We start from the raw sequence: 143,818 nt of genomic DNA on the forward strand, positions 1-143,818 counted from the left end.
CGACATGTAGGTTTATCAGGCAGATCCTTGGCCCGATATCATTTTCACAGGCAATTAAAGTCTGCAGCAGGTGCTGGATCTCAGCTAATAAGGACTTACATACTGTCTGTCTTTAAGGTTGAGTGACAGAAAAATAGAGAGAACACCGAAGTATTAGTTCATCACAAGAGAACGTCTGTGTGTTTCTGCAGCAGTGTGATGGGTTGTGTATATTCTTGCATGCGTGCATACGATCTTGGAGACACGTGTAGGTGTGTGACAAGGCCATGGACATTAATATTCTTCCTGCATAAGCAGGTTTGCCACTGGCACTATTATCTTTGTGGAAAAACAAAATGAACAGCACAATCCGTTTCCAAAATGGCCTCGGCACGGTGCAGAGGATAATCATATAATTTGCAGATTTAATTGGAAATATAAATCCCAATGCACACACCATTACAGGCAGCTTTGATATACACTTTACCGATTGATGCATGATGACACCTCGCAAATGTGGAGGGTCACCCGTGTCACTTTTAAATATCACAGCACCCTGGGAAACCTGATTGGAGCACCAACAACACATTTAAATAGCTGTCCTCGCATATTGCTGAGCGAAATTACCTTTTCAACTGTCTCTGCCTGCTGCAGATTAGATTGGCTATATTTTTTTTTTTTCTGTGGTCATTTTCTCCATTTGACAGAGCATGGCACAACTCATGTTGTTGCTGTTGGGGTTTTTTGCATTAAATTTCACTAATACTGTTGGTGTGTTGTATTCCGACATTTCAGTTCTGTATTATATGGAGTATGTGATAGAGCTATTATAGCATTATGATATTTCATCTGGCAGTGAGGGCGGTTGTATGGCGGTCCACCTGAAAAGGCTGCAGGCTCCTTATACATCGCCGTACAGTACTGCAGCAGAGTGTAATGCTTTATCAATAAACCACTGGACCGTTTGCTGTTTTCGTAATGGAGTCGTGAAAGCCGGCGCTGGCTCCTAATTACCAAGGCAAACAGGGCTTGGCAGCAATTCAGTGGAAAAAAGTGGAGAAGAAAGGAGTGGGAATAAGAGAAGGGAAAGGACACAGAAGGAAGGACCTAAAAAAGAATACAATTTCATTCACAACTCAAAGCTAATTATATCTGTTGAAGCAGGAGGAAGGCCTTGTTATGCCCAGTGGACCAACCTCAGAGTTGGTATCAAGATCCCTATCACTGCCTTATGTCTGCTGCTCTGATAAGACAAGTCCAGTTCAAATGTGCCCTCTAAACTTTCCCTTCTACACTGTAGTAAATTTATCAGATACTGAGGTAATGCTGGTGGCAAAGAATGTACTCACTAATAAATACAAGGCTACTGTACATGGTACCATTGGCAAGATCTTGGAATGATGGGAAAAACAGACCAGGAAAATAAGCCAGTTTTAATCTACAAAAAAAATAATAATAAAAAATAAACAAAAGTGGCTTTTAGTGAGGTTGTGGGCTGATGTTTATAGCTCTGCTAATTGGTCACAAGAATTGTTCTTTTGTGCTTCTGTTCACATAAAAAAGGGGTTTTGAACAAAGAGAAAATAAAGTGATCTTTATTCATTTGAAATTAAAATGAATCCTTCTACTATCCAGTCATTGTCACTTAAAAAACAGTTATGGTAGAGGCTGGGTCAGGCCACCACTTAGGTTCAAATTGACCAGCACTACCATTCCCTGAGCTATGCCAGTAAAATGTTTCTTTATCTGTTTGTTTGTCTACTTCTTTGTTCCTTTGAGAGAATGTGGGGTAAGTCTTAACCCAAAACCAGAGGGCATCTCTAATGACTATTTACAGCCTGAGCCTCTTTCTCTTTCAACCTAATTCACTCTTGGAAAGAGGGATGAAAACTAAGCTTTTTTACAACATCCAAACCGTGCATCCTGATTGAAACCTATACCTATGGTATGATTCTGTAATGATGTTGAGCCTTTTCCCTTTAGGATTTAGAAGTCACGCAGTTAGCCACAAATGTCTTTTTGGCTGTGACTACACCTCTCAAATCCCGCGACCCCCCCCCCCCCCCCCCCCCTCACCCCCACACCCCCCCGGCTCTCAGGTGAATATAGAGATTTTGTTAAGAGCATTTTGATCCAAAAAGCACTAAAAACAGCACTTTACCATATGAAAACAAGAAAAACTTCTGTACACTTGTAATCTGAGCTGTTATGCAAAAGGACTGCACAATAATCTTTGATGAAAGCCCAAAGTCATTTGATTCATTAATAGCAGCACCTGAAGTAAATTATTCTGCTTGAGTGGTTGTCAAATCAAAAAGTTAGGTTTCTGAAGTTTACACATTTACATCGGGAAAGATCAAATATAAATGGTTGCCATGGGTCTTTAGATGTGCTAGTAGATTTCCAATAAACTCAAGTGGTGAGCTTGGCTTGGCAAACATTGGTAAACAAATGGCCCGCCTACAGAACAAGCTGCCAAGAGAACATCTGCCAGTTTTTGATAATGCTATTGTATATGCACCAGCTAAGTCACCTAACAAGGCAGTGATTGTACTAAATGCATTTCTGGATGGAAAATCATCTTGTACTGAAGGAAAAAAAAAGTTTCTGTGTGATTCTCCATTAGAAAACGGACCTCACTTGAAGATTATATAATATATTATCCGTCCATTCTCTGCTTATCCTTTTCAGGGTCGCAGGGGGCTGAAGTCTATCCTACCTGTAATAGGGTGAGAGGCAGGTCGCCAGCCTGTTGCAGGGCTAACACAGAGAGACAAGCAACCATTCACATCTATGGACAATTTAGAATCACCAATTAGCCTAAGCCCACTATGTGCATGTCTATGGACTGTGGGAGGAAACGCGAGTGCCCGGAGTAAACCCATGCAGACACGGGGAGAACATGCAAACTCCGCGTAGAAAGGCCTCAGCCAAGGTGGATTCAAACCTAGGACCTTCTTGCTATGAGGCAGCAGTGCTAACCACCACGCCACCGTGCTTCCCACCATGCCACCGTGTTTCCCTATAATATATTATAATATATTTATTATTGCGTCTGTTTTGACACAAATTCCTTTGTGTTTGGATGTATCTTGTATTCTTTCACTGGCCCAGAAAATCCTCCTTAGCACTGTGGAACATTTTTCCTGTTATAGAAACTTTGGGATGGAAGGAGTGCATGAAGAGAGAGAAGGGGGGGGGGGGGTTACACAACAGAGATGCTGATAATTAGGCAGAGAGTGGAGAGTGACAGACAGAATGGGAGACAGGCACACTGGCTGATTCACATGCTCACAGAAAGCAGCAGCCAGCAGCCATCTCACGACAAACATCTGAGGAACTCTTTTCCAGACAGATGAGATCAGAGTTTGGTCTCCTTCATAGCAAAGGGAAGCGGAAGCTTTACGACAGGCATAATTAAAGTCGCCTAAGACTGAGCACTTTCAAATTTCCTCAGTCTCTGATGAGCCCAATTCTCTGAAGTCTGTCCCTTTAGGCCAAACACTCTGAACACAGGCATGTTAAAGTAACCTCCTTTTATCCTAATGATCATAACCCATAGCTAATAGAGCACCAAAAGCCAGCTAAAATGATTCAAAAAGTGGCCTGAATATATTCAATTATAATGATAGAGTTCGCAATGGCATATTGGAGGCAGTGGTGACTTTCCAAGTCCTAAATATGCTGCGGTCATCAAGATCATTATTTTTTCATGTGTCCCAACTGATGGGGGAAAAAAAGGAAAATCTCACGATCAAAAGCACATAGGGAGCATGCCTAGTTTCTTAATCAATTCAGATCCTTAAGGATGCTTTATAAGGCACATGGTAAACTTAATGTGCTACAGTGGCACTCTGAGTTCATAAGCTCCTTAACACAAAGATTTTATCTGAACCCAGTAGTGTATTTTAAAACTGTGTATCTCATTTATGTGCCTGGCATTCCACCATAAAATCCACCCCACCCCACCCAAAAAAAAAAAAAAAACACCCAAAAGCAAAAGGGAACTGTGACAAAATTTAAATTAGCTTCCATTTTTAAATCTTAGTTGAAATGATAGCGATATGGATTTGGGAAGAGGGTGTGAATGCAGGAAATGAAAAGCTTCTTCATGCCAAGGGGAAAAAAAAAAAAAACTTTGCATTGAGAAAGTGGCACAGAAAGGAAATAAACGCTCGTTGAATTTGTTATCACTGCGTACAACACCAGGCTGATGAAACTGTAACAGGCATGATTATTACAATTATTCATGAGTCTAATAGTCTTGTAGGTCATGTAGCAATTCCCCATAATGCTGCAATATGATCTTTTCGGACTGCAGGGTTTGTTTGTTTTTTATGCGGAGATGCAAAAGTGGTGTTAAGAAATAAACAGTGAGAGAAGAATGTGGTAGCCATTTTAGTTTTTGTCAGTGAGTTTATATTTACTTTAATAGCGGTTTGATAAAGATGTTTGCTCCTATCCTCCCATTCACGTGAACATGTTACTGCATGCGTATGTGCGTCGGCTGTTTTTGTTTATTTTAGTTATTTTATTATTATTATTTCAAGGCCCAACACTTTGGTAAAGTGATGAAGGATGACAGTTTCCCATTTTTAATTGCCATGGCTCCTGTTGCCTAGTTGCCTAGGGGGGTGGGAGAGGATGGGGTGGTGGGGGGACAGGAAGGGTGCAGAAACAAATATTCTCTAATGAGTATTAATCTAATCACTGTCTGATATAAACAAGGCTTCTGTAATGATGTCAGACCCCTACCGCCATGACTACCTAACTCTGGCATTTAGGCTGAGGGCATTTGCATTTCTTTAAAAAAAAAAAAAGTCTTGACAAATTGAAGGACATTCTTGTGGCAGGAGGGGGGGGTGTAATGATGGCTAGAAAAATTACCTCGCCTATTTCTTTTCAAGAAAGTATTTGACTCTCAAAGGGGCAACTTTTCACTTATTAATTATGGGACAGTGTTTCCCTGGGAACTGAATGTGTCTAGTGCCAGCAGCTTCACCATGTTCAGAAACTTGTTTTACCTACAAAGTAACAGCGATAGAAAGCTGATCAGAAGTACATCAGAATAAAAGTAACTGCACATATAGTTCAAGGAAAATATGTGTGTGTGTGTTTCAAAAGCTCTTGGCATTGAGGAGATTACTTATCTATTGTTGTCATACATACTAGCAACAACACTCCAACACCAGGGGGAAATATAGTGACTTGTGTACTCACCTCAACAAAGAAAACAGAGAAAACTGCACCCTTGTCTGCCTTGTTTACCTCGCTAGATTGAGAGGGTTACCTCCAAGGGCAAGGGGACATGAATAATGCCTACCACCTGCACCTGTTTCCTCTGGATGCTGCGGCTTTAATTACCTCAATTAGCATTTGGGAGATTGTTTGTAAGGATCTGTATCTACAGTGATGGAGCATACGCTCAAAGGGGATGCTAACTCATTGGAAAACACAGACAAATTGTCTTCCACTGTAACCTTCTGCAGTAGTTGTGACTCCGAGCGTACTTAGAATGAGTTCTGTGCTCAGACAGAGAGATAACTATAATGTGTTGACACATGATCAAATAACATGCCATGCTGCTAAAACTTAGTGCAATGAAAAAGTAAGAGGGAGATGTAATTTGTGATCTGCTGGAAAACAAAATGGCATAATTTCAAGATGCAAGATGACAGAAATGTGAACTAATAGAATTCCTGTCCTCACTATGACAGTTTATTAGAAGTCTGCAGGGAGAAGTGTGCAGGTTTCAGCCCTCTTTTGTTGAGTCTACCAGTCCAAAGTATACAGCACCATGATTTTGTTCCTGCTTTACCCAGTGATCTGTAACATGTGATTTGTCCCCTTTCATTTCCATAATGGCTTCTTGAGCTCCCTCATGGAAACATACGGAGAACCCTTCTCACTGTATAGGATTTGTCCTGCACTAATGGAGCTGAGATTGGATTCTGGCACTTATGTGTGCCTAGATGATTCCTCCTTTTTAGCACCGTTCTCCTTTGCCTCATACATAATACATAGGTTTAAAGCAGTATTGCTTTGCAGGAGATCTCATTTATTAACATGGGACTCTCACGGGGATCAGAAAGCTCAGCATCAGAGTTTGCTTCAGCACCGCTCTCATCATGACTAGGAAACTCTTGGGATTCCCATCAACAGGTGGGATTAATATCATTATTATCAGTCAATGTGTTTTCAAATAAACTGTCTGTATTTAACAAGAAAACTGCATTTGTCAAATGTTCACTGTAAAGTTACATTTTTTCTTGGTAGGTTCACTACCAGGAAAAAAAAAACAGAGGTGGATGTAGGTCAGGAGGTAGAGCAGGTCATCTACTAACCAGAAGGTTGGTGGCTTGATCCGTAGATCTCAGTCTGCATGCCTAAAGTATCCTTGGGCAAGACACTGAAACCCAAGTTGATCTCTGATGCCTCCATTGGAGTGTAAATGTGTGTGAATGTTAGATGGAAAGGGCTTGGGTGTAGAAAGAAGTGCTTGTATGAATGAATGAGAGGTATGTTGTACAAAGTGCTTTGAGTACTCAAAGTAGAGTAGAAAAGTGCTATATAAGAACCAGTCCATTTACTAGTAAATTGTCGGATGGGTGCGAATGCCGAGGAAGTGGTTCACCCTAGTTTAGCAGGACCATCCATATTTAAAGTAGGGATGGGGAACAGCTAAAAGGTCTTGCTGAGATGATGAGAGAGGTCAACTGTAAGGTGTTGGCAATTCAACTATAGAAGCAGGGGCAATGCAAAGTCTTGTATAAAAATTAAAACATTTTAAAGTGAATTCTGAATTTAACTGGAATCAAATGAACAAAGGTTACATAGGTGATGTGGGATAACTGAGTAGTTTGTGTTAGCAAGCTAGCTGCTATACTGGGACCGGTTAGAGGGAGAGCTGAGTAATGTAAATGAACTGGGAGTCACAATAATGTAAATGACAAAGGGCAGTGCAAAGTTTTCTTTCATGTTATTAACATATATTTGACCAACATACCCACCAACTGCCTACCCGTTGTGTAACTAAGCCTCATCGAACTATAAAGCAGGTAGGCAAAAAATAAAATTTCCCTTTTAAGCCACACCACTATGACACAAATTCAATATTTAACAGAAGAAGAAAAGCATTTCTGAAATAATGGCTTCCATCTTGTTATTTCTGCAAATCTGTGTCCACCGGTAGGAAGTCTTGGAAAAGAACTCTTGCCCCAAGTCTGACCTGAACTTAAAATAGTATTAGCTCCAGAACAATTACCTCTCTCTTTTCATCCCTCACTTTCTCCAAGAGGGAGGCACATCTCCATAAGTTATTTCATTATCTCGCAGCTATGCTTTCTCCCTCTCTGCTTTGTTTTTCTATCTCCCTGCGTGTATTGCTTCCTTTGGGAGGTCACACAGAAGGGTATGGGATTATCTACTAAACAGAGGACATTCCAGAAATGATTTTGCAGTCAAAGTGTTGGATATAATAATCTGAGCTGTCACACGTCTATGCCATTTATTGGCTATTTGGTAGATGACTGTATTTAAGTCGTCGCCCTTTAATTTTTTATTTGGAAAAATTGCACCCTTGATTTTCTTTTTTGTTTCTTTTATGTACGCTTGGATTTGGACTATTAACAGTCAGAACATTAAATTTGTTGGTATGAACTTAATTCAAGGTTGTACCGGTTAATGGCTGCTCAAAGAATGACTAAACAGCAGCTGTGAAATAGTCAACGGTGAGATATTTAAAGGTGTTGAAACGGTCAATGAAACAACTGGAGCTTTATACGAGAACAGAAAATCATTTGATCCTCCGGATATTTGGCTTCTTTGTTATTTCACAGCAAAATTATCCACAGTGCTCTTTGGTGGGAGATGGTTTTAATGACTGCTGAGTGTCATTAGGCAAACAGTAGAAATTATAGGAACTGTTCAGTGTGAGAAGATACACAAAATCATCTTTTGATTGTCTTATAATGTTGCAGAGGCAGTTGCATTGTAATTAGCAGTACTTAGTAATCTGAGGTAGACAAAACAATTTTTTTTCTAAACTTCTTTTGATGCAGCCTCATCTTGAGCATTAGTGTGGTAAACAACAGTTTCAGAGGTGTTACCAGGAGATTATTTATGCAGTTGAAGCTTAACTCTGTGTTAGTGTTCAAAAAGAAGTTCAACAGAAAGTAAGCTTTTAATTTATGAACTGATTTTTATTCACTGGCTGTGATTTTTCTGTGTATTTGCCTGTGTTACATGGATGTTCGTGTGACTTTGATCAAACCAGTTCAATTAAAGAGTGTGATGAGGCACAAAGTCCCTTGTGGACGTGTGTTTGAGGGTGTGCGTGCATACAGTATGAATATAAGTGTTTGAAGGTGTGGGTTCCCACATGTCTCTGTCCTCTCCTGGTCTGACTCTGTAGTGCTTTGATTTGAGCACAGTGATCCAGCTAAAACTCGGAGCAAATACACGGATTAGGCCGCAGCAGTGCCGATAACACTCTGATCAAAGTGGCCCCGCTGCTCCGACAGGCACAGAGAGGAAAATATGTTAAAGGAAGAGGCACTGCACACACATAGCCAAAGTCACACACTTTTTATCTCCACTAACAGACAGACAGACAGGAAGAGATTTTCCTGTTTTATTTTCCTATTTTCCAAAGGCTCTGCTGTCAATAGCTCGGCAGAGAATTTATTCCAATCAGTCCAGGCAGAGTCCATCCCCGGGGTTGCTGAGACCAATAACAAATTTCTGTTCTTCCCTAATGGGGTACATTCACTCACGCGCCTGCTTTTCCTTTAGATTGTCTCCATTTTACAGTCGTATCATTAACTTCTAACAAACACACACAGTGAAAGGATCTCCAGGCATCAGGGATCAGTTAATAGTCAAAAGGTGTCTCGCATTAGACTGAATCATTAGAAAAAAAAAAAAAAACACTGTGTGTCATTGTTGCACCACCGCCTGCGTGGTCTATCCACACAGCTACTTTCACCTTTGCTATCTGATTGAATCTGATCCTAAGATTGAAGGGGGAACACGGCTGATTGTTATCTCCCTCTCTATTGTTTTTTCTTTCTTTTACCAAAGACGTTTCATCTGTCACTGTATGAAAAGCACAGGTTGAACTAGTAAAGGTTAACAAATGCTCTGTGGTATTCCAGTGTCCTAGTATGCTTTTACACTGAGCCTCCATTCATTTGATTGTTTCCCACTCAGTATTCACACATGTTGTAAGCTGTCAGAATGACGTCTGTGGAAAAAGCCTGTCATACACTTTAGTTTTGCAGTGTGGTGAAGTCATAGTGAACCATTACAGTTTTCCACCCATCTTCCATATAATTAGCAGTCGAAACCATCCAAAGTCAGTAAATGATAAACCTATACTGTCGAATCCCCTCCAAACCCATGTAACACATTTCCAACATATGCAGCGCTTATTGATTGTTATCCACAGAGGTAAATCTATGGGTGTAAAATGTTGAACAAACTCTTGACTGATAGTCATACTTATTTCACTGTAATTTAAGTGTCAGCACTGAGCAAAACAGATGAATATGTAAGGTGTAAGACAACAAAGTGTTCAGCTGTCAGTCTAAACTCTGCCATAAGACACAGAGTAGTTATTTACTTAGTTACTTACTTACTTATTTACATTTTAGCAAGGTTACAAAAACATCTTTTTGAATCAGGAACAACACCAAACTCAGACCAGTGCACTGTGCTTAATACTAACACATTATGTTACTTAAAAGGAATATTACAACTAATTACGGCAAACTCAGAATGCTGCTGCCTGGATCTGGAAACCAAAATGGGCACTTTATGCTCACAAAATTGCATTTGCTGTGTATGTTTCATACTTGATTTCAGCGTAATTTCTGCTGGTTTCTAAAGCTTTAAGGTTAAATCTGTAATCATATAGATCCTCTTTATACATGTCTCTATCAATGCATCCTCCCAATGAAACTGCCTCATTTTTTTCCTCTGTACACTAAATGACAGTGTTATACATCCTCTCCACCTTCCACCTTTAAGCAACAGAAGGCGCACATTTACCAGAGAGAACTGTTCCATACTATTGAAGGCCTAAACAATTTAGAGGACAATCTCTCTTATTAGTGAAAATTTTCTTCTGCCTTTATTGTATTCTGTGTATACAATATACAAATGATAATAAGTATTATATATGCATTACATTAACAGTTTAAATTAGAAAGATCATTAATGTAATCACACAAGCCCCTGGTAAAAGGTATTTCAGTTCATTACATTTATACTCATTTTGCTACCATATACAGTAGATATCAGAGTAGAACCCCCTGAAGGAGTCTTGCTGCAGTCCAGCAGCAGAGCTGGAGAGTTTAAGGGTTGAAGTGCTTTCCCTTCTGCCAGCACCAGCTCATTACTTATCCATGAAGGACTGTTAACCACACTGAAATAGAATCAGATCTATTCACAACAATGGTTTTAATTAGATCTGTGTGTGTGTGTGTGTGCGACTGTGTGTGTGCACTACAGTGCACGTGTGTGTGTCTGTGTGTATATGCAGTGCACGGTTGTCAGTGAACAGCGGCAGCAACCTTGAAACCTGGGAATCCCAGGTGAAACGTGACGATGCACTTCGTGTGTTTATCACCTAAGACTAATTGATTAATGTGTTTCACCGCTGATGTCGTCCAGAAAACAAATGGCCCTCACCACACACACACACACACACACACACACACACACACACAGAAAAACACACACACATACACATTGTTGAACTTTATGTAATTAACGCCTGAATGGACCATGTTTTTCAGATGCGCCAGAGCTGATGTGGAAAATAGGAGGGGATTAATGCAGCCCTCTCTTAATTCCACAGCCTGCTTCAACACAAGAGGCTGACCCGATATAGACAGTGAATCCTATGTAGTTAATAGGGTAATTAATACTTAAGTCGTCTTAACACAGTACCATTTTCTATGGTACTGTGACACAACACCTTGTGTCCACGAAGGGCGTCAAGGGATTTTGGAACAAATCTCCTCTCAACCATCCAATTAAAAAGCTCATCAACACGCATATATTTTCTACTTGTGTTCTTGGTGTGGCAACATTACATTACTGATGCTAAAATTATTATTCAAGATCACCTCAACACTGCAATCATATGCTTTATTCAGCAATAAGAGCATCTGGAAACACTATTATGAGATTAATTGAAGCTTGAAAATATTTCACATTAATCCTGTCATATATCATATTTCACAGTCTGATGTCCAGTCGGTCTGATCTTTGAGTAAGGTTAAGTGTGACATGTCAAGGACTTGCATGGGGGGGGGGGGGGGGGATAGGAGCTAAAAGCCTCCCTGATCAGAGGGATGAGTGACAAAGGAAATGGGGAGTGGAGAAGACAGAAGAAGATTGTGAGGAAGAGAAGGTGAAAGGGAGAGAGAGAGAGAGAGAGAGAGAGAAAGCAGGGTGTGATTTCCTGTGCGACAGAGCCCCATAGCAGACACAGAAGGAACAGCAGGTAAGCGGCGCTGTGGAGAGCAGATCAAATGCTGATACATTTTTCTGTCTTGTCACATCACTTCAACCATTGTGGCCGCTGGAAAAAAAAAAAAAAAAAAAAAAACATTTTTTTGTGAAGGTAGTTAATTAATGAAGGTAAGTAATCCAAAGAAAGGTTACACTCTTCTGCTTTCTACTGTCTTGGTCTACATGGAATTTACTGATCAGACAGAACAATGACTTTGCCTGCTGGGGTTCATCAAGCTTTTCAAGGACCAGACGCTGACTAGGCCAAGACACTGACAGAAAATGTTAAAGTATAAATTAGTTCTAAACACTAACAAACTTCATTTCTGAGAGAATAAATCCACTGAGAAGGGGAAAACATGACTTCACTATTGTCTCCTAAAAGAAACACTGAGTGCTGCTGGGTAATAAACTAAGGCTTTAGTAATACTTTAAATCCCGTTAGATTTAAACAAAGCTCTGTTGGCAGCCTTGCCCTTTTTGGGTTTACACTCTTTCCCGTGCAAGCTGAAAGTTCTTGTTCGCAGAGTGTAATACATAAACGCACTTTTTAAATTTCCTATTTGAAAGCGTTTGAAAGCACTATACTTGAATATTGTCTCGTGTGTGGCGTTGTTCTTTAGTTTCTAATCCCCACAGGTCAGTGGTTAAATAATAGAGTGGCATCAAATCAACACTTCTAAAACATTTTATTCATTCTATTTAAGTCAGGCTCTTCACAGTACAATATGACATAATTCATTTAACAGTAAGCTTAGCTGTGGTTCTAAGAAATTAGCTTTTTGGGTTCCAATCAATCAAACAATCAGTAATTGTGAAAAAATCATCAGGATGTGGTGAATAAACTGACGGTCATGAGAGCATCTGCTTTGCAGTACAACTGCTGGCTCAGATCAGTCGATATACCGCCATCTCTCAAACAGTCAGCTCTTTATTAATGTTTTGCTGCTTTGATTAGACTGCATGCAAACACTTCTGTTGGTGTCTGCAGGATGAAGACCATTACTGGCAGTTAACAGAGTTGTAGGTGAGGACAAAGTGTTCAATACTGTAGCTTTTGATAGTTGTCCACTTGTACTGTAGGTTAGGACAAATGGTCAGCAAAAGTCTTAAATAAGAAAATAAGAAAATCTAAATACTTGAAACAAGGTGCAAATTATTAATGCATTATAACCATTATGAATATTCCTGCAGATATAAATTCCTATTACAGTTTTATTTTTCAACAGATTCACTGGGTGTGTTGGGCTGAGAAAATACTCAAGAGAAAAATGAAGGAGCACTCTATTTAAACCCAAACCACGATATTTTTCTAAGCCCAGTCAAGAAGTTTTGGTGCCTGTGCTCAGCTAAGTGTAAAAGTAAAACAAAAGAAAGTGAGTTATATATTCCCATATTGAATTTGAGCTGCAGTCCCATGGATTATTGTTTTCCCTCACAGTAATACTCTTATGACAGCATTTTAAAAGTATAAAATATACCACCCTAAAGCACACCTTGCTTTCATTACACAGTTAAATAGGATGTGTGTGGGAACCCTACTGTATTGAAAACATGTGAATCTAGCAAAGTCACCTTACAGCTGTTTACTGAGGACATAGAAAGAGTGCAGGCTTCGGGAACTTCCAAATTGGCTTCATTTTTCAGCTCACATCCATCTATTATATACAGTCTATGGACTCCAGCAGCAGCTACACCTTACAGGGCTTTGCTTTAACTTTTCACCTTTAACTTTGTGTTACTACAAACATTCATCACATTTCACAGGGATGATATTGATAATTAAGAAACAGTTTTTTTAAGTTAACAGCCAAACTGTCAGACTACATCTCAGAATTAAAGTCAGATGAGATAGCTGCAGACTTCAATGACATCATGAGTCAGATATTTAATCCCACACTATAAAGGAGATGAAATGTCAGTGTGGTCAACAAAATGGCCTCAATACTCAAAGACTGTACTACATACTGTTTTCAAGCCTTAAATATGACACATCCAGGGAAAAGCCAATGAGACAACTGTGACCACTCTCAATTGTGTGCCTCCTCTAAATGTGATGACTACACACAACGATGCACCACAACAGTAAGTGGCATAGCAGGGTCCAAATAATCAGCTGAATGAATGCATTTTTCAGACACCATTATTCGGATGTGGCGATGCGCACACAACAAACGTACCCCACAACAAACGGAGGCATCTGGAGGAGAGAAAAAAAGTTCCTTTCACTGAGCTGGCATGATAAGAGCGTCTGTATTTCCACTCCCTTTATCACTTCCCGTCCCAGACAATGGATTGAATTTCAAAAGCCAATAAACAAGGGAGATGTCCATTCTGCATGGCAGTTATCACAAGCTAGCGTCCCACTCTCATTTGCTCACCCTCCCTCCCTCCTTCTCTTCCTTCCCCTTTTTCTGAAATGAGTAGGAAAAAAGAGATGAAAATTAAAAGTGGGGAGGGAGAGCTGAGAGAGAAGAAAAGAAGCAGAGGAGATGAGACACCTTCATGCTCTGGCTCTTCTTTCATTGGACTGATAAAGGAAAGCATCAAGGCCAGGGGTGGATGTGGGGTTTTTTTTCTGTTAACTGAATGAGGCTTTTGAGGGTGATAGTGAGGAGCCGCTCCCCTGAGAGATGTTTGGAGGAACGGGGAGTGGTGAGCCAACATAATAAATATTCTTATCTGTTATTGTCATTGTAATGGGACAGGGCAGAGGGAGGGAGGATGCAACAGCGGATAGCTCTGTTGGTGCCAAGGGACCTGGCTGTGTTGACATGCAGAGGAGAGAAAATCAAAGGAGAGATGGAAAGTGAGAAGGGAAGGAGCGAACAAAAAAGATTTTAAGCCAGGGGGAGTTTGTGTGTAATTATTGATGGGTTGTCCTGGTAGGGAAAGAGGATATGGGACAAGAAAAGGTGACAGCGAAGCTTTTCTCCCACAGCCTATTGCTTTACTGTATCACTCACTGGCAGGTGTTCTCAACAGGTGAGAGGGAGCGTAGTTAAGTTCAAAGACATATCATAAATGAGCTATTATGTCCGCTTTCTTATAGCATCGCTTTGAAGAGACATCAGTTGTACAACTCAGTTGAATTCCTAATAGACAAGCATACTTGTTATTACAAGTATTAAATTTTGCACCAAAACCAGTTCATTCAGTTCATCAACTTCTGATCACTTATAGTTAAAGTTTGGTGAGTTTCTTGATGAGTGAAATAGTTTTGTATTGCATTAAAGCATTTTTAAGCAAGAACCACTTTGTTAATATCAGGAAATGAGGTCATAATGTAAAGGAACAAACACAGGCGGTCAGCAGGAAGCAAGAAATGAAGAGAAGACCTTCCTATTTTGTCTACTTCAACTTCCTACCTCTGTGAGCTTTAGGTTACTCCCTACTTTGAACCCAGATAAAAGTCATCAGAGGCTGTTGCTGCTTGGACTGAACAAAGAGTCTTTGTTAAAACAAATGATGCTGAGACACAACTTCCCATTTCTGGGACATGAACATCAGACATTAAGTTGTAAGAGGCAGGATTCTCCAAGATGGGAATCATTTTGGGGGCTGCTGGGATGTGCCGAGAGCACTGCCGTTTTGTAGTTTCCGGTGAACATTTTATTTTCTGTGGTGCTAGAAGTTGTTAGCAGTAATAATCAACTACAGTTCCCAAAAACACCTGAGGCAGTTAACCCTGAGGAGTAATAAAGAGGCAGTATTGAGTCGGGGGGGTTATATAGAGAGCACCGATCCATTTTAACAAATTCTGCCCAATTTCTCCTTCTAATGGGGGAAGACTTCACTGCGAGCCCTGTGTAATGAAAGTCTTCTTCATTACTCACATGACTAACTCATCACGTAGATTTGCACTTTGTTAAATTATGAACATAAAAGAGGAAAGAACTAACCACAGATCGACTGTATCATGTCTATTGTGTGATAGCTGCATCTCAGGTTAAGCTGATGAAGACCTGCCATCAGTACCACACAATTGTGCCCACAGAAAACATTTCTAATTGTGCAATTCCTGTTGAATTCATTAAGTGAAAGATTAGTGTTAAGATAAGTTTGTGAGTCCTGATCTTTTTTCTTTTTTTTAACCTGTTTTTGTGTCCTTTTTAAAAATTTGAGCATTGTGAACCATTTGTGACCCAACATGGCGATGCAGAAAGAAGGAATATGGAAGGTCCTCCTATGCGGAGGCTATGAAGACACAGTCGTCCTCCAAAAAACAGCTGCAATGAGTGTTCGTGGGGGTTGAATGCTGATTGGTTGATAAATTGGCAAAAACAGGAGCCGTAACAAAGGGAGCAGAGTTTACCGTGAAGAGCAAGAAACACAAAAAATAACAAAGAGCAAAGAAACATGTCAACAGCAATGACTCCAGGGGACAGTTTTATCATTTCTTCACTCCCTTTCACTACAAAGACCTTCTTGACCAGTTATGACTTTTGCAGTCCGTTGGCAGTTCATGGGCAGCTACGGACTGCCCGTGAACTGCAGTACAACCGGTCTGTGGACTACTCTTGCTTGTGCTGTTGTTGGTCTGTCAGCCAGCCACGGAGAAGAACGAAGATATAAAATTCAAAGAGCTGAAGTGAAACCAAGTGTTAAAAACAATGAGTTTTTGCAGTGTCCACTGCAGCCACTGTCTGTAATTTTCATACTTTGTTCTTTTCTTTTTATCTTTAATGTTCTCTTTCGTGTGAACTCCACTGTGCTAACGTGCTAATGCAAATTAAATTTATGTAGTCTGTTGTCATTCAATAGATTTTGTGGTGCTGCAGTGTTTAATGGTAAGGCTCGGAGGTTTGTCTGTGGCAGTCCGCACTGTAAAGTGTGGCCAGTTAAGTGGCTGTAAAGTGGCTGCTGCTAGCAACTTCATGCAACCAGTGGCCAATAGTGTTTTTGTTTGTTTGCCATGTTCATGTTGCATGTTCACTGTGAGTAAATAAACACCTGGTGGTTCTGTGCCTCACCTCTGGCTCCTGCTTTAATCCAGCCGCTGCTGGACATTCTAACAGCACCTAATGGAGTGTCATTTCACACGCGTTTCCTGAACTTCATATATCATCATTGGCTGTATTGATTCATCATCTGTACACACCACACTGCAAGACTGCACACCCTGTTAAATGGTCAGCTCTGGACATTTACTGTGAGTTTGTCGTGTATTTTTATCTTGATGACATCAGTATTTTATATCAATATTTTTATATCATGTATTGTTATATATATATTAATCACACACTCTAATTAATGGTCACATTATGTATTATTTGTCACCTATATTGTCACTCACACACTGGAGCACTGCATAGGTAGGTGGAAAAGGCCTGCTCTGCAGGCAACCTGGGATTTTTCCATTAAGTAATGCTAGCCCCCACCTTTGTGAGGAGCTTCACCTTTTACCCAGTGCACTTTTGACCCAGCTTCTCCCGAGGGGAGGGGCGAGTAGCCGGAGTGAATCCCGAGGGGAGGGGAGGAGGCACACCTGGACTTCGGAACGTGGGAAAGATGGGTTTTTTCTAGCCCCCCTGAGATCAATTCATAGAACTGTTGCTTAAAGGAGCATCTTAATATGTCCCCTCCCCTGATAACAGCTGCAGGAGGTGTGAGATTGGGCTATATAAGGGCATGGCAAACTTGGGAGGGAGCGCTCTTCTTTGCTCTTCCTCTCACCCGTGTTTGCAGCGGCTGCAGGCTCTCACTCCCGAGAGGGCTTCTGTTTTTATATTCTGTTAAACTCTGGACGTTTATTTCTTTGCTTTTCTACCACCTTATAACAGCACCAAGGCGCTCACTCTCGGGAGGCTTTTTGCTTTCTTGCATTTTGTTTAACTTTTGCTATCTTGTATTTTGTTTAACTTTTTGCTATCTCGAACTTTGTTTAACTTTGTGCTTCAATAAATCCTGGAAACGAAACCTGCTCATCTCCAGTGAGTTTCTGTGAAGTGTGGAGCTTTTCTCAAGGTGCATTTGCTCCCATTAGTCTCCCCTCCGCCTGGTAAGAGCAACAGGGGGAGAGAGCCGCAAAAAAACCCGACATCTTGGCGACCGCGGCAGGACTCCGAGATAAGAACAGCTGGAGAGGTACCTAGGGTTTGGACGGAGCCTCACGTTGCTACGGAGAACACCAAAAGCGCGCAAAAGTAAGTAAAGCAGTTTTCTGCACATTGGTGTTGTCCGGGTGACTGAGACTTCCGCCCAAGTTCCTGGTTACACTTTCAAAATAAAACAGCTGTCTTGCTCTGGATAAAGAATTTGTAAAATTTAAGGGTTTTGTGGTCGGCTATTTTGAGCTAAAATGGTCTAATCTGGATAAAAGGAGACTCCTGGATTGAGCAGGTGTTGTGTTTGGGGTTTTTCTTGCTTTGCTGAACTCTGGAGTGGAATGAATGCGTGTTGTGTGTGAGATCGCAGCTGTGAATGGTGTTTGTCTTGTCTGTTCGTCTTGTCGTATCTGTTCTGTGGTATTTATTGAGAAGCGCTGAAGAGAATAAAGTGATAGGTCCTCGCGGAGATTTACCGCTGAGAATTATCCGGTCCAAACCTTTATCTTGGGCCGGACGAGCTCAGGCTGCTATCTGCCGCGGGCGATATTGCCCAGGTCGTGTATCGGAAGTAAGCTATTGGGGGTCCCATGATTAGTATTTTGAGACCTTTGCGGTAACAATGCACTGAAGATTCGGCCTGGAGGATTCACTGTATGAAAAAAAGGAAGCTAGCAGAAAGTCGCACGGCGGTTACCGCACGTTTCATCAGAATCCGCTAAAGGTTCGGGCTCTGACGAGCGGGGGTCCACGGTCGGGGTCGACAACCAGGGGCGGATCGAGATAAGCTCTTAGGGGTAGCTCTCTGAAGGGGGAAACCTTTGATAATAAGGCATCGAGGTCCGACTGGGAGATTATGACGTCAGGCACTGGATGAGTGGTGCCATTTGGTTAAGTTGTGTTTAAGTAATGTTTTGTACATATTGCCTGGGCTTGTAGTTATTCCCTGCTGTATATTCTGCTTTTGAAAAGTATAATTCATTTATCCTTGTTATTGCTGTAAATTGTGCTTCAAGAATATAACCTGCTGTGGGAGAAGGAGGAGAGAGGCTGCTGCAAGCTGCAAAGGCCTTGGCTGCAGACCTGTGTGTGTGTGTCTACCCGCCTGGATGTGTGTGTGTGTGTGTGGGAGAGCCTGGGATGTGTGTGTGTGCGAGCAGGCAGGGAGTTTGGGAGAGAGAGAGAGAGAGAGAGAGCTGTCGCTGGGCAGTTCTCTCTCTGCTCTAAGAGAAAAGAAGTTGTGTATATGTGAATAAGGAATTTATGAATTGGGATTAATAGTAACTTTGTAACCAGTAATAGGTTAAGGATAATCGGGAGGAGCTCAAATAAAAATAGCCCTGTGAACAAAACAAAGCTCCTGCCGGAGCCAGAAGTCATTCAAACAATGTTAAATTTGATATTGGTCAAAAGAAAAGTTGAAAAGAAGTAGATTAGAATTAGAAGTTTAAAATAGGTCAGTGAGAACAAGTGACACAATTGGGAGAAATTGGTAAAAATAAGGGAGGAAATACTTGGGGAAAACTAGAAGATAGTGAAGAAATAAATAAAATCTCTAACAGCTGTAGTAGAATAACAGATAACATTATGTAATGGTAACAATAAAATAACTGGGAAATAATCGGAGTGTAGATCAAATAAATTAATAGATGTGTTCATGAACTGGTGGTCAGTGTAGTGAGGAGTGATCTGTGAAGATGGACCTGCTGCGGGCTGCAAGGCCTCAGCCTGCAGCAGCATACATCTGTTGGTGTGTATATTAAAAGCAGAGCTTGTCTGCTTTTCTATACAATTGGTGAATTAAAGTTTGCATAAAATTGTGGGAAATAAGTGCAAACTAGGAAAATTATTCATTGAGGTTTAGAGTTAATATTGAAGAGTGTAAAAAGTTTAAAAGTAGATAATCTGGAGGGGCTAGAAGTGTTAAATTAGAGACCAAAAGGGGAAAACAGGAACAGTTTAAATACATTTGAATAAAAGAATAACCCATTTAAAAGTGAAAAACCTCTGATAGAATAATTGGATTGATTAAAACTAATAATATAAGTAACATTAACTAGAAAAAGAGTCGAACAAAATTAAAAAGCCTAAGAGAATGGGTAAGGATGAATCCTAAACTTGGAAGAATAAGGGGAAATAAACGTTAAAATATTTGGGAGAAAAGGAAAGAAGAGAGAATTAAGAGAGAATTAAATAAAATAGCTATAATAGCAACAATAGTATGAATAATAAATAATAACAAAATAGTAATGATAATAATATAGCTTGGACACAAACTGAGCCTAAAATAAATAGATTTAAGTGAAAATATAAATGTAGTAGGTGTGAGTGAGGTAAAGGAGTGGTGAGAATAGATTAGAGAGGATGAAATAACAGCTGAGCCTCTGAGGAGATAAAGGAATTTCAGAAACAGATAATCTGATTATTAGAAACACAGCTGTGTAACAGGTCTGAGAGACTGCAGGACACCCAGCTGATCAACCTGAAGCTTTGACACCTCACAAGAACCTTAATTTAAAACATAATTCAAGATGAAGTCAAAAGGAGTTCCTAGAAAAAGAAAAATCTGTAAGTTGGTCCTTGGGAAATATTGTTTGGATATTTGTGTGTGTGTTCTCAGTGCAGATGATGTCTTCACCTCAGCACATTCTTTGAATACCGGAGGGTTTAGATGAAGGGGGTAAATTGAGTTGTAATGACCTCTCTGCTGTATATCTGCCTGGTTCCAAACATAGTCATAGAAGTAAATCTGTAAGTTTACCAAATTATTAAATAAACACATTTAAAATAAATAACAAATGAATTAAATAAATTTGATGGTGCTGAGAGATTACTCTGAGTAAAAATTATAGCCAGAAGAGACAGTTATTGTTTCACAGTGGACACTGTGTTATTCTCAGAGAGCGAGTGTGGAGCAGGAACACATGGAGATCCTCTAAAACAGGGGGTGATCCACAGCCCCATGCACACGGTAATAAAACGGTAATATCCACCTCCAACCAGGAGTGTGGTGTATGCACAATGACAATGATGGACTTCCATCTCTGACTTTCACCTGGTATCTTTTAACATGGCATGTTGCTGAGTGACATATAGATGAGAATGTGTTTACTGATAGAAAGTGGTTTTGGGGTTATGATAGAGGGGAAATAGATTAAAGCAAAATTTATGGTAAACAAAAATGATGTAATGAAGTGGAGGTGAAACGAAAAAAAAAAAAAAAAAAAGGAAAATTCCTGAAGTGTCTTCCTCTGCCCCATTGAGGCAGAAAATGCCTCCACTTTATTTTTTAAGTGCTTGAAGATAATTTTTGAGAAGCATGTCCTCTGAGCAAACTGCAGTGAGTGACGTCACACAAGAAGTGGACCTTTAAACAAAAAACCATGAAGATAAAGAGCAGAGTACATGAGCAGAATGCAATCTGTTCTCTTCTACTAACATTGTGTCCAGAGATGATTTACAGATGACGCTGCAGGTCTCCACAGCAACCTTCCTAAACAACAACAATAACAACAGCTGGACAAGGAAGAGGATGGCCTTCCTGCAAAGGAGGCAGGAGCAGAGGCTGGAAGATAATACACCAGACGGACAGCCAGCAAAGTGACGTCCAGACACACAAGAACTCTTACTTCCTGAATGGGAGGAAGGGGGAGCGCAATGTGTCTATGTGCTCCACCGTGAAGGGGGTGAGGTGTGTCTACCCATGAGCCATGGATGCTTATGGACATGGTGAGACTGGCTGATGGACTGTTCTCAACATCACACAAAAAACCAAGTAAGTCATCATTTCCTTTGGAGAAAATGCTGCAGGAGCTGCTCTGCACTTTGAGACATTTAAGCTCTTTGGGAGACATCCCAGTGAGCTGAGCAGAGTATTCCAGACTAACCTGCCTGATGATGTGAAACTGGAGATGCAACACACTGTATAGTGGAGTTTTTCAGGCTGCAGTATCCTGATAGCAGAGCTCTTCTAAGATAGGAGAAATCCTGACGGAGGAGGAGAGTCCAACAAAAGGGCTGCGTACATTCCAACGGAGGAGAGACTGAGAGCTGACCAATCAGAGGAAGAAGAAGGCTAAACACCTCTGATAACTGCACACTGAGGCTCAGGCTGCAGTGCTGACTGCTAACACTGCTCAGAGTCTTGCAGCTTCTTCTTGCTCACCCAGCCAGCTCCTCCTGCTGTCAGCACTACACAGGTAACGAGTGGATTCCCTGCACCAACTGTTCTTAACACTCTAACTGAATCTGCTGTGCCTGTTGTACACATGCATGTTAATCAAGGTGACAATCTGGACTTGTACACCTGAGAGGGAGAAACTAGAAGCAGATGAGAAGCAGAGTGACCTGGCGTGGAGGAAGGAGAAAACTGTCACAGCCAGGACCGCTGCTTGGACTCACTCAGCCTACTCAACAGAGAAACACCTGCTTAGAGGTAACTTCACAGGTCACCTCCAGAGGGACTGCCACATGACCTCTTGGGCTAGACCAACAGCCTGTTGGCCATAAGGAGGTCCAGAAAGGCCAGAAGAGGAAAAGGAGCAACCTGACGTATCCTTTAATTTGTTAAGTAAGCTGACATTTCAATAAGTCTTATGAGAAAAGACATTCTGTGTTCTTTAGAAGCAAAATCATGTGCAACAGTGATGAACTGTATGCAAACTGTCAACTGAGGAAGCACACAGAGTGATGATGTGCCAACAGACACAGAGACTGTGTCTGGGTTCAACCTGAGGTGGTTTGGTTGCAGCCAGTGACTGAAGACTCCATGTTAAATGAACGATGGATGAAATGTGGGAGCTCTGGGTACGAATGCAAAGGAGGAGACTGAGGAGCTGAGGAGCCCGGATTGCTCTACATTTATTGTTTGATGAGAAATTGGAGTCCAAAGACTATGGACTGTGATTTGATGAGCTGATCAATAGGGGAACGTAAAAAGAAAAATGTTCTTTTGTTGATCAGTTCATTTTTACTGGTGACTACATCTACTTTGCTCCACAGGGTGTGGCTGCTGCACCTGATGGACTGAAAAACTGGTAACAAGTGTCAAATGCTGGGCCACATCTCATTGCTGATTGCTCGTGGACATACTCTCATGTACTGCACTGATGTTTAACAAGACAAAGCTTATTTTAGAGGGAATCTAACTACACAATAAATGCATGCACATTTCTAAGGACAAAACACTTACCACCACTAAGTATGATTGAAGTGTGAATGGATAGTTTATTAGATAAACATGTGTAGATCAAATTCAATTATCATTGAACATAAGTAGTTGTTGAAACAGGTTCCATCTCAACTGAGTGAAACAACGCAGTATACTTGGCTGACTACGAGAGAGCCCTGCACAAAAAATTCCAATGTGTCTGGACCTCGGTCCATGCACAGATGGCAAATGAAAATCCTTGAATCCTTGAAATGAGGGAAGGCTCAAATTTGTCCAGCCTGATACAGTTGAGCTGAAACCTGGGGTCAAATTACCTTAATAAATTAGGCAAAGTTCATTTAAGTCACATGCCATTGAAGCTATCAGGCTTAATATTGATGAGCTATTGAAGGCTGGAGTGCTTTTAAAGCTCATACACTAAAACCAAAATTCAGACAGTTACATACTGATGCAATTGCAGATTCTGATACACCTGTGGTTCCTGATCCATATCTTTGCTTTCTAACAGTGCACCAGATATTAAGTGGTATTTATGTTTAGTACTTAGTACATTCTATGACAGCTGTGATAACTGTGATTAACAGCCCTAACATCTTAAACCAAATTTTAGTGTAAGATTTGCAGTATTTGAATATTCTCAGTACTGTCTCACAGCATGCAGCCGATTTGTCGTCCTCTAAAAGAACAAAATGAGAAGAATTCTTGCAATTCTGCTAACAAACCACTGAATATCTAGGAAGACAGTTTGGTGGACAGAGGACGCTAATTGTTCTCTCTCAATTAGAAACTGTGATTAAAACCGACAACCGCAAACGGTTGGTGAATGTTGACATGTTTGGGAATGACAGGATTCAGCAGACGGTGGATTTGTGACTATGTGTTTAAAACTGCATCTCTGCTGCTTCAATAAGACAGCAGGACAAACTAACTCTGATCCCTAGCTGCAGTGGTCGGTGGGAGCTGAAGCAACATCTGATGCACTGAAGCAGGACACGCAATCTGACCTGGCATTGGGTAATCAGATTACTTGAAACCTTTCCATTTATATGTGGCTAATAGCAGGGCCTAGGTAATAGCTGCCCTTACGCAGGATCCCAGTAGGTAAGCGGTTCCTGCCTTATTACAATATAAAATTGGATAACATGAAAGCTGGCTTCTCACCTTGCTATCAAGGTTTGATGGCAGCAGACTTTGTTTTTCAGAAACTAGGATTTTAACTCCAGGTCATCCTGTAACTCTTTGTATGCCACATCAATTGTGTGTTTTGTTTTTTTGCCCGAGGTTTGTCATCACTCAAATAAAACTACGGGGCAGGAGGTAAGATTATCTGCCCCTGAACTATTAAAGATGTAATAATGTTAACCCTGTTTCCAAAATGAACTCCTCATGATTGTGCCACAGACTGACAAATTCAGGAGCTGAGAAAATTAATGTGCATAATAAATTTATTACAGATGATTTAACACTGCTTTTGGATGGTTCTTGCTTTAGGGATGAGTGTGGCTGTAATGTGGGCTGCACAGTTGTTTAACTTAATTCTGCAGGTGTAAGTTTTTCTGCTCTGGAAGCTCAGAAGGTTGATCTGCTGAGTTCATCGCTGATCTCAGATCAAAAAGCTTTAACAGCAGCTTGTACACTGGCTACAGGTAAGACTTAATTTGTACATTGCTTCAGCCTAGGTTAATGAGGTTTGTCATGCTAATGCTAATATTTAGAAATAGAGAGGATTTCACAGAGCTGAAGGCAATCCTCTAGTATATGGAGAGGCTGTGTTGCAGTTAATTGATGCTTTACAGCTTCCCAGTACAGTGGCCATTATTTTAAAATCAAATGGCCAGGAGATGTCAAAGGTGTGATCGAGGGCATAGCCTGGTCAGAGCTAACTTTGTCTTTCCAGGAGGAGGAGAACTAAAGGGTGACACTTTACTGGACATAAGTAATCTGAATACAGAGGGGGTCAACATGAGGCTGGAGAACAGACAGTGGAGCCGAGGTAGGAAGTTATGGTCAAGCACTCATCAGCCTCAAGGGGGAATAATTGTTGGAGGACATTAGAAAGTGAGGCTGATGATTTGCTATGTCATTAGCAATAATAATAGTATTAATACCGCTCCGCATAGGTAACATAGTGCAGAAAGTGAGGTCTTTCTTGTCTAAATATGATAATATCTTGGGTGCATCAAGTTAGTTTAAAATTTATGTTATAGCATATTAAAACAATCTCAAGTGAACTAAGTGCAGTATAGTTTATATAAAACATGCTTTGTTGATCAGTCACTAAACCAACAATAAATAAATGTATACTAAGAATCAATCAGAAAAAAAGAAAAAGCTGTGTTAGCACAGTAAAACCAAGGGTACTAAACTCAAATAAATCTGTATGTAAGCAAATATAACATTTTTAAATTTTTTAAATGATTGAGAATTTGGGCTGCTCTCATGGGAAAGGGTAAATCACTCCAGAGATCAGATGTCACCACTGTAAAGGCTCTGTTGCCTCTGCTTTTCAGCCTTGATTTAGGCAAACTGAGGAGCACTTGGTTTGTGGACCGCAGGGCTTTGAAAGGAATATAGGGTTTCAAAAGTTCAGTTAAATAACTAAGTAACACCTGATCACATCCAACGTATAAAGAATTATAACTAGGTTGAAACAAGAAGTAACAAAAGTATAAATTACTCTCAACAAGGCATGGTGTGGGAAAAAGGTCTTCATTTTTAACTAATTGGAAAAGCTCATCTTAACAACAAAACTAATGTGTTTATTGAGTTTTAGAACACCATCAAAAATCACCAAGGTTCCACATAACAGAGTGATAATAGGAGGCTAAACGATCAATAGCGCTCTCATACCCAACCAAGGTGGGGTGGTCCAAATAATATAATTTCTGTTTTGTTTTTATTCGACTTAAGAGGGTTTGTCTCCAGGCCATGAGTACATATCCCTAAGACAGTTTACTAGTGTCTGCATAGAAGCAGAAGCAGTCAGATTATAAAGATAAGTATATTTGTAGTTCATCTGCCAAACAATGAGAGGCAATGATGTGCCTTTCAAAAGTGGAACCCAAAGGAAGCAAATATAAAGAAAAGAGAGTGTGACCCCAATAGAGAACCCTGGGGAACCCCATAATTGTTTGGGGATACAGATGACAGATACTGTCCTAAATGAACAGAAGAAACTCCTATCAGACAAATATAATGGATGCGTATCTGCTTTAGAAGTCCATCTGTAAAGCAAACAAAGCTTGCTTTGGGTCAAAGTATTATTCTAACCTATGTTAAATTTGAAAGATAAAAGATTATATGACAACCAAAATGATTAACTACAAAGGGTAACTGCATGAAATATTGTACATGATAATGCAAAATAGACTGAGTATATTCTGCCTTATGAAATACACTACTGTGTGATGGCAAGGACTCCCCAGGTAAGATAACAACTGTAGATGCCATCCTTTCTGTTACCCATTATAAAAGCATAAAAATGAAGAGAAGTGTAAATATAAAAACAACTTAATAAGAAGAAAGGGAGAAAAGGGAGTGCTTTACTTCAAGAAGATCTAACATTGCATGTTATGGATATTATTAATCTTATGTTTTATGCTATAAGCAGTAACAACAAAACCTGAATGGAAGATAAGGTTCTGACAGTCCCATTCAGCCTCCCCAGCCAAGAGGCTGCCGAGCCTGGCCTCGTATTGGAGAAAATCTTGCTGAGATCCGTGACCAGCGAGGGCTCGCCCTGTCGTGGAGCGGCTAAAGGAGAGAGGAGACTCAGCAGAGCAGGTATCCAGCACGGACCCAGATCTTCTTAGATCTTCTGGAAGCAGAAGGAACCATCTCGACAAGAACGCGTTGTGGGCTGAGGACGCCACCTGGACTGGAATCGAGTCGTTTGAGGGGCTTTCACGACATGATGACATCACCTACGTGACTCCTGGGAGCTGCTTCCCCAGCCAGTGGGAGTTCTGATGACAGCAGATAGCCAGTGCCTCCTAACACCCGTGGCACGAGGTACACCGGGAACAACGCTAACTAGGGGGAATCTGAGAGATCCCCCAGTTCAGAAGTGCTAAACGCATCTTCAAGCAACCAAGTCTGTGAAACAAGTCAGCTAACGGATGAAGCAGCAGAGCTCGACAGTGACACTGATTTTGTCACCAGTAAGTGGGCTACGGCCAGGGTCGTCGATGGAGAGCAAACCAGTGAGATTCAGAAGCTCACTGGTGAGAATTGAAATTGAAGCTCATCAACGATTTGCTTAGAGCAACGAAGGGGGAACAGGTGGAATGGAGGAAGTGGTCCTCACAGAAGCCTGAAGAAGATGCTACAACATCATGAGGACTGAATGATCGTCTAAAAGATGCTGACAATGTTATGAAGTCTGTCTAACACTGAAATTGTCTTTGCTATTGCCGCTATTGTTGTGTTTTCACATAGATACTATATCTCGAGTGCCTTATCTTTTGTGCCCATAAGTATAGGTGCCTCTGACCTGTGTGGTGTGCACTGTAAGTGAGGATGCTGTGTTGGTGAGATCAGTTTGTTTGTTCTGGATTGAGATTTATTCTAGCATCCAGAGTTGACGAGCACACCATGTGAGTGAGAAGATTTAGTTTGAAGCTTGCAAATGTTTATATCAATAAAAACAGCTCACGCAGTGTTTTTGCAATGTTCACCTTGTTTAAACAAATATTTACTCTTGAATTGATAAAAATACGTTGTGTTGATACCAGTAGGCATCAAAGGGGGAAATGTCGTGTATTTTTATCTTGATGACATCAGTATTTTATATCAATATTTTTATATCATGTATTGTTATATATATATTAATCACACACTCTAATTAATGGTCACATTATGTATTATTTGTCACCTATATTGTCACTCACACACTGGAGCACTGCATAGGTAGGTGGAAAAGGCCTGCTCTGCAGGCAACCTGGGATTTTTCCATTAAGTAATGCTAGCCCCCACCTTTGTGAGGAGCTTCACCTTTTACCCAGTGCACTTTTGACCCAGCTTCTCCCGAGGGGAGGGGCGAGTAGCCGGAGTGAATCCCGAGGGGAGGGGAGGAGGCACACCTGGACTTCGGAACGTGGGAAAGATGGGTTTTTTCTAGCCCCCCTGAGATCAATTCATAGAACTGTTGCTTAAAGGAGCATCTTAATATGTCCCCTCCCCTGATAACAGCTGCAGGAGGTGTGAGATTGGGCTATATAAGGGCATGGCAAACTTGGGAGGGAGCGCTCTTCTTTGCTCTTCCTCTCACCCGTGTTTGCAGCGGCTGCAGGCTCTCACTCCCGAGAGGGCTTCTGTTTTTATATTCTGTTAAACTCTGGACGTTTATTTCTTTGCTTTTCTACCACCTTATAACAGCACCAAGGCGCTCACTCTCGGGAGGCTTTTTGCTTTCTTGCATTTTGTTTAACTTTTGCTATCTTGTATTTTGTTTAACTTTTTGCTATCTCGAACTTTGTTTAACTTTGTGCTTCAATAAATCCTGGAAACGAAACCTGCTCATCTCCAGTGAGTTTCTGTGAAGTGTGGAGCTTTTCTCAAGGTGCATTTGCTCCCATTAGTCTCCCCTCCGCCTGGTAAGAGCAACAGGGGGAGAGAGCCGCAAAAAAACCCGACAAGTTATCATGGTAGGGTTCTACCTATAGACTCAACAGACTGGTCTCCAATGCCCAGTGGACAATTACAGTGTCCAGCATGCAACAATGTATTTTCAGCTAAATGGACTTGCTGTAACATATCGCTTTAGCCCTGGGACTTATATATACATTCTCTTAACAAGTTCTTGATGTATGTGATGTATATTCCATTTAAAGCACACTCTAACTCTCCTCTTTATAGACAAGACGTCACACAGAGCTTTTAAAACATGAAATAGCCTGTGTTCTGCAGGCCTCACAGCCTAATAGACTGACACGTCAAAGCCCCTCTTAGGGACTGGTTTGCTTTTTACTCGTTTTCTGTAAAGATCACTGTAAAGAGAAGTGTGCGCTGATACGTGCTGTAAGGCACGCGGGGGGGGGGGGGGGGGGGGGGGGGTCTTTTACTTTAAACGTTAGACGTCTTTTAATCTGTACATGTTGCTAAAAATCTGTATTACCAAAAACCACCTGTTATTTATTTTGTGGTAAAGGCACACAAAGAAAAAACATGAACACAAGTAAAAGCACACAAGCAAACATGGACATAGTGTTCTCTGTCTTATTGTGATTTCCTTGTAGTTTAGGCAAGCTGGCTGCCAGGCTCCATGCTCAGTCTGATCAATTATTTAAGCTACCTTGAGCTCTCTGGGTTTTCCCGGGATTTATTAGGTCCAGCTGCTGGAAGTCTGGCACAATGAAAAACATGATGCATGGAGCGAGAGACAAAACCACAGAGACTCATCAGCCATGTGCCACTTAATGCCAAGCAGGGAACATGAGTAGTGGAAGAGCTGCTTTTCAAAGCAGTGTACGGGATGATGCCTTTGCTTCCCAACGGACTGCATGCTGTGGGAAAGTTTGGCAAGTTGAGTGCCCATTCTGCTGCGGATGATGGTGCAAGTGACATGATAGCAGACTGCGCCTGAGATATGATGCTTTAAAGTGAAAAGAATGAGATATGGGGGGAAAAAAGAAAAGAATGGCGTGCGTGTTGTTTGCCTGAGCAAGAGTTTATTTGTGCAGATGCTGCTTAGCATTTGTGTGTGCGCGTCTGTGCGCATGTTTTCTCCCACACAGTAGCAGCCTGCAGCAGTAATGAACAGGGCCTAGGGATAGCTGAGAGGATGGGAGGTGGCAGATCATAAATAATCATTTATCCCACCGTTTCCCCTGCTTCGGCGCCTGACAGACCACTGGCTACAGGCAGGGAGCAGCCAGCAACGCGAGCTGAGACGCAGCTGCATCAGCCAGGACGCATATGCGGCCTCGGTGCTTTGGGGCAGATTCTCTTCGCAGCAGGTCCATCTCGTTGATACTCCTGCGAAATAAGCAAGAGGAGAAAATATAAAATAGTGAAAATGATTTGCAACCTGCGAGAAACACAGAGAACATTTGCAAGGGAGAGCCATGCAGAGGAACCAGCTAACAAGAAAGGCTGCTATAAACTTTGAGAGAGCATCAAGTAATGAAAAGGTAAATGAAAATCAGAAGCTGGTCTGTATTGTTTTCGTGTTATTTATCTTAAAATCAATAGCCACCTCACCCATTAACTTTTAATGTGTACTTCCAATCGGAGCCTGAAATTAAACAGTGCTGGAGGAAATCAGCAGCACATAATGGCAGAGCCCTGGGGGGAAATTCACTCATAAACACAGGTTTGCCATTCCTGCGGAGGAGGAGTATTGGCTTGTGAGTGGCAAAAATTCATTTTGAACACTGGGGTGATAAAGTGAAGATCTATGCTGCACTTAAAACCATCGTCAAAAAGCTTAGTGCTATTAGTCAGGCAACAAGAAGCATTCACAATCATTCACAATAGTGGAGCCTATTGAAGTGCAATGGCTTGTGCATCACAGCAGCAGGATACTGATAAAAGGAGATGCAGAGAAAGAGATATTGTACTCTCCCGGTATCCATAAGTCCCAGTGCTCCAAACTTTGTATTGCATTCCAGTTGATGAGAATTTTCTTTGCAAGCAGAGAGATGGGAATAAAACAGAATTTTCTAGAAAAGCACATTGTTCAGACTGTGCAGGAATAGTTTCACACTGAGAGTTTTGGAAGTACAGTTTTTTACACAGAAAATAGAGACTTTTCAGCTTTTTTCTCCTCCCGTCTTAGCCTCTTTCTAACTACACAGAGGGACATGTGTGAGCTCTAACTAATACAAACTACAGTGACTGCACTCAACACTCAGAAAGCAACATTAATCAGTGCTCCAGCACCTCGGTCTTCTCCAGCCAAGCAGAGTAAATCAGGAAGAAGTTGGACAGAGAGAAAAGAGGAAATGGCTCTGATTTAATTTATGGTTTCCGCTTTCATGTCGCCACATGCCTGACTAAGTGTCAAAGTGGCATTTATGATGTATGAAATTAAATTACAGAGGAACACCACCACACACAAAGCACAACACACCTGCAATGTGTTCTTATCTCAGCAGCTTTTCTGAAAAGGGGCCTCATTTCTCTCTTTTTGCCCGTTTTTTCACTGTCTATGTAACACGGGAAGAAATCAAATTAAATCTTTATTAGGCTTGTGATAAAACGGGAAGCCTTCCAGTTTTTTCAATGGATTAACATTTTGCATATTTTCTCTGGTATCAACGTAAATCTGATCCAACCTGTGGAGAAAAGCAAAGTTATGTTTTAAAAAGATGAACGCTTTGATGAGAAAGTGCTCTTAGGTTTCAGCAGCTATCAGGGAAGAACTGTGAGTTCTATCCATAGACAATTCTGCTTTGAATGTCTACAACTGAACAGGATGTGACAAGAGACAGTAGTGTCATGTACTGATTAATGAAAGAGAAATGATGGATACAGATATACCAGTGGCCACTGTAGCAATGGTCAGAAGGGTATGTGCAGTGAAGACCAGAACTTATACACAACATAATGATGTGGCATTTTATGAATCCCTACAGAGAAATTGTCTTAATGTTCTCCCCTTCCAGGTGGTTGAGAGCAGAGGGTCAGATACAGTTCAGAGCTGCTGCAGCTGGTAAACACTCAGTGAGTTGTAAGTCTATCAAATGCCCACTTTGCAAGGCGAAAATATTAAAGGTGAGCTGTGGCGCATCTGAAAGCTAAACTGTAATTTTGAGCATTATTTTCAGTTTGCTTTCAAGTAATGGAGATATTACATTGTAACTACACAGATTTTTTAAAACAGGTTCTTTCGCTAATGTAGATGCGACTCTCTGGAGTAACAGAGCTTTACAGATGAATACTTCTAGAAACAAGCCTTGTCACTTGGTACCCATCTTGGTTACACCTTTTGGCAGTTATTTGGTCCATTTTTTTCACGCCCTTATCTATATGAATATTGAGAGACCCGTAAGTTGTCAGTGGTCACCAGTAAAAGAAAAATGTATAAAATCAGCATTAAAATAAAGATTTTTTAAAAATTATTTTCCCCCTGCTACTCTTTGTTCTATTCTGCATGTGCAAAGTTACATGACATTACAGCTCCAGTCACATCCCTCTGAGAACACTTGAACAAAAAAAAGTAAGCGGTAAGAAAGTCCACTTACCAGCATCTGTGGTAACAAGTTTTTACGCCTGTCACCACACAGTTAAAACTGCGGTGAAGCTCATCTGTGTGAATGCATCAGTGCAACAATATGGCTGGCTTATACAGTTCCCTATATGGAGCTGAGAAAATCTTTGGCATTACGAAATTCTCCAACAGACTTCAGTTCATGAGTGCCCTCTCTCCTCTTATAATGTCTCAGAGCTGAGCTACATTTCTGCTGCACGATGGGTTGTCAACAACAGCCATGCTCGTAGCATTGTGCAAGTGTTGGAATCCTAAATTGATCGCAAATACCAGTAAAACTGATCACAGTCCCAGCAGCCTCAGATGTATTTGCTTTTTTGTGTTTAGAACTAAAGCGTGAATGCAAACAAAAAGTCAAAATATGATGAACCTGGGAAAAATTAAACATCATAAGTCGTACCTCTGCTGCACCTCGACATGTAGAAAGTGTTCAGGCCCAGTATGACTTTAAGACAACATCTCAAACTGAGTCCAGTTCCCACGAGGAACATGGCATAGAAAAATTCTTGCCTACTCTGTTATCTATAGCCAAAGAACAAAATATCTTGTGTTGCTCTTCTCCTCTCTCCACAACATCTGCATCCATCTTTCTTTATCATTTTTGCTTTAGGCCACCATTAAACAGTGCGATTCACAGCCAGTCATAATTCCTAATACAAAGTCGCCAGTTTCGTGGATCCCATGAAGGCACAAGTTGTCTTTCATTTTCTCAGCTGACAGTGACAGACTGCGTTTGCTGTAAATTAATTGTGAAAGAGTCACACTATAAAATTCGCATTATTCTGCCTTCTGTTGGAAACAACAATTAGAAGTTGTGCATGGAAGGAATTGGAAGACTCTGTGGACTTTGTATGAATAATGCACTGTAGGTGCTTTCATCCCAAGAAAACTGTTTTGATATTGCCCAGAACCAGTCAACAACTGGAGTAGCTAAAACTAAGCAAAACCAAGAAAAAGTGTCTTCACGTGGAAGAAGAGCAAGTCACTATTAACAGCTGTGTTGAAGTGAATCTGTTAAGATGGCTGCAAAATATGTTTCAATGGGAAATTTTCTTGAATTTGGCATTCCTCATTATGTTTAGCCAGGAAGCTTAATGAAAGAACATAAAATAGACCAGAGCTTTTGTTGCCTGTAACCATATATGCTGCACCTGACTGCTGCAAAGCATTCACACACCAAACACAATTTTCTGTTGCAATTAACTGACACATTAGTGTCACATTTTATAGTCTTCAAACCCTCATTTTTATCCAGTTTTGTCATTTCTTACCTTCTAATCTATCTTGCCTATCATCTAGCATACGGGGTAAGGCTTGCTTTTCATTGTGGCTGAAATACCACAAAGCTGAAAAAGCCTTTCTAGTCTTAATTTTTTTTTTTTTACCAGGTAATATGTTTGAGAACCAGTTCTCATTTACTGTATAATGTTGTCTACCTCAAGTATTATATCAACTAAAGAAGTACAGTACATCTTTGCTTTATACAACTTTGAGACATGATTCATGCATATTTATCACTTTGTATTATTGAAAAGCTTTTAGGGTTCCGACAGGTAACAGCAATCTAATTAAGTCAGTTTGACCTAGCTTTTTAGATTTCATGCAGCTACTTAGCTGTGAGAGGCATTTATCTGTGGCTAAAATTCATTCTGGCCCTTCCAATCTGAATAATGAGGCTTTGTCTAATCCCCGACCTGGTAATGCTTCTCCTCTTTTCCTCTGTGCTTCGACTCTTCCCACTTCAGCTTACCTTCCTTAATCTTGTGTCTGCTTCTTCTCACAGGCAGTGGCCTCCTTTTTTTACATGGGTGAAAATCTGCTGAGTAACTCCTACCGCCACCTCCTAACTCCTTCCTTCTCACCCGAACCCCTCATGCACTCACACACACACACACACACACACACACACACACACACACACACACACACACACACACACACACACACACACACACACACTGTGCACCTACAGAAAGTGATGGGAGGAAGAGGGGAGGAGAAGGTGAGGGGGGGTTGCTGCTGCTGCTGACGTTATGCGGCTCACAGGACTTGCCCGTAAATGAACTCATTTTTCATCCTGCCTCTCTCCCTCCTCCCCCTCCTGTTAATGACTGGCACTTTCCTCATACGGAGCGCCGGCCCTCTGAAGAGCCTGGCGAGTGACAGAGCACCATTCATCTCCTCACGACGGAGGACAGGGGGTAGGGTGAGAGCGGGAGGTAGGGCTGGCAGACGGACATGCGGACAGATGCGGGGGAAGAAAGAGACGAAGACAGGTTGCAAGCAAGGCTAGATTAAGGAACACTTCTAACAGTGGGAGCAGGTAAGAGATAAAAGAATATAGGGAAGAGGAACTGGCTACCACAGATGGGATGGGCACATGTTCTTCTTTGCTTTGCCAAACAGATTAAATGCCAGATGAGCCATCAAGTAAATCAATAATCAGCATATTTTGATATAGATTTTTTTTTCTCTGCTCTACTTTCTCTCTTTGATCAATACAGTGGACAAAGAGACTTTACCCAGGTAATAAAAACTTTCATATTTGCTGTTTCAAGAGATTAGCGGCTTTATTATTTGACCAGTGTTTTTCAGCTTGCACTCCAAACACCTGGTAGAGTACATCTCATTCTAACTGTTGGGTTGCATATCAAGCCAGATGATATGTCTACAAGTGAATTTAACAGTCAGCTGAATATGATGATTGTGTCTGATGGACCACTGAGAGAGAGCCCATTAAAACAACAGCCTACTGCTGCAGATTTAGCCACAAATCTTGGATGCTCAGCACTACCTAACAATAGAATATGTTCTTTAAATATCAAAGTCTTCCCCCCTGTCAGCTTGAAAGAAGGCTAGTAAAAGCCAGAAACTTTGTTCTTCAGAGCACAGCAGCAGCGATCAGCTGGATATGGAAAGACAAAATGTATAAAGATGAATGGAAAAATTATTTTTGCTCATCAGGAAAGTGTCAACTGATTGTTGGGTCAAAAGGAAGATGTGACATCACAAGCCACAAGTCTACACCTCTTTTATAAAAGTAGAAATGTTATGTTTTTAATATGTACTGTATATAATAGTAAATTAAACACAGTGCTTTTCTAAGACAAAGCACTTTGCAGTATTCATTTTCATCCATCAATCCCCCCATTTTCTGCACCTTATTCCCATCCGGGTCTATAGGGTATCAGTCTGATACCCAGAGCTAGCCACATAAATACTTCTCCCTTGACACCTCTTCCAGCTCTTCTGGACAGACATCTTGACATTCCCAAGCCAGCCAAGAAACATAATCTCTCCAGTCTCTTGGGTCTTCCCCAGGGCCTCCTCTAACTGGGATATGCACAAAACACCTCAGCTAGGAGGCATCCGAGTCAGATGCCTGAACCACCTCAACTGGCTCCTTTTGATGTGAAGCAGAATCAGTGCTAATCTTAATCCCCAACAAATGGCTGAGCTCAACCTCTTATTTTTAAGGGATTTGTTAAGTGTTTTACTCTAAGGCAAACTGACACAAGGTTCCAGGGATTCAACTACCAACCCTTCAGTAACAGGTGATCTGTTCTTTACCTGAGACCCACAGCACCTACACTCGCAGACAGCTGTATTTTCTTTCTGTGCTGTTCTATTTGTTAAAAAGCCGCTGCTAAAGTTTCACCTCAACACGTCAACATGACTTCTTTGAAAGTCATGCTGATTTTCCAATGAGACTAAATGCACAAAAAAACATCACCACCATTCTGGGTGTTCCAGTCTTTGTTTCTATGTGCAGTTATGCTACTGAGTTGTGCTAAACCAGCATGCATTTACCTCTATTGACCCAGGAGATTTCCAACTCTGAAGAGAAGATTTCACATAAAAACAAACACATTTGCAGGTGGCAGCATGTACTTATGTTGTCCTTTGGAGATTTCTTGTAAACACACACACTTGTTCTTGCACAGATGTCTTCCTCTCTTCTTTCTAAAACCTTAACAAAACTGACTTTTTGAATATTTGAAACTTCAGCTGTTAATATCCATGTTTCCTGGCTTTCTTCTTCCCTGATGCTCGGTGCGTTGGAACGACACAGAATATTGTAAAAAGGAAAGCAAAGATGTGACGTGAGAGAGTATTGCATTTTAAAATTAAAATACAAATAGTAACATAATTCATCAAATAAGCTGTAAATAAAGAATATGAGCAGTTAGTCCCACAAAGACCACCGAGTTCCTCGAGATATCAAATATCAAATTATGATGAGTGCTTGGGAGATGTGAAATCATCCTGAGCTCTTGATTAAGAGCACTGAGCAGATCAAATACACCCTCTCATTACATATAATTAGATGAAGTATAAATATGCATGAGCCATGGATGAGCATCTCCATCTCTTGATCACTTTTAGGGGTCAGCCTTTTGCTCTTTAACAGACTGTGGAGCGCTGTGTCATCTCAGGTGTGCTCCAAAACAAGTCTGATTAAAAATTCAAGCAAGCAGTGGAGAAAAACACGCCCCGCTGTTCAACACAGATCTAATTGCATCGCCTGTTTCCTCTACTATCACATTACCTGTTGGCGAGATGACGGATCGCTGAGCCTAAACAATGCTATTAGAATTTGACGCCACTGACTCAGATCGCAGGTTCAGTTTTGCAAGCGAACATTGTTGTGATACTGGAGAGTGTGATTAATTATGATAATACAATTATGTTTATGACAGAGGCGATGCTAGACTAATGTCTCGGAAAACTTGAGTCATTTCTAATCCTTAATCATAAATAATTTGATAAGAAATGTCGCCTTTTTTTAATGAATTCTGTTTGACTTAGAATTTAATGAGATTAGGGCTCGATTGTACACTTTCTTACACTAATAATACATAATCCATTTTGTTCTGTGTTGCTGACCAAGCAGTAAAGCCTTTAGGCCCTCATAGTGTTTTCACCTTTTCTAACTTCTATGAAATTAAAAAAAAAAAAAAAAAAGTTCTCAGGGTCACTTTTTTTTTTTTTCAATCTTTACCAAGATTGCCACAGATGAGGTAGAGACCAAGTCTTTCAATAGTTATTTTTAGAAGTGTCACAGCCAATTGAAATCAGCAGTGATTTGACATCACAGAATGCTTTGACCTTGGATTGATCCAACAAATTCAATGGGGCTTGATTTTCGCAGACATGCACCTCCACAGAGGTTTGTGCAACAGTCTAATCAGTGTGAAAGACAACAAGACAAGTTTTTGTCATATGGTTGCAGGGGTTGCCATGGGCACTCAAGGCAAAAGAAGAAAGGATACGAAAAAGATGATGACGGCAATGATGATGATGATGTATCAGAAAAAAAGCAGATCATAAAATCAGCCTACACCTGTGTTTGAACAAAATGATTTCGAGTGAACTGCGGTGAATCTAGACTGACTGTAGTTACCTGTCTACATATGGATAAATACTTATACGTGACGATAAGAAAATGAAACCAAACCTTAGAATGCATATGATCAGCCATGAGTCAATGCTTCTGTGTATTTGTGCATGTGCACATGCTGTGAAAAGCTGTTTGTTTTTAGATTTTTTTTTTCCTCCTGCTGAGTGTGGCAGATGGAGTCAGGCTCAAAGTGACACAGCTATAAAGCAACACCTGGTGGAGATGGGCTGGTCACTGCTACATCTGTGGCCATCGGGATTGAGTGCGTGTATGAGTGTGTAGATACGTGTGTGTCTTACAGCCAGCAGAAGTGTTGGCACACCGTGACCAGTGTGGGTGATGGTGCCAGCCTGAATTATCTGTGAGATGTGCCAGAAAACCAGGAAAACACATCAGCTAGAAAATGCAAAAGGAAAAAAAAAACCTGTAGATAGGTGTGGAAATATGGAATACCTGATTTTGCTCTATTTTAAGGTTTTTGTTTGACTTTTTTTTTTTTTGTATACCCCTTCAAAATTTAAGGCCTTTGTTAATGTGTGGCAGTATTTGATAAAACAGAAAGCATTTTAAGCTGTTACATGACCAAATGTGTGGCTCGCAGTAAAACAGATATGAGTTTCACTGAGATTAGAGTTTATTTCTTATGACATTAAAGTGAAGCTAGGGTGTGAGTTTTTGCAAAGATATGCCTTGTTTGCCTTAATTTAGTTTGTATGAACTATTCCCTAAAATGGGGAAGAACAGAGCTCATATAGAAAGTGTATTTACAGCTATTTTTACACATGAATTTCAGACAATGTCAGTGAGAATCAAGTTGGGACATTGTCTGAATTTGCCCTTTCTCACAAGCAGCACACAGCAGGAGATGAACCTCTTTAGATCCATTCTCACCAGAGGAACAGCCAGGCCCAATAACATCAAGTGGTGGCCAGAAGTGGCCACAGCCACCCCAGGCAACCTATCATGAAGCACATCCTCATACAGTGGAACTGAAGAAACATCCAGTAAGATCTATTTTTCCAGGAGAGCTTTTTTTTTTTTTTTGGAGAGCCATTTCCCTTCAACAGTTGATCGCACTCAGACACACCAATAGCATAGCCACTAATTTAAAATGTGAGCTTTATTAAGAATTTAAAAAGAACAAATGCAGCAAGTGTTGAATTTGTTGAATCAATTGGGAGTTAAAGAAGAAAGAAAGGCTTCTATATGGCAAGCGATCATATGCAAATGATAAGAATGAGTCATTAAAACAGTAACAATTATTGACCCACTGACATTTGCCACTGAAGAAACAAAGGTAACTGTCTCAGTCTGGTCACCCTCATATCATCACAGATAGTTGCAACACTTATCGCATTTCTCTCAGTAACACAGAAACTGTTTAAATTCAACCATTTAAATATGATTGCATATAATATATCATATTTGAAAGGAAGGAAAAATATATTGCAACTGTTGCCACCCCCCTATGGAGACAGTTGAAAAAAAAGGAGGAAAGACATTTGCAGCATGCTCAAAAAATAATTACACTTCACTGATTACTCTTTGTATTTTTAAGCATAGTATTCTGAAAATGGCCTAACAATGTATCATAGTATTTATTTCTTTGTCATTATTTTTGTTTATATGTAGAACACGGGTCTGTGTGGAGTCAATGTGAAGATTCATTCTTTTCTTATAGGGAAGTGAATGCAATGTTGTTCCATAATACAAAAAAAATGGCAAGTTTTACTATACAAGAATACACATACAAGTTATTTTGGGTATTATAATAGTCTCTCTTGGTCTTGTAATACTGTTCTGTTCATAAACAATAGATTAGAATTGGACCTACTTTGATATGAATGTATGCCTTAAAGATGGTAGCAATAAGTCAATGAAGCCATCCCCACCTCACCAGCCATGACAAAGCATGTCACATGCGCACAATGTCACCCAAAATAAAATCTAAATATGTTTGTATTCATAATCATAATACCTGAATTATAGGGCAAGAGCAGTAGGACAAAACTACAACTTTTGGAAAAAATACTTCCATAGATCAAATTCAGCCTATTCTAAATGAGCATTTACACTAGTGTTATCGCTCCATGTCTCTAATTGTAAGAATAAAATTTGTTGCTAATGTCCACTGTCTCCCCTACTATTTAACTCCATTAACTTTTAGATATCTGTGTTTTGGCTTATTGTTTAGTCACCTTTTATTCACTACTTATCTGTTTTAATCATTTATGAATTCCTGTTGGCTATTTGTACTTTCAGCTGATTAGAGCTTCCACATAGCCCATGGCTAGCACAGAAGGACCCCCTGGGGTACTCGTGCCCCTGGTTGGGAGTCAACAACATGCAGAAAAATTCAGGGCAGCACTGCATGTGTGGAAATATTTTCTGTTAGAATGTGGCTATACAACTGTAGGACTATAGACCATGATTATATATCTCAGTATCTGACAGTCTATCCAAAATAAGGTTTTAATCCTTTTATGAATTCACTTTGTTTAATCTTGTAAAACACACAACAGTTGCTACATAACCTTTACTTCCTTTCCTTCATACTCTATCATAGCTGCTCATACACTAATATCTAAACTCAGTACATTTGAAATGCTGAGCAAAGTTTCTGAAGTTCACATGTCAGGTGACTCTGGTTTATTCTGCTTTGCCTCTACCTGCCACTGCCCACCTTACTCCACAGTTAGCCATTCGGAGCCCTTTCCTGTCCCAGCAGCCCGCAGCCCAGCCAGTCAGAAGTCATTACACCCGCTATTAACTCCTGCTCAGCTTCATTAGGCATGCAAATTGAGGAGGGACAAAGACTTGAAAAACTTTACTCTGTCCCACACCCCCCTCCTCCTCCTCCCTCTCTTTCTTTCCTCCTCGTCCTCCCTGCTGCCAAACTCCCACCTGTGTTCAATTAAGCCTGGATCTGTATTGAATAGTCTGATGTAAGAATTTGTGTCGAGTCTCCATAGTATGGAGAATCTAATTGGCAAAATATCTGACAACTGCAGGTTCAGAAGCGTGACCTTAAAGGCTTAGAAAAAAAAAAAAGTCTGGGATTTCTGACTGTATTGCTGTCACAAGGAGCTATATTATCACTTTACAGCATACATAAATGCACTCACACAGTACACAGCTTTACTGTCATCGTGCAGCCGGTTTATTATGTGTAATCAAGCACAGCTGCAGACAAACACGGAGATCTACAATTTACTAATGTACTAGCTGGTCATAATTTTAAGTGGGGGAGGTTTCACTTTTCACTCCGTGACCTCCATTCCTCTTTAGTAACCCTCTTTTTGTCTCTGCTGTCTAAAGCCACCAACATCAGAGGCAAGGCCAACATGGGTCAGGGCCAATCCCTTGCTCTGACGGAGCATAAATGTATTACCAGGGGGCTGAATTACCAAGGGATAACACGGTGTGTCGTGCCTTGCCACTGTGCATCACACAACAGGTTCAAACAGGTGGAAAATGTATTCAGAAGAGAGGAATAAAATCAGCCTCAGTCAGAGGCACACCTTTAATGCAATCTGTATTCAACTGTATCTTATACCGTGGGATGAGCTTTGAGCAGCAGATTGGATGTTAGAGTTATACATTTTAAACAATGACACTTATTTATCAGTGAGAGAAGATAACATCGAAACAATGACAAATTCTACAGAATCTTCTAATGTCCGTATCAGTACGCATTAATATGGTGATACTGTGATCTTACCAAAAGCCAATCAGTCCATTCGCATTTGTCGTCTTTGCAGAAGAGTTAAGAATTATGAGCATTCAGCAGTCAGCTACGCTTTGGAGCTTGAGAGCAGGTCAGGTATTCTGTAGTAAACAGTGCCTTCCACTGATTCATATGAGAACTACACTGCCATGACAGAAATCTGCAAAAGAAATAACTCCAGATAACAGGTGCTGAGATTATCTAAGTGACCCAGAGTCCTTTTTTGTTTGTTTGTTTGTTCATTTTTGGATTTTGTTATCTGTTGTTTGCTTGTTTTTTTTGTTTTGTTTTGTTTGTTGGGTTAAACCTTACCTTTCATTTTCTGCACAGGAAATAAAATATACATCCATCCCATCCCATCCATTCGCAATAAAATATACAAATAAATAGAATTTGTGGTGAAAATTATACACCACACATACACACACGTGCTTGTGCATCATTTTTCAGACCTTCTTACCATCAGATCCACAGTGACGAAGCGTGTCTCAGTGAAAATCTTGCCAGTGCTAAATAGTGTCGTGACGCGGACGGCCCAGAGACCAAGGGCCAGCCGGAGGACAGGTGGCAAGCTAATCATGTGGAAAATGAGAGCCTGGAAGGCAAGTGTAAGGGTGGGGATAGGAGCTGATGAGGGGTGTCCACCTTGTGCTCACAGGTCCTGGCCCTACTGGGAACACGACCAGCTCCACGATCCTACGTTCTGTATGCCAAGTTAGCCCCCTTTGCACCCAATATTCCCACAACTGTATTATCCATCCAGTGTTTCTCACATCACCCCCTGAAAGGAGCAACACGTTGCTCCATCAGCGCTTTCTTCTCCTCATTAAACAAATTCACAAGAAAATACCTCATTAGGCTATTATACTGCTATGAGGAGGATGCATGATATTTTAACCAACCTGTGTGGTCAGTGTACAAGTATTCACTGCATGTTCATTATACAACAACAAAGCTATAAGTAATAGGCATATGTGGCGTCACTGGCCTCAAACTTCAGCTAATGGCTAAGGCTTTGTAAGCGACTTATAGAGACCTCTTATATTAGCAGTGATATTAAAGGGAGATGGTGTAAATGCAGCTGGACAGCAGTCCTTACAACCACAAATACCATTTATGAGGATAGTGCAGATTTACTGACTACAGGCCACTGTAGTCATATTAGTGATGATTGCAGGTTAATGATAAATAGTAACCGTGTAACAGTATCATCAGAAGAGAAGCGTCTAAAACCAACATATGTAGATAAAAAGAAATATCAGTCCAAAGCTTGTGCATATTAGATAGCATTATCTAGAACAAAGAGAGACGCTATTAGCAGATCTGTTGATGAAAATCTTATGATGATTGCATTTTTTAAATACTTTTGTAAATCCAAAGGGGTTTCTACTGTCCCTGATATGATTGCATCTTACATATTTGACATACTAATCATAATTTTGTTAGAAAACTACCGTCAGTTTGCAGAAATGTAGACTGGAACTAGATTTTATTAATGTTTAGTAGACGACAATATGTTTGGTGTTTGGCCATACCCCCCACCCCCACCCCCCACCTCCCATAATGGCTTCTACAGAATCTAAATCAGAGGCGTCAGACTCGCACCAGTAAAACTACTGCCTGATAACCCATTAAAAACCACCTCCAGATTGTTCCCCTTACTCTCAGTGTAAAGAAATTTAAGTGCACATTCAGTCAGTGAGATGTCTTAAGAAAAAGAAGGTCAATTTCAACAATATGTCTCAGTATATAATATGTTTCCCACATTATAAAGAAATGCTGCTGTAGTAAATCAAAGAAAACCCCGAGTGCTGCTCATTGGGATTACACTGTAAGAAATAAAGAACAAAAGGACTTCATCCCGTAATGAAAACCAGAACTTATCCATGAATTTGCAGATAATATCCTATTTATATTTCTATTCTAAATACTGAAAAGGGGAAGTTTTCTAATAAATTGTATACTAACAATAAAAAACAATAAATTTTCTTTCAATTAAAGGTCTATCTACTACTTTGGTGTATGACAGGCTATGGATTATGTCTACGTCTGTAATAAGACTGTAAAACTAATAAAGTTAAAGGTTCAAAATTTATGCCATCCTCCTTTGTTCACTTTTTTTATTGTGCTCTATAAACCCCTGCTCTGAAAAGTCAATTTTGTTTCATTTTGTAATCCCAGATTGTCGTGCAGCTTTGTCAGTTTTACTTCCTTTCTTTTTTAGGATTTCTGTTTTTGAAACATGTGTTCATGTTTGTCTGTATAAATAGCACAACTTTTGCATCGTTCTTCCCATTTGCCAGATCACCACCCTCACCAGTACTGATCAATTCAATGAATTTCATCATAAGGATTAGTCTTTTAATCATTTAGCTAAAATATGTGTCTGTTCACTTAATCTTGAGTGCAAAACTATTTTACAACCTTTATATTAGAAGTATTAATCTGTCAATGTAAAGGTTGCTTAATGCAACTTTAATGCAATACTTCTTTTTGGCCTCATTGGGGCAGTGTAGAGAGCTGTAAACACAGATTAGAACAGATTCGGGGAAAAAGAAAAAGTATTATTTTTGAGTCAGATTTGAGTCCACATATTTGGCTCTACCAACATGTGTCCACTCTGAAAGGAAATTTCAGTGTTTTCACCTAAATGCTCTGCACTGTTGTTTACTGGTACAGTCAGGTTCTTTGTTTTTTGTTTTGTTTTCTGGTGTTTTTTGGCTGGAATCAAACGTCTGCTGGAAATTTCGGTTCATGAGAGTGGTGAGATTTGAAGTAGCCGGATGCAACTGCAGATGTGATAGTAACCTATGGACCACCCAAAGACCAACCTACAGAGCGACAAATTTAAGCCAACGCAAAAGTCGCAAAAACTGCAGTTCCTCTAGGTGCCACTTGAGGCTGGCCCAAAAAGTCAGTCCCCACAGTCTATATTATATTAAATGGGCAGCTTTACATCATTAAAATGTATATTTACAGCCTAGTAAAAAAACAAACAGTTTTGGCCTCTATGGATAGTTTCCCCCCTCAATAACAACTCTAAGTGGGAGGATTTTTTTTAACTAGTACATATCCATACTATAATATTGTCTGTGATTTTGGGTTGTTGTTAGTAGTTGCTAGGCAACGTGATGACGTCATAATATACGTCATTTCAGCCTGCTGGTTGGTGTTTGCTAAGCTACATGTTACTGTGTGCTAATTTTGGTTGCTCAGCTCCTGATGTGTTTAGAGGAGTTTGCAAACACACACACACACACACAGATTTCACGTATTATTAGTCAGATAACTCATGCACCTGGATACTAGAGTTAGGGGCATGGTTGATTGACAGGTGTCCTGACACAGGCAGCTGTAGGCCATTGGTGTCTGCTAGGCCTCAGAAGCACTACTCAGTCATTAAACTGGACCTCTCTACTGTGTGTGTTTTTGGTGCTTTTTTAAATGGATTAATATTATGGACTAATATTATAGACTAATATTATGGCGTGCTGTGTGGCAAGCCCACATAGAGTATCTGTCTGTGTGTTGCACCCATACAGCTTCTGAATGCAGACTGCAAACCAAGCTTGCTAGTGGCTAATAACATAGCACCATATAACATAACTAAAAATATGGCATGGCAGCATCCAAAACACCAATGTTTAACTTTTAAAATGTGCCCATGAGTCCAAAACCAGTGGGTAACATCATGTTGGCTGCATCCATCTTTTATATTTCATATATGTACATACATGAAAATATGTATGGGTGCAGCTTTACCAAAGATAAAATAATATGCACAAAAAATACAGAGGCTGAATGTAGTAACCCTAACACTATTTCTAGTATTATGGACACATAGAAGGTTATCAAATAGCTTTAGGCAAGCCTGCATGGGTTTCATTTTAAATTCTTCCAATGAATTATTTGTATCAACGGGATGTAATGCAGAAAATGTCCTTTGTTTGTTTCTAAATAGATGCAGCTAGAAAAACTTGCTTAGATAATAGTTTTCTCTCAAAACTATCTCAAATGTCAAGCATACTGAATGTATTACAGAGCAGACTTTGAAGAAAGTGTGACAGAGAGCCATGGTTTTAGAGCTATGAAAGCCAGAGCAGAGGACCACAACAATGTCTGTCTCCAGGGCTAGCCCTTCTTTGAGAAAATAAAAAGGGCTGCAGGGAAGGAAAAACAGGTCAATATCACTGTGTTTTTCAGTGGGGAATATTGCTGTATGTGTTTGAATAACATCCTGAGGGGAAATATTGATCAACACTACAGCATGAAAGAGAAAGCTCCCTAAATGCCTTCAAATTGTTCCTAAATTGCTGTCAAATTAATGCCACTCACATTATGTTATCGGCGTGGGAGGAAGGGAGATTCTTGGGTGAAACTGAGTGTGTTATATTTGCAAGTATTTTTTAAATATTTATTTTAATGTACACCGGAGCACTACAATTCAGACTGTTACAATGCTAACTCAAATGCTGCGTAAATCACCAAGTATAATCCCTCTAAATCCAATCTGATCATACTTTTTCTCCATTTTTCACCCTTTTTTTTCCATAGTGAGAAAATTAGCTATGTTATTCTCATTTCTTTTTTTTTCTTTTTTTTTTTTTGAAATGTTATTCTCATTTCTAATCCATATGACTAGTAATGTTATCACTTCTGTGATCAGTGACAACAGCAGCTCTGTCTCATCTGCCTCACAGGGAAAAATAAATAAATAAATAATAATAAAACTCTGGTGTGATGACACCAATTGCAATTTAGATGTAGCGTCACACCCCTCCAACCCCACGCCCACCCCTCGACTTGGGAAGGCAGAGGAAAATTAAATCACGTAACTCAGGGGTTTCTTTTTTAGTGCAGAACCCCAAATTAGAAATTTAGTCTCTCATCCTACGATACAGCCTCATTAATATTTATTGGTACTTTTACTTTGTGGGAACACACTAAAAGTAGAGCTGTGACCCACTTTGGGCCTGATCCACAGTTCAAGAATACAGATTATGCTCCATTTTAGATGCATCCAAATGCTAGTAATAGAGTGAGAGGACATTCACTGTAAAACAAATTACATTAAATCCCTTTAGTGGATATGACAAGTATATTATAAATGCTAGGAAGCTAAGATATGCAGGGAGAAAGAGATTTAAATTTAAAAAAAAGAAAGAAATGTCTTATCAAACATGCCAGAATGGGAATCAACTCTTCTGTCCCTATCCATATGATACTAAGGTGATGTTCCATGACATCCATCCTGACTCAGACACCTGCCAGCTGAAGTGTTGTAACACTCTTCCCCTGCACATCCATCTGGATCACTACTACCAGTGGCAGCTGGAAAACAGGACAGTAAGATGAGTTAACCGTAAAGGTTGCCAAATATAAAGATAGCAGTCTGCACCAGCTAGGTATGTTTTTTTCCACCTTTGAGAGTTCAACACCATTCATATTGCTATAATATCAGGAGCTGCGTGGTTATAATGAAGCATGTAAAGTGTTCTTTCCGAAATAAGGTTTGATGGCATATATGCGTCATCCCAACTTGAATGGAGTGTTTGGCTGTACTCTAAGCAGCTCTCTGTCTGTTAAAGATAGATCAGCAGGCAAGAAGAGGAGAGAAAATAGCAGAGGAAACAGGGGAAGAGAGAAAAGCCTTTTTGTCCCCATCACCCTATTAATTTGAGGAGAACGAGGAAATGCCAGCAGGATTAAATGCATTACTCCAATGGCTTTTTCCCCACTTCTTACTCTTTCCTTTTTTTTTTTTTTTCTTTTTCCTTTTTTTTCTTTTTTTTTTTTTACAAGTCCAAATTAAAGGATGGGGTGGAAGGAGGGTTGGGGTGGGCATGGAGGAGGGTGGAATAAGAGAAGAAAGGTGTTAATTGCTTGCCAATCGATAATTCTATAATTACTTTGTGACAAATGGCTGGCTGGCGGTGCTAGGGTAGGTTCAAAGGAGGGTGGAGAGAAGGGTGGTCAGTGGGTGTGGATGTTAAAAGGGATCGGCCATGATCAGGAATGGAAATATTTGCTTTTGTGCCTGCAAGCCTGGCTGCCCCAGAGATTTGTGACAGAGACTTTATGCCAGGTTTAAGCGTGAAGCTGAATCCACCTGGGGTGGACTCCTTAGTGGGGGGGAGGGTATACACACATCCATGTAATGATACTTATACTGCACAAAGCAGTTTTCGCCTCAGCACAGTTTACCTGATATTTCTTCTCAAGCTGAGTGAGTCTACGCGAGACAATAGCCAAGGAGAGTATGAAAGCATATTAAAGACAGGATGGCAGATTATCATTTTTGCACCATTAAACTGTCACGCCGATTCAAGAGGAGACAGGGCTGTAAAAGGAAACCTGGAGAGAGAGGTTCGAATTTGGCTAGAAGACTTTGAGTCTACTAATGCCTGTCACAGTTCACTATTTTCCAATCACAGTTTCATTATGCCAGCCAGGCTTGAAGTGATGGGAGTCTCTTCAAGCCGTAGGGGGAGCTTTAGGCAGACAGCAGGTGGGCTATCTGGAGACCTGTACGGGTCAGGGCACCATGACACCTGGCGCCCCCTAGCTGCTATGGCTGGGCAGGGGAGGGTCAGTGGGGCCAACAGGAGATTGATGGCCCACCTTCACTCATGTCAAATCACCTGTCAGCACGCCCCTGGCACTGAATCTATTTTGTTCCAAGCCACCATTAACCTTGGACCACTTGGATTCATTCCTCGTCTCCGTGGACCAGGCCCCAGCAACCTTTGTCTACTTCAGCTGCCAAACTAGTTACTGGCTTTAACTTTAATCATGTACACTGATCTCCCATCAACATGGCTGACTTTTAAATGGTAAACAATGGAATGGTTGAAATTGAGGTGTGCTTGCACAGAAAAAGCAAGACTTGATTCATTCTCAGAATTTGGGAAGCCTTCAAAAGCCCACCGATGCAGTAATTGTTGAGATCAGTCTCAAAGCCATTTACCCCCACCCCCCACCCCCCAACACTGTACGTGCTTTTGGATAAATCTACTGTACTGTCATTGTTGTTACATTCTGTTGTAGGATTTGATATTGTATGTATGATCCATCCATATATGAAGCATGGTTATGAGCAGATGTTTGATCATTTCACAGGCCTATAAAAGGGCGATTGGGCTGCCAGTGGCCGCTGTAATATTGATTGATGGTGGGCAGGTGGGGGCCACAGTGCTGCCCTCAGACAGACTCTGTTTATTTATACAGTCTGCCGTCTGCCCACCTTATCCACCACAGGGCTGCATTCACTGAATTTACAGTCATGGGGGTGTGGGGGGGGGGGTATGCTAATGATACTGCGCAGCCCTGAGAAGAAACAAAAACATTTTCAATTCAAACTTTCCACACTGTAGTATCAGATGTATCACATTCAGTGTTGTGTGTGTTCGACACCACCGAGGTGCATACAGTAACCTACTGTAGCTCTCCACAGTACCACAGCAATATTTGCAACTCTGTTCCCTGGGGCATACATAAATTGGATCCAATAATGAGAGGCAGTAATGATTGTCTTTGCATATTTGGTGTTGATTTTCAATTATATATTGCTGATATTATTGTTCTGGGCGCTGTGCAGCGTGGCGTTAAACTGAACTATTGTGCAGAGATAGATTCAGGCGTCGTATGCAAAGGAACTATTGTTTTTAGACAAATTCTTACTGTAGCCAACCTCTTGTCAAGCTTATTCAAATCAGTAATCCGCGTGACCACTATGCATACATTTGCACAGTCTGCAAGGTGCCACTAAAACTTCTACTGTTTAAACAGAAGCTAAAAATGTACTGGTAGAAATCCTGAAAATAAAAAGGCACACGTAGCAATAATATAGCACACTGTATATATCCTATTTCAGTGACAGAGAAAGATAAAATGAGAGCGAGGGAGATAGTCCTCTCCACACCATTAGGGATGCTGAATAGCGAAGTCCTTCTTCAATTCTAATTTTCTAAGCTTTGAAGGAGCCGGTGGTTGGATGTGGGCTGCCTCTCAGAGCATGTCTTCTGTTCCACTGAGCACACAGTAGCTTAGGGATCAGCCTGTGTCTCTGACAGGAATGTGTGCCACTGAGTGTTGGCCTGTCCACTGAACAGAGCTGCGAGCCTCAGATCAGTGGCATTGGCTGGCCTACGGGTTGTTCTTTATGGCTGTGTCGCTGAGTGGCTGGCTCTCTGCTGAGCACACGGCAGCCCTCCAGATGGATGCTGGGACAGCGGAGGCCACAGGGCTAAAAATCCCATCAAGCAGCAGTTCCAGCCCCTTGCACTGAGAAGATGAAGCGCACCGGCACACCAGGGGACACAGGCCAAACCCTTCTGCACCTCCATCACCACCACCCCTCCCCCTGCCCCACCACCACCACCCACACACACACACACACACACCACCCCCCACCCCAATCCCTTCATGCCCCTCTTTCCTTCCTCCCTTCATCCCTCTGTTCCCCTTTTTTTCTTCCTTTTACAGGGGAAGACTGCATGCCCAACCAGCCAGAATATGGAGTGTGGCCCTTGGGGTCTGTGGCCCTTGCTCGTTAAATAAAGGAGCTGACTGGCTGATTGATAGACCCTCAGCAATGCCAGCGCCTCTCATGTTTCCCAGTTCACTGCCTCATATATGAATCCTTTGTTGGTCAGGCCTGCGTTAGCATTTGTTAAATGCAGGGTTTGATGGATGGCACCAATTTTCCTCCAAAACCTAGATGAGCCACCTAAGCACCTTTCCCACTCCCCCGGTTTCTCCCCCAGGTAAACCCCATGAGCATGAGGGGACATGAGTGTGCTAAAACAGTATCAATCAAACAAACTTGTGCAAGGCTGCAGCGGTAACTCAGTGTTTCAATAAAGCATATGTTCTCCCGTTCTAGACAATTCATTCAACCTCTTATCCCCACTGAGGCACAGAGGAAGTGCCCTGCCTGTTGTCCTCACCTGAGTCCTTAATTTTGCCTTAAAGAGTGCCTACTTTTCCCTCACGATTTTATTGCATATATTATAAAATATTTCATTGTAGTATACTAAAATATATGAATATTTCATTATTCGCTTAATGAATATTTTTTCAGAAAACTGCTAAAAATCTTGTTAACAATTTTCTGAATCTAAGAGTGTTGTTTGCTATGACCAGCGGTCTAAAACACTTAAAGATATTTGCCAATTACTGGTCTGTCAACTGACTATTGATTCAGTGCATAACACAAATCCCAAAGAAAGTAGGGGAAAAAAGGGAAGTGCGATGAAGGTTATTAACTTATTAAAGTTATTTAATATATAATTGGTCTCACACACTGTGCTATACTATCACATCAACCCTCAAGTTGACATATCTCGCTACCAGCACTGACTATGTCCCTGTAATGCCAGAGGCATGCTCTGAAATCCACAAAGGCTGCGGAGGAGTGTCAGCCTGATGCAGTGCACTGAACAGACAGGTGAAAAAGATAAACAGATGCGAGACCAGTCTCTGGGGTGTTGGGTTCATTTGTTACCTAGCGAGGACAGACATATTCCTGTCAGACAAGCCGTGGCAACACCAGATGCGAGGTCATTCTAGTTACGGAGAGAAAATCTTGGGTTAAGGACAAAGATTTTCACTTCACACAAGAGATGGCCATGAGGTTTTATTTCCCCTGTGGTCATCTACGATAAATGCTCATTCCACATTTAGCTCCAAGGAGCCAGAATGCTTTTTTAATAAAAGTGAGGCTTATTTGTCACTGTCACCTCTGCAGTTCGGTTACTATGGGTGATCTGACAATAATTCTGACAAAGTATGCTCATCTAAAATCATTTTTGTGAACAAGTGACCTTATTTAGAAATGTGTAATATATATGATTCATTCATGATTTTTTTTTTTTTTTTTGCAGTTGTAAAGTGAGTTCAGCTGTATAAATTTCAACAAACTAAGCAAACACTTCAGGGGAAAAAGCCAATTTTCTAACTATACTTCATGTAATGTCATTATTGCCAGATTTTCCCAACAACTGGATATAATAACTCAAAGGATGCTTTAACAATTTAATTTTTCTGTGAGAGGGCCATGTACACAGAACACTTCAGTCAGTAATAGACAGTATGTGCTTTACTGCGTAGGACAGACAGCAGACACATTCACTGAAGTCTTATAGAGGATATGGGAAGGTACTTGAGACACACTGGCTCCTAACCAGAACAACTGGCGTCTCTCCTCTGCAGATGGACACACAGGTGGGCTCACAGGTGGAGAAGGAAGAGGGGAAGTGCTCCGCCAGTTTTGTGTCCCTCTTGTTGTTTGTGTGTGTGTGTATGTGTGTGTGTGTGTGTGTGTGTGTGTGTGTGTGTGTGTGTGTGTGTGTGTGTGTGTGTGTGTGTGTGTGTGTGTGTAAGCAAGTGAAATTACATGTGTGTATTCCCAGTTATGTGTATGTGTGTAACATCTGGACCATGGTCCACTGACATGTCAGCGAAAAGTATCATCAATGAAGCTACAGTGCACCCTTCTGGGCAGCTGCAGCACCACATGGCCTAAACAGATTTCATGTCTAGTTTAGTTTTTACCATCGGAAGAAACTTAAGTAAAAGCAATTAAGAGAGCTTCTCTTAATTAAAGTTTTTCCTTTTTGGTTTTGAGCACACTGAAACACAGTGAACAGCAACATTTAGATAGCTTCTGTTAAAAGGTGTGCCTCCGTACGTAGAACTAGGTGCTACGACAGGCCAGTATTTCTTCTACATATAAACACCTCCACTTCTAATCCATTTCTCTTTTTCCAACTCTTCTCTCAGAAACCTCTCAGATGGTCCTAAAGCTCCTAAAGATCTTACATAAATTATTGTTCAGTCTATGAAAAGATAGGCACAGCCAAACAATATGATTGCAGAAAGAACACTGACAAATAATATTGATCCAGGGAGCACACAGACAGCTAATCAATGAATGTATGTCCTCCCTGCACAGGCTGCAAGTCCAGATCAATTTTGAAGACAGATGAGACATTGGCAAATAAAGTGAAGTAGTTCTGAAGCATATCCCGCTGTTGTGAAATGGAATAAATTCCCCAAACATATGAAAGATTGACTATAGCTATGAGGAATGGAGATGCCAGGCTGTTTGAACTCAGGAAGAGCAACCGTGTTTTCTGCCATAATTGTAATAAATATTGTGGCTTCTATCTCACAGTGTAGTAAGTTTATCTTTCTTATTCTTGGTTGTCTAGTCATACACTTTTATATCACTTGCTCTCTGGCCTCACATCATGAACCACCTGATGATTTATTGATCTGAACACAGCCTCCAAATAACCTGCAGAATGGTTTCATCACCTTGTCATTACTGCCCCATGATGAGCAGGTTTGAAAAAGTTGGAAAAGTCCCTCAAGGGTGTCTCTTTCAATACTGAACTGATCAGCACATTAGTTTTCATGTATTGCAGACTCAGAAGAGGTTATAGGTTGTTACTGGCTCACTGATTGCATGGTCAGCTTACTGACCTAAATTTCACATTCATTTTTCTTTGATTCTTGTAGCTTTGAGATTTTATTTGTGTGTAAAAAAAAAAAAAAAGAAAAAAAAAAGTCACAGGTGCACTCTTGGAGGATTACAATGAGTATTATTGTGGGTTTTTTTTGTTTTGTTTTGGGTTTTTTTTATGCAAACGGTTTGCAAGGATCAAAATATCACAAGAGAAGCTTGGATTCTTTAAAGCAATATTGTGCAAAAGTCTCGAGCCACCCCTTATTTCTTTATATTTTGGGAAACAGGTGCAGCAGTTTCCTGAAACATGCAAACATGAATTGAAACACAGTATACAAGGCAAAAACAGAGTTTGCACTAGGGTTTAATATTTTTCCCGAAAATGACATGAATCAAATCCCGGGAAATGACGAGCCATTTCCCGGGAATCCCGGGAAAAAGTTTATTTATTTATTTATTTTAATTAGGCCTTCTGTAGCCTGTGTCGGCCTTAACCTATTGTGATATTGTAGAGGTAGCTTTCCAGCTATGTCCTGTTATGCCCAGTAGGGGGCAACGTTGGCTTGATTAACGCAATAAAACCTACATCTCGGCATTTGAGTGCTCGAGCTATGCGGTGTTGTATCGTTCCTCAACACTCCCTTAACAAATATAATTCAAATATTCCTCCATTGTACATGGAATTATACCAAGATATTTTACAACTGCTGGTGCAAAACAATACGGTTCATCTCCACAGCATTGATAAAGGCTCAGCCACGCTGTCGTGGCGACATCTGTTACACTGTATCTCCACCAGTGGAACGCTGTAATAGTCATTGAAAAGTTAACTACCGTACTACACTATAATATGGCATAACACAGGGACTTGAGTAATGCACTACGACTTGGTCATTGCCATTCTGGCAACAGCAAATTTATAACACCGTGTCTGAGGGTTAAAGTAGGTTCGCTGTGAATCGTCTTTTGAAAAACTGGCCAATCCTTATAGCCTAAAAAATATACATTTTACTCAACTCCATTTTAAAAGCGAAATATGTTAAAGCAATCTATTTCATGATAATTTCTTCACCCATTAGGCCCGTATCCTAATTCATGGTTGTTAGTAAGCGGCTGCAAACGAGGAAAAGAAACACTCGAAGTTAAACAGATATTTCTTTATTGTTCAGGGCAGGCATATTTTATAGGCTATATAATGCAATATAACAATATATAATAATATAAAATTATATAATACAAAATACCTTAGGGTAAACACATTGCCTACGATTTTAACAAATTAAAGAGGAAAAAAGTACAACTGTGTAATACCTCTATTAAAACGCTTGCGATGAAGGCTGAAGCCTTAAACGGAGGCTGAACGTGCCTGAAATGAAGAGTAATGCTTTTCGCATTAAACGAACCCTTCTCTCAATATTTCCTTAAATTTAACATTCTGAAGCTTTCTTTTCTTTCTGAAAGTCAAATCGACGCGCGCGACTTTTTTCCCGGTTTCCCGTCTAACGTTTCCCGGGAAACGGGAAATGGTTCTGATCGCATTTCCCGGGAATCCCGGATCCCGGGATTAAACCCTAGTTTGCACCATCTTTATTGTTCAATGCCGCCTGAGCTTTCTCAGCCAAGCTTTTTTTTTTTTTTTTTTTTGCATTTTTGACCACAGTGGCTTTTATCAGCAGTGGAGAGAGACAGGAAATGGGGAGAAGATACAGGGGAGGACACGCAGGCAAATTGGTGACAGGCCAGGAGTCGAGCCTGTGCCACCCACACCACAACGCGGCATATGAATGTGGTCACTGGCTTCACCACTAAGCCACCCGAGTGCCCCTTCTCAGCCAAGCTTTAATGTAATTTATTTACGCAGTCTTCAGGAACAGTTCTCCAGGTTTCTTGAAGGACATTCAAAGTTCTTTGGATGTTGAACACCTTTTGTTCTGTTTTCTGTCAAGATGATCCCACATGCTTCCAAGATGGTACTGCATTGTGGATCAAAATCTGAAGGTGCATTTCTGTATTCATAATGCCATTGGTGTTGACAATATCCCCAACACCACTGGTTGAAATGCAGCCTCAAACCATGACAGAGCCTCCACCGCATTTTGCAGATGGCATACCTCAGCCTTTCCTCTCAGTTTCCCTTCCTTAAGAATGGCTTCTTGACAGCCACTGAGACCATTTCTGATGAGGCTTCAGTGACCAGTAGAATAACTCTTTGGAATCAACTTCTTGGTGCTAAAATACTATTTTGTGTCTATGAAACTGTGTTATCTTTGATATTTTAGAGATTCAGTTAAACTTTTTGCAAAGCTGTCTGTTAACTGTAGTCAACACTGGTTGAGTTTAGTGCCTTTTAATGATTGAATGATTATAGGTCAGTGTTAAGTGGATTAAAGAAAAACAGATTCCTCTGGAAATGGCCACATACAAGTACCGGACTAAAAATTAGTGAAAAAGCAGCCAAAGAAAAACTTTGAACGGCCTTCAGAAAGCCTGGAAAATTATTGCTCAAGACTGTTTTGGAACAAATACAAGAAAGTCTGACTCCTGGGAAGCAAAATATAAAGAAGTGAAGGGTGACTCAAGACTTTTGCACAGTACATTCATACAAACTGACACTGGATATGCAGCCTCTTAGTCATGTGCTAATGTTTTCTTACCCCACCTCACCTCACCCCACACACATACACACACACACACAGTCCAAGATTCGGCCTCTCAGTCTTGTTATATGGTAAGACAGCCTTAGACAGAAACAGCCTTGGAGACTGACTTGGCCCAGATGCTAAATGAGAACTGCTATAAATAGGTAGAACAGTTGTGATGAAACTATGTCAAAAGGCAGAAACAAAATTCACTGGATGTCAACACAGAAGCCACATTTCAAAAGGCAAAAGTTGAGCCTGAGGTTGTATGGGTCAGAAACAGAAAGCATATTTAAATTAAGGAGAAGCACAGGAAAGCAAACATAGACATCATTAAACATTATTTATGCATTTATTCATCTTTCAAGGATTTAAAATAATTACATTTTATGTCAAAAACAAATTTTTTACACAAATGACAATAAAATGGATAAAACTCATGAGCTTGGCTTCTTGGATAAGCTTTGATATGCCAGTCAGTGAACTATGTTAACTGGCTTACCCCAGTGTGATGAGAAGATCAATATCTGTTGCGCCTCTTGATAATACCATACATGATATTACATGATGTACTTTGATTTATAACTGCGGGGAAAAAAATATCAGCATTTGTAGCTACACAGTGAAATATTCACAGAAATGTCTGAGGAGCAAAGATGTCATGTTGTGCAGCATTAGTGTTAACCTCACTGGATATCATTTATGGATCAAAAATATTAGATCACAATCAATACCGACACCACCCCATTTCTAAATAAAAGTTTGGATGATGATACATATAATTTTAACCAAATATTTAACAGAAAATGCTAAAAAGATAAAATACTAAAAGTGAGCAGTGTGGTATCATTTGGTCTGGGGTGTAGGCAGACCAGTTTAGCACCCAGACTCTCTACGGCCTTGCTGAAATAATCCAGGCCTTCCTTTAAAAAAAAAAAAAGAGGTGCCTGGATGATAACATATGTTGCCAGAAAGACTGCATGTAGTGCTCGGTATTAATGAGATTTCTTACCGACTCTATAGCGTCACAGATGCCGCCTTTTGAACTGTCTGTTGATAATAAGCCAGATGGTTTTAGCTCCTCTTTAGCTGGGAGGATGCAGCATCCACCATTTCCACAAAAACTTAAAATTTTGACTGGCAACATCACAGGACAGTTTTCCACTTTGCCTTCATCCATCTTAGATGACATGGGCCTCGGGAAAGGACTGATGTTTCTGGATCTTGTTTACATATGTTTTTGTTTTTTTTCTTTGCATAGCAGAGAAAACTTGCATTAATTGGTGCAGTAACAAACTGTGCTCCCTGACAAGGGTTTATAGAAGTGTCTTTCTACTACTTCCAATTAAATACGGGCCTAAAATAATTAGCAAATAAGGACATTCTCTTCTTTTATTCTCTTTCCTGACTCAGTATCATGTCTTTGAAAACAGGGCTGTAATAAATGCATTAAAAAATCATTCCGTTTGGCAGCAGTTATTCACAAATGAGAGACACATCACTGCAGTTAAATTATCCACACAACCCGAGACTGCAAATAAAATCCCTGTAACAATACATGCGATTATTAAATGATGCTGAATTAACAATACACATTATTTCTAAATTTAAAAATGATATTAAAAATGCCACGGAATAGCTCGTTATTTTGGATGCGGCAAACACTGCATAAGACATGAAAGAATTACTAACTGTTTAGCTGCATACGCGCTCAGCAAAGTACATTTTAAAAAGTTACCAGATATTTCAAGCACAGCCTGAGAAAACCACTCCCTGAGTAGGAGAGGAAAACATTCAAAGCCTAATAAAAGGCATTTCTTTCTTGGCTAAGAGTAGTTCCATGGCTCTGCGTTACATTAGTGAGAGCTCATGTACTTTTGTAATGATTAAACCTCAAGCACTGATCCTGACGAATGAAGCATAAAACATGACTTCCTGAAAAGTATCCAATAATGACACCCCTTTAATCGTCCTCCCACCACAGTCTGTTTGGCTTAAGCTGAAATTCAAAGTGCTGTGAGGCTCAAATATAGAACAAGTTTATAGCATTCACTGGCAATTGAGCCTGATTTCTTTCACAGTTAGTATACTCCCTTTTGTAACAAATGTCTCAACCACATAGCTTAAAGCAACACAAATAAAATGACTCTGAAATTCTTACTTATGCAAACAAAAATGTCTTTAATTGATGCGTTTTAAAACGTGTCTTCATTACTGTAACACACTAAGGGGTTTGGCACTAGCTTATGGTTGCCATTGTTGGCCAATATTGGAAACATACAAGCATACCTGATGATTAGTATCAATTATATTTTACCATTTATCAGGATTAACTCAGAACTGCCAGACAGCAGCATTACTTAAAAGACACTAAGCTGTGTTTCATCAATCTGCAAAATAATAAAGACAGTGTTGCATTTATGAGTTTAAATCAAACAGGAAAAGAAAATCATGAAAAGTTAAGAGGGTTTGAGAGTTTTCGAGAGACACGGTTTACATTTGTAATGCTCTGAAATGTGCGGTTAAAATTTTGATTCCCATAAAAAACCCTTTTTCACCCCATAAACCTTTCCATTTAACAACTCTCCTATCAGCCATAAAAGATGAATTGTGGCGCTTTTCTCACAACCCAGTTGGCACATAGGCTAATCAAGGCTGTCATTTCCTTGCTGCTACACCCAAACAAAGTAAGCAATTTCATCCAGGTCTACAGGATAGTCTGTGAGGTGCAATGGTTCCTTGATATCAAATCTCTCCCCCTTGTAGCTTCTCCAATGGCCAGCGGGGAGGTAGATGTCACGCTCTTGCTTTCCACGCTCCAAAACTGGGGCTACCATGAGGTCATCCCCAATCAGAAACTGGGAGTCAATTTTGTAAGCTGTCTCATCACCTGTGGCGATCCACCACAATGGACGTATGATTGGGTCCCCGGTGCTCAGCACTTCGCTGGCCAGCTCCAGGACACGTGGCGCCACGAGACTTTCATGGAGGGCTGTGTATTTCCGAGCAATTTCAACTACCTCGTTGTCGTATTCCCATGGTGGAATAGAAAACTGCATAGAGGGCATGAAGGCTGACAGCTCCAACCAGCGAATATAAAGTTCTCGGTCAGGTAATCCACGCTTTCCATCTGTGCGGTTCAGATATGCATTCCCTCCGATCATGTCTGGTAAAATGAACTGATAGCCCAGAATGCTAATGGTGAGCACTGTGGGAATAAGAGATTTGAGACCCAACTCATAGCCCCACACAGAGTCTCTGTCAATTGGTCTGAAGAAGCAGGATATGTTCTGGGACTGGTAACCACTGCGCAGCTCAGCTCTATCATTGTAGGGGATAGCCATTTCTGTGTAACGTCTTGTGAAAAAACTTGGGTCCCGAATGGGATTCATAGTACTAAATTTCTCTGGCAGGTAGTTAGCCTCCCCTGCTTCAAATTTAAAAGAGGACACCCCATACCTGGAACGTAGCAAACGTAACTGGGAGGAAAACCAGTCACGGACTTCTGGGTTTGTGAAGTCCAAAATGCCACCAATGCCATTCCACCAACGCACTAAGGCTGGCAGCTGGCCTGTAGGCTCCCGGGCAAACAACCCCTTCTCTATACAGGTATGGAAGTTTTTTGAATCATAATTAACAAAAGGGTGAATCCAGAGAGACACCAGAAAATCATCAGATTTCAGCTTTTGGAACATGGCAGAGGCATTGGGGAACTTTACTGGGTCAAACTCAAAGTCCCCATAGCATCTGCTATAGCCATCATCTAGTTCTAGTTGACTACAATTGAAGTTATGCTTACGAATGTTGGCAGCATACTTCAAAACTTTCTCTTGGTCAATGTCAGTTTTATGTAAGGCCCATGTCGACCAACTGGGATGACGAAACATGACTTCGGCAGGCACTTTGTTTGGCTTGTTGAAGTATCTGCGGACCATGTACTTGTGTATGGATGTCACATCCGATCCCACACAAACTCTGTAACTTAGTTCAGCACATGGCACCTCCCCTGGGTTTGGTTTAAAGGAACTATCCTTATACCGTGCCTGGAAGTACATGGTCTTCTCTGTGTCATTCCAGCCCAAGTGGAAGGGCACAGAGTTATTGATCTTGATGGCAGTGGCATTAGATGAAAGCCAGTAACTCTCCAAAATTCCACCAAATTCATCACGATTCGAGTAGATGTCACTAGTAACAAATGGTTTTGGAGCCTGTTGGCCAGAAATAGAAATAGGCCAGTGCTGAACTGCTGATACTGCACCTCCATACCAGTGTGCAAACTTATATGTCATGGCATGCTCTACAGGAATGTCAGGAACCAGTTCCTCCCAGCGCACACGGTAGCATTGGACAGTGTCCTTGGGTCGGACTGTCTCGATGAAGAAAATTAGTTTTCTGTCAGTAGTGCTGTCACAGCTCAGAATCTCACCTTCTTTAGAGCAAGAATCCAAATCAAGGGTTCCTGACCTGTCAAGAATCAAAAATAATTACATGTATTCTCTCTTTGCAGAAATCTCACATTTCTGTTAAATGACAAATGACCAAAAAAAGTTGGGTTTAATAAGAAAATATCAAATTAAAAATACCAACCTGAATTGCATTCGGAAAACAATAGATCCTCCCTGGTTTCGGATAATGTAGCCATCTTTATTCAGATCCAGCAGCTCAGTCTTAAGCAGCTCCGCTTTGCGTAAAGAGGCTATGTAGTAACACCACGCAGTTACAGCTGCAATCACCAGCACCAGCCCGATTACTCCAGCTCCAACTAAGGGTCGAGTATCCTTGCTGAGTTTCGACTTGGGGATAACATCTGTAATTGTGCCCCCCGCTCCGCCTGGCACCACTTGGTACATGGCTTGTGCTGTTCAGAGGGCAAATCTGAAAGTTGCTTTTCCACAGATCATCAAACTGTTTTACAGGAAGCCTCTTCTGTTTGACACTGTCAAGGTGGTGACATCTGTTTTTTTTTTTTTTTTCTGCCTGCCATGAGAATAACACGAGAGTCTTTGAAAAGTCGGTGTAATATTTGCAGACTTCACACTGTATTTTTAGGAAATTAAATTGCAATTACTATTTTGATTCTTTTTTTTTTTTTCAATGAAAAAGTGCAAGAGCCTCGGCGCATTCATGTTCCTTTCAGTAACAAATATACAACGTATCAAAGGACCTCCAGGAAAACAACCCGAGCTCCATCAGTGCTCTCAGTCCTTTTTGTTTCTCCGTCAGTTCAAAGCCTCCACCTCATTCCCTGCATTGTCTTACATGCTCTGCATTGCTGAACAAAGTGGATTCACAGCATTTAAAGGCTGTCGGGATGTAAACTTTAAAGATGTGTTTGAGATTTAACCAAACAAATCTACTGCCAATTACCCATTAAAAAAATAAGCAGATGTTCCCAACAGTAATTGTAGCCTATGAATTTAATTGAATAAATACTCATTTGTATGTAAGGAAGCAGAGAAGCAGAAAACGGGGATTTTGGCCTTAAACCTCTGCCAATGTCAGGGAGGAAAGGAAAGAATACTAAACATTGTGTTCTATCAAGCCCAACAAACCAAAACTCCAAGTAAGCTAGATCATTCTGTACAAGTTTGACAGCAATGTAAACAAATCTAACAAAAAAAAAAAAAAAGGCCAGAGCTCCATTTCTACTGCACCTCCCAACAAGGAGAAGGAAGAATCTCTTATGGGTAGGCTAATTAATGGCTGATGTTAGTTATTGTGGCTTTAACTAATCAGAAGAGATCTGATAAGAATGCACAGCAGAGCAAAGGGAGTTCAGTCCTCTCCAACTCAGCTGCGTGTTGACTAGTCCTAACTGCACTTGACGCTCATGCTCTGCCCTGGCAGGAGGGGTCGATAATAAACAAATGCTGGCTATTAATTAGCAATCTAATTGACTGATTCTGTGTTCAACCACCCTTAGTATAGATTTCCCCCAACAGCAGTAGTGATAACATAAGCCTATCATTAATTAACAGAGAACTAACTGTTGGTACCTCTGAGATTAACTCAAGTTGCTGGACTCAGGAAATTTGCCAGGAAAGTCAGATGATGATTTACAGTAACTACTTATTCCAGTTGTTTCTTTTAATGGAAAACTGTAAGGGCAGATGTAAGAAACTAACTTATGACCATATCAGGCTGCAACTAACACTTTTTAAACAATTCATAGTTTTGTTTTGTTTTTCCCAAGAATTAACTAATAGCTTCACTAAACAGAATCCTGGAAAACTGTGCAAGATATCCACCAGAGGTCACAATGACGTCTTTACATTTCTTACAAAGTCCACCAGCAGCCTAACATAATGACTTGCTTTTATTAGATATGGACCAAAAAGATAATCCGCTATCCAAATTTAGTTTTAGCTTTTATTGCACAACCCTTTCTGCTCCAACCTTCGCATGAATAAAATCAAAGTTTAAAAAATAAATAAAAAATACAACACAATGACCCCCCCCCCCCCCCCCAAACTCCCACTAAAAGTCTCAGACTGCATTTCTTTGTTTATGGTGATATCACGGGGAGTTCATATGTACCATTTCAGCTGACTCACTATCTACCATGACATGGAGGAAAAACAAACACCGAAGTGCTGATTCAATCAGAACAGCTATCTGAGAAAGAAACCCTCCATCTGTGCGCGTGTACGCGCGTTTGCAAACTTCACCGTTGTCTGCTTTAAGAGTTTTTGGTTAAGTATCTTTCTCTTATTAATTGCATACAACGCACACTAATAACAAACGTGCAGTTCTAAGTTTTTTAAAAACTCGTGCTTATCCACAGCCTCTGCATACAGGGCTGCGATGTACAGAAAGTCCTCCTCGTTTTGCGCCTTGGTTGGTGCTGCGAGAAGGACGAAAATAAAACGTAATCCATATGCACTATAATTTTTTTTTTTTTTTTTTTGCTTACACGGGTTGCATTTCTCTTCAGTTAGTTAGATTCTAAGATGTACATACATATACATAAATATATTATACAGTTTTTGCCTACCGATCAGCAGCAGTCCCCCTTGGCGGCTCAACTACAACTTGTTTGCCTGAGTTCACACAAACAACCCGAGAAAGGAGTCAAAACGTGTTGCTGCGTCTCCGCTTTGCACACGACCACAACCGCATGGGAAATGTAGTTTCACTCTGCCGCACATGTGACAGCGTTGCATGTACAGACATGAACAAATCACACAACACTTCACATCAAACACGGTTTAAGTAAAAGTCACCAAGAGCCAAAAAAAAAAAAGAAGAAAAAAAAGCTTTTTTTTTTTTTTTTTTTTTTTAGAGCTTGGGGGGGGGGTCCTTTATTTCTTTAAGGAAAATCCATCTCTTATATATAATACACTGCTTTACTACATTTGCTCTTGTAGTAGAAAATGATACCACTGATTCGGATTTAAACATACACACACACACACACACACACACACACACACACACACACACGTGGAAAATTATCTTTCTCACAGTAGATTTAAATTTTAATGTCACACACAGCACATTAGGGCCACAGTGCCTCATTTGAGCATCAAAATCCTCTCGTGAGAAGATCTTTGGTACCGATTTAGTATTTAACTGCAAAAGTTTCCTTGCTGTACTCAAAGAGATAACAGCTGTGAGTGTACACCCTACATGATTCAGTCTTACGCCTCGTCTCACTGGGTTAATTAACAGAGAATTAAACAGAAGTTAACAATCTGAAGGGTTTTTTTTTTTTTTTTTTGCTCTCTCTTCGGGTCCCAAATTCCCACTTTGGAAGCCAGGGCTCTAATAATCCTAATAAAGGCTTTCAGACACAAACTCTGGGTGTATGACGTAGTGTCCAGCTTGGTAGGGCTTCACCACATGGAAGCAGCTATAGCAGCCACTGCTGAGAAACCAAAGGAGAAAAGGAAATTAGTCCTCTGGAGCTATTATTGAAGGCACAGAAAGATAAAAGAGTGGCGTATTCTTCTCCATCCAACATCACATTCAAGTCAATATGCACCTGTTGTCCCGGGCGCTGTTAGAACAGCACCTAAGGTATTTTGTCCGTGCAGAGCTGCGAGGAGCTGCAGGAGTTTGAGCACCTGCATTTTGCCTGTTTAAAAAAAAAAAAAAAAAACGTGAACGTGAAAAGAACTCGTATAATCAGTAAGTTATCAGTCAATAATGTTCATCAGCTCACCCAGTATATTTAAGGTTCTGAGGCCATAAGAGGAGGCCAAAGGTGATTTGCCTACCTGAGTTGCTGTGCTGAGAGTGGATGGACATGCTTTTGATAACCCAGTCTGAGAATCAGAGAATCAGTCCAAATCAGTCAGTATATATTTTTGGTCTATAGATTAAAGTGATTTATAACTACCTCTGTGGGCTCTTCAAAGAGGTGCTGAGCTGAATGTCAGTGTTTGGGGAAGGCTCCGTCAGTTGTAGTTTCTGCGGTCTATCAGCAGAGGGCGGGACTTGTACTGTGGATTGGTCGACAGGGGGCATGTGTTGCGGTTTGGCCGAGTTGGCTGTGTTTAGATAGCTGTCAGAACAAGTTGTAACAGGACTTTGAAATGACAAATGTCTGACAGGGGGGAAAAGAGGACGGCCGAAGTCCACAGGGGGCAAGGGATGTGGAAACGCATGGGTTGACCTGTTGATGGACTGAAGACTCCTGGGAAACAGAAAGTCCTTGAGAGAGAAAAAAACAAAGGAGGCACACACACGTAAATTTTCTTAACTCTGGTTATTCCTGGATGAATAAATAAGCATGGGGGAAAAATCCAATATTAGATGGGATACATTTGTTATTATTCACTGGAAAATATAAACAACCAGCCAATTATTATTGGACACTCTTTTAGTATAGCTACATACAGAGTGCTATGTAATTGCCTACCTGAAATGAATTATATTTTTCATATTTCCTAAATCACATGTAGTGAAGCACTACAACTACTAATTCTGGAGATCAGTTTTACAAAAGAAAAAAATAATAATAATGGAACAATTTAATGTATTATATAACTCTGGCCTTTCAGTCACACAGTTTATGCAAGCAGTATTGTACATCTTACCGGCCGGGGCTGAGGATTGTTCCTACGGTGGGCAGAGGTTGGTCGAAGCTCCGCTCTTTTCACTGTGCCTGAAGATCTGAACTGCTCTTTATACACTGTGATGTACAGTTGGGGCACCATCTTCACTGCTTACTGGCTTCCTTACTTTTCCACTGCTTACATCCAGTCTGGCTGAATGCAGCATGCAGCATCCCTCACCTCCACTGTCACCTGTTAACTCCACCCCTTCCCTGACAACTGTGTACCTCTTCTTTGTATTTCCCTTGGGGGGGTTGGACACATTGTCTAATATGTGCATGGGTTTATTGTTCCTGGAAAGTGAATGCCACCTATCCCACTCCCATATTTCTCTATATATTAATTATTCTGTGTTTAGTGTATAAAAACATGGTATTTCTCTTGCATCCATAGCAATAAATCCTACATGAAACTCTGACAGCTTCCAAATTGATAAAACTTTTTGTTTAACTTGGAGCTATTCTGATTAATCCACTCTGTTGGAAGTAAAGCAGATTAAAAGCATCTTTGCTGAAGCAGAAAAACTCTTTGTGCTACCTGAGCACTCGGCCACTAATCCTCCTTACCTCCAAGCCCCCTGCAGAGACACACATACCTGGGGTCACAGTCCATGACCTATTTCCCTCCCAGGGGCCTTCACAAATAAGCCAACACTGATATACAGCACTGTTAAGCGGTCTCGTAGTTAAAACAAACTCAGTGCTATCAAATCTGCAGTAAAGGAGCAAAACAGCAGAGAAATGGGGCTTCTAAGAATCTCCCACCACCACCACCACCCAGTGTCACCTCTATTCACTGTCAGCTTGCCACATAAGCATTAATAATTTACCAAGCACTGTAGGGTGCCTTTGTGTCTCCCGCGCTCTCACTGAGTTGTCTGTGACAGGAACTGGCTGTTCATCCACTGAAGGGGTTGGGGCCTCATTTGACAGCCATGTTAAGCCCAGTCAAATCCATGCAAACAGATGTACAGCAGAGGATATGGGGAATCATAGTAATGATGTGTCAGAAGTGTCCTTTACAGGAGTTCAAATCAGATCCAGGGTCTGCCTTCCCAGCTTTGATGCAGGTTTCACAAAGCTTGAAATAACCTCTTCTTTATTTCATTTCATTTTCCTTCAAACAGCACATTCTGAGTCTGTTGATGTAAGGAATTTTCACATTTATGTGACTTCAAGTGTAATAAAAGGTACAAACATCTTTAAAAAAAAAAAGAAATACATTTCAAAGTAAATTCCCACTTAATATGATATGCATATGATCATACAGAGAGGCTTCCTGCTGCACAGCCAGGAAAAGTCCAGCATGTGCAGAGCTGACCTCAAAGCGCTTGTCGTGGAGCCAGTGTTTGTAGTCGTACAGTGTTCAGTGGTGTTTAGTTTTAACTGCTGCTTTCAGTTTTGTGTAGAGATGACCAAAATTCTGTTAAAAGAGAAAGAACGGAAAAAAGACTGATTGCTTTTAGACTGTACAGTAGAACACACAAACAGCTGCAGCGTTTGCAAGGAAATGAGGAATGGTTATGACAATATAAACGAGATATCAAGGAGTACATTAACAAACCTGGATTGCGTAGTAAACGATTCCCAAATAAGCAGCAATGCAGCCACCCAGGAAGAGATCGAAGGCTGCAGGCTTCACTCTGGAAGAAGATGGTCATCAGTGTTTTAATATCTTATTAAATTTCCCACATGCGCTAAAGCTTAAGAACAGACTTAAGAACACCAGTATTTACCTGTACATCACTACTGGTTGGGTCATTTGATCAAAAAAGGTAATATCAGGATCCCTGCATGAAGAAATATTATTACTGTTATGCAGTACAGCTGAACGGATTCAAAAGCTTTCTACTTGCATTAGCGCTGTATTTTTCACCTCTTGTCCTGTCGGAAGGTGTGTCTGTGGACTTGCTGCAGGTAGCGCTTGAATTCGTGCTCCAGTGAGTTGACCAGCAGAATGTGACCGGGTTCCTTATCCAGCAGCTGGGTCGCCCGAGGGACTGACGTCAAGAAGGACATCAAACTGGAGACGCGACTGTCCTGAAAGTCCTGCATTGCAGATATGGATGTGAGGTTTGCGGAGGGAAGAAGGTGGGAAATTTCACGTAAAACTAAACTTCTACTCTATATACAGTTGATCAGTTCTTGTAGGCAAAAAAGTTCTCTGTTAAACTTTTTCAGGTACAGGTAGATATTAATCTTTTATGAAATAACAGCAAAACATATTTAAATAAATAGCTCCAGTGCCCCAAATCTTCACATAAATCAGAGCATTAAGCTACTGAAAGGTTATTATGCGGCGCCAGGCCACCGAAGACTCAAACACTGTGTCATGTCTATGAACTAACACCAGAGGTCAGCACTTGTCTGTGCAGATCAATCAAAACAACAAGGAACCTACCAGCTGGCCTTTGAAAACCTGCATGTCCTTTGGTGAACCCTAGCAAAGAAAAAAAATAATACACAGTAAACACACACTAACATGGCTACAAATTAAAAACATGCTAATGTCATGAATATACACTTTATGCCTTTATGTATATACAGTGTGCTGTGTTTCCATGCATTCAGTCACCTTGTCAGAGAGATTGTACATATAGCGGGCCAGTGCTTCTGCTATGATGATGCCATTACGCTTGAGTTTCCGGACATCCACTTTTGACCTGTGAGGTGATGCTCACATAAGTAAAGTATCTTTTCATATCTCGTGAAAATACAGGTAGCACCATAATCTGTTGGACAATAACACAGTTGGCAAAAATGTGAAAATTGTCTTTGTCCAACAAATTATGGCCCTCACTGTAAATGTGCCCTTCAAGTCAAATACTAATAATAAAAGCCATAAACAGAACTTGCATTGTGTCTAGTATAGAGCCACGAAGCTCAGATTTTGGATCTTCCACATGAGACAGAGTGAAGCCCAGGATCCTGCGCAGACTGTAACGCTCATGCTCCCAAGCTACTGTAGACTCCACGAGATTGATCTTTTTATGAACCAAGCCCACCTTCACCCAGGGAAATCTGGAGGAAACCACCTGGAGGAGCAATAAATAACATAAATGCATAAGGCTGACAAGATTTGCTTACTTTTCTTGCATGTGTAGAAAGAGTACAGCTGGTTACCTCCTCCAGTTGTTGAATGAAAGAATGCACTGGAGTGTCAGGCTTAGGGGGACGGGAGACGTGCATGTACAGCTCATCGCCGTTGGCCAGTGTGTCCAAGCACAGAACAAATGCCACATTGTCATGGAGAAGGCTGGACTCTGGAGGGAAAACGTCTGGCTTTAAAAACTTGACATTTCATGTTTTAATTCACATTAGCACATACAGTACACAGCCCACATGTTCAGTGGGTGGCAAAGCTGAGAACTCACCAGCATGGTCTAAATTCTCTTCAATCCATCTCTTTGTTCCAAGGAAATTGTATTTTCCTCCTCCAGTCAAGGAGAACATTAAATTAAATCTAAAACACCAAAAAGACAATTATAGAACATCTAAACATTTGGGCTCACAATCCATTACTGACTAGCCTGCGTTTCAAGAAGTTTTACCAAGACAATCATATAAAATTGGACATTAACATTCACTCTTAAAGGCAGAATTGCTGCTTGTGTGACCTCATCACAAAATGCTCTCAAGATGCATTTACACCTGCTCTGTGGAGACACTGATCAAATCTTTCCTTTGTTATTTTGCACTGAACTGGAACTTACTGCGGTCTGGTTTTGGGACTACTGTAGAGTTTCTGGAAGAGACGGGCCAGCTCCATTAGGATCACGACACCACCGGCATTAGAGTCTGCTCCGTATGACAACCACTGTGAAAGACACATGCACACACACATATCCATATACTGTACGAGCACAGTCTGATACTGTAAGTACTGACAGTTTAAAAGGAAGGTGGATCACACTTAATTTTAGGGGTTAGAGCTTAGGACACCAATATTTCTAAATTAAGTGTTTTAGTATTTGACTCACTGGGGCAAGCCCGTAAGAGTCATAGTGGGCTGTGATGACGATAGTGGGTGCATCCTCTCCGGCTCCAGGAAGAACTCCCTGAAATAAATAAACATCCCCAAGCATATAAAACTGAACTGAAGAGCAATTACAAGCAAAGTGAAAAACTGTCTGAAATGTGAAGATCTTGTCAATTTTATTCATCTATGGGGAATTATTGAGTTCCAGACTCACCTCCAGTGTGATTAGAGCGTTGTCAATGACGGCCTTAACAGGAGCGTTGTTGCTCACTAAGATCTGAAACGCTGTAGCCGTGACCATGCTGCGCAGGACTGCCAGCAATAAAAGTAATACACTAGAGCAGTGAGTAAGACTAGAGCAGTAGTCACTTTCTTTTTAGCTTTCTCTGTGTGTTACAATCTCTTTATATTTATGCTGTAACTTTTTTGTCTCTATTCAAGTTTTTGATTACACCTTTTATCTATAACCGTTCTGACTACATACATGTCGTTTTCACTATAATATTTTAAATATTCCAACGGTCCAACATTATGTACTTTCATATATCTTGTTGTATCGCTTACCTCGGACAAAAATGGATGAGGTGCGTGTGGCTGCAGCCTGTTTCAGCTCCTCATACATGTAGAGCAGCTGTTCGTCCTCAAGTGCCACATACACTGGCGTGAGAGTCTCCTTCTGCAAAGTCTCGCTCTCACTCAACATGAAGGACTGAGAGAAAAAAGCGCTTTTTTTTAACAATAAGGGTCAAGAAACAAGTGTATTCCTGATTAAGAGCTGCTTAATATCTTCCTTCTGAAAACAGTACAATATTTTTTTAAATATTGCACTTTATTACCTGTACTGCATCATGAGGGATACTGGAGATATTTTGGGGCAGCAGGATCAGTATGGCAGCTGCATTTTGTCTCAGGGCCTCAGAGTATTTTTCTGCAGTGAAGTCTTGCACCTTCATTATGACACAGCGGCGGGTTAGTGACAGCTCCTCTGCTGAGCGTGCCTCCGCAACGACAATGGCTCCACGACAACCTCAGCAAGAGAAACAAGAGAAGGCAAATGACACACAAACATCGACTTGAGCAACACAGAAACTCTACCTTGAACACAGCTTCCTCTTCCTTTGTTTTTTTACACAGAAAAGCTTTTGGCAAACTGATCTGTTTTGTGGCAGAGAACACAAATGGTCAAGAGAGAATAATTCCCCTCAGTCAACTGTTATTTTTAGGATACACAAACAAACAAATAAAATCCAGTATTTTTATAACCCCATAGCAATTACTGCTCCATTAAATAATATGACCACAATGCACAGTTGTTTATGCTGGCAGACATTTAAAAAAAAAAAAAACTGAAAATGTTTTGAAACATATTTTGTGCTCAGTATGGATTCTAATGCAGCTTTTCCTGTACGTTATATATATAGTTTGTGTGCTTTATTAAAACAAATCTAAAATTGGCTTCCAAATTTGTTGTGGTGTCATAAGGAATCAGCTTAAACTTTGATTAGAGGTTAGCACAGACAAAGCTTGAGTATCCATCATACTGCATATTCAATGTCAAACACTCTTTGGAGAAGATGTTCATGCAGTCATTTCTCTTTTTTATGATATCCAGGTGTGTCTGAACTTACCATGTTTACGCTGTCCCAGGTTGTACTGCTGCATCCTATAGGCAGTGAACTCATAGGACGATACGGCAGAGAGAGCAGAGCCGTGCAGATACTGCACACAGAGCAGCAGTGCAATGGCAGCAATGCTCAGCAACATGATGTCACATCCAGTTGTGATCTCAGGCTATGGAGGATGGTTAACGTTAGGCTTCACACAAGACCAGACTACCTTCAGTGCTGTGCAGAAGTCTTGAGTCACCCCTCATTTCTGTATATTTTGCTTCCAGGGAGCCTGGCTTTCTTGTAATTTCTTATTTTTTTTTTTAAAAATTGGTCTTGAGCAATATTTCTCTTTCAAAGTTTTTCTTTGGACATTGGCTGCTTTTTCACTCATTTGCAATCCACTCCTTATACCCGACCATTCTCATAGCCAAGCCATTTAACAATGACCTATGAATTGGACAAGTGGAGAACAAAAGCAGCAGATGAACAGTATCTGAAATGTCCAATTAAGAAATAGGAAAAAATAAATCCGGCAAAGACCTGACACAGCTGATCCATCTGCTGTTTACTGAAGCCTCATCAGAAATGGTCTCAGTGGCAGTCACGAAGCCATTCTCAAGGAAGGGAAACAGAGGAAAGGCTGAGGTATACCAAATTACACAAGAACTGGACTGAAAATAAGTGACAACAGGTCTGATGGAGCAATGAATCCAGATTTGAACTTTTTGGTTCAAATCGTTATCAGTATGTACAGAGGACTTCAGGAGAGAGGTACAACAGTGAGTGTCTACAATTTTCTGTAAAATACAGTGGAGATCTGTCATGGTTTGGGAGCTGCACTTCAGCCAGTGGTGTTGGGGATCTTGTCACTATTGATGGAATTATGAATGCAGAAAAGTACCATCAGATTTTGATCCATCATGTAACACCATCTGGAAAGTGTCTGATTGGTAAAGGGTTCATTTTTTCAGCATGGCAATGATCCCAAACAGATTGCCAATGAAATGCAATTGCAAAAAGCATACCTGGATAGAAAAAACACACAAACTCTGTTTCCATGTTTCAATAAATCAGTGCACCCATTTCCCATTTTCCTTGTAAAATACAAAGAAATGAAGGGTGGCTCAAGACTTTTGCACAGCATATCAGCATTTTGTGTTTAAATAAAATCTGTCATTAGGTCACGAGTGTCAGACGGGACAGATAAGGTGAAAGCAATATTCACCATACAGTACCTCAAGTACCCATTACAAGTATGTCAGAAATAGATCATCATCATCATCATGTACCAGCAAGTACATGAATTTCAACCATAAACCATGTTCACAATGATATTTTTAAGCCCAAAGTCAAGCACTAACAGAAAAAGTTCCTTACCTGTCCTCCTGCAGTCTTTTCTCACAAGGCTCTCTTTCTTCTTTCCTCAACTTCGGTGTTGCTCCTTCCACATGGACACACAGTACTGTTAACTCCTGGGATTCAAGGCGCCTAGGTAAGCCACCATTCACCATCTGCTCCCGAGGGATCAACTCAAAGCTAATTGCAAATGCCCAACCCCCCACACTCACTACTCCTCCATCTATCTATTCCTCACTCCCCATCCTGCCTGTCTTGGATGTAATGTCATATACTTCAGTAGGCAATCACCCATTATCAGCAGAGTCTCTGAGGGGAAGGCAAGCAAACTGTTCCATCCAGTCGCTGTTTGTTTCGTCTCCTGCAGGGACAATTGCCTGAGTCTATAGGAGTTAAAGAACCTAATTGGATATTACAGAGGCACAGGGCACCATCAAACTTGAGATATCTAATATTTATTTTTTTGATATGTTGTACTAAACACAGAACTTTAACACTATTAAAATCTAAATGGAACCTGTTCATAATCATCATAACAAGCATCGGACAAATAAAAAGCTTCAGTCTGCGTATTAATTATTTCCCCACGCATGAAAACAAATGACAAACACACAACTGCAAATAAATAGCTTCAGTTACAACAAATTACTCTAAACTCAAGAAGTCAGTGAAGAAGTCAGCTACACCTTAATCTGTACATTAGCCACAAGTATTGCACTCAATAGAAGACGACTGTGATGACTTGTGTGAAAATCCATTAGGATGATGTTAATGGTAAAAAATTAAAAATGCAGCTCCACAGTCAATCACACAGTCACTCCCTCATCATATATGTTAACGCTGCATTTATCACCTCACCTACTAGCTACACTGGTGACACTTCAAATGACCTACTGTGCTGTTTATGGAGTTTTCTACTTTTTGCAAGTTGTCTAAATACATGGCACTTTTTTTTTTTTTTTGCAAAATGTAAATTCTTTTTAGACTTGTGTGCACCTGTCTGAACCAAATGCTGCAGCAACACTGAGGCTCTATCGGGGTTAATGGGGATAAGCAATATTTTCTTATTGGCTCAGATTTTTATTTGGATTGTTAACTCTGATAAACAGTTCAGTTTAATTTTCTCTATCCAATGAAGGTTTAGTTGTTTTATGCTATAAATACAGTACTACTCCTGTATATTGTGCAATGCAAAGGTTCTTATCTTGACCTCCCATACTGTACATTTAGTTTTGTAGATCTGGCACCACTGCAAACTTTAAAAAAAAGTTTTTAAAAAATAAATAAAAAAATAAAATAGAGTCCTTTAGGAGGTAAACATTATACACCGATTCCCCAATCACATCAATATTTTAGAGTTGTTTCTGCTGCTTTTTGCAGACGTTCATTATCAACACATAAAACCATAAAAGAAATTGTCAGCCTTGACAGAAACACAGTCGCATATCTAAAAGATATTCAAAATGAGGCTCTTCACTGTGGCTGCACACAGTATTTGTAATTCCTTGAACAATAGACATTATTTTTTGTTACTATACACCGCAATGCAATGTAAAGTGCACACATACTTAGAAGTGAAGTGACTTCTTTCAGAGTCGATTATCATTCAAGCGACTGTTACCATCAACCACAAAAAAAAAAAAAAAAAAGATGATATCTGTAGAGTTCCGTAAATCTTCAGAGTAATGAAAACATTTTTTTTAAATAAAGAAAAACAATGCTCTTTCAGTACATTTAAACAACAAAGATCAAATCCTACTGAACTCGAAAATATTGAATGGCATAAAGCACTGAAAACACGCTGCTGCGTCTGACGCTACATGTACAGATTCTGTCCCCACATCAGATAAATTAGTTACATTGTTACTCAGGGAATATTAACACATTTCTTACTTTACAAAAAAAAAAAAAAATTTTAAAATAAAGACACAAAATAAAAAGCAAAAAAAAAAAAATAGAGGGAAAAGATAATAAGCAATATGGAGTCACTTCAACATCCTTCAGAAGCCAGTATGTGTGACCAAAACTACAACCCACCAGTGTATCACACACAGTTCTAAGCCCTTCTCTTTCTATTACTTTCCTAAGTGTATGTGAACTGTCACTGAGGGAGGCTAATGCAGACAAACACACATTAAGTACACGCTAACTCATGAGCTGACATTATCAGAATGGTTTCACTAGATTTACTGATATTACAGTACGTGAACCTAAATAAGATTAACTATGCTTTTTAACGCGTTACATCTCCTCGGCACAAGGATGTGCAAAGGGGTCAATAAAAACTCATAAATTATTTGCGCAGGCTGGTCAGCTGGGCACAGTGTTAACAGGCAACATGCATTTTTCAGCTTCTTTTAACTAAATATAAAACAATGGCCCAGTACAATCTTTGTGTTACAGATAAACATGTGAAATTAAAAAAGAAAAAAAATCTGGATCACTACCTTGGCGTAAGCGTTAGTGTTCTATCGGCAGCTTGATGGTTTAGCACTATGTTCCTAGGCTTAATCGGACACATCATTTTCACGTTTGACACATATATACACAGGAAGACAAAGCAGACTGGCTGAAAGAAAAAAAAGAAAAAAACAATGGCCACCACAGAGCTTCCAATCTCTTCTTGTCCTTTGTATACGACCACCGGTTATACACCAGGAGAAGAAGTCATCTCCTTAGATGGGCCACTGAGAAGGTATTCACAACCTGTCACCATTACACGTATTTGGCTGAGCTCCTATCATCTCATTTAACTGTTTTTCTTCTTCACCACTGTTGTACCACCACAGTCCTTTTAAGCCAGAACATCCACAAGCGAAGAGATGGAAGTCAAATGAAGGAGAAGCAAAAGTCACATGTTTCTCTTGGAGGTAATGTTTCTGCCATCAGTCGAGTCCCTTTTGAACCAACGCAGAAGTAAGATGCACAGATCCTACCATAGGAGGAACATGCACAGATATCGTACATATTCAATTTTAGCATTTATAAACCCTTGTTTTTCCCTTTGTGCCTTTGTCAGCCAGTAATTTTCTTCCTTGTTGCCACTCTGGTCAGTAGTTGGCCTCAATACATGTGCCAGGGAGGAGATTGTGAATCTGGGGTTAGTGCTACTGGATTTGACAGGCTGTGGAGGGAGCAGCCTGACAGCACATGCAGGTGGGATTGACCGCTTTTGGAGGGATCAGATCCAGGTCCTCATCGTCTGGAATCTCATCGAGCCGGTACCCGTCCTTCAGGAGCTGGATGTTCAGGTCCTGGTTGATCTGCTGTAAAAGCCAAAGAAATAACGCATCAGCAGTACTTCAGGACAATGCTGTCAAATCCCAAGAACAGGAAAAATCCTCTTAGTGCAATTGCTTACTAGAAATCTATAGTATAGATGAATATAGAAAAAAAAGAATTTTTGTAGTCCAAATAAATAAAAATACACAGAAAGCAGAAATAAAGTGGCGTACCATGAGGTCATTGATGTAATGGGTTGAGTCAAGAAGCAAAAACAAAAGAACATATTCTACACTAAGAGGAAGGAACGAAGAGGATCAAATAAATTTGGATGACAATTATAGAGAAGTCATTACAGGTGAGTGTGAGTATGAATGATCGGAGAAGCCAGTATACGTTTTTTTAAATGGACGCACATATACACAGACATCTGGTGTGACAAAGGAAGTATGTGATCACATGGCGGTTTTTGTGATGTCACCACAGGATGCTGTGAAACAATATAATATGCGTATAGATACCTGGTCCCTCAGACATCTCACCTCGGCTGAGGAATATCCTGATGAGGAGTATCTGGACATGTCGAAGTCATCATCACTGTAACACAGTAGATGTCAGCAGTTAGACACCAAAAATGGGGTCCTATGTATTAGTAAGTTGGAGTGATGGTCCAGATTAAAGCAGTAGGGGTTGCAGTTTTCTATGATGGCTCAAGAGTCTTAAGTAATGTATCCAACATTTCCCTTAATGCAACTCAGTCTATTGTTACTCCAGAACCTCAGAAGATATTATCCAACATAATGCATGTAGTTTTCACGATCCGAGCAGTACTTCTCTTCTGCTGAAAACTGTGATTAGTTAAAGCTGTTAGATTCAGCTGAAATCTAACACTTGAAGAGACACGCACATTGATTATAAAGTGCTGAAATTTCCAAGCTATTGGAACTTACATAAACATTTTTTTTCTATTTTTATCTTAAATTCTCTTGATTAGTCGAAGCTGTCTTAAATCGCTTATTACCGCCTGATGAGTATCACTCATCCATGATGAGGTATGTGTTCACAAGATTTGATCATCAGCATAATCAGCGCCTCTATAACTGCGCTACACTCAGCAGAGTCAGCGGTGGTTTTAGAGGACCAGAAACAATTAAAACATTCAAAGTACAACTGCTGATTACGTGTTTGATCAGCACTGCAGTGAGAAAAAGGAACAGAAATGATCTAAAAACATTCATTAGAATGCAAAACGGCATCTCTGGTAAATGGTCTGTGAGATGTGTCAAATGACGGTAATACGAGACAATCTGTATTAGGTTGTGTTACACTGCTGAGTGACACTGGACAGACAACAGCAGAGACATGGAGACGCATTTGATTGAGAGACTTTTAGTAACAATTACTGGACCATGTACGTGACAATGCAAAAATATGTCATTAAAAATGATTAGAAATAATATTTTTTGCAATTTTTGTTCAGTTATATATGAAGTTTAAGTATTTTGGATGGATGGATGGATGGATGGATGGATGGATGGATAGATAGATAGATAGATAAAGAGCATGTACATGAATCTAAAATGTGGACAATAAACAAATGGGTATCCTGTGAGACTGTGAGTCAGAGCAAGCTCACCAGAGAGAGTATATGATGCAATGCATAATGTAAGCTTTGTTGGCTGTCAGAGAGCTCACTTGACAAGAGAGTGTTTGCCACATGTAGCAACATAAAGGGGTGCAAAGGGTGGGGCTCATCTGTGTCAAATGCTGTCCTGCTGCCACAGGGTGGATGTGAGCGCTCTCTCTGAGCTGTTTTTGCCTGTCCAAATCCTCACCCCGCTATCCTCTAATCCAGAGCCCTGGGAGAGGCTTTGCCCCTTTTTAGGATACCGTCTGTTAGGGACTCTCTCAAGTTACTCTTTGGATTAATGTGCTGGCATGACAGAGAGAGGCCAACAAAAATACAAGTTCTACAAGCCAGTTTCTCTTTTTAGCTAATCGCCACTCTTCCTAAAATATACACAGATCTGTCTGTGAAAATATTTTTTGTGTTATACAGGTTGATGTGATCACATGTACAGTACTGACCTGTCTGTGTCCAGTGCTACCAGAGGCTTCTCATCTGGGCTCTGGTCTAAGGAGGAGTAGCCTTTGTTTGGCACCACCAGTCTATAAAAGAGAACAGAGAACAGCACACTTCTATATTAGAAGTAAACCAATGATGCATTATTACTGAAGCACCCATTACCTGCAATAGCTGCAAATGTAGAAGTCATAGAATAATAAAACAACAGCATATCATATTTGTCATATGTATGCCACCCATTCCCCCAAAATTGAGGCTAATCTGCAGCATTCAGACTGCAGGCAGTGCCAGATTATCTTTCTGCCTCAGAGAATCTGGGTTCAGACCAGTGGGTAGCCTTTCTTATTTTCACTAATCCAGCAGGGAGTGGGATTAAACAGATGAGACAGTTGTCAATACTGTGGATTGCACTTTGTTTACTCTCAGCAACTTGTATCAGCATTCCCACTCACAAAACATCAAATTTCCCTTCTCTAAGAAGCCTTATTGCATTCTGTTGTAGCATTAGGGAGTCTGATGGCATCCCAAACAGCCCTGCAGCAAATAAAACCATTTCAGAGGACACACGGTCCTCATGTTTTGCATTTCAGTTGCTTTGGGTTTCAGGCCTGAATGGAGAACTGAAGATGCAAAAACATATTGCTTGTGATGCTAATGAGTGCAAAGTGTAACATTTGTGGCTGAGCTGGTCAACATAACAGAGAAACAAACAGGCAGTGGAAGCTGCTACCTTGTCCTGGCATTCTTCTTGGGTTGTTGATTGACAGGACTTCCCACGGTGCCATTCTTCACCGATCCCTTCCTGGCGAGGTCCCTCTGTTTCTCTGGGCAACCACAGGATGTGAGGTCATCAGTAAATGCACCAATTAAGCTAAAAAAAAAAACTGGCAGTGTTTCTTGAATATTTACAAAAAAAAAGAAAAAATCAAGTTTCCTGCTTTCTTGTCAAAATCTTGTTATCCAAACGCAGTCTATATAGTACCGTATGCCACACTGTAGTGAGCCCAGGCAACTGTGTGGTGCAAAGTCATTTTAATATGCCATCTATTAGGACTGTCCCATAACAGCTGATTAAAGGGTCTTAGTCAGCCAAGTTTTGATTGGTTCTTTAGCCACAAAAAAAAGAAAAAAACTTCAAGGTCAACAAGAAGTGGCAACACAAACATCTTTCAGACAGCTGGTCCCTGTAGTTATTAAATAGTAAGCTGAGGTTAAGCTAAGCCAGACTACAATACTAAGGAACATAATTTCACTAACATACAATACACTTAAGAAATATCACATGTTGCCGGATGTTTATGCACTCATTTTGACCTTGTATGATATAGTAAATCAAACCCGCACACTGCAGTATCCCATGGCAAAGGTCATTGATTGCTAAATGATAAACGTGAAGACATGCCATGTATTGATTTGCCGTGTGTTGATTACGATACCTATCTGGACTTGCAGTGGTGAAGGCTTGTAGTTCAGGGCTACGCTCTCTCCCTTAGTGTCAGGTTCTGCCTCTGAGGTGGAAGATGCTGCTGGGTCCTAGGGAAAAAAAAAAACACACACACACACACACACACACACACACACACACACACACACACACACACACACACACACACACACACAAGACAAAGCTTATTAACTCTTTTAATCTCATATATATATTTATTAGCATTATGCTTCTTCTTATATGACAGGAATTTAACTCTTTACTGTTGAGGTATGTCAGACTGGACAAAATCCACTCAACTCATTCAGATAAGAGTGATCATCTGATTTATTGCTAACTAACAAAGCTGGCAAATCAGCCTGCTTTAGAACCTACTCGTGTAAAGCACCCTGGAAAGACTCCTGCAGGCTTCTATCGCTGCCTGGATTGCAGCATCAATAGGCTTGAGTGTTCAGCCTATGTTAGCGGCTCTCTCTTTCATGTGTGAGCAAGTGGTGATTGCATGGGGAGTTGGCTGTGGGAGAACAGAGGGGGCTGCTGTTGGAGCCAGATTGAGAGAGGGGAGCTAGGCCGCACTTGGCCTGCTCTTCTCACAGAGCTGCACTTTATTTTGATCCCACAGGCCTCTCCTTGTTGCACTGTGTGGGACTCAGTGGGCCACATGAACGAAGGCTACCAGGCATTTGGCTTTCCAAAACTTTGAACTCTCTCCAGAGAAATGGGTGTTATATTTAAAGGATGCTCCAAGCAATTAAATATCTCGAGCTGAAATTCGACACAAAGTTAAAAATTCATAACAGGGCTGAATCGAGTGTGCTCACTGCTTGAATATGCTTTAACAATTTAAAGTAAATCTGTAATGTTTGACTGATACTATGACACTTTAGGTCAGTTCTAAAAGATGAGTAGAGATGAACTATTCTCAGTGGGTCTTGTGGGAAAGCCATGAGCATTTAGCAGAGACAGTAAAAAGATTATTGTGCAAACCAGCTGCCTGTCGGAGACAACATGGTCGCCTGATGCTGCATTTTGCAATTGTTAAGAATGTAAAGCAGAACCGCACCAATATTTAATGGGTTTTTCCCTTTGCCAAAACTCCACCTCCCAATCAACTTTCATCATAGTCGGCCTGGAAATTTTTTGTATGGTCTTGCTGACAAAAAAACAGACAAACAGCATGTTGATCTCATGCCTTATAAAAATGTATGCATTTATACAAATGAAGGTTTTGCTCATGCAAAAATATATAAAGGTGCCAAATTTTAATTCAAATGCTTTGAAGTTAAATATCTGTTTGTAGGTGAAAAAAAAAAAATCAGTGTGGAATGACAAGTTTAGAGCTACAAGTTGGCTACAGCTGGTGCCAGACTGGATCAACTGTCAAGTCAAGTTTATTTATATGGCACATTTAAAACAATAGCTGCTGGCCAAAGTGCTGTACATCTAACAGAAAAGAAGCCTTTCACCTCAGGCTCAGGGACGAGACAGTCAGCTGTCCAGCATCCCCACGAGCCATTCAGGAGAGTCAAAGTGGGGCAAAACTACCTGTACTTATCACTTTGAATTGCTCTTATTGGATGGACATGTGGCTGTAATTAAATTTATTTATTAACATATTTATTTTTAAATATATTTTATATACACATTCAGATGTCATGATACGCAGTTACAATAATGGCCCCATTTTGTTTAAAAAGAAAAAAAAAAAAAAAAACACCAACAATATTCCCGGGTAAAACGTCATAAGCAAATCACTACGTGTTGGATAAAAAGCTGCTTTCAGCTACTCCCTTATTCACAAGGAGTCATCACAGCGGGTAGCTCCACATATTTGATTTAGCAGAGTTTTCATGCTGGATGCCCTTCCTGACGCAACCCCAAAGGGATCTGTGTCTCTTTTTGAGATCAAACTAGGGATCTTTTACTTGTTGGGCGAATGTGAAAACCAGTAGACGATGGAGCCGCCCACACTACATGTTAGAGTTATTTGGAATTTGTATCTAAGACCGAGCAGAAGGCAAATTTCTTTTACATGCATTTTCTGCAGCCAACCTTTAAAGCTGATCTTTTTCTCCACTTGTCAAAAAGAGCTCGGGATAAATTACCAGTGTGCCTTAATCCACCTTAATAGCCTCATCTTCATCTGGTGATGAAGCATTCTTCCCCCAACTGGAATAATTAATGAGAGCTGCAACATTGGATACAATACGCACACTGAAAAAAGGTTGTGAAATCACAGCACACAGATGAGGTATTCCCACCATAACAAGCACAAACATATTCTGTTCTGTGACAGGCCCTTCCCTCAGATCCTCAGGCTCACCCACCGGCTTTTCCTTCCGCTACAGAGAGATACCGTGATGATGTACGGTCACACCGCCTGTCAAATAAATCCTTTTGAAATTTTTCAGCGGAGCCACCAGTGAATAATCAGAGGGATTCGGTATTACGTTGTTTGTGACAGAATTTACTGCCACTTTTTTAAAATAGGACAGCACAATTACAGACGGCAAGTAGCAGGTACCCACAATAAACAAGTTGAAACGAGCCCTGGAATATGACAACACAGAACACAGTATATCAGGTAAATGGTTGGCCCAAATAATTTAATGTTTCTAAACCCAAATTAGAATTGAGCCATTTTGGGGTGCACTATGTGGCACTAAGCAATGAGATGAGATTAAGGCCAACTAGACCATTTAAAGCATGCAATAAGAGTATACAGATTCATTACCGTGTGCTGACTGCTGACAGCCAACACCAAAAAATTAAGGGCTGACCTATGACACTTAGGGCAACATATTAATATATATGTATTAGAATAAAACACGGCCCATCACCTTGACCTTCAGCATGCATTCACATACAAATTCACTCGCTCATGGTCACATACACACGAGATGTGTATATATCAGTTTTATCAATCTGTCCTCCTGCTGGCAACCTCTTTTCTGCCTGTGATGATGAAGAGCCACAAGGTTGCTGACACGGCATAAACACCAAGCGATTGGTAGGATTATGCATCGTGGCCATCCACTAGCCAATAGCAGCTAAGAATGATACATCAGGTGGCCTTTAAAAAGAACTGAATGCTTTCCTTATGCAAGACAGTGATGACTAGATTGCTGTCTCAGTGTGTTGCAGGGAAATCTGCCATAAATAGATGTAGCCCTACAGTAATCGCTGTCAGATGTTCTTGTGCTGAATAACATAAAAAGGGAAGCTCTCAGGATTTCTTTTTTACACTGAAGGAAAAAATATCATATAGAAAATGATTCAAACAGCACAAAGTTCTGTATAAATCCAATTTACTTGTGTGAAATTGAGTCCTGACAAAGAGGCAGGTGCCATGTGCATTCAAGCATCCCACTCACAATGAAGTTATTAGCATTAAAATGCACGGCCATATGTGCCACAGAGGCTGAGACAGCGAGCTGAACTGTAAAATATGGTACCCGCCCATAGTATTTTAAACTAACATCACCTTTTACAGTTAAAAGATGAAAATAAACACACTATGTGATTTCAGGCCACGTGCTGACCACTGAAACTGTATTGCACAGTCCAAGGAGACCTATCTCTGATTCGACCTCACGAAGAAATATAACTGGATGAAACATGAGAGCAGACTGATCTGATCAGATTTGATCTGATCTGAATACAGCAAGGCGAGTGCTGCTGCACAAAGCAAACTAGACTTTCTGTACCAAGGGAAGTATGTTCTTGTGTGATTTTTGAGTTTTAGCCTCAGGGTTAGTAAAGCCTGGGACAGCATGGATATAATATGAACATTAAGACTTGGAGCTCTGCTTTTGCCTAAACCCCTAAGGCAAACGCTTTAAAAAATAAATAAATAAATAAATAAGGGAGCAGCTGGTTGAGGTTGCTTTGTTTCACATTTGAAGAATAAGGCTGCTGTGTTAGGAGGATCACTGGGCAGTGATATACTGCTGAAATAAAAGCTCTTAAAAATTCAAGTAAAATTCACTGCAGGGAATGAGGTCAGTGGTTCAATTTATCAATAGAGCCTTTGACCTATTTCAAATCTAGAGAAAAAAGAACATTATAAGCAGAAAGAAACATTAATGTCACGAGTTGCTGGTGTTGAAATATATCTATTTAAAATTTTCTGCTAAGTCTGAAACTTGTCTGAGGGTGACAGATGCAAGAAAGGGGCCTACTCGGGCCAACTATAACCACCTCAGTCCGCAGTACGGGTATGGACACAGAGCTTCAATTCACGCGATCATTTGGACTCACCCATCCCGACTCAAACAAGACGTCACCAAATGACGAAATGTAAAAAGAGCGAGCTGTGTCAGCTATTGATGTAAACAAGCGCAAACTGACGTGGATTTGAGAGAATCACGATTCTACTATAATACTATGATAGAAAAAAAAAAGTAACGGGCTTGTTCAACTATCACAATGTAAAGCTAATATAATTACATTACAGATAAAGCAATAAACGCTTTCCTTTCCAGCTATAGATGGTGGATTTACACCCATCCCACAGAGCCAGCCAGCCTGTCCCAAAGCTCCAAATTGTTATCGGCTAGCCCAGGGGCAGATTACGTGACGGCTCTCAGTATAAAAGCACACAGGCGACAGTAAAACGTTGCCTTTTGCCTACATTAAAAACTGATTTGCATGCGTTTTTTTTTTCTCGTCTCTTACCAGAGGCTGTGTCTCTCCGTTAACTGGAGGCACTTGGAACCTGTCGATTTCTTCCATCATTTTGCCGAAGCGTTGCAGAAAACGATGCGGCGATTTAAGCTAAACGTCGAATTTACACGAACTATCCCAGGTTTGTGACGGTCTGTTGTCGGCATCCTTCGTTAATCAGCATGACAGCAGCTCGTTTTCTTCCATCCTGACAGAGGTGACTCGACAGCAAAACAGCAGTACCGCCCCACTTCCGGGTCTATAAATTATTCATGGCAAAAAAAAAAAAAATCCGTCCAATCGCAGAGAAGATCCGCACTGGGAGCGACGCCGCGAACCAAATTCGCTTATTTCAATTAGAATATCGAAAAGAGATGTTCATACAAGCCCGTACTTTTTTATTAATTTATTTTTTTCAGCGAACGTATAAATGCACTTGTTTGCGCCCACCTTTGCCTTTCCATAATAAGCTGTCCTTACTTAAAGGAGCAGCATTGTAAAAAGAGGTTAATGTAGTTGAAACGCTTTACGGCCATAAATAAACATACAAAATTAGTATAACATAGCTAAAATAATTCACAAATGAAAAGATCTGTTTTCTGATGGACCCTGAACACATCTCGGAGTCCTAGACCAAAACCGGTTGTCTTGGCAACCAGTATACAGCAGCAGGCAGCTGACGGACAGCCCTCTTTAGCGTTTAACGTTTAAAGTTTGGTTTTTTCTTTATGTTATTTCAAAGTCATATTTTCCTCTCTAAATCGAATTACGAAGCTTTTTTAAAAAAAATCAAACTCTTGTGAAAATGCCCGTACCTAACAACAACGCAGCTTTTACAAGGAAGGTAAACGTCAGCTTAGCGTTAATTAGCTAACTAGAATATTCATGGTACACATCCTTTACTTATCTTAATAGATAAGTAAAGCTACTTTAAGTAAAGGGCCTACTTTACACATCCAACCATTCAGCTGATTGTTGATTGTTTTCGCACAGGGGTCAAACGTTCAGAAGCTACCTGGTACGAAGTCAACCAAACGTGCAAGTAAGAAAAAGGTGGGTGTGCTTACTGGATGACGAGAAAAATGAAAAACATACTAATTACAACACGATGGGCCTTTTGTTCATAAATTTCTTCTCACTGCGATGTTTCAGGATGAGGAAGATGCTACGGAGACGGGTAATGGATGGGAGGAGTGGACTCAGGGGAAAGCACTTGTGAGACCTGCAGATCAGCTGGAGCTCACTGAGGCTGTAAGAGAAGGGTAGAGATGTTCATTTCTCAGGTTAAAGACAACCATCTGGGCTGAGCTGAAGGCTCAGACTTTGATGTTGTACTGTATCATTCAGTGCCTATATTCAATTGTTGGTTATAATTAAAGTAGCTGTCCTTGTAGTTAATGTCCCTCTCTGTGTTGGCATGAATAGGAGCTGAAAGAAGATATCACAAGGATTCTGACTGCAGACAACCCACATGCCCCTCAAAACATTGTCCGCTACAGCTTCAAGGTATAGAAGCTACATCCAGATGTAAAAATTAGTATCACTCATTATAAATGCAAGCACCAGCACAATATTGATTAAAGTATACGAAATACAGTAAAGTACTGTAGGTTTATAATCGCTTCACTGTGAGCTTCTTATTTTGAACATAAGAATAACCTTATTGCAGCAAGAGTCGTTTTTTTTATTACAAATGCTTGTTTGATACAATAGGTAGCCACCATGCATTGTCTTTTCACTTAATTATAACCAAACTAAGCAAACATATTTATGCTTGCTTTTCTTGATATTTTTCCTTCTTGTTTCTCTCAGAAGCGTTCCTACAAACCCATCAGTGCTGTGGATCAGATGGCGGTTCACTTTGTGTTGGAGGGCAGCCTTGTCCATCAAGACTCTGAAGAGGCTCGTAAACTTAGGGTCAAGGAAGGCCTAGCTCACGGTATTTACTGAAGCATTCTAAAATAGAGGATGATATACATATAGTTTGATGTATTTTTATAGCTATACAGTGTTGTGCAAAAATCTTGAACCACCCCTCATTTTCTTTATATTTTGCAAGAAAGGCCAATCCATGACTGACAGTGTTCCATTGTTTGTTTTTCTATCCAGGTGTGCTTTTACTGCACTCTCAGTGTGTTTGGGATTATTGTCATGTTATTTAAAAAATGAAGTTGTTGCCAATCAGATGCTTTCCAAATGCTATTGCATGGTGGATCAAAAAATGACTGTAGTTTTTTTGTGTTCATAATTCCATCAATTTTGCCAAGATCTCCAACACCATTAACTGAAATGCAGCCCCAAACCATAACAGAGCCTCCATCGTGTTTTACAGATGGCTGTAGACACTCAATGTTGTACTGCACCTCTCTCATGACCTCCTCCATATATACTGACAACATTTTGAACCAGAAATTTAAAATTTGGACTCATTACTCCATAGGACCTGTTGCCACTGATTTTCAATGCAGTTCTTGTACAATTTTCATCCCTGTTCCCATAATTGTCCTTAAGATTGCCTTTTTTTCTCTCATTTTTTTAGGACACACTGCCCAGCATGCTGAGATATGCCACGTTTTCGCTTAGTATCTCTTTTGGGAAATTAAAAAAATTATAAGAAAATCCGGCTCATGTGAAGAAATGAGGGGTGGCTTAAGACTTTTGCACAGTGTTTAATAAAACTAATAAATTGTTCTAATCTAACTAATAATTTGTTTTTGTTGCCAGTAGTGTTATATTTTCCTCTCTTGTGTAGTGTATACTTCATGCCTCAAGATGATTTTGACTTGTGTCATAAAATTTGAGAAATGCCCAGTGATATGTAAAAAGTCAGGTGTTCATTTTCTACACAGCCAAATCATAATTTTCCGTGTGTGCAGAGACTGCAACAGTCGATACCAAAGCAGAGTCTGAAGAGGAGAAAACAGAAACCTTGGTACAAAAAAAAAATCTTTTCTCAAACTGAACTCACAGCATTGGTTGGTGTTGAGCAATTTTTTTTTTTTTGAAAGGTTAATTAGTCAGCACCTGACCTGAGCTACAAACACCTGATTGTTGATTTTCCACAGGTTCAGCCTCTAGCAGATAGAGGGGAGGTGGAGGAAATTGGCGATGAGGACAGACCAGACAGCGCTGCCTCCAGAATCAACAAGAAAGAGCCAAAAGTTACTAATCAGTTCAACTTTAGTGATAGAGCCTCCCAGACTCTCAATAATCCAATGAGGGTAGGGAGGAGAGATGTTTGAACTGTTTGATGGAATGTTTTAATATTAAAGTGCATAAAAACACAATTTCAGTGAGCAAATAGAGAAATAAGCATAAAATCAAAAGTTTCGGTGAAGTCATTTATAATTTCTTGCAGGAAAGAATCTCCCAGACTGAACCTCCTCCACAAAGCACCTTCTCTGCCAGTGCTAATCAGGTACTGGATTCCCTGATGTCCTCAAAAGATATGTATAGACCCGACTTGACTTCTCTCTGTTGAGCATCAGTGAATATTTGTCCCCCCATTAGTTGACTGTAATAACTGTTATTGGCAGTGGGAGATCTATGATGCATACCTGCAGGAGCTGCAGAAACAAGAAAAAAACAAAGAGAAGCAGAAAGCCACGACCTCAAATAAAGATAATGGCAAAAGCAAGAAGGTGATGCCGATGGAGACTCAGGTAGGTTGACTACTGACAAACCTCACAGCCTAAACTCAACATATATCTAATATTTGAATTTTGGCACATTGACATCTGACGTGGTTTACACATTTGCCTAACAATCAAAAGATCCCCAGTTTGAGACTGGGAGGAGACACAAATCCCTTGGTGGTTGAGTCAGGAAGGGCATCCGGCTTAAAAATCTACCTAATCATATTCAATATGCAGAACTACTCACTGTAGCAACGCCTTGTGAATAAGAGAGCAGCCAAAAGTAGCGTTATGTTGCTGCCTAATGCATCACCATATCAGTGCGTTAATAAGGACTGTCATGAAGCTAATCGTAAAACAGGGACTAAATGACACCATCATTCTTATGTTCTAATATGTCTATGCATGTTTATTGTTTATTGCATGTTTTTTGCAGTGTGTTCATCCAGTGTAATGTCACATGTCTGTTACAGAGTGATGACATCATCAGATGGACCAAGGCGTCAAAGATCCTTGAACGGACGATCAGTCAGAATACATTTGATGACATAGCGCAAGGTTTGTTTTGTTATCATAATGGGTGGCACAATAATGAACTGCAGCCTGATTTCATAATCAAGCAAAACCATTTTATTTTCTCCTCCTCTAATTTCCCTCCTTTTATACTCTTTCAGATTTTAAATACTTTGAGGATGCCTCTGATGAGTTCAGGGAACAGGAGGGAACCCTTCTCCCCTTGTGGACGTTTTGGTACGACAAAGCCAAAAGACTGTCTGTCACTGCCCTCTGCTGGTAGGTTTGCCCATTGACTCTACAACATTCCCTCAGAATGGTGATTGGATTTAAGGGATTGTATATTTCCTCTGTGGTCATGAGATTGAATCACCTGTCCTTAACAGGAATAATACACATCAGGACCTGTTTGCTGTGGGATTTGGATCATGTAAGTGCAAAGTGCAGTGAGCTGTTTATAAACATCTCATCTTTCACCGTGCTAGACAAATTTATCTAATATGTGTAATATCTATGTATTTTTGCAATCCACTCACTTGTGTTCCTTTCTTGGCCAGACGACTTCAGTAAACAGGGATGCGGCATGCTTGTCTTCTACTCACTGAAGAACTGTACCTTCCCAGAGTGCATCTACCCCACCAGTTCTGGTGTCATGTGCCTCGACATTCATGTACAGCATTCTCACCTGGTGGCAGTGGGCTTCTATGATGGCTGTGTGGCTGTCTACAACTTGAAGGAGAAGGGCCAAGAACCTGTTTACAAGAGTACAGCTAAGACTGGCGAGCACACGGATCCCGTATGGCAGGTGCGAGTGGATGGCACGACAGAGGTGGAGAGGGTGATGGGAATTCAGGATGTGTGCGCTGTTCAGTGTCATTTCTGCCACATCTTTGATTACTTTGTGTCTACTTGTGTCTTGATAGTTGAAATTGTATTAAAAAACAATCTAGTTTCATTCATGCCATTAATAATACTGTAGACAATACAGAATTTCAGATACTTAAGAATAAAGGAATTTTTTTTTCAGGTGCGCTGGCAGAATGACGATATGGACAACAACCACAATTTCTATTCGGTATCATCTGATAGTCGAGTTGTGTCCTGGACACTTGTCAAGGTTAGCCAAGGAGATATACATTTCTTGTCTGTATTTATGTCTGTAACCTGCATTCGAGATGCATTTTTTTGCGTGCACTGCATAAAGTCATGTTGCTTTGGCTTTTGCATTTGTATATATCTACAACTGAATCACTGTGTTTGCGCAATTGCAGAATGAGCTGGTTTTCACAGACATTATCAGACTGACACTGAATGGTGCTGTTTCTGAGGGACCAGAAGGTGCACAGCCATACAACATTGGTAAAGCTTCACTCACATACAGTTGTTATGATATGGATATATAAAAGAATGCAGCATTTTTCTCAATCCAGTGTATCAGACTGGTGTCTGTAATGAAGTCTCTAAATGAGGCCCTTCATGTCCTTTGTTCACAGCATCTGGAACATGCTTTGATTTCCATAAACAGATTGACTATCTGTTCCTAGTTGGAACAGAGGAGGGAAAAATACACAAGGTATGTATCAAGGATTTTATGCAGGCTTTGGTTGTGGGTCACTTGTGATATGAGTGTCTACATCAGACAAATGTCCAGGAAGGACTGAAGTCACATCAGAACTTGTAAAACAGAAACTTCAAGATATTGCACACTGGTCAAAGTGGTGATCATGTGACATAGATACAACTATGAAAAAATATATATATGTATAGGACGATCATCAGCAAATGTAGCATAGCTGCAGACACAAGCACAGTTTTCAGGTTAATATCATTTGATTGGCTTTACCAGCATTTCTTTTACCTAATACAGAGCATTTAGCTAAATCGCCACCTATTGCTACCTTGTGTATTAAAGCATCAATCATATAATACACAGATCAATCAGAAGAAAACAGACAAATTTAGTTCACTGGCCTGCATAAAACATTGTTTAGATAGCTGTGTGCATGCTAAGCTTGTCAGTGCGCCAAGATAATGATTGTTGAATGGAAATGACACTTCCCAGCAGAATCTCACCAGAGTCACACCAGCAGAGGACTTTGGTCACACTAACTGCAGAGGTGTTGATGGGCACACAAGCTAGTAAACAAGGATCTGGAAAAAGGTTTAGATGAGAAGTAGAAAAGGGCAGTTCTCCATTTTGCAACCCACATAACACATTTCACTAAAACTGCTTCAAGGTAATAAGAGGTTTTCACTGTCTAACTGCCATATTAATACTCATCAGTGTATTACGTTTTGTAGCAGATAAGATACATATATTCTTGTTAACATCCCAAATTTCCCCTCTGTGGGACAATAAAGGCTGTTTCTTCTTCTTCTTCTTCTTCTTCTTCATTTCTCTTTTAGGTCAAATCCTGAGTTTTAATGTTATAATGATTACAAGACATTACCTTTTTTTTTTTTTGCATCGTTATTGTTTAGAAACAGCATACCTTAAAAACTAACATTGACCATGAAAGTGACACCTATTACTATAAAATCACTCAGTTCTTAACAGACTGTAAATGTTGCTGTCTTTTTTACTGCAAACATACAGTATTCGTGTAAATATATATATATATATATATATATATATAAACCTAAAAATGGCGAAGCAGCTTTAGAAGGCTTAATTATTAAACGGAACTAGATATTCATGACTTTAAAGGGCCATAGCAGTGGTTTTCATTAAGTATGAATCATTAGAAGTATACATTATTACACTGATTTAAGCAGTTGCAATGGGTAATAATGGGCTGGGTGATTATCCGTGTTTTCATATTGTCCTTTTGAACTTATATGAAATTACTGAGATAATCCAATGTCCTATTTTAATACCATGTTCAACTTATGCATACAGTGTATTAGTGTGGATGGCAGATGGCATACATTATAAATCATAATGTATCCTGATAGTTATCTGCTTATAAATACTAAAACTAAATTTCCTTACATAGACAAACAAGCGCTTTCTAAGGTATTGTAATACATACCGCACCATGCTACCAAGTTGATCAGAGGCTGTGATAGTTTCGTTTATTTTGCTATTATTTTTGCTCTTCTCTGTCTGTAAGAGTCATTAGGATTATCGTGGCGTTACATCATCTGCTCATATCTGTTCTGAAGAATGGTAGCTCCTTTTAATGTTGGTACACTTACATATGCTACAGTTGCACCCTAAAGAGGAAACAAGCTAGAAATTTGAATGTGCAGTTTTTTTGTTTGGAGCTTCATAGACTTAATATTAAGCATTTAATGTGTCTCCTTTAGAAGAGGCATTCTATCCTCTGCAGACAGTTTAGGTAGTTTTGGGTTGACTTTCTCTATGCTTTTCTTCTTCATGGTGTTGTTACTATAGGGCAGTGGTTCTCAGACTGTGAGGTGGGCTCCACTGGCAGGGGAAGACCAGGTGAAAAATATAGTGTTAAACTAAGTTAAATGAATGATTTCCTGTGGGGAAAATGAACAAAGAAGAGTTTGCTGATGCACTCTCTCAATTTAATTTCAATTAATTCAACTTTGAGAAGTCTTTCTGGCTGTGGCACAAACGAGTTCTGAATCGCTTCCTGTTGCCACTCTGAGAACACCCTCTAGTTCTGTGTCATGCTGCTGTGGAACCAGCAATGAAAATTTCATGCACATCAGGTTATGTTTATTACCTGCTATTCATTACCTGTTGCCATTAGGTGGCACTATGGTTGTTGGCACGTAGATGTCTTCAGCGTCAGAATTATTAGCATAAAGCAGGTGAAGTTTGGGACAGACTTGATCATGTATATTTGAGTTATCAGAGCTTTTTTTGGTTGGCCAATGATTGAAATTCAGCATCTTGCCGCAGATATTACCTTCAATGAAAACTGGAAATTTAGCACTTAATGCAAAAAGGTCCTTTTGGGTTTGGGTCAAAGGTCCCAGGGACTTTATCGTCTTATGTGTGGGTACCAAATTTCATACACATGGGTTAATCATAATAATAATATATGCAGAGCAGCTACAGCAGGACCATCACAGCATCAGTGCTCGTGCCCTAATTGTGTGAAAGAGCTACACTTGCAGTGGGTGATATATTTTAACAAATTATAATAGAAACAACAGAACTTTACATAATTTTATACAGTATAATTTGATGACATTTATCAGTAAAGAAAGAACTTAAAGCTTTGCAGACTTGCTAAAAGGCATGTGTGATAAAAAAATATGTTCAAGCCTCAAAGGCACAGAACCTCAGAAGAGGACAGATTACAAATCTTTCACTTAGCTGCAGGTCAGCAATCTACCAGCACTTGGAAATTCAACAGCTTTGCCAACAGCCTATAAAGCTGGTCTTATCCTAGATTGTCTAATCTGTCCTATCTATAAATCTGCTGCTGTTTGTAAACCCTGTTCTGTCAGTGCCAAACAAACATTGTAAACTTAAAAGGTCATTCAAAGTTGCACTAAAGTGAATTGCTTTTGTTACTTTAGATTAAAACAACAAAAGTTGTTTCTGAAAGACTTTAATATTAGCTGTCAGTGGAAAACTGTGCCCATGTATATAAAACGTTCTCAAGGAAATGTTTAATTTTAGGTTTTCAGCAAGTTCATTTTAAAAACTTAGCTCAATTCATGGACGTGTTTCAATATCTCGCCAAACCTGACAAACGTATCTCAGCATGGAGGTACAGACTTTTCACATAACGCATGTTTTACAACAATACACCAGTATAAAGTGACACTAAATTAACAATTACTGATAAAAACCAGCATCCCTTGAGCCGACAAATTTGCCGGTGGTCGTAGAGAAGCTAAATATGTGGTCCAAATCAAGACTTTGCCTTTTTTCTCACAGTGCTCCAAGACTTACTCAAGCCAGTTTCTGGAGACCTACGATGCCCACAGCATGGCAGTGGATGCTGTAAAGTGGAACCAATTCCATCCAAAGGTTTTCATCTCCTGCAGTTCAGACTGGACTGTCAAAATCTGGAACCATACCATCAAGTAAGACTCAAATAAAGTGATAGAGTGAAAGATGGAATATGTGCATCAGCTGTAAATATGACCTAATTTTGACTGGAGACACTGTACACTCAGTGGCCACTTTGTTAGATATACCTGTTCAGCTGCTCGTTATAGCAATTATCTAATCAGTCGATCGCATGGCAGCAGCTCAGGGCATGTAGACATGGTCAAGATGACCTGCTGAAGTTCAAACTGAGCATCGGAATTGGGAAGAAATGTGATTTAAGGGACTTTGATTGTGGGATGATTGTTGGTGCCAGACAGGCTGGTCTGAGTAATCCAGAAACTGTTGATCTACAGGGATCATCTCTAGAGCTTATAGAGACTCAAAAAAAAGAAAAATATCCAGCAGTTCTCTGGGAGAAAATGCCTTGTTGGTGCCAGAGGAAGGAACTCAAATAACTGCTCGTTAACAGAAGAGCACCTCTGAATGTGCAGCCCATCGAACCTTGACACAGATAGGCTATAGCCGCAAAAGAACACACCTGGTGACACTCCTGTCAGCTAAAAACAGGAAACTGAGGCTACACTTTGCACAGGCTCAACAGAATCGGACAATAGAAGGCTAGAAAAATGTTGCCTTGTCTGATGAGTATCAATTTCTGCTGCAACATTCTTGTAAGGTCAGAATTTGATGTAAACAATATGAAAGCATGAATTCATCCTGCCTCTTTTTTTTTTTTTTTTGCATTTTTGGCCACAGCGGCTTTTATTGGCAGTGGAGAGAGACAGGAAATGGGGGAAAGAGACAGGGGAAGACACACAGGCAAATTGGAGACGGGCCGGGACTCGAACCGGCGCCGCCCACACTGCAATGCAGCATATGTATGTGGTCGCCGGCTTCACCACTAAGCGCCCCTCAAACTGGTTTCTTGAACCTGCCAATACATTCACTGTACAAATATGGTCTCCACAGTCACCAGGTGGTGAAACAGAAGATTTGCAGCATGGACGTGTGTCCAATAAATCTTCTCTCACTGTGATTCTGTCATGTCAATATGAACCAAAATCTCTGAGGAATGTTTCCAGCATCTTGCTGAAGACATGAGGTGAAGAATTAAGGGAGCTCTGAAGGCAAAACGGGGCCCAAAACAGTACTAGTAAGATGTACCTAATAAATTGCTCAGTGAGTGTGTATATTTTGTCTCTGGTTTAAGTAAAAATTGTTGATATTTAGTTTTTGTTTTGTTTTTTTAGTTCTACATGATTATAATTTTATGTGTTGAGAAATACAAACATTTAGCCTCATCCTTCTTCTAGCTGAAAGAAAATATGCCAGACCTTCTTAACTTCTAACAGGAAACATGTTACATGTTAGTTACAGAGTAGCAATTGCAATTAAAAGCTTCATTTATGTCATCATCGTTAGCAACTCTACTAATTCTCTTTGTACAAATATCTATGTGCATTCGGTGTAGAAGGGAAAAGTAATCATCAGTCCTGCAATCTTTTCATATTGCATATTAGTCTTTATTACCTTCTTATAGCCATCATGAGCCCAGCATAATTTTCCTGGCTTATTTGACTAATCCAAAGTGCCTCCCACGTCTTGCCAACACAGGCCACTTGAATGAATAATGATAGTAATCATCTGCCCATTATTAGAGATAGGGCTTTCAAGTATGATGTGCAATATACCATCCTAAAGCTACAAGGGACATTGTTTTCTTCACAAACTCTACCACATAGGTGAGAAGTGTGGGAGCACTGCTTTTTTGCTGAAGTTTCTATATCCTTTGAAACTGTTAGATATGAAATTACCTATTCCCAGATGAACTGAGGTACACATAGTTATATAGAATGACACATCAGATCTATTACTTACATAACAAGACTTTAAAATTTGATTTAATGATTTGGACAAAAATGATGAATCCTGGTATCTCTGCCTCTTGATTTACAGGAGTGTGCAGCAACATTCAGCTGTAAAAAACATCTAGTAAACTGCTCTGTATCCGATTGATTAAATTTTTGCACCTAATTTTCCACACATTCTACACCTAGCCATCTGCACATTGTGTATCTAACATGCAGAGCTGCATTTAAACTCCAGGCACTGATCCTTGAACTAATAATGCTCCACCACTTGTCCAAACTTGTGAATATGTGAGTGTATGTAGGCAAAAAAAAAAAAAAAAGTTTGGGGTGGATGAGAAAGAAAACTGTAAATAATAAATAACAAATTTTAGTAATAAATGAACGCAATTTGTCAAGTTTCAGGAAGTATAGAGTTAAGTCTGTGTTTGCAGTTGCTAAAGCATTTATCAGCAGGCAAATTTGCATTGTTTTTTTCTGAGCTGGCTGAGAATAAACAGACTTAACTCTGAACAGAGCCCTTTGAGCTCCGCTGCGCTGTAGAAGCTGCCTAGAAGGCTGTCTCAGGTGTTCGTTAGATAATTAGTTCCTGCCGTAGTAAATCAAATGACAGTTACCCACACGCTGCATGTGAAAATTGTTTTAACGTGTTAGCAAAGTTACAACCTATAAAAGTGTTACTTACTTTCGCTCTCTCTTTCACACACACGCACACTCCTCAGTATTTGAACAAGGCCTGTGGGTACGCGGTTCCAGCTCGGAGAGATATTTCATTTCATCATCTTTTTTCCTGTGGTGTTCTACGAGTTAATAATGAGAGGAAATACTGTGAGGCAACGTTCTGTTTGATGTCCATACAGTTTCTCTGCCTGGTACTGATGAGGCACTGGTGTCTGGAAACAGGTGGATCATAGAAATAAAGTACTGTTTTATGTTACAAAACCAATTTATTCTTTATGGCAATTGGTCATACAGTTACAGCGAGAATCTTTCTCACTGTAGACTCTGATGAGTAAGTGTTTTTGTCTGAATTTTATAGACATTGTGCTTCATGCGGTATAATGAACAACATATTTTCTGTTCCCTGTCTGATCTAATATGATAATGTTTTTCCAGCACTCCAGTGTTCATCTTTGACCTACATGCAGCAGTTGGGAGTGTTTCCTGGTCTCCGTACTCATCCACTGTGTTTGCTGCTGTGACAACAGATGGAACAGTAAGAGTCTCTCAGAATTATTTCCTAAATTTTGCAGCCCACAGCATGAGCCTTACAGCTTTGTGCATGTTTTGGCCCTCAGAATCTTCTGTTCTAAGCTACAGTGTGTCAATTAATTGATCAGCATAATATGCTGATAGTTCACAGTTACAGAGAATGACTATACAGCCAGTTTCAGACCTATATGAGGAAACTACAAATTTGTCTGAAAACTGTGATTACAGCCACCACACATGTGCTGCTTACCTGAAGCCCCTTTCAGACTTGCACTCCTTTCCATTAATTCAGTGGCATTTGATCCTGTCAGCTGCCATGGGGTACATAAACATGAAAGTGACCTATATTTGAAACAGATTGATGAAGCCAATAATGTTATGTATCTCATGTCCCAAGCTTGACACTTTCCAGACTGAACATGTGAAATAACAAATAGCAGCACCAGCTACCACCTGCCAGCCACTTTATTATTATCCTCATAATATAGTTTTAGACTCAGTTGGTTAAACCCTCGGCCTGGCCTCAGGCAATCAAGTTTGTTCAAACACTGTTTCATGTAGCAAAGGCGCTTCCTGCTCTCCCAGTAGTTATTGATTCCAGCCAAAAGTAATTTCACTGGATGCTGTGCTGCTTATCTCCACATATTTTCTTAGTATGGCTGCAAGCTGTCCCCATCTGTTTGTCTTCACAGTCTGCGGCACATTATAAAAGTCCAGAGTGTTGTGTCTGACACATTTCCTGTCCAGTGTGCCAAGTGAAGTCGAGTGAGAGTGACAGAGAGGAAATGAGAGCTGAGCAATTTGAGAGACACCTTATGTGGCAGTGTGCGTGTATGTGTGTCTCGTCCTCTCTGGTGCCAGGATTCGGTCACAATATGCCCTGTAGTATGCCCAGCATCATTATGCTAATTATTTCACAGCCAAGTCTCAATCTTGATCAGACATTCAAGTGAGAAAGCAGCTGATTTCACACCGATTTCACAATTTATAATCATATATCCCTTTCATAGTTATGCATATTGCTACTAGCAGGACTTGTATAAACTGACACTTTGTTAATTATAAATATCTTCTACTAAAAAGAAAGTAATGAAATGGCTCATCTAGAAAGCGTATGATTTCCAGGCTATTTAAGTCTCAAAAACTGGATCAAAGACCATTTTCAGCAGCGATTAAAATACTCATTTAAAGTTCATCCGTTGGCATACATCTCACACAATATCCTGTCCTTTAAAAGCAGAAGTAGCAAGAATGTGGTTAGTCCATTTTTGTCTCAGTGTGCTGAATGGATCATTTCAGTATGGATTTAGAGATGCTTTGGCATAAACAGCTTTACATATTTGTTGGCACGTGATTACCGTGAATATGTGTGCTAGTATTTATTGTTGTCAGCTAAAATATCATCTGACACAGACTCAGGCACACCCGCCAGATAATACTACCTACATTCAGCTCAGGCCAAGGCAAAACACTCCCAGACTTTTGTTTCATACTTTAAAGAATGACAGAATATCGACAGCAGCCTCACATTCACTGTTGGGGTCTCAGCGTGTGATGTTAATGTCATGTCCTGGGCCGTTGGCCCAGCGTTTTGTGTTAATTTATTTCCTGAGTGTGTCCTCCCCAGTATGTTGTCATGTTCCCAGTGTTGTGACTCGTCTGCGTGTTCCTTGGTTTATCACTTCCTGTTTTATTCTGTCAGTATGATTTCCCTGTGCTTCGTGTCTAGTTTTGCTTCCCCCCCGTGTGATTAGTTTCATTTGCCTCACCTGTGTTCCCACCTGTTTCCTCTTCCCTCATTAGCCCCTTGTGTATTTAAGTCCTGTGTTTTCCATGCCTGTTGTCGCGTCGTTGACGTTGTGTGTCCGTGTGTTCCTGTGTTCCCTGCGCCTGCCCTTCGTCTCCCTGTGCCTCCCTTCCAAGGTTTTTGTATTTTTGTTTTTCCCCTGCTTCAATAAATCCCTTTTAAGTTACGCTGACTTCTGGAGTCCTTCGTGTCAGCCATTCCTCGCCTGTTTCCTTCCCGGCCATGACAGAACGACGCGACCAAACTATGGACCCCGCAGATATAAGGACCCTCTCTGAGCAAGAAGAGAAGATCCAGGAGCTCAAGGATTTCTCCGAGAGAATTGTTCAGGCCCCCACCAGTCACCACCGGTTAATACAATTAGCTTTCTGTTGTGGACTTATTTCGTCCTCCACCTGGCTCCTCACCCATCCTGACACCGCTTCACTTGCCCATTCAATAATCATGCTCCGAAAGAACCTACAATATGAACTGCACAATATTGGCCGCCCAGTCCAGGGCAGGGACTCAAATTTTTTTCTTCAAGCCATCACTAATGCACCTCTCCTGCAGCCAGACGGCTTATCCTCGTCTCCTCCTCTCCATGGCCCCTCATCGCCACCGGCACTGCCTTGCTCTCCGGCCCTGCCATCTTCCATTCCACTCACCTCTCCCCGAGACCCGAGCGGTATAACGCCGCGGACATTGTCACCGCTTCACGCACAGGCCACCACCTCCGTGAGTACCACCGGGCTCGATATTATTGCGGCAAGTGATGAGACTTTTTCCCACTCCACCGTCGCGCAGCCCGACCTCTGTTGGCTGCCGCAAGATGTAGAAATCATTGATTCTCCTCTGCTAGTGGACATTCTGGATGCAGAGAATCGTGCCTCCCACTCCAACAGAAAACGGAGGAAGCAGCGCACCCGGCATCGTCACGCTCCCCCCCGGTCGCGCTCGCCCCTGTCTGCTGTGATGCCAGCTCGTCTCCAGGAGCCCCAGGTTCCGCCAGCCTCTGTGAAGCTCTCTGCACCCGTTCCTGTTTCGCGGGGGGAGGCAGCCACGGACGGGCTGACCTCTGCGCCCGTTCCTGTTTCGCGGGGGGAGGCAGCCACGGACGGGCTGACCTCTGCGCCCGTTCCTGTTCCGCGGGGGGAGGCAGCCACGGACGGGCTGACCTCTGCGCCCGCTCCTGTTCCGCGGGTGGGGGCAGCCAGGTCCAAGCCTTCACAGCAGTTTTCAGTGTCGTCCACAGTGCCTCTTCAGCCTGTCTCTCAGTCAGCTGTAGCTCCAGCCACCTCCCAGTCTCAGTCAGCTGTAGCTCCAGCCACCTCCCAGTCTCAGTCAGCTGTAGCTCCAGCCACCTCCCAGTCTCAGTCAGCTGTCGCTCCAGCCACCTCCCAGTCTCAGTCAGCTGTCGCTCCAGCCACCTCCCAGTCTCAGTCAGCTGTCGCTCCAGCCACCTCCCAGTCTCAGTCAGCTGTAGCTCCAGCCACCTCCCAGTCTCAGTCAGCTGTCGCTCCAGCCACCGCTCAGTCTCAGTCAGCCTCTGTAGCTCTCCCCGCTTCACCTTCCCCAGAGCCAGCTCTCCCCGCATCAGCTCCCTCAGCCTCAGCTCTCCCTAGCTCTCGGTCTGTTTCCACGCAGCCAGATCTCCCTAGCTCTCGGTCTGTTTCCACGCAGCCAGATCTCCCTAGCTCTCGGTCTGTTTCCACGCAGCCAGATCTCCCTAGCTCTCGGTCTGTTTCCACGCAGCCAGATCTCCCTAGCTCTCGGTCTGATTCCACGCAGCCAGATCTCCCTAGCTCTCGGTCTGCTTCCACGCAGTCTGCTCTCTCTCGCTCCCGGCCTGCTTCCACGCGGCCAGTCGTCTCCCGGCCTGCTTCCACGCGGCCAGTCGTCTCCCGGCCTGCTTCCACGCGGCCAGTCGGCTCCCGGCCTGCTTCCACGCGGCCAGTCGTCTCCCGGCCTGCTTCCACGCGGCCAGTCGTCTCCCGGCCTGCTTCCACGCGGCCAGTCGTCTCCCGGCCTGCTTCCACGCAGTCCCCTGCACCTCGGCTATTCCTCGAGCAGCCCCTGCTGCTCAATAAAGCAGCAGTGTGCCCTGTTCCGCGGTCCCAGCCTACGCATCCGGTGCCTCACTATGTAGGCCCCGTTCAGCCCATGGGCTCAGCTCACTCCAAGCCGATGGGGGTCTCCGCTCATTCCGAGCCGATGGGGGTCTCCGCTCAGTCCGAGCGCTCCGCGCCAGAGGGCCCCGCTCAGTCCGAGCCGATGGGGGTCTCCGCTCAGTCCGTGCCAGGGGGTCCCGCTCAGTCCGAGCCGATGGGGGTCTCCGCTCAGTCCGAGCGCTCCGCGCCAGAGGGTCCCGCTCAGTCCGAGCCGATGGGGGTCTCCGCTCAGTCCGAGCGCTCCGCGCCAGAGGGTCCCGCTCAGTCCGAGCCGATGGGGGTCTCCGCTCAGTCCGAGCCAGGGGGTCCCGCTCAGTCCGAGCACTCCGCGCCAGAGGGTCCCGCTCAGTCCGAGCCGATGGGGGTCTCCGCTCAGTCCGAGCGCTCCGCGCCGGAGAGTCCTGCTCAGTCCGAGCCGCCAGAGTCCTCAGAGTGTTCCGCTCAGTCCGAGCCGCCAGGGGGTCCCGCTCAGTCCGAGCCGCCAGGGGGTCCCGCTCAGTCCGAGTCTTCGGAGTGTTCCGCTCAGTCCGAGCCGCCAGGGGGTCCCGCTCAGTCCGAGCCTCCGGAGTCTTCGGAGTGTCCCGCTCAGTCCGAGCCGCCAGGGGGTCCCGCTCAGTCCGAGCCGCCAGGGGGTCCCGCTCAGTCCGAGCCGCCGGAGTCTTCGGAGTGTTCCGCTCAGTCCGAGCCGCCGGAGTCTTCGGAGTGTTCCGCTCAGTCCGAGCCGCCAGGGGGTCCCGCTCGGTTCGGACCTTCCGAGTTTCCTGTGTCCTTGACCGCCCTGGGCTCAGGGGAGTCCGGGCATGTTGCGGCTCTGGTGTGTCTTCGTCGTCGCCGCCGCCGCCGCTGGGGGCGCGGTCGGCCTCCAGTGTCTTCTCCTCGTCTCCGCCGCCGCCGCTGGGAGCGCGGTCGGCCTCCAGTGTCTTCTCCTCGTCTCCGCCGCCGCCGCTGGGAGCGCGGTCGGCCTCCAGTGTCTTCTCCTCGTCTCCGCCGCCGCCGCTGGGAGCGCGGTCGGCCTCCAGTGTCTCCCCCTCGTCGTCGCCGCCGCCGCTGGGAGCGCGGTCGGCCTCCAGTGACTCCCCCTCGTCCTCGTCGCCGCCGCCGCTGGGAGCGCGGTCGGCCTCCAGTGACTCCCTCTCGTCCTCGTCGCCGCCGCCGCTGGGAGCGCGGTCGGCCTCCAGTGATTCCCTCTCGTCCTCGTCGCCGCCGCCGCTGGGAGCGCGGTCGGCCTCCAGTGATTCCCTCTCGTCCTCGTCGCCGCCGCCGCTGGGAGCGCGGTCGGCCTCCAGTGATTCCCTCTCGTCCTCGTCGCCGCCGCCGCTGGGAGCGCGGTCGGCCTCCAGTGATTCCTTCTCGTCCTCGTCGCCGCCGCCGCTGGGAGCGCGGTCGGCCTCCCTCGTTGGGATTTTGCTTTGTGGCCCCTTGGCCTCTGCGGCCTCCTGAACTGTGTGTTTTTTGTTTTTGGATTTCCCACTGACTCCCCTGAACTGTGGACTGTTTTTTCCCCTGCTGTTTTTTGTTTTGTCATAGCTCCTGGACTGTTCCTTGTTTCGGCCCCCTGTTTTGGACATTGGAGCTCTCCGGCCTTGTGCCGTCGCCTTTTGTTCTGGTCCTGTGTTTTTGTTTTCTTCCTGTCCGGGTTTGCTTTGTTTTGTTCACGCCCTGTGATTTCTGTTTTTGCTCCCTGTCTTTGTTTTTGTTTCGGGCCCTCCCTCCTGGTCCCCCGCCTCCCGCCCTTGTCTGGTTTTGTTTCTGGTTTTGGCCGTCGGGAGCCGGCCTTTGAGGGGGGGGTACTGTCATGTCCTGGGCCGTTGGCCCAGCGTTTTGTGTTAATTTATTTCCTGAGTGTGTCCTCCCCAGTATGTTGTCATGTTCCCAGTGTTGTGACTCGTCTGCGTGTTCCTTGGTTTATCACTTCCTGTTTTATTCTGTCAGTATGATTTCCCTGTGCTTCGTGTCTAGTTTTGCTTCCCCCCCGTGTGATTAGTTTCATTTGCCTCACCTGTGTTCCCACCTGTTTCCTCTTCCCTCATTAGCCCCTTGTGTATTTAAGTCCTGTGTTTTCCATGCCTGTTGTCGCGTCGTTGACGTTGTGTGTCCGTGTGTTCCTGTGTTCCCTGCGCCTGCCCTTCGTCTCCCTGTGCCTCCCTTCCAAGGTTTTTGTATTTTTGTTTTTCCCCTGCTTCAATAAATCCCTTTTAAGTTACGCTGACTTCTGGAGTCCTTCGTGTCAGCCATTCCTCGCCTGTTTCCTTCCCGGCCATGACAGTTAATCGGCATAATTTTCCCTAGTATACCAGTCTCCTTGCGGTGCATTTGCAATTTTCTGTGACAAGTGTCTGATTAGTCTTGAGTGACTCAGCATGAGTTGTGTCCTCCCTGACGTGTATATACTGTTGATGACAACCTGACCTGCTGCTATTGTCTCCACACTATAAAATGTCAGACACAATGGTGCGTGCGTGCGTGCGTGCGTGCGTGCGTGCGTGCTTGTGTGCATGGGTTCATAAGGATAATGACTTGCCTGACTGGCTGAGGTGTGAGAATAACACAGACTTGTCTGGTGCAAACAAATATCTCTTCGCTCTCTCTGTGCCTGCCTCTCCATCTGAGCCGACTGTCAGGGAAATAAAGTGTCAGCATGAAATAATGAAAAGTCCAGGCTCATCTGCACGTTATTAGCCTTCAAATCCATATTTGCTTTCTGTGCATCTGCTCTCAGCCTTTTGCACACGGACTGCTGCATCTTTTTATTTAGCATACCTTTTGTTGAGCTTTTGGGATGAATACAGTACTTAAAATCAGCTGTCACAATCTACTTCAAAATGTTATGGTCAGGTGAGAAAACATTGTCTTGTAATTGGAAATGTAACTTAAATTAAGTTTGCTCGGAGGCATTTTAATCCTTTGCACATTTGATTTCCAGCAACTCTGCAATGAACTGATTGCAGCGTTTAAACTTTGAAACTATTAAAAGGCATTATTATGTAACGCTGTGTTCCCTCCAATATAGGTTTGGCACTTTACAGGCATAAATTCAACACAGTAAAATGTCTCTCTGCTTCAAGTTCTTGCCTGAAATACAGATGTAGTCTGTGCCCTGCAATCAGCCATGACTAATGTTACATTAATGCTTAAATGTGAACGGCAAAAACACTATAGTTAATGGCTGCAGTGACAAGAGGTTGCAGAAAGTCATCATGTCCTGGTGGAGTATGATGGTTGGTTACAAATGATGGCTATGATGCTTTGTGTGGTGCTGATACACACCGACGGTGTGTAACCCAAGCGGTCGGTGCACAGTCGTCTTTCTGATAAAAGGAGTGGGCTGTGGGATTGTCTAAATGTACTCAAAAAGAAGGATCTCTCTGATCTGATTAAACAGTGGCTGTAAACTCAGTGGTCTCTTGGGCATGCCAACACAGTGCACAAGCACACATGCTCATGTGGACAGTAGTGCACACTCACTGAATTACTAGGAACACCCTTCCTTTCACCAGATGGTCAGACATGCCCCCCTGCAGAGGACTGTGCACCAGCACAAAAAGAAACACATTCAGCCCTCACTCACTTAAAAATTCTGAAGACTTCCTGTAGACCCTCAGGACCAAACATTGTTGTTTTTAATTAATCAAAGGGTCACAACTGCTAAAAAAAAGAAAATGACAATAAAGATTGATAAACTCACGCACGGGTATGATCGCTCTTCTTTTTCAGGTTCACATTTTTGACCTCAACATCAACAAATACGAGGCAATCTGCCAGCAGCCAGTGGTGGCCAAAAACAAGACCAAGCTGACTCACATCGAGTTTAATCCCATCTATCCTGTCGTCATAGTGGGTGATGACCGAGGCTATGTTACCAGCTTCAAACTCTCTCCCAACCTCCGCAAGAAGCCCAAGGTTAGAGTCTTAACAAGCTTCCTGCATCATTCACAACCGCCACTTGTTCCACATCAATTAAAGCAAATCAGATGATTCATTCATTCCAGTGTCCTGACCCCAAGCTAATTTTACTAAATAACAAGCCTCTCCCACCCCCACCCCCCATTAGCATCACTATTTGTGTTTATTTCTTTTCCCCCTGGCATATTTATCCTAGTTAACAGGTAGCCACAGTTTGTACTGTTCTTAGTGAATGAATAAGCATATGAAAAATTACAATACAAAACAAAGCTTCTAACTTTTTTAAACATTTTTTTCCTGAAAACTACGTAGAGTTAACAATGGAGAGGGCATAGATCTGTCTTCACAATGCCTGTTGCTCATATTGTTAAACCAATCAAAAATGACAAAACATTATGGAACAAAGAAAGAGAAAAAAAAGGGTGAAAACTTCTTTTTAAAGTTGTAGCTATAAAATAAAGAAAAATTTAACTCATAAACTCACAATTTATGATTCCCTGAAGACTCTGTTGCGTTTATGCTAGTGGTTAATGAGCTGTGGAGTAATCACATCGCTCTGTCTGAACATGGAAGAAACCAAGTGGCACACTGAGTCACAACACTTTAATCAGGACACATTTAGAGTCGGCCCTACAGCCTCTCTGTTCTTTGCGTGCGTTGTTCACAGTGGTGCATGTGAAATAGAAGAAATTCTAATAACTAGTGTAATATATATACTGCATTATACATGGTATTGTCAAAACACAAACAGTTCCCTTTCACCTGCATGCATAAACACGGTTTAAATAAGCACAACATAACAAGGCACGCACACTCTCAATGCTACCTCATTAGCGACCTAAGACTGTAGCCCTAAAGCATACAATTGGGAAATAATTGCTCAGTTCAGCACCAGTGATGGTGCTCAGAGCAATTTGGAGCCCGGTGTGGCAAATAAGCAAAGACATGGGCACCCACAGTAAATATTGTCAATAATATGTCTTATAAAATTGGTATATTAGCCTACTAAAACTAGTATGATGAGTATGATGGTCTATAAATATATCCAAAATATTGGCACAGTGGCTTAGCCAAACTGCAACATTAAGTGTGTTGTGCTTACCTATTTTAAGGGTATCTCTAAAGCTCACTTGGCAGACCGTTTTCTTGGCTCTTGTTCTGTAAACCAGTCCAACTTGGCCTCTGTTATCTTGTAATGCTCTTCTCTTCTCCTCAGTTTTTAATTCATTGTTTGGAGCTTCTAGAATGAACTGCAGCTTTTAGAGTCCAAAAACAAAAAATACCCAAAAAATTAAAGGAACACTGTGTACAGCATCAAGTCAGTTAAATTTCTGGGATATTGATCTGGTATATTAAGTAGGAGAGAGGGTTGTTAATCAGTTTCAGCTGCTTTGGTGTTGATGAAATTAATAACAGGTGCACTAGAGGGGCAACATTACGACTACCCCCAAAACAGGAATGGTTTTTCATGTGGAGGCCACTGACATTTTTCCCTCCTCATCCTTTCTGACTGTTTTTTCACTAGTTTTGCATTTGGCTAGGGTCAGTGTCACTACTGGTAGCATGAAGCGATACCTGGGCCCTACAGAGGGTGCACAAGGACACTGTAAAAAACCTCTGTAATGTAACAGAATTTATTTTATAAATTTTGCAGAATTTTCCTTTTATTTTGAAATATGTGAACTATCAATAAAATCACAAAATAGAGAGTGAATTAGTAAGTCATACGTAAAATAATGTGAAAAAAAATTACCTGTGATGATTTTTTTCACAGGAAAGCCATTATTTTTCCACACAAAAGGACTGTAAAAATACAGTTGCAAGAGTAAGATAATTTCACAAATAATTGATAATTGATGTAAATATATATCTCAAATCTGATGCATTGAGTGCATAATGACAAAAAAAAATCTGTAATTTCACATGGATTTGTTCATTAAATAACAGATATGTTGTGTTATCATGGAAGCTTTTACCAGGAAAAATTGTGGGGAAAAAAGTTTATAATTTTCTTCCACTTGTCCATGGCCGGGTGCGGGGGCAGCAGCCTGAACAGAGAATCCCAGACCTCTCTCTCCCCAGCTACCTCCTCCAGCTCATCTAGGGAAGGCATTCCCAGGCCAGCCGAAAGATATAATCTCTCCAGCGTGTACTGGATCTGCCCCGGGGCCTCCTCCTAGTAGCGCCTCACCCAGGAGGCGCCCAGGAGACATCCTAGCCAGATGCCCAAACCACTTCAACTGGCTCCTTTCAGTGTGAAGGAGTAGCGGCTCTACTCTGAGCCCTTCTCAAATGGCTGCACTCCTCACCCTGTCTCTAAGGGAGAGGCCAGCCACCCGTCAGAGGAAGCTCATTTCCACCACTTCTATCTGCGATGTTGTTCTTTCAGTCACTATCCAAAGCTTGTGACCACACACGTCACGGAAATATCTGTGGCGCCAGAAAAAGCTTTGGATAGTGACTGAAAGAACAAGATCATGCCTCCTGGTCGCCTCTTGGGTGAGGTGTTCTGGGCACGTCCTACTGGGAGGAGGCCCTGGGGCCCTGGGACATGCTGGAGAGATTATAACTCTCAGCTGGCCTGGGAACGCTTCTGTGTCCCCCTGGATCACTTGATTATGTTTCGGTCCATCCGATGCTGCCAGGTTGCACCTCAGACTGTCTCAGTGGTGTCGCTGATCTAATGATCAGAAACAGACTTCATGAGGATGGACTGAGGGCTTGACATCCTCTAGTGGGCCCTGTGCTCACTGTTGAGCACTGTGGAGCCCAATTGGCATTTGCCATAGAATACCAGAATTGGCAAATCCACCACTGGTGCATTGTGCTTTTCACAGATGAGAACAGGTTCAGAGCAGGTTTGGAGAACCCGTGGAGAACATTATGTTGCCTTGATGACCAGTCTGGTTGTGGGTCAGGGGGGAGGGGGGAGTCTCAGTTGGAGTCCAGTAGGTTCTGCCATTTTACTGGATGTCCACTAGCATTAAATTACCCCATCTATGTTCAGTACAACACATTGTTTATCTGTTTTCAACATTAATGTGTTAAACTCATCTTCTTGTTTCTCAGCAACCTCCTACTTTAATACCCACAAATCACAAGTGATGGTTCATACATAAAAGCAGCATTATAAAATTTTTATGACTTATCATTATTGCCTATTGTATAAAACTTCCATATTAAAATTTATATTTCTACAGGATTAGTGTAGCAGTGCCAGAAAATGACATTTTAGGCTCTACAGTAAATGGGCAAAAATTAGTACACATTATTATTATACACAGACAAGTCTGTCATTCTATGTTCATAGCAAACTAACCAGAAAAATAAGAATTTGCAAAAACAAATCAGGACACAGATCGACATCTTGAGATGACATTTTTATGACTGAGATCAATTTTGAAGCTTTATTCATTTTGAGTTTAGTCAGCCTTTGGCTCTACTGTGAAAAATCATCACTGCAGAGATATGTTACCTTGAGATATGATGCTTTTTCTTGTAGCCCCTTAACTGGCCAGGGCCCGGTGAGGGGCCGTTTGTAGTCCCTTTTATATGGCAGGCTAGACCCTCCCATTTTTGTTGACACAGTCATTCAGCCAATCATGTAACTGGCTGCACCAAATCACCTGACAAAGCTACGTGACGCCCTCTGAGTATTATTGGCTCTGGGAAACCCATTTCTTAACATGACTGGCCGAATGAGGTGTCAATCAAAATGGGCGGGTGTAGCCTGCCATATAAATGCACTTCATTGCAGCCGGTTAATAGGCTATGAAATGGGTTGTTCCAATAATAACCAGAGGGTGTTATGTAGTTGTTTCAGGTGATTTTTTGCTGCCAGTTAAGGGGTTAAGGAACACCTTTGTCTGTGTGGCTCGACTCCTTGGTTGTATCCATTTCAAATGTCCAAACAGCCACACCAAAATATACAATAAATCTATTTTTTCCACCATTAAAATGAGGACTTAGCTGCTCACCTGTCATTTGTCTCAGTATGTTCAGTTGTGACTTGTTCTAGGAATATTTACTGTATCTCTGCATCCCACCTACACGCAGATACTTTAAATAGTACATTACATTTTTATGCTTTTAATATTAACGGTGTTTGTGTTAGTAAAGATTTTCAAAGGCCTTGCTGTTTTCTTTTTTCTCCACACCAAAATTGATTACATGCAGTTATTTCCATAGGTTTGTGGACAAAAACACTTTTTTCCCTGTGCACCATCACAATGGATTTTAAATCAAGCAATCAAGATTGATTGAAGTGCATATTTTGGCTTTAATTCAAGGGGTTTAACAAACATATTGCGTTAACTGTTTATGAATTGCAGCTATTTTTTTCATACAAAGCCCCATTTTCAGAAGCTCAAGAGTAGTTCCAGGGTCCTGCTTTGATCAATACCTAGCATGACTTACAGAACAGAAGTTGTAGTTGTTTCTTTGTTTTTTTTAACCCAATCATATTTTGAGCTTCTTTCTCTTCTTGATTTCTTGAGCAAATTATCTTCAATATTTTCTGCTTTTACTAAACAGTCACAGGTGTTTACTTGTGTTTAGTAATTTGGCCCTATTCAGGAGAAAACTCATTGGAATGAGGTGATAGCTGTTGTGCATTAGTACTTACAGTGTAATGGATGCATAAAAGTATATTCACTGCTGGTTACATAATTAATACTGTTGCATCTCTTCACTAATGTGAGCGCGTGCCATTCTATTTTTACCTGTGGAATTATGAGCTTTATTCTGTTGGGCCTCTTAAGTCAAAGCCGTATTAAGTATGAGTAAAGCCTGTAACAATTGCAGAGGAGCTTTGATAACGATAAGCCTAATAAATATACTCTCACAGAAGTGGAATGAACTCCTGCAGCAAAACAGAACTAATGCCGTGCCATATTATATCGCTGTTAAGAGGCAGTGCTTTACTACACCCAAGAGGGTTTGATGTCCTCTCACCATAACTTTTGGAAGATGGCTTTGAATTTGCCCTTTAGACATTAGCTCCATGTCACTATAGCAAATTTCACTATATGGTGGAAAGAAATGATTATATAATAGACAGACATAAAATCTCTGCTACTATTGACCCTGCATCCATTTCTGTCTGCATTTATTATGTTGCCCTTTTTAAATTCTTTTGGGTTTGTGGTGTGTGTGTGTGTGTGTGTGTGTGTGTAGGCCAAGAAGGGTCAGGAGCTGCCTAAGGGACCAGAAGTGGAGGTAGCCAAGATGGAGAAGCTCCTCAGCCTGCTGAGGGAACCAGAGCAAAGCTCAGTTTAAGGCGGCGACTTTGGCTTCTAAGCCAAACACAGTAACATGGGACAGTCTTTTATTGCCATTCATGAAAACCACTTTGGTTCACTCTGTTCAGTAAACGACACATAGCAACAAACCGATATGTTTATGTTTATTAAAAGGTGTTGTTCCAGCTTAATGTGAGATCATTTTTCATTTATTCATAATCAAATAATAATTGCTGTTGAAATTCCTATTCTTGATGCACATTAACCAGACAACATTATGACTTGTCTGACCTCCTCTGCAGGGATTTATTAAACCCATTCCATATGTATGGTTCATGCTAATTAAGCTAAATAGTAAGGGGGAGAGTTTTTGCATTGAACAGGGAGATAAATTACCCTACTAGACTGAGCACTTGTGGACCACTCTCAAACAACTGGCACACATTGTCCTGGGCACCGATCCAAGGATGGTAGCCTTTTAATATTCCATCTAGAGAAAGAACCTTGAGTCATAGTGGTGTCTGTCTTTATTTTGTCTTTTCATTCCTCTCATTCTTAATGATCTGCAGTAAAGTGCCACCCAGTGCTCTGATGCTTACCTGGAATCACAATGTTGCCACAGTCTCTCTCTCTCTCTCTCTCTCCACCACAGAGAGCTCCTTTTTCCTTTGGGTCTACTTGTGATCATATCCAGCAATTTCTCCTTTATGTGTAATTAATTACATTACAATTTCTGCAAGTGTGGTTGGAGGGGGCTGCCTAATTTTCTCATTTTTTGCAGATGTCTCAGTGTTATAGTAATGAGAATTAGCTTGTTATTGCAGTAATAGGAAGCATATAGGATCTTGGCTAAAAAAAAAAAAAAACTGTCCGATTTGGTTATTCTCAGTTTTCTGGGTCGTTACAGCTGCGTGTAACACATGAGGACTGCATGGAAGTGTGGTCAAGTTGTTAAGAAGAGCACTTCTATTATAAAGGTCATAATTTCACTGAACCTCCGCTAGAATGTCTGCAGGATAATTTCACCCTTGGCCCACTTACTTTTATGCATCATTAATAAGCAGTATTCAACAAGTTCCCGGAGTTATGTGGTAATTAATTGTTCTAAGTTGAACTGTCTGTGCCGTTGTTGGCACATAATTCAGTGGCTAACAGTAATTTTACTAAATTGATTAAATCGACCTCTTTAAAAGATATGGACTTCTTCAGTTTATGATTTTCTCTAAAGACTAAAGTTGTATCTCCTGCTCACATTATGTTTCATCTGTGCTTTGCATTCTACTCTATGGAAGCTATTGGTGGAAAGGAGTCTATCAACAGTAACCTTAACAGCCATATTTTCACACAACGAGTAGGAATACACTTAGAGAGCCTTTCTTTCTCACCCTTTTTTTGTTGGGTGTACCTGTGATCTCAGCTATGATACGGGTTAAATGGTGGAGCCTTAATAATTTGCAATGGGACGTGGGTAAAATTGAAGCGCTTTACATCCAGACTGAGCTGTCTATAACACATGGCTACAGGCAGATGTCAGTATGAAGGCTGTAGTGAAGAGGACACAAATTTCAACTAAGCATCTCTAGTTCTTATGCAACACCCTTAGCAAAGGCACTGTGCCTCACAGTCCGCTGATATATATGAGTGACAGTGACACACACACACGCACACTCCACACAGGCTCAAGTCCCTGTTCTGAGTAATAGGCTGGCTTTCTCTTTTTTTCTTTTTTTTTTTCAGGCCAACATATGAAATAAGAGGATATATATTTAGAAACCTCCAACAACAGGCTAGTCATTCTTCGTGCACTGAACACTCCTTTCCCTCACTCTCTGCGTAACCTGCATCCTTGTGACCATGTCTTCTTCCCGAGGCTGTTTGTGTGTGCGTTAAACATACATTCACACCGGCACTCCCCCGTGTGTTTTGTCACACCAGTTAGCAGTTTTGACAAGTGACGGCCGCTTAAAAATAGTTCTCTCGTTCCACCACAATTCATCCTTGCTGTTTTTGTGAGGCACGGCCACTTATGACATTAGATCGACAGCTGACTTTAAAACTAGGAGAGGACGAGCGTCATTATTGCTTGCAGCCAGCCACAGTGCTCCTTCAGTCCCCTCTCCTGTGGAGGAGTGCACTGAGGTCATAGCTTGTTGCTACATTTGACTCATTCTTCATCAGTCAGGAGGTTAACAGGTACTTGTGCTCGTTCATCTGCCGGGCTTCTGCTTCACTTGGAGCCAGCACAGGCTGCCTCTCTGGGCTAGAAGGGACCCTGCAGGCTCGGTAGAGGATTAGACAGAGGAGGAGAAGGAGGACAGCAACAAACGTGTTGCAGGCAATGGCCACCAGCGCAGCTGTGGACAGTCCTGTGCTTTCTTCTGATTCCATATTTAAAACTGGACAGCAGTTCCCAGTGACAGTTAGCCTAAATATGAGATTTTAAGTTGATTCCATGATGTCCTTAGTTCATTAGTGAGACTGAGTAGCAGCATATTTATTTAGAAAGCATGAATCTATAGGAGGTGATGTCCACAGAGGGACTTAACACATATCCCCATCATATAGTTAAATAGGTTAACTATTGTGGGGTAAAATTAATATGTATTGCAAACGTGAAAGTGCAGCTTATCTTTCCACAATGCACACGATGTGTTTTGCTGAATTTTTAGAGAAGACAAAAGCAGGACAGTCAGTCTGTACGTGCCGCTCCAGAGACGAATGTTTATTCCTCAAGGTTCTGTTTTTCCCGATAGCTTCTTTAGGGTGACGCACCGCCACTGCGACATACAGGGGAGCCTCGCAGCACTTTCTGGCAGTGATGATTTCACAATAGTCTGTACTATAAAAACACTGCTTATGATTCCAGTAAACGCCTGCCAGTGTCTGTAAGAGAGAAACAAATAGAACAATTAGGAATAATTGAACACCTGTGGAGCATGAAATGGAAAGTGGAGCACAGTGTGTCTCAGTTAACTCATCAGTCTTTTCAATTAGTCTGCTTTTCCTTGCTGTTCATTGTTTTTTTGTCAGTTTTATGTTATATATTAATATTTTTTTAATGCCAGCCCCATCTAGTTAATGTCTTTTATAATAGAAGTGAGCATTTGAGAGCACACGTGTGCACAGCAAGAGGTCTGGAAGGACCCCTACTTGTCAGAGTGGAGCACAGGGGTGAGGACCAAAACACCGGACACACAGGCAGATTGTATGAACAGATTTCAGTTTGACTTGCTGTAAACTGAAACAACATCAAACAAGCTCAAAAAACATGAGGAACTGAACACAGGCACACTATGATAGAGGAAGTAGATACAGGGAAGCAGGCACTATATATAGGCCGTGCAGGCAATCTGATAACCAGCAACAATAAGGACTAAATTGTAAACAAACTAATTGCATATAAGTTAAACTAATCTGGGAGGTATTAACAATAAAAAAATAAGGGAAAAAACGAGGGCAGGAGACAAAACCATGGCGTCCTCATCCTCCTTGCAGTGTAATTAATTCAGTTCAGTCTCAGTGTCCTTCCGTTTTGTAGGCCCTTATTGTGTGATTATATATCAGCTAATTTCCTTAGCTTTCTCATTCCAAAGTGGCCAAAAAAAGAGCAACTTCTCAGGCAAGATAAGATGTATCTGTCTATAACTCAGTCTTTTATTTCTTTGATAAATTGAAATGATAATTTTCAGTAAAATAGAGTCTGCAGTCTCAGAGAGCCTGCATCTTTAAAAAAAAAAAAAAAAAAAAAAAACCTCTTTTACCTCAAAGGCTGCATCTTGTGATCTGTGTAAGGATAGGTAATGTGGACACTTAGATCTAGTCCATGGCTTTTTACTTGATGATCCATGATTCTTTTGTGCCATTTGAGAAAAAAAACTTGAGAAAACTCTTTGCAAGAATACCAAGTCGCAAAAAAATCCTCACAACTGACCTCATGGCGATTTACGATGTTTTTTGTTTTGTTTTTTTCAAAAAGAAAACTCAAATTGCAGTCCAAGGTGCATGTTTTTAACAGCTCCATAATACACTTTGTTTCTGCTCTTTACAAACTCTAATTACCAAATGAATCACAGTTTTTAGTAAAGAGATGAGCACACTGTATTGGCTGAACAGACAGAAACCCTCCACTTTCTGAAAGTAAGGAGAATGAATGTTTATTAAGCTCGTTGACTTTAAAAATAAGATTTCCTTTCATTAGAAAAAAAATCTTAAATTTCACCAGTGTAAACTGCACTGTAACATATAATAAGTCACTTTGTTTGCCTGAGAACAGTCACCTAAAGGTAGGGAGTGGAGATATCTTATTTAGATATTGTTAAGTACTTAAATAAAGTAGGCTCACCAAGGGTTGTCTTCTTGTGGAGAGTGCTGTTTTGTTGCAGCTTGCACAGCTCATGCAATCTTGGGCACGGTGGCTCGCTAAACCTCGCCACTGTTCTCAGGCACACAAGCACTGAAAACCACACAGCCACAACAATCAAGGTCTAAACACAAAGTAAATCAGTCATGATGGTTAGCCACCACTGGTATGAATGAACATCTGTTTGAAGCTATAGGAAAGCCTTCCGGCTGAGTGGCTACACAGGCAGCGCAAAGGAGCATATGCTCCATTTGCACACAATTATGCACACCATCTCCACTGTGTTAAGCTTTGTTAAATTTTACACAGCCACCACTAGAGTGTTGCAAATTGATCACAGGCTGCTGTAGTTTTGTGTGTACCAGCTCTGCATGCACACAAAAATTTGCTTTCCTCTGGACTTTGCTCCATAACCACAACTAACAGTGTTAGTTCTGCTTTTGAAGCAGTAATATCATTTCTGATTGTTACTAGGCCAAGAGCAGTTCCTTACACAACCAATGGACTGTGGGTTCCTTCTAATCCTGTTCTGTTTCCATGTGCACCACTGGCTACAAGCAGACTGCAACCCAAAAGAATAACTTTACCTTGCGCTGTGCACTTTGATGCACATAAATTAAAGTTGTGTTAGCCTACTCTCTCACTCACATACACACACACACACACACACACACACACACACATATACATACATAATTGCTGTGCTCATCTGTCTTTGCAATCCTTCAATTTAACTTCTGTCATATAGATGGGCCATTTGCTAATGCAGATGCACAATATCAATAAGCATTATTTTCCCATTTAGAGCAATAACAGTATGTTTATATTGGAATAGCTCCTGCTAATGAACAGACCTTAAATTGTGAGTTAATATTGTTTTCCTGTGAAAGCATCCAAACATTTTACTTTACTTGTGAACATTTTATTAGTTGCGGAGACATACAAGAGCAACTTTTCTCTTTATTTGCTTCTAGTCATGTCATAATAAGGACAGGAGACAATTAACACTGAAAACATGTCATTTCATTTTGCTTACTGCTAACATCGGTGCCATGAAAAGGCATGAAAGGCATCTTTGATTTAAGGCACTACAATTAACATTGATCACGGATCTGTTACTCTGGGCAGATTGGCCTGATCTTTGCTCTGCATTCTCAAGCTAGTGCTGAATAGCATGAGTACAGTCACTTCCCGTGAGAAAAACGCCTCTTCAGACCTAGTGAATCACATGGATATAACCCTCTGTGTGTTATTCACGTGACTCAGTTGAATCTACTGTAGCATGCCTTTGTATCAGTCAGTCTTAAATCTGCTTGTCTCTTTCCCTCACTGCCTCTGCTGTCAAATACACAGAGCACCACCTAACTGTTGAGAAGCCCTGAGAGCGTTAAAAAAAAAAAAATTGCAACATTTCAACATTTGCATGTAAGTGACAGCACTATCACACCTAGAGTCGCCACCACCTCTTATCAGTCTCATGTTAATCAGAGTCCCCTGCGTCAGTTGATCTCATACCCCCACATGTGTAATAAGGAGACCTGGCTGCCTGCAGAGTGTGACAGGTGGATCTGATAAAGTGGCAGGGCATTTGATGTGGATTTGGCGCAGCCTTCAATCCTCAGGTGCAAAGGAAGCTCCATTTTTTTTCACTCTTAGGTGATTAAGGAGGATACCACTATCACAACTGGTGATCTCCCCTGTGTATCATCTCATAACTCACTGCGTACTTAAACCACATTTTAAGAAGCACAGGCTCCCCGGTGCTATGGAAAAGATCATACTAGTAACAGTCTTAACTTCAAAACACTAAGGTTTAAAGACTTTTGAATTTGTTTTATCATCCTGTGCTGTTACATGCCAGGCCAAAGTCTTACATTCATAGTAGTTGCACACTTACCCGACAGACTGAGGCATCAGTTTTTGTGGTATTCTTTGAATGAATATCCCAGTGTATAATTCAGCCATCTTCCATTATTCATGTGGATAACAGTTCCCTCTTCAGCTGTCTGCCGTACTCTTTCTGCTTCTCTCGTCTGTCTCCTCCTCTTCTTTTCCTTCTCCACCTGCTCCGCTGCACTACAGACAACTGAAGACAAGGCAGGACTGCGCACTGTCTGCGAGAGAGCTCTCCAACAGCAGATATTCAGAGGGGGGGAGAGGGAGTGCGAGAGGAGGGGCCGTGCAAGTGGATGTCAGCAGTGATATCAAGCGTAGGGAGAGGGGAATGGTTTGGATGTAATTACACAGGCCTCCTGCTGCAGACAGGAGGAGGGGGTGTGAAGGTTGTTACGGGGAACAAGCAAAGCTGCCTGTCAGACAAAACAATGACTTCCGCCTTGCATCGCAGTGCACAGTATGGCCAAACAAATAATTTCAGCCGTCAAAAGCAGGAAACAGGGAATCAAACTGAGTTATTATGAGGAGAACCTAAATTAAGACTCAATCAGTGAGATGGTTCTTGGTACTCTCAGTACAATGCTGGGTAAGTTTTCAAAAGTGATGCTTGTAATTGGAAAGTCTCTAGCAGCACCCTGTCCACTTTGATCTTACAAATGTCATACCCTGTGGAGTGTAATAGTGATCCATAAATGGACGATCCCGAAATCAGGGATCACGTAGTTATCACTGTGCTAGAACTTCCTGTAACACTGTCATATGAGTTGGATTAACGCAGAGATGTAGTCAAGACTAAGCAGAGTGAGACAGTAGTGCACAGTATACCCTCATGTAACAAGACACTTAATGAGGAGATTGTGCTCCGTTGCAAATACAGGTTTCTGTGGAAGATTTGGTCAAATGGATCTCTCTCATGACCTTTTATTCTTCAAGTTACTCCAGGTTTGACATTGTTGGGGTCAATGAATTGTATTAAGTATTAATAGCAAGTATGAGCCAAGTGTGATGGGTTTACTCGATTCCACTTGCCCAATTATGGTCTTTTCTGATACGCTTCTAAAAGATAGTAATTTTACTGTTTACAGTGGATGACAAAGAGCATTTTAATACATTTCAATCTGACTGATATAAAAAAAAAAAAAGTCCTCTGTTTCTCACTGTCAGGTAGTAGATACACTACAACATTTAGCTTGGGGCCCCTCTGCAGGACAAAAGAATAATGACAGGCCAAACACATATTATTACTGCCAGCACAGACCTGTTTTAAGGTGCTGCTTTGGACCTGCCTTAGAAAAGGAATTTTGTGGAATGTCTGTAGTTGTTTTACCATAATTACAACAGCATCAGTAGGATGTATAGTAATTGAATTGGTGTCTATTTACTGCATGCGTTTCTGTATAGCGTTGGCCTCGCTGGGTTCAAAATGTTTGGGCTTTTGGAGATTCTCTGTATCGTTCACATTGTCCTGTGGCTTTTCCACCTCTGACTTATGTGCAGTCATATTTCATGTTTCAGTGACTCAAGGAAGTAGCAAAAAAAAAAAAAACAACTTTAAGGTGTTCATGAAATCCCTGTTTCAGTCATATGCTGCTTCCTAGTGTACTGAAAGGTTGGCTTTGTGTGTGTTCTGTCTCATTTTTCCAACAGTCAAGCACTCTAAGGTTTAAGTATGTCACTTTGGTGTGCCACTTTTATGTGTAATGTGTGCACTACATCCTCATCTTTAGTGACATCTTTACTAAAATGTAATTTTCAATCTTAAATCCATGCAGTCCTTGTCATATTTTTATCTCTAAACACAAAATATAGTCTCTCTGGGAGGACGATTGCCTTTTCGTGGTAATGTTTGTAATTTCCTGAAGCACAGATACTCGGCGCTGCTGTAGCAACGCATTGAGCTGAAACACGCCCACACACGTAGAGTTAATTAGCATAACTTATCAGAATGGAGCTAAAAAGCTGCGGGACGTGCAGTTCACACAAACAATCTGTTTTCAGACTGGCTGTCCTTTTTAATTCGGTGAAGTCGTGCTAGTCTAAGCCTGCATTAGCCTTTGTGTGGAGTGTAATTGGTGATGTAGCAGAGATGCAAGACAGAGCAAGCTCAGTCAAGCTGACGTACTGACAGCTTGTTCACAGATAGCTGTGTGATTAATACATACATTTATTTCATTTCAGTTTTATTTAACTGTGGGGATTGCAGTGTTGTGTGTGGACTATCATTTTGATATGGAAGGGTTTCCTTTAAACTCCCTTTTCACTTTAATGTTTCACTCTTTAAGGAGCTAAAATCTCCCAAGTTAGGTTAACTTCACAACTTTCACCCTTAATGTTGAAAAACTATGCTCAGATCGCTGACACAACTTTTATGCAGTACTGACTTTGGTGTTCACTCAGACATGAGGATGACAGATTAATGGAAAGGAGTTTGTGTATAAAAAGGGGGTGTTGATGGTAATATCGTTCTTGTAAAGGGCGAACAATGGCTGCATGTTCATTTGCTCGAACAAGCCTCTGACAAGCAGATCAATTCTAAACACTGCTTCTGTCAAAAGAAACAGTTCAAGGCAATCTGACCTTTTGTACAGGTGAGTTAGTGCGGTCAGTGCCACAGAGTTGCTTCGTTTTGACTGCTTACCTAGATAATACACAGAATTTGAATTACAGTCATTTTTCTGCATTTTACATGTCAAACGTCCCCGTGTTTTTAAATGTTTCTTGATCATTGGGTTGTATGATTGTAATAAAAAGTGAGATTTTGGATCTAAATGTATGCATGTCCCATAACGTAAATGTTAACAGCCGTTGTGTGTGTTCTGTGTGATCACAGGACACATTACAAAACCTGGAGATCATCCATACTTCTCAGTTATACACAGGCAAATGTGTATTTTCAAAGAGTATTCATACACAGGACACACTTCAGGAGGTCAGAAAGAACTTTTTAGTACGTGTGTAAAGTTTTTGTGTAAAGAACAATCATTTTAAAATTTGCCTCAGATAAAAAAAAATTAAAAAAAAACATTACAGGCCCATAATAAATATGCCCAAAGGACAATAATATGAAAAAAATGTGATTTTATTTGACCCAAACATTTTTTTTCAGCACTATTTCATAAGCCTGAGTACATTACATTATTAAATTCTTACATAACAGAGTAATCATCTCTCTCAACAACCGTCAACCTAAATTACCATTAGCCTCTGTAATGATCAGGACTTGGCACTGCTTCATGAAGCCAAAGTCGTGCGTCGACATAAGCAGCGTCATTGTTGGCGTGGGTATTTTGAGCTCCTCTGTTAACATAGTGAAAATCATCTCAAGAGCAGACTCCTACAAACACAGGCTGACATTTTTTCAAATGACTGCCAAATGTATTTTGTCAAATGTACAGACCTTTTGCGTCAACAAAATTAATTTCATTGTTTGTCTCCGCAGGTAGCCTTAAATATAACAGTGATGATGTTCAAGGTAATACAAGGTAACCACCCTTCAGATGCCTCAGTTGTTAAGGGCAAAGATGATCAATCCGTTCTTATAGCTTTACTCCTGTGTTTAACTCTCACATTGTCCCCCACAACATTTCCAGACAGGGTAAAAAGAAATAGCTGTAAAACCCTCTGGACTCATACAGCACAGCTAACAGGCAGTCTAAGCTGATTGGTCAACATAGTGGAGGATTTCACAGTGAACGCATTGCAGCAAAAACAGAATTACAATGTATGTGAAATGGGCTGTTTCATAGCACAAGTGCAGTACAGTTGAGTGTTGTATCGATCTGGCTTGTGCTTTCATGTTGGTCATGCCACATTCTGACCCAACCATCCAAATGTCAAGGCTCATCAGGCCAGGCAACATTTTTCCAGTCTTCTATTGTTCAGTTTTGGTGAGCCCGTGTAAATTGTAGCCTCAGTTTCCTGTTCTTAGCCAACAGGAGTGGCACCTGGTGTGGTCTCCTGCTGCTGTAGCTAATCTGCTTCAAGGTTCAACGTCTTGTGTGTTCAGAGATACTCGTCTGCATGCCTTGGTTGTAACGAGTGGTTATTTGAGTTACTGTTGTCCTACCATCAGCTTGAAGCAGTCTGGACATGCTCCTCTGACATCATCAAAGTATTTTCACCCAGAGAACTGCCGCTCACTGGATATTTTCTCTTTTTGGACCTTTCTCTGTAAACCCTAGAGTTGGCTGTGTTGGAAAATCCCAGTAGATCAGCACTTTCTGAAATACTCAGACCATATTAAATTCCAGTCTTCACTGAACTAAATGTGACTAAACAGACATGGATTCAGCCTGACTGGCTGGCTCAGGCTTGGTAGAAATTCTACTTTTAGCATTAAAAAAAAAAATCCTCGAGGCCTTTTCGTTTGTGAGTATCAGCCATCTAAATGCATGTTTCTCTTTCTCTGCTTGCACGGCATCGTTCCCACAGTTATCCTATTTCATTTATTCCTAGATCAAACTGCTGCTGGACAAGAGGAATGCGTCATGCGATATGTACACATGGTGGCTCTATGCAGCGCTAATGGAAGCAACTTGTTTAAGTGGCCTATTTATGAGCACCTCACATGAGTCATGGAGTGCTCTCCAACAACAGTACAGCTTCAGATGAATTATTGATGTGAATGCAAGCTGAAAAATAATATGATTCACTATTCTTGTGCAGAGGAATAAAGGCAGCGGTCTCACAAAGACATAAGTCATAATCTCTTTTTGAGGCAACATGAAACACATAAATGGAAACTATTTCAATTAATTGTGTTTGTGTGAAATTTTCTTCAGCACACATTACGGTAATCAGTTTCCTGTCACAAAGTCCATCTTGATCCCTTGATAATCTTACAAAGTGCTTTTCGAGTCACCTTATCCCTGGACTCATTTTATTTTTTTTCATCCTGTCCTTTTGAGTTTTGCTTTGGTGTGACATCAAAGAGGTTGCACTACAATCGCGCTGCATTTCTCTTTCAAGTAAAGGGAGATAATAGAAGAAGATTACTGCCAAAAGTGATTTGTTAAAGTGCATTTGAATAACTGCTGAAACTTGGCAGCAGGCCTATTACATCAGAGGGACTGCTATGAATTACATCTGCATGCAGGAGATAGATTTGACAGAAAAAGTGCATACTGCAAGCCAAATGTGAAGAAGCAAACGGCAGATTTTAGTTTGTATATGTGTAGCATGTGTGTGTAATTTGCCGGTCCCTAAGGCTCAGAAAAAGCATCGATACTCTACGGATAGCTGTGAAATACATGAAAACAGTCTGAAAAGGTTGTTTTTCAGTAGCAACAATAAGAAAATAGAAATGAGTCATGAGTTGAGACTGAAATGGACGTACGGGATCATGACTCTCCTGCTTGAACCCATCTGAATCATCACTTTATTCCCTCCCACCTATAGGCCACATTATGTTGCTTCATAAAAGGGTGAGTTTTGTTTGACCATGTGAGAGACTGAGCAATCCACCACACAGAGGGCAAACCTGCTATATTTAGCCAGGCATTTGCTGTGACATATCAAACTACGAGGAAAAGTCCCAGCAAGGCAGGTTGTAGTACAAGGTTCAAGTTGTGAACTGGAAGTCTGTATAAATACTTCAAATTGTATCTATTTACAACCTGCATTAAATCCTCATTAAAAGAAATTTAAGGGTAAATTGTTGAAAGGAGGTGGGGTAAAAAGGTTTAACAGATCTCAAACGCATGAAACATGATGTTTGGTTTGACTTTTACGCAATCTTTGATGGCAAATTTGGCAGTCGTGACAAATCCACACAGGAAGCTGCTGTTGCAACAGCTAACACGACTGCAGCAAAAGCGCCTTTGTCAACCACAGAATAATCAAACAAATGACAAGAAATGTCTGAAACGGATTTTAATGTCTTTTTTTTAAAGGCATTTAGTTAACAGACTCATGCAAACAGCACTGCTGAACAATGGTAAACACTGAAGCAGTGAATGCCAAAGTATTCTAACTTCCACTGCAAGTGTGGATCAAGCCCCCAAAACATTTGATATTTTATTTCCCATTATCTAGTCTCTATATAACTGCTCTCATTAAACCCTTGCCATCTGGTAAATGTGAGCATCTTTTGAACCTCGCGGCCTAATTTTGTAACACGTCTCGAAGTCTCAAGCAAAAAAAAAAAAAAAAAAAAAAAGCATCATAATAATAATTTAAAGATCATTATAAACATGAGTCACAAAGTCAGTAATGTGACTTGCAAACATTGGCTTACATTTATATTAAGCAGTGTAACCTGCTGTGTGTTTACAATTTATTATCCTGCCAGACAAATAAAGCTACAGGCGCAAAAACTGTGACTGGATTTAACTTCACAGTTGTGTGTTTCATCTGATTTAACTTTTCTTTCATCAGAGGAAGAATGCATTTATTCTTCTTATGCAGGTGACTTACTCATTCTTTAAAAGTCTCCTGTGGACTTTATACTGCAATATAACTGATTTCCTTTGGTCTTTGTCCACTATTCCAGCAATGATAATAACGTTTGTTTGTACAATCATTTTTGAGACACAACCGTGACGCACAGCAGGGGTTGATCTATAAATGTAATGAAGACAATTGTTCTAGAACTAAAATACTACCTTGCCGAGATCAATTAGTCTCATTCATACCAGAATTATTATTTCATTGTTACCAGAAGCAGACTCATTAAAATAGATTAATCCTTTATCAACCATTGTGGTTTAACATAATTGGTTTTATTATCATTAAAGACAGCATCCCGGTCATAATTTGTTATCACTCTAGCAGTGAACAACAGTCAGAGAGTCAGGGCTTAACAAAAAAAACTTGCTGTAAACCATGGATTCTCTACACACGTGTAGAAAGCTGCCTTTTGCATTCAAATCAGGAACGACATTAGTCACTGAAATGTACACACCCACCAGGTTTTACAGTCACGGATTTTCTATATTAATAAAGAAAACAAACAGTAAAGACTAAAGTAAACATGAGTTGTGTCTGAATCCTTTCATTGGCAGACAGTGCGAACAAATCACCTGAGCTCATTCACAGAGGTTTCTGCTCTGAATCATCTTCTCTCTCCACTTCCACTGCACTAAAAATCCATCTGTAACACAAAAGCACATTAAATAAACGACTCTCACATTAAAACTTTTCATATATATCATATGTAGCGGTTGATCCTCAGTAAGCCAGATCTGCCATGTACAATTAAATCTACATTATATGTGGATTATTTATTAAACATTGTATATATAATGTGCATGTAGGTTTTTGGTATGTAATATTAAGATTCCATAAAAGATTAGGCTTGTATTTGTCACCCTTATCATAACAAAAATCATTCCACTAATACTCATGATAACAATAACTCCTTAAATTAGCTGTGTGTAGGCTCATGTCTGAAATTATAGTTACAATATTACAATGTAAAGTTTTTAGAAATTTACTTCTGAAGTTCTTTATAAATGGTAACAGTGTTGAGTCTGTCTCACTGTGGTAAAATGAACAATGCAGGAGATGGCGATGATGAGAAGACCAATGATGAGAGAGGCAATGGCCACGTGGAGCGCTTTCCTGCCCAGTCGCCTGGAGCCTTCGTAGTCCCCTCTGTAATAACTGTTTCTAGACTGGAAGAGAGAGATCGCTGTAAAGTGTAAAGACTCACCGGCAAACCTGCTAAAAAATGCTTCTTCTCACAACTGTAAGTGGCACGCACTGCTTTCTGATATGTTCGTGAAAATCCACTTTATTTTAAATTTGACCAGCTGAAAGTTTATTTCCATCAACGGGCAGCAAGAACAGTTTATTTAATCTTCCAAAGTGGGAGATGAAACGAGTCTGCTTGACGGGCAGAGCAGGTGTCTGTGTGACTGGGTTACAGTTTAGTGTCCAGCACATCAGACATTTAAAGCAGCCTGGACAAGAACACATTTCATTTCTCTCTGACTCATTATTTCAATTAATTGCCCATTCCTGGTCTAACGTTGAGTTATGAAATCCCATCAGCTGATACAAGTTTCATTGTTCATACTTACCATGACAGAGAAAACTAAGGCCACAATGTTAACTGGGTACGCAGGACAAAAGCACGTGAAAATGGTGAAACTAAGGTAGCTTCGAAGGGGAGGTGGAGGTTCCTCTTTGGAACCATGGTCAAAAAATGCGCTTCCACTTAGGGAGCTCTTCAACTGTGAATTTAGCACGCCAAGTGCCATTGAATCTGAGAGCCAGAGGTGAAAACCACACAAATTTAAAAATATTACAGAAAAACAGAAGCTGAAAAAACTTTATAAATCCAGGAGAAGGAAGTTCCCAACTTTTAACTTTGAAAAAAATGAAACCTTAAGCTTAAAGGTCCACTTGATGAGTCTGATCTTGTGTACCGGGTCTAATCCTTTCTCAAAGCTGGGGGGGAAAAATGAGGTTTGTAGGGAGAGAGGGCGAAGGAGAGAGGTGGGAGAGGATCACTAACCATGCTGGCCTCCATCCAGAACTCCAACCCTGATAGAAGTTTGAGAGGTCAGACTCTGTTTCCCAGCGCTGGCAGCCCACGCAAACAGTCCCTGCAATGTAAGATGGATGAATTTTAACACAACACATGTATGTAGATTTTGATGAAACAGGTTTAAGAACGTGAAAACACAGACAGGGGTGCATATGGAAACGAGTCGTCCAGGCACTTTCTTTGCAGTTTTTGCTCTGTCAGCTCTATCTCCTGTAAGTAGCCTTTTAACATCACAGTGTTTCCTTGAGGAGTGGCCTTGCTCTGTGTCACCGGGTCAGATCTGCTACAGGAGGGATCTTTTTGGAAACCTCTACTAGGACTCACCAAAATCAGAGGGACTTAAATCATAGACCACAGGTAAACATGGATGCAGCCAATGTGTTGGTTTACACAGCTGTTTTAATTTTGGAAAGCCCGAAATGACCATATTTGGTACTGTGCAAAATTCTTGAATTTCTTTGGTTTGCTTGGAAAATGGGAAATAGTTGCAGTGATTTACTGAAATATATGTCCAAACATACATGGAAATACATGTATAGTCTTCAGGAATAGTTCTCCAGGTTTCTTGAAGGACATTCAAAGCTCTTCTTTGGATGTTTCTGCCTTTTGTTCTGTTCTCTGTCAAGATGATCCCACACTGCTTCGATAATGTTGAGGTCCGGGCTCTGGGGTTGCCGATCCCTGACTGATAGTGCTCCATTGTGTGTTTTTCTATCCAGGTATGCTTTTACTGCACTGGCAGTGTTTGGGGGATCATTGTCATGCTGAAAAATGAAGGTGATTCTTTCCAGATGACTCGTTCATAATTCCATCAATCTGAACAACATCTCCAACAACACTGTCTGAAATGCAGCCCTAAACCATGTTTTAGACAAGGCCATTGACACTCACTGTTGTACCTCTCTCCTGACCTCCTCTGCACATACTGATGATAATTTCAACCAGAAACTTCAAATTTGGATTCATCTCTCCATAAGACTTGTTGCCACTGATTTTAGGTCCAGTTCTTGTGTAATGTGGCCTACCTCAGCCTTTTCTCCCAGTTTTACTTCCTTAAGAATGACTTATTGATAGTCATCCTTCCATTGAGACTATTTCTCATTAGGTTTTGGTGAACAGTAGATGGATTAGCTGAAGGGCTAGATGTATCTTTCAGGTCCTGTATCAGCTCTTTCCTGGATTTTTTCCTCTTTCGTAAGGACATAATAGATACTGTTCATCTGCTGTAGATATTTTAGGCCTGACACTGTCTTTCCTCCTCCACTTCTCCAATTTCATCAGCTTAATGGTAAAGTCCAAGGAAAAACTCCCCTTTAACACCTTTTAACAGGAAGAAACCTCCAGCAGAACCAGGCTCAGGGAGGGGCAGTCATCTGCTGCCAGCAGCTGGGGGGGTGAGGGGAAAGGGAAGAGCATGTAGTCATTATAAAGTGAGAATTAACTATAAAAAACAAAATTTTTTTTGTACCAGGCTGCAAACATGTGTATCCCTACTGTAAGGTTGTGCATTTCATTAAGGGAGTATCCGGCTTCAAATGGCCATTCTGTGAACTGCAGCTTTTGGCACTCATGTTTTGGCTTCATTTTCCAGCCCCAGTGGTTGAAGCTTGGCTTTTATTCACACACTAATTTTTTTTTTTTTTTTGCCAGAGTACCAATTTAAAAGGAGGCATTTGCACCGGAGATTTCAAACCTGAATTCAGCGTGCCTGTGAACACAATCAGCTGTTGGGTAAAACAAAATAAAAGACAGCAATCACAAACACTGTAGAATAATTTATTAGGATTTTCAAATTGAAACTGTCAGAAAAAAAAAAAAAAAAACAGAAAAAAAAGAAAAGCATTGCTGTAAAGCTTGGCGGGGGACAGCCCAAATCTTAAACTTTAACCGAGCTCGTGTAGAGCTACGAGCTCCATTCAAAGCATTGGCCCTTTTCCTTACAACAGCACAACAAAAGACATCATTAAAATCAATATACAAGGGGAACAAGATCTCAAAACAGAAAAATATAGTTTCTTTTTTTTCTGAAAATAAGTCTTAATGCCGCAGAATTACCCACTTGTCGTCTGCTATTACCAATAATAGTACTATTTTCATTTGTAAGGTAAAAAATAACTTATTGCTTTATTGTAAGTTAAAAAGTTACAGTGTTGGTGTCCAGCAGTAGTTTTTATCATGTCCCAGCCTGTCTGACAGAGGAACTACTGGCTGGATCAGGAAGTTTTCTGCTGTGCTGAACATCAAACAGGCTGCAGCAAGAAGGCTGAACAAACAGGCTACTTGTTTTTGCAAACGTTGAATTTGTTCCAGCTTTTTTGACTTTTCCTGCCAGCCAGCGTCGTCTTGTACTGAGGGCCCCGTATCAGAGCCGACTGGGAGCGAGACCCTGTTCCATTTCTGGTTCCCTGCCCAAAACCCTGTCTGTTCACCACCACACTGAGCAGCAACTATATATAAACAGTTATCTGTTGGTTCCAGAGGAGCAAATTTATTAAAACTAAGTGTGAACCGGGAGCGAGTCAGGGGAGACGAGCAGATGAACCAAAATGGAACAGGGCACAGTTTTTTTTTTTTTCAGTACCAAAGAAAAAAAGGCAATCAAAACGCTCCTTCGCTGCCGAAAGTAGTTCCATATTACACCTTGATGTATGCGCACAAACACTCACTCACACACACCCAGACGCAATCACATGCACCTTCAATAGTGATAAGAGGAAAGAACATGATCGTGATTTTTCTACAACTGCTTCTCTGAGAATGTCCTTCATTTGTTGTCACGGTGGCGAACACCGTATAAAAGAATTTTCTTAAAGAAAAAGAAAAGAAACAAAAACATTAAGAGAAATGCGCAAAAAATATATATATTTTCAAAATGAAAAGGAAGGAAGTCAAGCCCGAATCCCGTGAACCCCTTATTTCTCTTAAGGTTGTTAATCATCCAAAGTCCACCTTGTTTTTTTTAACTGTTTTCCAAGAAGATGCTTTTTTTTTTTTTTTTTTTTTTTTTGAAAGATGTAAAGCAAACAAACAAAGGGATGAACTGGTAACAAAAAGTGTTAACTGAACAAATACGTCAGACAAACTCCTGGAAGTTTATTTGTCAACAGCTATCCTGGATAGCGTTGTGCTGAAGTGACGCCAGGGTGGACTGCCCCACAGTGTACACATAATGCCGTATGCATACTGATAAAAGTAGTGAGATGACCGCAGAGAGTAGTAAATGACATCCAGTCAAATTGCTGTTAACCCTTTCCAAACCAACCAATGACATGCCAGCCGGTTCAGTGACAACCCCACCCCCCACCCCCACCCCCAATTCACCCTACCCCACCCCACCCTACCTCACCCCATGTCTATGTACAATATTTTACAGGAAGACATAAAAACATTGCTTTAAAACCAATTACAGAATAAAATACCTTACAGATTATTATGTCAATATTAATAACAATATTACAAAGGTTTTTGTTTTTAAAGACTACCAAAATATACATTTAACTTTTGCTTTTGTTTTTTTTTTTTTTCCATGTTTCCGTTACACTGGAGTTTAAAAAAAGGACTGTGTTGGATTTGTTCTTCCTTTGTTAAAAACGGTTTTGAGATCCATCTCGCACGGCTTTCTTCGTTTCTGTTCACATCAGCAACAGCTGGGAAGGATTCATGATAAAGTGAAGTATCACATTGGAATAAAATGAGAATAATAAAAACTCAAAATAGTTCTCTGTGTCTTTGTCAAAGATGACAAAGGCTTCCACAGAGATTTTTTTTTTTTTTTTTGCAGTTTCTTTTTCTCAGCTTCAAAAGAAAAAAAATGGATAACTGGGGGGGACGGGGGGGCTCTAGTTATTACACTACATGAGGACAAAAGAGGAGAAACGGGGAAGTTATGTTGAAGTGAGATTAGTACAGCAAAACGAGAGTTCTGGATTTAAAAAGATATTCAGTCGGTGGGTGGAACCACGTGGAGCCAGGAGTGCCCAGTAGAGCCTGTGGCCGGCCAATCAGGTTGTGCCATCAATGGGCAGCCAGCATTGTGATTGGCTCATCAGCAGGGGCGACGCCCTCCCATCCTCGGTGACCTGAGTCTTCTCAGTGGTAGCCATTAGTGAAGGCAGTAGCAATCAGAGGACCCTGAGGACACACACGGAAGGATGAATACACTTCTTTTAGCAGCTTTATGTGCAGCAAATGTGCATTCATGCATGTATTTTAAGTCTGTGTGGGTGGGTGGGTGGGTGGGTGGGGGGGGTATGACCTACCCCTAGACCATGACTGAACCCTGTGCTGGGGGCGGGGCTAGCTGCACTGATGTAGCTGCTGACTCCTGAGTCCTGATTAGCTGCGGCATACAGGTCAGCCATTGGTCCTGGGCTGCTAGTGCCCAGGAAGCCAGCTGTGCGTGAAGGGGTGGAGCCTGAGAGGCAGGAGAGACAAGTCATTCTTCAACACTGGAGGGTTTCTCACTCACACACACACACACACACACACACACACACGCACACACACACACACACACACACGCACAAGCATGTCTAAAAATATTCCTTTATTTTTCCAACCAGGCCAACATGCACACACTCATTGTGAATAAGGCGAGCATGCAAATGTGTAAACATACACACGCTTTCTATTCTCACTCTTACACAGACAAACAGGGACATACCTCTGACTACCGCAGCGGCTGCTGCAGCTGCTGCCATTGGTCCATATGCAGTCAGGGGAATGGCTGAGGATTATACAAACAACAAAACTATCACACAACTCATTGTGGCTCCTGTGTCATAATCTATAGCTCGGTGTGGCTGATATGACAGCTGTTCATGTCATTTAAATCCAACTGGTGGAGGGGTAAAGGCAGCAGTGATCTAACATCATATAGCATCTGGCATTAGACGCATTAAATAAGACACACACACAAAAAAAATGATTAAAAACAAGGAGGATGGCATTTCCAAGTGAAGATGTGAGTACAACTCAGAGCCACTAGATGTCAGTGTAAAGGCAGAGCCGCCTGTATATCAGGGGCCATATGCACAACACGTCCAAAGGCTGAAAGTATTTACTGGCAGACTTAGGAGCAACCTAAAAGCTTTCAGTCCAATATATCATCATATCATGTCACCTCTGTCTGTCAGAAATAGTCCTCAAAGCAAAATGGAACTCTTTAGATCATTTAGCGTACATCCATAAATCCCTCCATCAATTTTCTTAACTGCTTATCCAATTGAAGGTCGATGGGAGGCTGGAGCCCATCCCAGATAACTCTGGGCAAGAGGCAATGGTAGACCCTGGATAGGTAACCAGTCAATGGATTAGAAAAGAGAGAATGATAACCACACACCCTTACAGTCACACCTACAGCCAATTTAGAAACACCAGTTAACCTGACATGCACATCTTTGGACTGTGGGAGTAGAGTGCCCACGCAGGCACAGTGAGAACATGCAAACTCCACACAGAAAGGCCCCAGCCAGGCAGGGGGTTCAAGCCGGGAATTTTCTTCCTATAAGGCGACAGTGCTAACCGCTGGCTGGGGGTCAATATTTTTTGATCTTCAATTCTGTTTTACCTTGTTTTAACCCATTGTTCTTCTAAGCCTTAATTTGCTCACAGCATGTTCGTGAATGGTGCTTAGGGCAAAAAAAAAAAAAAAATTGGGGGGCAACTTCTAACTTTGTGAAAAACCACCCAAATATTCACAGACATAAATTCTACTTTAGCATTAGAGGTGCTGGTAGGTACGTTTGGATTACCTTTGAATAGAATAAGCCCAGCTGCTTCACCTGGTTTCTGGCTGCTGCTGGTTGGCTTACATTTACTGTATGTACACAAGCAGACTATTTCTTAAAGCTCAAATTAAATATAAATCTTATTTAAAATGTAAAAGTATGCAGGCTTGTGAAGCCAGACGGATCCTTGGGCTGTGCTTTTTTTTTTTTTTTTTTAAGAAGGTTCCCAGTGATTCAGGGTTACTGTATTTAGCAAAGATGAACTTCATAGTTTAATTTGGTTTTCTGCTGCTTTGGGTTTTCTCTCTGGGCTCTTGGAGGAGTGTAGCAGCACTGACCTGCCAGCTCAGGGGGATGGGATGATGTCAGGAGGGGGGTCCTCTCTAAATGGAATTCTAGAAACAGAGAAGATCCAGAGAGAGAGAAAGAGAGAGAGAGATTCTTAAATAATCGCCATCCACCAGCCAGACTATAAAAGGCACACGCACGGAGAGACAACGTCAACATAGACGCACATACACAGAAAGTAAAAAAAAAAAACCTACTGTAAGGACAGGCAGGAAGGTGGGAGCAAAGGAAAAGGAGGGGCGATACGGCCAATTGAATGGGGCTTACATAAGCAGATCAAATAAACAGAGAAGAATATAAGAGGAAAAAGGGTGAATATCACAAACGAAAGGCAAAACATCAATAACTAATATCTGAAACAGAAGGAACTATTTTAGAAAGGGGGGAAGGGTTTAAAAGACAGACAAGGAGACTTTAAAATCACACTTGCTGTTACTGAAATGAAGGCAGCATTAAGCGTGAATGTGTGCAAAAAAAAAAAAAAGAGAGAAAAGCATCTATCTACATGGCTGTTGGTGTTCATACATGTTTCGCCTCCCGGTGTTAAATCATCGACATGCCACAGCCTGTAGCCTTTAGCCTTTCTTCCATCCCTGTCTGCAGACCTAAAGAGAGCCAGTGAACTGTGCGTGAGGTTTATGCAGACTTACCAGGGAACTGGTAGGTGTATCCGGGCGCGATACCAGAGTAACTGCGGCTGGTGTAGGTAGCAGTCTGAAAACCTGGGTAACCTGTTAGAGAGAGAGAGAGAGAGAACAGGTTAATTAACTTGGCTGTGTAAAGACACACAATGACAAACTTGGAAAGTGAGTTTTAGGGGAGACTGCTTGGCTGGTAAGCAGAATTCATGATGAGTACACACAGACAGATCTAGCCATCTGATCTATCCCGGTTTATTTTTGGAACCACCTCAAGAGTGCAGTCATACATTCACCTGCTGCAGTGGTTGTTAGCTAACCGATCTCCTATAAGGTAATTTCCTCTGCTCTTGCACAGACGAGTACAGATACTAAGGCGCTATGGTAAAGACAGCTATTATTAAGTAGTGAGTGCTTTAAGGTCATTTATCTGCTTCTACTTTCCCTCATCCGGGGGTTCATTTTAATCAACCTCTGAACATTTTGAATTCAAGGTGACGCTCCAGACGTATGATGATTCAGGCATCCGCATTATCTTAACATTAGCGGGAAATGGGGTCATTAAAGATGAATTAGACATGAGCCAGACCTGGTAGTATGAGTCACTGACATTTACAGCCCTTACTGAGATTATGTTATGATTTGAAATGGCCAGTAGAGGGAGTCAAACAACCACAAACTGCAGATTATTGGGCTCTCAGTTTGATTTCTCAATGAGAATCTCTTCAGACAGTGTTTTACTCCAGTGTGTGGAGCCCTTCAGTCCGTGACCTCTAAATATTCAATACATCATAGAAAATAATGTCAGGCAAAGGCAGGGAGGTGCGTTTGGCCCAAGTAGCCTAAATATTTTTTCTCATGTAAAAAGAGCACCTGCAATGTCATATTTCGTCATTTTAAAGCGTCTCCCTTAGTGTGAACAAGAAGGGAATCTAAAAAAAAATGTATTAGTAATACTGAGCCTGATATATTGCTGAGCTATTCACAGCTAAACATAGACAGCATTTTCAAGGAAGTACTCTAATTTGAAGGTAAATCCAACGTGTTTTGATTTTGTTGCTTTTCTGTGGTATTTCCGATGACCTACGGATGCATGCTGTGCCTTGCATCAATGTTTTTCCACATTCTAGAATATGTGGATTTATTATCCTTTCACCTTTTTTTGAGTATTATAAACTAAACACAATCTACAAACTACACTGCAGCACATAAGCTGTCAGCTCTGTCTTCATAAAGAAAAACGGTGCCAGTATCAATATACATCCTGTTAATATTATTTTTTTCATATACTGTATTTACTGTGTTTGATATTATATTTTACCTAACATTCCAATGCCCAGCATGAAAGCGTCCATCCCATAAGGCATGACTCTGGAACGGCCTCTGGCTGAGCCCGTCGGCGTCATCACCTCCTTGGGCTGAGCTTTCTTGCACTCCACCTAAAGCAAAGGAAATCGAGCTTTAGTAAAATTACTGAAATAAAGACACACAACAGATACACAACACGATTCATGAATACACAACAGAATCTGGCAACACAATCCTCGTACCGGTGAGTAAATCACGCTCAAAACGTTTTATGTTCCGTACCATTTTGTTGTTGATCTCATGGAAGTGGATCTCACACACTTTCTCGACCACATCTTCATTCTCAAAGGTAACAAAACCAAAACCTGGAAGAGAGTAAAAAAAAAAAAAAAAATAACTCTAACAGAAACCCTTGAATAACCCCTCCACCTGCTTGACATTTGTAACATTTGAAAACTAACTTTCAGCCTTGGATATGAGTAGGTACAATAAGAGTGTTTGAAATGTCGAGTCACATCTTGCAGGGAAGAACAAGCGCAGTTGAACAGCTGAAAGATGTAGAACGATGAGGCCAATCTCACATGTCGTGTCAATCAGGTTGCTAGCATTGAGGAGGAGAGGGCGTGGTTAGCTAAAACCTCTAACTCCACCCTGCTCTTTTCCTTCTCCCTCCTTCCCCACTTGTCTTAAGTTAGATCCTGACTTTGCAGAAACAGCACAGAGGGAGGTGAGAACGAGGAAAGACAAAAGTCTAAGATTTAAGAACATTTTGGTCTTTTTTTCCACCTGTTTTTTGCAGAGGATCACCAGAACTAATGACCCCATTGTGCTGTTTCTCCTTTTATTTATGAGGATGCGCTCCTAGTTGTCCCACTTGGCGTGTCAACATAATGTATGTGGGTGCATTTGAGTATAACTCTGAGTACACACCTCTGTGTCTGTTGGTTGTTTTGTCAAACATGAGCATGGCATCATCGACCTGTGAGAACAAAGCAAAGAATGGATGAGCTTGGACATCTTAACACACAGACACACACTGGCGGGCACACACATCATTACACAGCATGGGGTGCCATTGTCCCTCTTTAGCATCGGAGTAAGAGGGGAAAACAGATGGAGCGGGAGGAGGGCAGAGACTGGGAGGGGTGACAGGTGACAAAGGAGAAAAGAAAAAGAATGGAAGGGTGAGAGGGGAAGAGAGGGGCAGGGAAAACAGGGAAGAGGGGAAAGGGGGTGCTGTGTAAAAATAAAATGAAATACAATCTATCAGTGCTAAAAAAGAAGCGAATGTTCTCCGTTCACGAGATGCCGCAGGAAATTCTTTCCCATTCTTCACCGCGTATCCGTCCTTTGCCTGAGTTCTCACAAACTCTGTCCCGCGCTCTCCCTCTTTCTTTTGCTTCCATTCGTTCGCCCTCGCCGTCTTTCTTTCCCTCTCTGCAAAGTTTACCATTCCCATGGAGACCTTGCAAAGAATTTCAATTAGAAGAATTCAAACACCCCCCCCTCCCAACCCAAGCTCATTTCAATGAATGGAATGGAGAGAAAAGAGAGGGAGGAAAAGCATGAAGGGGTGATAAATATTGCTATGATAAATAATGGCAACGGTGTAAAAAAGATTCAAGAAAGTTAAAGTTTTGATGACAGATTGGAAGTCTGCTGGTGAACATTCTCGATTATAAAGTAGAGAACGAAGTGAGCTGAGGTCTTTGTTAGCACGCTCTCCTTTTATTCTCCTTCTCCCTCCACTTTCCTTTTTGCACTCACTCCACTGCCCTATTCATATTCCACCTCCTCCCCCCTTTTTACCCTCTTTCTCCCTCCCTCCTTCGTCCTTCGCTGGCTGGCTGGAAAGTTAGCAGCTTCTGACGGCATGAGGAGGCACACTGCGAAGCCAAGGCCTGGGATCAAGGTGGAAGTAAAACCTTTCACATTTTCTGCCTTTAAGAGAAAAAAGGAATTGCCAAAAATCTGAGCAGCAGCTTTTCTACATCACATACATGAGTATGACTGCATGGTAGAGGCGGGCGATATATCGTCAAAATTATATCACGATATTTCAAGAAAATCTGTCACAGCCATGTAGAAAACAAACACTGAACAAGGTTGTATCGATGCTTGCAGCTTGCAGGCAGCAGCATTTATAAGTGTGCGTAAATGAAATGAAGGGCATTTAAGATCCTTCTTTACCAATGAACTGCTGTCAGGGATGATCCACTTCCTAATTAGAAGTGTGAACCAGCAGAAACATCATAGTGACACAGCAAAAACTAGTCTGAGTAGTATTTTCCCTGGAAAATTTTAAGGTAAAAGTACAACATGACTATTTAACACTAAAAATAGCTAAAAGTAACTTTCAGCAGCCCGCACAATACGGTCACCTAATAAAACAGAAAACTATTTTCCAACTGTTGTATCTTAACTCAAGTTTTTTGCCTTTATTAGATAGTGTTCAGTGAATTGAGACAGGAAAGCAGGGAGAGCGATGGGCAATGGGTCAGACTCAAACCTGGGTCACCTGCACCAAAGCCATGCAGCGTACATGACCACCTGCTCACCCCCTGAGCCACCCCGGTGCCCTTGACTTGAGGTTTTTAACCAGCTACTTAAAGCTCTGCTTTACCTCCGTGTAACCACATCAGTAATTTCCACCTACCGTTTACTCTTGCTGTCAAATGGAGTGTAACTACCGAGTGCTCTAGCACGCTCGGTTGAGTGATTTGTTTACTTTTGGGTCGCACATCACAAGCTGCTACTATCGCCTCTATCATATCCTACTTTGTACTCAATGGTGTGTTTTTGCCTCAGGTGGAGAAACTAAGTTTGTCATTTCCGCCTTTAGCTGGAACAATTTTGTGGCATATTTTCCAAAGTATCGTGCTTTATTGGAGGTTGTTGAAGGAGCTCCCTACTAAATCAACATCGGAGACTAACACAGCGCTCTTGCTCTCAGATATGCCTGGGCTTGTCTCACTGTTGCTCACACTAGGGAACATATGGCATTACCGTAGCATGTATGATATCGCAATATGACATTTTTAATATTAGTAAAAATCTATATGAGTATTATCACAGATGATATGATATGGCACAGCCCTACTACGCGGCTATTTTCATTAGGCAGTGCGCACTGAAACTCAAACCAGTGTAACCCGAGTGGCAGAGGCCTCTGGGTGGTCAGGCCATTTGATTTCTAATACTTAACTCAGATGAAAAACACACACGCATGCCTTCTCGTCTGATTGAGATCAAGCCTGTGCAAGTGTTTGTACCCATGAAAGTGAAAAATGATATATGCAGAGAGGATCAAGGTTCCATCTACAGCCTTCCTCACTCATTCTTGTTAACATATAGCTTGGGACACACACAGAGCCCCCCGCACTCCTCTTTCTGTCCTTCATTCAGTTTTTATCCCCCCCCCTCCCCGGCCCCCCCTCTCCTCTCCCCTCCTCCTCTCTTCTCCTTTCCTTTTTTTCTCCCCCTCATGTCTTCCACCCTTCCGGTCATCCAGACTCAATGACACAGCAGAGAGCCAGGGAAGAGGACAGCAAGTAGACAGCTGCAGGCCAACATGTTATCATAAGAGTAGAGTTACACTCACAGCCAGTCCTCCTGTTAGCATTAGCAACATCTATTCTGGAAGAGATGAGCAAACCCTGCCAGCCCAAGGAGATTTTAAGCTGCTCTGATGGCAAAGTATTGGAAGCAGAAAAAAAAAACAGATAATAAGCAGTATAATCATGCAAATATGCTTCAACTAATTGCCTTCCATGAGAACAGAAAGATGTGCAGACTGTGGCCGCACACCAGCCCCTCACCTTTGCCAAAACCAATAAGGAGAAGATCTCACAATGTCCACTGCCCAGGGTGCTGTAAGACAATCTGATTGGATAGCTGTGGGGTCTGAGATTGACTTAGCAGCAGCTCTGTCGCTAGCTACTCAGCATGCATGCAGAGAGCGAAGTAAAGTTAAGGTCATATTCTCAAGTTCTGACATTCTCAGATGTACAGGAACAAGGGTCAGCCGAGATCAGGAGCTGTTTCCCCAGAGCAGCATTAAAAATAACCAGTTTCTAGTGAAGCGTACAGCTATTGTCTGAAGAACAAGTGTTTGCTGACAAGTCCATTACACTTTTTTGCCAGATTATGAAAGGTGGCATTCACATTTTTTTCCCTGCCGTCTCCTCACATCTCCCTCCCTCGTTTCATTCTCGCTCACTCTCTCCGGCCATCTCTCTCTAAACAGGCCAGCAGACAAAGTGTTCAGTCAAGCCTTCTAATCGCCAGCTCACATGGGTGAGTGGAGTCCCAACTTTTCCCGTCTGCCCTGTCCATGCTGCATTTTTCATTCTATCCACTCCTTAATTTGATTGCTAACCTACTCTCTAGGTCTTATTTAAAAAGGAAGATTTTAAATCGTGCTTTTCATGTAAGATACAGAGAGGCAGAGTAAACAGGCATGAAAACAGGGATTTCCTTTGGATTAAACCTAATTGACTGTATGCCCAAAATGCCTGAAATGCTAATGCCTGAAATGTTAAACACATTTCTGTGTGTGTGGACAGATCTTATATTCAGCCTTGGCCAAAAAACTCTCCACCAGCTTGAGGGGAATTACAAGACCCTCACCTCAGACTTGTAATAGAAACGTGGCTGCTGCAGTCTCATTGGCCTGGGAACATTTAGCAAGAGGTGCTCAGATTTGTTCAACGAGGAAAACTACACATAAACAAATGCCTCTGACTCCTCAGGTTGGCCCAGAACACCTGACGTGTCAACTGAGCAGCCACTCGAGTCCAGTCTAATGAAGTTTGCGTAGATGTTCTTTCAGAGGCATGCTAAAAAAAAAAAAAAAAAAGAAAGCTAACTTCAGCACGTATCAAAGAGTTGCATAAAATGCAGAGTGCATTCTGTGTTTTCCTTGCAAGGCGGTGCCACAGTATGAAAATAAACAGGACACTGAGTCCTGCTCCAACCAAACCTGCACCTTGTAACCAGGCTCAGATAATAAACAAGAAATACCTCCCGCTCAGCAGGAATGCACTGTGGGATTGCCGCTATCCATGATACAGCTTTGGTCTCACGTGTCCAAACAGTCCAAATATTCCCTCATCCTGCGGAGGGAGTGCTGTCTTAGATATGAGTGTCTGTAATCACCAGGGAGAAATGATTCGGCACACAGGCTGCAAACAGCCATTTTAGAGAGTGCACTGAGGAAAACATGTCACATGTCACAACATCCACCTGAATGGGTGCGACGGGTCACACTCACGCGCGCAACCCAGGTCTTCCAGGATCCGCGAGCCAGAATTAAAAGCCATTATTTAAATTTGAACCAGCACCTGAAATACAGTAATACCTCGAGCGTGAGTCAGAGGCCAACTGAGAGAAAACACAGCCAGACACGAGGCAGAAGGAGCTTCGCGCTGTTAATTTCTTCCAACCCATTAGGCCTACATCCTGAAGCAATGCTCATTTTCAGACTGTCCTGCTCACCAGCGGCAGCAGAAGCGCACACTTAATGTTTGTGACAACTGGATCGCCGGCTGTGAGCCTCGCTGTCCGTCTGCATGCGGACAAATGTATGCGAGCTCGCCTCCCTTTGCAGCCACGACGATGCCACTGTCACACTTTCATGCACACACCCGTCTTTCCATTCATGCAAATGCACACTTCTCGCACATTTTTTTTTTTTTAAGGGAAACAAAAAAAGCACTGGATTATAGCAGGACAATGGGCGAAGGCAGGTCACCACGGCAACAAGCTGAGAGGGACTAGAGCAGGGTGTGTGTGTGTGTGTGTGTGTGTGTATGTGTGCGTGCGTATGTATGCGGGATGGGAGGGTGTCTGAAGTACTGATTTGGGGTAAGGTAGGGGGGCTGTTACAGGAGCAGCTGTTGCATTTGATTAGTTAATACTGAAAAGCCCAATCTCTATTCAAACACAGTAGTTTGCTAAAAACTAACCCAACATGTCACTGCTGTATGGATAATTTAACACACTTATTTCTCATCAGATTGGTCCTGTTCCCCTTTAATAATCACTTTTGCTCCTCACAACTATCTCAGCATTCCTCCTTCTCTCTGCCCTTCAACCTTTTTCTGAGTTCCCCTCCCACTCTCTCTGTGGGGGGTTTCTTCTTCCCTTTCAGTCCCCTGCCATCTCCCTCTCCTCTTCTCCTCTTGCTTTTTTTTTTTTTAACCTCCCTCTCCCCCGGCCACTCATCTGTCTCCACAGCATGTGTTTGCCTTTCACCAAATTTCATTCAAAGGAGCTAAGCAGGCCCAATGCCGAAGCCAGAAATGCTAAAATGTGATCAGAAAAGAGCAAAACAGCTCACAAAAGAGATAAACTAACAAACTAAGTAATAGTACAGCTGGGAGAGCAGAACCACTAATGACCACACAGCATTTTCTTTGTTTCCCTCTTTAATACTTGCGCTCTTCAGAGAAACCCACTATAAAGTGCTCTGAAGAAGCTAGCTAAGGTTAAAAGGAGCTACATAAGTGCACACCGTTAACCATTTGTCTCTTTCACTTTCACCGTGTGCCTTTGTTTCACTTTTTCTCCTAAAATAGGTCAGTTTTCTCCTTTTAAGGTGTCTCGACTTAACTCGAAAAACGGACAGCCTTAGAACAAAAGCTATAAAACTAGCTTTTCTCCATGGAAAAAACAAAACAAAAAAAGTTTACAAAGAAAGTTTAAAAAAAAACTGTCAGCTGGACAGAGTCAGTAGATGAATATAATCTATCAAAGGCACGAAGTCCATTAGAGCAGTCAAGCCCAACCAGAGGCACCCCAGGGTGTGCTTATGCAGCTGCCAGAAGGTACAGGGGCAGATTGTGGGCAAGCTGAAGTAATTTGATAAAATTTTTATCAAGTAATTTGATCAAAGTACTGTAACACCTGAACACAACAAGTTCCCACTGATAGCGTGAAAACTTGTTAGCTGGTGAGCAGAGAAGCTAACAGCAAGCTCGAAATAAAAACGCTGGAAAATGACTGAAAAATAACCAATAATTGGTTGAGATGTTTATGTACTTAATAAAAATAGTGAACTAAAACAGTTGAAGCACCTTAAGGGAAACCTGTTAGACTAGCTCATAAATTTTTAAAATGTTTGAACTGTTGGCTAATGGGTAAATCATTTCAAAAGCTAATGAGAGTTAATAATTCTTCATCTCTCAAAACTAAGAGAGGAGCTATAAGCAACCAAATGCTGGCAAAATATTAGTATCCACTTTTAAAAACCTGAGTTAAAACCCATTTGAATGTGCACATATCTAACATGAAGGTTGGTATCTGTGAAGGGTAAGTCAAGGTCAGGCAAAGGAAAGGTTCAGCAGCATTAAGGCTTAAGAGTGATGGCTGCAAGTCTTCAGTAGGTTTGTTTTTTTTTACCTTTCCAAACTGGTCGAAGTATTGCTTCACATCTTCGATTGTGGTATTGACTGACAGCCCCCCAACAAAGATCTTCTTTGTCCTGGTCACCAGCTAACAGCACAGAAGGAAAAGAAGCAGGAGGTCATTTAGTCACTAATAACAATAGGTGTGTGCTAGCTGCCTGTGATAAAGAGACTTTGTGTTGGTTGGTGTTTGTCTAATCTCAAAGGGTTCTTAAAGCTCTTTTCAGGAATTCAAACTAATTAATGTCAATTTAAGGCCTCTGAGGTGTGTGTATGTGTGCTGCATGTGTGCAGGTGAATCATCGGTGCAAGCATCCATTTAGGTGTGAGCCAGAAAATATGTGTGTGTCTGTGTGTGTGTGTGTGTGTGTGTGTTTACAGGGGGCAATACAGGAGCCAGGGTATACGGGGTCATGGTGTCAGGCTGGACAAGTGGATTGTAGCACCCATTAGATCATGTGGCCGACTCTAATCCCAGCCAACCAGGGCTGCCTTATTAGGGGTGACACATGACATCATCTCCACTCCTCCTTACTGTTAACTCCTTCAGGGTGAACTCACCTTAGGCTGAGCCCGGCGGGGAAATGCCACCTTTGGGTCGATCTGTTGGGAAAAGATGAGTCATGATGAGTTTTTTTTTTTTTTAAAGTGATAAATTGCTAAGTTTGATTTGTTTATTAAAACACTATATATATATATATATATATATATATATATATATATATATATATATATATATATATATATATATATATATATATATATATATATATATATATATATATATATATACTGTAATATAAAAATGACAAAATACAGGCAGCAAAAGCATAAATAATCTATGATATTTTGTTCATCAATAAACATCTACTTTGCCAAAAAGAAATTTACAAGCTGCACAGTTTCTACATCTTACTACGTGTTCTGTGCCGTACTATTATGCTTGGGGTCAATTAGACCCCAGAGAGGTCTAACTCCCACTGTGCTACAACTCCAATAACAGAACAGACTTATTAAGGATTTTGGGAGCTGTAAAGCTACAAAATAACACACCATCAATACTAATAACAGACCGATTTCACCGCGCTGACAACCATAAACACGAGTAATGCGGACTCACACGTCATTGCTTGAAAGGTTCCAGGACTACAAATGCATATTTAAGTTCAAAAATAAATGATCATGTCTCTTCTGGAGGAGAGACATTAAAATACATCTGACAACTTTATTTTATTTTATTTTATTTGCAGTGGTGACAACAGATCTCGACCTGCTCGGGTTCTGTTGCTCAGTAGCTCATCCTGTTCTAAACACCCCTGTGGGCATCAATGAATTATCACACTGTTAACCAACTAGAATTAGTTACAACACAAAGCCTCAAAGTCTGAACCCATCTGAAGGACTACAAGTCCAGAAATAGACCGTATGCTAATCCGCGAATATGTATAGTAGACCCTTGTTTATGCAAGCCCCTGAAAATCCAAACACGCCAGCCAAACAAACACACATAAGGAACAAAATACACAGTGAGACAGGAATATGTACTTTCTCTGAATTGTGTGTTGAGACACAACTAAATGCATCTTAGCCACAAACTAGACAGAGCAGGGCAGTCTCAAATCCAAAACGAGCATCTAAGATTCTGAATATATTACAGATAGATTTTTTTTTAATTTTTTTTTCATCTCACAAATCCTGACAAGCTCCATTTTGGATTAGCCCGATTTGACTGTATCCATGTTTCTCCCCACTGGAATGTCTCAGCAGTGGTCAAGGTTACAGATAAAATTAGAAGTAAATGAGCTTTGAATGAGCTGGCCTTTAATAATGCTAAATATGCAAAGCCTGGCCTGGCATTTTAAATTTGTGAGGAATCTCATGTTATTCTCACTCAAACCAACGAGTGAGATGATTTTAGGTCACAGGACCTTGTAGTGTATTATGGTCTTAGAGTTTCATCTTTGTTCTAATAATTGGATGTGTGAAGCGAAACCCCTCGTGTCTCCCACAGCCGCTATCAGAGGTATTGAATTGATATTGGCAGCAAAAAGTGCCCTATGAAATAGCTTAAAATAATTAGTTCTAATGTGAACAATACACATGATACAAAGGAGGGTGTTCATTCAATATTCAAACAATCCTTTCATCTCTTTGCTGTGATAATGCCCTGCTTCTGATGACAAATCTACTGACAGATATATCCTACGAGGACCTTTGAGTGCCTCAGATTTGCCACCGCTTCGAGAGCACAGCGCTGTGTAACTAAGATGCAGCTGCAGCGTCCTTGGAAGGGATTGCAGAGGGACTTTGCACCTTGTAGTGGGACACAAAGATGAGAAGAGCCATGTCACCTCCAGCTGGTCAAAGCACAAAGACCAAGGTGACAAGGACACGCGAAGCCACCAGCGACTATTTGCTACAACCGAGCGCGCTCACAAAACAATGACAACACAGCATTTCTGTGTCTGTGCTCAGTGGGCCAAATGTGACATTACAGCATTACAGGTGTATGCATTTGTCCAGTATATGATTCAGCCTTTTTTTTGTCCTTTGAAAGAATTTTTAAAAATGTGGCGCAAATATTGCTGTCTTATGAACCAAATTTTCAGGCACTGTGAGGTGATCACGCGCCACAAGCACAATCACCAAATATGATTATTCATTTCACTTACACCGTGCATTCACACCCAGCATGGCAACATTTGACCTTGTTCAATAAATTCATTTTTATTATAATTTACCTATTTATCTTTTTTATAGGCACAGGCCTTCGTGTGGGGTCTATGCCAGAGGTGTACCCTTTAAATAGGGAAGATGTATATAAATGTATAATTAATATCCACATGTCAATATCTCAGATATTGATATCAATGCTTTTCTTCACATTATGCAGGCCCAAATACTTTGAATGGCAAATACAGATGTAACAATTGCTACACACTTTAGGCAATACAGTGTAAGTTACTACTGAAAAAAACTCATTTCACAGTAACAACTCCAAGAGTCAGTAACGCATGCTAATGACATCCTAACTTTGAAAATACCATACTGATGTAAAGTGGCTGGCATATGTGGGCAAAATGTCTATTGTTCCTCCTGACACTGAAGTGCTGAGAGGTCACTGCCTCCGGCTTTCTGTTCGGCCCACCTGCCTTTTACTGTTTTAACACAACTAGAGGGCAGGAGATGGCTTCAGGCGATCATGTGGCAGAGCATGAGCTGAGAATGACAGCGGTCACAAACCAATGGACATCTGACATGAGATTTTAATCACATTGTTATTGCCACTGTGAGCACATGAAAAAAAAAGTTTCTATGAAAGTTTCTGTGAGCTGATTGTGAACACGCACTAATGTCCAACAGCCTTTTCTTTTAATGAATCCAGCAGCACGGTGATTAAAAAAATGTTTTCTCTGTGATCTCTGGAGCTGCTCCTCTTTTTTAAGAAGTGTGAGATCAGCATATTGGCATTATTCAATTCAATTCAGTTCAATTTTATTTATATTGCGCCAAATCACAATAACAATCGTCACAATAATAGGGAGAAACCCCCCAACAATCAGATATTCCCCTGTGAGCAAGCACTTGGCGACAGTGGGAAGGAAAATCTCCCTTTTAACAGGAAGAAACCTCCAGCAGAATCAGGCTCAAGTATCAGCCTAATCAAATATCTAATAAATCAAGATACATGATCCCACTGCAGCAGTCCTGCTAATCTATCCTATCAGAGGAGTGAAGTTGATCAATTTTACATGATATATCATCAGATTGTCCATCACATTTCACACTTTTGCAAATTGACAATATTGTTACAGCTTGTAAATTATCAGAGGCTCCTCAAAATACTGAAGGTTACCAACTAGGCTAGGTTAGGCCTAATGTAATATCTGTAGTAGTGCTGCTACAGCTACTGTCATGCCATGCTGTTAAAAAAAAAAATCATTCCACTTCAGTGAAGTAACAAAATATATCTAACATGTAATTTCTACATCTGGCAGTACTCAGAGGGAGGCAGTAATAAAAATGAAATCTAAAGCATCTATCAGACTGGCAGATTAGCCTCAAGGAAGACAGATAGGCCACAAAGCAAAAAGTAAAACGACTTAGCCAGGTCACTGTTTGCAACACTCAGAAATAGCTCTTCAGTGGCTTGACATTTGAAAAGAAGCTCGGCCACGCAGCAGTCCCAATCAGACTGGTGAAAATGTAGCTACTCAAGAAAAACGTTAAAACTTTTCGAGAAAGGTTAAAAAAAAAAAAAAAAAAGTTGTTTTTCACAGACTTGAAAAACAAGAGTTATAACTGAGTGTTCATGAACTGGTCTAACATCCTGCTTCATGACATCCAACCTCCGCTCATTCTAAGCAGCATAGTGACAGAGCCTGCAGTATGATTTTAGTGGTTTAGCTTTTAAGACTATGCTAATCTATGACCAATAGTCACCTCACAGGGCGCAGTGCATCCACCAGTGTTACAAACTGCAAAACAAAACAAAAAAATAAAATAAAATAAATCATAAAACAGAATGTCAAGTCAGTAGATGGGTGGGTGTAAAGGTAAGAGAGCACAGTGAGAAAGAGGAGGCATTCATTGGGAAAACAGAGTCAGCCCACGAGAGAGCGGGCCTGTCCAGTGTGGTGGTGCAGCGGGGCCGTCCCAGCAGGCAGCCCCTCTGATTTCATTAATTAACAGGACAAAGAGTACAAAACAGATGGGCCCGTAGAGGAACTGGGGCTCCTGTGCTACCCCCACAGGCGCACATACATACACGCACATTCACAAGCACCCAAATAATGTAGAACAAGTGGAAACACTAACGCAAGTATGCAAAGTGTAATGCATGTAAGTTTGTAGGTGAAAATACAAACATATGTACAAACACAGACCTGCGGCCTGTTCCGCATACTCCCACATGCAGACATTCAAGCTCTGACACACTGGCCAACCTTCCAAGACATTTTAGCAAGAAAAGGGCAAACACATTTATAAAAAAAATAAAAAATAAAAAAAACACCACAGGCTACCCCATTATGGCAAAACAATCAATATAAGCTTAACAAAAAGCTATAAACACAAGAGGAGACAAAAGCAGTTGGCATGTCAATACATGTGCACACAGTGAGAGAGGGAGACTTTGTTTGGGCTCAGGCCAGCAGGGTCAATCTGCACAGCTGAACAATGGCACAGTAATTAGTTAACGAAGCTCACTAATGAGGACCTTCAACCTAACTCCATCCCTACCTCTGTAACCCTCCATGTGAGCGCCTAACCAGGGTGGCTGCTGTGCTTGGTGGTGTTTACTGTTGGGGGGGGTTGGGGTGGGGTCGTGCACATGTAGCATGACAAGAAAGCTCCCTGGATCCACCTTTAGAGCAGGTCCAAGCTTTATCCCTGGATCTGAGGCCGTGCACGGACCTCACAAGCCCAATCCAGTTTGTTTCTCTCAATCCGATTAGATGCTTTACAGATCCATACTAATTACAGCACAGGGCCTTCCCTTCTCTCCTATTCTTCACCTTCTCCACCCCCCACCCCCCTCCCCCTCTCCTGTTTTGTCCACGTCAGCATTAACAGCTAATCTTCCAATCAGGAGCGAGCAGTCCATCTTAGCATTTAAAGTCTCCACTAACCAGGTGTTAGGCCACTTGCAACTGCAGACTGTGGGGCCAGTGGCCCACAGTGACTGCTGCTAACATATGTTGGGGGCTACAGATGAAAGCAGCTATATTAGCACAATGCTGACGAC

At 41.3% G+C, this 143,818-nt stretch overlaps 7 protein-coding genes across 14 annotated transcripts in view; 1 reads left to right on the forward strand and 6 right to left on the reverse strand.

The window, feature by feature from the left end:
* Positions 1-55,497: 55,497 nt before the first annotated feature.
* On the reverse strand, positions 55,498-62,219 carry myorg (myogenesis regulating glycosidase). Of its 2 annotated transcripts, none has more exons than XM_030728486.1 (3): positions 62,159-62,219; positions 59,752-60,141; positions 55,498-59,628 (listed from the first exon to the last, which is right to left on the reverse strand). In XM_030728486.1, the coding sequence occupies exons 2-3, from the start codon at positions 60,012-60,014 to the stop codon at positions 57,837-57,839; spliced, it is 2,055 nt and encodes a 684-aa protein (XP_030584346.1). In that variant the 5' UTR covers positions 60,015-60,141; positions 62,159-62,219; the 3' UTR covers positions 55,498-57,836. The 2 variants fall into 2 exon arrangements, with proteins under 2 accessions (XP_030584346.1, XP_030584347.1); XM_030728487.1 differs by having other exon boundaries at positions 59,752-60,022; positions 62,159-62,214.
* A 288-nt stretch (positions 62,220-62,507) lies between these two features.
* Positions 62,508-65,172, reverse strand: LOC115780996 (uncharacterized). Its single transcript, XM_030730475.1, has 5 exons — positions 64,206-65,172; positions 63,506-63,819; positions 63,384-63,431; positions 63,149-63,241; positions 62,508-63,031 (listed from the first exon to the last, which is right to left on the reverse strand). The coding sequence occupies exons 1-5, from the start codon at positions 64,323-64,325 to the stop codon at positions 62,938-62,940; spliced, it is 669 nt and encodes a 222-aa protein (XP_030586335.1). The 5' UTR covers positions 64,326-65,172; the 3' UTR covers positions 62,508-62,937.
* A 132-nt stretch (positions 65,173-65,304) lies between these two features.
* Positions 65,305-71,285, reverse strand: LOC115780995 (nicalin-1). Its single transcript, XM_030730474.1, has 16 exons — positions 71,189-71,285; positions 69,830-69,992; positions 69,038-69,228; positions 68,766-68,910; positions 68,416-68,513; positions 68,203-68,280; positions 67,936-68,039; positions 67,597-67,685; positions 67,346-67,485; positions 67,079-67,257; positions 66,798-66,885; positions 66,624-66,662; positions 66,099-66,271; positions 65,959-66,012; positions 65,787-65,865; positions 65,305-65,645 (listed from the first exon to the last, which is right to left on the reverse strand). Exons 2-16 carry the CDS (start codon positions 69,963-69,965, stop codon positions 65,589-65,591), a joined length of 1,650 nt encoding a protein of 549 aa, XP_030586334.1. The 5' UTR covers positions 69,966-69,992; positions 71,189-71,285; the 3' UTR covers positions 65,305-65,588.
* Positions 71,286-71,603: 318 nt separating this feature from the next.
* Positions 71,604-82,839, reverse strand: fam219aa (family with sequence similarity 219 member Aa). Of its 2 annotated transcripts, none has more exons than XM_030730082.1 (6): positions 82,597-82,839; positions 77,912-78,008; positions 77,206-77,299; positions 76,478-76,558; positions 74,932-74,986; positions 71,604-74,433 (listed from the first exon to the last, which is right to left on the reverse strand). In XM_030730082.1, the coding sequence occupies exons 1-6, from the start codon at positions 82,654-82,656 to the stop codon at positions 74,275-74,277; spliced, it is 546 nt and encodes a 181-aa protein (XP_030585942.1). In that variant the 5' UTR covers positions 82,657-82,839; the 3' UTR covers positions 71,604-74,274. The 2 variants fall into 2 exon arrangements, with proteins under 2 accessions (XP_030585942.1, XP_030585941.1); XM_030730081.1 differs by having other exon boundaries at positions 74,911-74,986.
* Positions 82,840-83,209: 370 nt separating this feature from the next.
* dnai1.2 (dynein, axonemal, intermediate chain 1, paralog 2) lies at positions 83,210-108,821 on the forward strand. Of its 6 annotated transcripts, XM_030730204.1 has the most exons (21): positions 83,211-83,428; positions 83,578-83,637; positions 83,737-83,835; positions 84,010-84,090; positions 84,397-84,523; positions 85,461-85,516; positions 85,650-85,805; positions 85,943-86,002; positions 86,121-86,246; positions 86,693-86,777; positions 86,894-87,011; positions 87,119-87,162; positions 87,290-87,537; positions 87,760-87,849; positions 88,004-88,091; positions 88,226-88,305; positions 90,130-90,180; positions 91,600-91,748; positions 94,701-94,800; positions 102,468-102,653; positions 107,832-108,821. In XM_030730204.1, the coding sequence occupies exons 1-21, from the start codon at positions 83,390-83,392 to the stop codon at positions 107,931-107,933; spliced, it is 2,145 nt and encodes a 714-aa protein (XP_030586064.1). In that variant the 5' UTR covers positions 83,211-83,389; the 3' UTR covers positions 107,934-108,821. The 6 variants fall into 6 exon arrangements, 5 of the variants coding, with proteins under 5 accessions (XP_030586066.1, XP_030586069.1, XP_030586064.1 ...); XR_004019990.1 differs by lacking the exon at positions 94,701-94,800 and having other exon boundaries at positions 83,210-83,428; XM_030730206.1 differs by lacking the exon at positions 102,468-102,653 and having other exon boundaries at positions 83,210-83,428.
* Positions 108,822-121,116: 12,295 nt separating this feature from the next.
* On the reverse strand, positions 121,117-122,353 carry LOC115780799 (transmembrane protein 233). Its single transcript, XM_030730210.1, has 3 exons — positions 122,174-122,353; positions 121,631-121,765; positions 121,117-121,242 (listed from the first exon to the last, which is right to left on the reverse strand). The coding sequence occupies exons 1-3, from the start codon at positions 122,351-122,353 to the stop codon at positions 121,231-121,233; spliced, it is 327 nt and encodes a 108-aa protein (XP_030586070.1). The 3' UTR covers positions 121,117-121,230.
* Positions 122,354-126,403: 4,050 nt separating this feature from the next.
* The window catches only part of LOC115780741 (RNA-binding protein Musashi homolog 1-like), a 22,000-nt gene continuing 4,585 nt past the window's right edge, over positions 126,404-143,818 (reverse strand). The window contains exons 5-14 of the mRNA XM_030730122.1: positions 138,634-138,675; positions 138,068-138,160; positions 131,597-131,645; positions 130,949-131,031; positions 130,680-130,797; positions 129,371-129,451; positions 128,711-128,767; positions 127,307-127,369; positions 126,903-127,057; positions 126,404-126,774 (exon numbers count right to left, since the gene is read on the reverse strand). Coding sequence (XP_030585982.1) covers positions 126,733-126,774; positions 126,903-127,057; positions 127,307-127,369; positions 128,711-128,767; positions 129,371-129,451; positions 130,680-130,797; positions 130,949-131,031; positions 131,597-131,645; positions 138,068-138,160; positions 138,634-138,675 — 783 coding nt within the window. The 3' untranslated portion in view covers positions 126,404-126,732. The remainder of the gene's footprint in view (positions 126,775-126,902; positions 127,058-127,306; positions 127,370-128,710; positions 128,768-129,370; positions 129,452-130,679; positions 130,798-130,948; positions 131,032-131,596; positions 131,646-138,067; positions 138,161-138,633; positions 138,676-143,818) is intronic.

The sequence above is a fragment of the Archocentrus centrarchus genome, chromosome 5, assembly GCF_007364275.1.
Source record: "Archocentrus centrarchus isolate MPI-CPG fArcCen1 chromosome 5, fArcCen1, whole genome shotgun sequence".
NCBI lineage: Eukaryota > Metazoa > Chordata > Actinopteri > Cichliformes > Cichlidae > Archocentrus > Archocentrus centrarchus.

Coding starts and splice junctions, on each gene's coding strand:
- LOC115780799 (XM_030730210.1), bottom strand. CDS start 122,353: ATGGCACTTGGCGTGCTAAATTCACAGTTGAAGAGCTCCCTAAGTGGA. Junction 121,766..122,173: donor CCTTAGTTTTCTCTGTCATG/GTAAGTATGAAC, acceptor TCTCTCTTCCAG/TCTAGAAACAGTTATTACAG.
- LOC115780995 (XM_030730474.1), bottom strand. CDS start 69,965: ATGTTGCTGAGCATTGCTGCCATTGCACTGCTGCTCTGTGTGCAGTAT. Junction 68,514..68,765: donor CTCATCCATTTTTGTCCGAG/GTAAGCGATACA, acceptor TATTGCTGGCAG/TCCTGCGCAGCATGGTCACG. Junction 67,258..67,345: donor TCATTCAACAACTGGAGGAG/GTAACCAGCTGT, acceptor TTGCTCCTCCAG/GTGGTTTCCTCCAGATTTCC.
- LOC115780996 (XM_030730475.1), bottom strand. CDS start 64,325: ATGGTGCCCCAACTGTACATCACAGTGTATAAAGAGCAGTTCAGATCT. Junction 63,432..63,505: donor TCTTTGAAGAGCCCACAGAG/GTAGTTATAAAT, acceptor TCTGATTCTCAG/ACTGGGTTATCAAAAGCATG. Junction 63,032..63,148: donor AACAGCGCCCGGGACAACAG/GTGCATATTGAC, acceptor TTGGTTTCTCAG/CAGTGGCTGCTATAGCTGCT.
- myorg (XM_030728486.1), bottom strand. CDS start 60,014: ATGTACCAAGTGGTGCCAGGCGGAGCGGGGGGCACAATTACAGATGTT. Junction 59,629..59,751: donor GTTTTCCGAATGCAATTCAG/GTTGGTATTTTT, acceptor GATTCTTGACAG/GTCAGGAACCCTTGATTTGG.
- dnai1.2 (XM_030730204.1), top strand. CDS start 83,390: ATGCCCGTACCTAACAACAACGCAGCTTTTACAAGGAAG. Junction 87,850..88,003: donor TGTCCTGGACACTTGTCAAG/GTTAGCCAAGGA, acceptor GCGCAATTGCAG/AATGAGCTGGTTTTCACAGA. Junction 94,801..102,467: donor CTGTGACAACAGATGGAACA/GTAAGAGTCTCT, acceptor CTTCTTTTTCAG/GTTCACATTTTTGACCTCAA.
- fam219aa (XM_030730081.1), bottom strand. CDS start 82,656: ATGATGGAAGAAATCGACAGGTTCCAAGTGCCTCCAGTTAACGGAGAG. Junction 76,559..77,205: donor AAGAAGAATGCCAGGACAAG/GTAGCAGCTTCC, acceptor TCTCTTTTATAG/ACTGGTGGTGCCAAACAAAG. Junction 74,987..76,477: donor GTAGCACTGGACACAGACAG/GTCAGTACTGTA, acceptor ACTGTGTTACAG/TGATGATGACTTCGACATGT.